Source organism: Mercenaria mercenaria, chromosome 10, assembly GCF_021730395.1.
Source record: "Mercenaria mercenaria strain notata chromosome 10, MADL_Memer_1, whole genome shotgun sequence".
In the NCBI taxonomy this organism is placed as follows: Eukaryota; Metazoa; Mollusca; class Bivalvia; order Venerida; family Veneridae; genus Mercenaria; species Mercenaria mercenaria.
Genome location: NC_069370.1, coordinates 48,646,923 through 48,791,101, shown reverse-complemented (window position 1 = coordinate 48,791,101; position 144,179 = coordinate 48,646,923). Strand labels below are relative to the sequence as shown.

Genomic DNA, 144,179 nt, shown 5'->3' with positions numbered 1-144,179 from the left:
AATTCCTAAATACTACACTTAAGTCTTTTGTAAGGCAGCTGTTGCTGACAAGAATTTCCTTTCCATCACCTTAAATAAATTAAACATATACATGTACCTTGTTTCAATGTAATTGCCAGCGTTAGGTATGTTACAAATCCACAAACTCCTGCTAACTGAACAAAGCAGCCCCCTAACATGTATACTCGCAGTCTCTCTGGGCATGTTTCAAATCTACGCCGCTTGTTTCTAACGTGAACCAGAAGTGTTACTAGGGCTGGTAATGCTGTAAAGAAATGATGAAAAGAAGAACTCATCTGAGGTTAATTCCATTAAACTTTGACTTTACCCTAGCAAACTTTTGTGCTTTACTACAGACAAGACAACTGCACAAACTATATGAACTGGCCATTTATGTAAGGAGTAATTAAACAAACATATCTGTAAATAATATAAATAAAATAAACTGACTCTAATATAATAGTCTTTCCTGCTTGTGTACTTGTAAGTTTACAAGCATGCACGCTGAAATTGAACACGTCTGTTTTACCCAAGGCCAAAACTGTTTTTTTACCATATGATTATAATAAGGAACTAACACAGTCAATTTGTCTACAATTTTTTATACTGGCATGCACATTATTCGACAGAGTGACAGGTTTGTAATGTCTCATCATCACTGGGCAATGCACGAGTTTTGCTGTATAAACCAAACTATAAAATATTATAAAGACTTTTATACAATATCACTAAGAATGCGAACACTGAGTACTTTTCCCAGTCAGTGGTTGGGCTGATACAAGCACAAATTTTGTACCTAGGTACCCCTTAGGACAATCACCTTCAAGTACCCATGTTTTACTAAAAATATCATTACATTTTACAAAGACTGACTTATTCCCTTTATAAGAAACAGGATTTTCTCAGTTTCAGTATTTTTTTCTATCAACCTTAACTGTTTAAGGCATGCCATTAAGTTAGTATTCCATAAGTGCAGACTCATATAATTCAAAGGAAAACTTCACCATCATCTGATAATTTATCGTTACATTTTTAGAGTTAAAACATCAAGGCACCTATACTGACGAGATAAAGAAACACCTCATTGAAAGTTAAGTTATTTTTTTCGTTACATAGTTTAAATTTGTTGGGCAATGTCAGAAATGTACTGCATGTACTCTGACCAACGAAAACAGCCAACCGAAACTCGTACAATTCGAACACATACAACTTATTCGGTTTAGAGAGCTGCAGGCCCTACCTCAGTCAAGTTCTTAAGCTATGTCACCATCACCAACGTCTAATTTGGGATTGCAACCATTGCGGTCAGCATTGGCAAACCATAGTGTTTGGTTAGGAGTCTGTGTGTGAGTGTGTTCGGGTTAAACGTCTTTTTCAACAATTTTTCAGTGATATAAACGACGGTGTCTACTTGTAGCAGTGAGCACAATGTTCAACTTTATAGTGCTGCCTCACTGGAATATCACGCCGTAGACACGTGGCATGATACCCCACCCAGTCACATTATACTGACACCAGGCTGACCAGTCCTAGCACTATCCCCTTAACGCTGAGCGCCAAGCGAGGAAGCTGCTAGTACGTCTTTGGTACGACGTGGCCGGGGATCGAACCCACGACCTCCCGCACTCAAAGCGCACTTGAAGGGGACGCTCTACCACTAGGCTACCGAGGCGGTGTTTAGTTAGGAGTCACCTTTTTAACTTGTGAAACACCAACGGATGTATCAGTGTCTACAGACGACGTCGTAAATGCTACGCTAACAATTGCGTTCTGCAGCACAATCCTTACGGTTGGGGCCGAGTTATGGTCTGGGCAGCCATCAACAATAGTTTAAGTCCCAACTCGTCCTGCGCCAGGTTATTTTACAGCCAGGTGCTACATCCATCAGATATTATGTCCTTGTTGTCCCTGTGTTCTGTTAATGTCAAGGCTTGGTCTTTCAGCATGACAACGCATGACCTCACATTGCACGTGCCAACAGGAACTTTTTACAGACAAGCAACATTCATGTTTTGCCTTGGCCGCCGTGCTCACTGGACTGCAATCCGATTGAATACGCCTGGGATTACCTTTGATGGTATTAAGTCATTGTCAACCACAGCCTACCAACGTCCAGGAATTGATAGCAGTGCTCCACAACAAGTGGGTCAGAAATCAGGGTTTTTTTTCTACGACTGGGGGAAGAGGCCCCAGCCTGTCATTGGGGGAAGAAAATAGCGCGCGACGAGCAGTTTTGGGGGATTTTTTCACTCAGGGGGGAATTTACAATTATGCATAATAAACACTTTAAACTATGTTTTTATTACATATTCTTGCAACTTTTAGCAACTATACACACTGTCACTTAGCAATAGATGGACTTGCACTAATGTTCACTTATCATTGTAACAAGGTGGGTGGGGAGAGTTGAAATGCTCAAATCATTGAATATTTAACGGTCACATGCTTTTATTCACAAAAATGCTTTAAAATAAGAGTTGCTTTTGCAAGAGTCATCATATTATTATTAAATGCATACTTTTGTTGGCTTTTTATTTCAATTGTACTAGAAAATCTTGTAAGAAAGGATAAAAAAGTCCGAAAATCACGATCGCGAAAACGTGTGACAAATATGAAAAAACGAAAGCAAACATTAGAAATTCTTGATAAAATACGCGTTTTAAATTTCATCTTTTCACCAGAACTATTCCATACTTATATCTGATTACTTAAAACATTTATATTTTATTTTGCTCTAGCAAAATACCTCGGCAAAGATAAGAAATTTGCTAACGGCCGACCGGCTTATTTAATCGAATCAATCACATAAAATAATTACTTTAAATTAACAACACATATTACACAATACAGCATAAGCTGTTACCGCTAATTAACAAGAGGTACAAACACGATAATCTGACTCTGCATTATTAATCAATCATCTATATTACATACAGATGATAACCACGTGTCAGTCGGCGCGTGGCGTGATTGACATCTGTCAGTAGCTAATTAACATACGACGCTCCGCCTACTGTCATACTTACGCTGGTGTCGACAAACAGTATGAAGTTCACTGGGATTTTAATTGACAAGGGGCAGAGCTTTCGAACTCGTTACGCATCAAAGAGTATTACAGCGAGACAAGCAGAGGCCCACGGCATATTATGTGCGGGTCAGATACGAGTTTTTATCGATTTTCGCTGGTCAAAACCGGAACCTCGGGTCCACTGAACGCTCTTCTAACATTTTTCTACTATTTCTAAAGGTTTTCACACCCATTGAAAATTGTGAAAGACCGTCTGCAATTGTGAAAGGGTCCAATATTCGGTCGGGAAAATCGCTGGGAGTAATCTCCATTGCTTTGTTTACGATTTTGGAGGGGGGAATTTTGGACGTAGGGGAGTTTAGACTGCGATAGGGGAAATCCTTGTCTGTGGGGGAAATCCTCGGCTGGGGGACGAGGCCGATATTCGGCCTCTGCTATAGAATAAAAAAAAACCCTGGAAATCCATGGTATCTGCTACATAACTGGTGCTGGTTCATGGGGCGACGTCTTGTGGCATTGGTTGCCGGAAGAGGTGGCCACAGGCCCTACTGATTGAGTCAGTGAAATTCCTTTGACCAGTCTATTGAAATTCAAGATTTGAAGATATTAAATGCGACCATGAAATGCTGTCTAATTAAACATCAATTATTTTAAATCATCAGATTTGCAAATGGAATTGTTCTTTCTGATTTTAAATCACAGTTAACAAAATATTGTACAAGGAGTTTGAATGAGGCATTTCTTTTTTCATCAGTGTAGGGCCTACTTTATGTCCTACAATATGAACTTAGCCAGGTTTGTCCTATTTTATACCCCCATGTTCTTTTTACTAAATTCTTGACAACTTGTTAACTGAATTATATAGAGAAATTTGATATTACTTTGTTCTTACCAGAAGTAGATTTAAAGCCAAAATATGTAGTTGAACAAGGGTTACACGATTTATGTAATCCGTCGAGTAACGTCCCTTTCATTGCGAAATTAGCAAGTGACTTTTTATAAGCTTTAGAAGGATTTGATTACCTGAGCTAAGGCCCCAGAGTGAGGCATTCCAATTCTTGTAGTGAAATCCAAAGACAAAAAAGACTGACACACCTATAGTTATACCTAAAACACTAAAAAATAAACAGAGAAGGTATTTCCTTTCCCCGGGCGCAGCCATATTTGTTTAAATTGAGATCTCGCACTTACAGGTGAGAAATCACGAGACTTCGACAATCGCATCTAATTTTTCAGAATTTTTTTCAAGAAAATTGCCACATTTAGTTTAATATGCCACCCAGAAGAAATAACAGAAGGCAGGCACCAAAGGACAGTGCACCTACAGAAGAAAAAGAAGGTTAATAAAAGCAGCTCTTTCAGAATAATAAAAAATTATGGTATTATCATATGATTTCGCGACTTTCCAAAACAAAAGTTGCACAAGGTTGGCTCGATTTCGCCTGGTATACCGATTTGCAATTGTTTCAGTCAGGCTAGTTGTGCCTGCATCAATAATTTTGATACACATGAAGGACATGCACTAGATTCCAGTTCTAAATCTAACAGTATATTATTGCCCGATCAGGCTTAAGGACTATGCTATTTCGAAATTATGAAATAGGTGGGTGGGGTACATGATATTATTTCTGAGGAATTTCGAAGTTACTGTAAAACAAACGTTATTCCAATGTGACAATACATTAAAACCATGAAGTGCTGGTCACTTACTTTAATTAAAAGACTAAAGTGGGAAAAGTTATCAGTATGGTTATGTCACAATTTTCGGTGCAAGTATTCTATGTAATCATGCATAACTGCGAAAAACTATAACATACATAATAAAGCTGAACTATCCGTGTAAATGAGCTGAGAGCTATTTTTCTATTTCCGTTTATTACTTTTCTAAAAAACACATTACAATTTACCAGGTGATGGCAAAATTTGTCATTTTTGTGCACATGCCTTTACACATTAAAGAAGTCCGAACTATAGGTATGGTGTGCGAGAAGGGCCTGAGCGCTTACGTAGTGCTCATTTACACGGATTGTACTGCTCAGATAAATATATATATAACTTTATCCGCAAAGTGCAACAAAAGAAATAGCTGTATTAATTTTGTAATAATATTATTTTTACAAGGTATGTCTGACAAATGACATCGAGAATTCAAACTGACCTTTTAGAAAGCTGCATTTTCAAGTACCTGATATCTTCCACTTTGGTTAAAAAAGCATTTTTACAATAGATAATTACTAACTACAGAAGGTAATAAAAAATACTCTTGACCTAGAGAATGCTACAACCTACTAAACTTCAAAGCTTAAGTTTAAAATTATATTGAACACGTTTGCTTTAATTTAAGATGAAAATTAAACTAGAACTCTTATGATAAAAATCGCATAGACCATTTCGGACAGGTTAGACAGTGAGAAAGCAAACATATCGTACGTATTATCTAGCATGGATGATTTGCACTGTGAATACATATTTTTTACACTTAACATTTAATTCCGCGAGTACATACACATATACATATATATTTACCTTTACCTTTTATACACTAGGAATATGTTTGTTTTACATGTAAGATCAAGGCATTAACCCCTCGTGAAAATATAATGCATGTGGCGTTCACTGTTGATATATAATTGTAATATTATGTTTTGACGTTACACTGAAACAAACAAATACCCTTTTTGCATATTCATTTATATAAAAATATAAACAAACAAACAAACAAACCAAAGCGGGAACAATGTTTATTTTGTTTGATTGAGAGTAACACCGAAACGACACAATGAACTTTTCCCAGGTTTTGTTGGTGGAGAAAGACTCCAGGTGCCCCTCCAGACATTTTTTGGAGCTCAGACTAGTACCTAGCTGAATGGCTTCCTTACGTGAAAAGTTTTACACCTCAAGTGAGGTTTCGATCCCACGTCGGTGATGGGCGAGGAATTCAAAGCCAGCGACCATGACTATCACGCTTTTCTTTTGCTAGTATAAAACTTAAATATTCAATTAAATTTCGTGAACATAAATGATACTCTTAATGATATTTACCGTCAGAAATTACAAATGGTTGGCCGAATACACCATACTTTTAATTACAAAAGTTTACACACCATGAGGGTCGGAAAGCACGGAATTTACGTTCTTAAACGTATATGTGAATCGTCTTGTTTGAAATGTAAACAAAGGAATAAAAGTAACTGTTTTCATGTTCGTGGTAAAGATCGAACTGTGTGATTGTCAATGTTCCCGATACGGAATATATATGAATGTATAAACACGGGCCGTTTCATCTTACAGGCCTTGCAAGAACATAGTAAGCGATTGTTTATTTATTGTATTTATGTTCTAGTAACCGTTGACACTGATTTCGAGGACAAGCCGGGTTTGTGACATATACATGTCTGTTGTTGGGCTGGAAAAAGATAGGTCCAAAATTTAAACTAAAAGCTATATTCCATAAATTCTTCGTTATTTCTGTGCATACAATTCGGTTGTTTAAAGGTTAGAATATCAGAAAATTACAGGAAATAAAACATATCTTTGAAAAAGTCCCGATCTTTCATCATTTGTTTGGTTGGCGCATGATTACAAATTTAATGTTAGTAGGGCGTGATGTCCATGAAGCCGTGTAATGTGATAATTTTGATGACACGTTGATTTTATTTTGTAATTGTGAGTGATCGTTAAGTGATCAGAAAGATCGGACAGTGGAATGTTATAAAAAAAGTGATGCTTTATTTAGATTAGAAAGTGAATCGTACTATACAATAAGGAAACCTAAGGTAAAGTACTCCTTTTATTTCGTTCACTGAAGAAAACATGGCTGACATATTTTTGTAAAAAAGCGGTGCACGTGTGATTTGTGTAACACAGTTTAACGACGATTTCTTTGAAAACTAACGCTCAGCTCATTTACACTGACATATCCCTGATTGATGAATATATATATATTATAAATATGAGAGACTTGTGGTACCAAATACTTGCACCGAAAATTTCTATGCATTTTCTTCTAGTACACTGTTGGGACATGCTTTTGAGTGTCACTGATACTTTATAATTTACTCGGAGATACATTTTTTCAATATCATTAGTTTCTCTTTGATCCCCGTGCATTTCTCGTGTTGTTACGACATTCTCAGTTTTACATAGGAATTTTGCATTGTCAAAATAGCATAGTCCTTAAATTTAATATGAAAAAGGCAAAGCCTCTGAGCGAGCGTAGCTTAAACGGCAAAGAAACTATTCACTTCTTAAAACAATTCCGAGAACCTATTCACTTGAAAAGAAACAAAAATTTAGTGTCATTATACCTTTAACAGTGAATATCATACGTTGCAAAATTTATGGAAAGCCGGTGTCACTGTGACGTCATTACCTGTTTGTGGCGTTCTTATGGCTTTATGCTTATTTATGACATTTTATCCCATTTTCTGGCCAATGCTTGATCTTTTAAAAGAAAATCATACTTTTTTCTACCAACTGGAAATCTTTCTTGCATTATTTTTGAGTGATGGATAATATTCAGCAATCAAATGAAGTTCTGTATTCACTGCCAACAAAGCATTTCCTGTGAGCACCTGTCCTCTAGGGACACGCACTTTGTAAAATAAAAGCAAAATTGGAATTATTTCCGTAACATAACTTTTTTTAAAATAAAGACACCTAATGAACATAGAGATTGTAACTCAAATATAAAATTTAAAAAAAAAAGCAATTTTCCCTACTTTGACGGAAGTAGAACAAAATGGCGGCACCCAAAATGGCGGCGCCCAGACGAGAGGAAAATTTTTCAGCTGTATCATTTTGCCCCATTCAGCACACCTTTGTTATATTCGCCTACACATTGCCGTAAGGCGAGCTACGCGCTCGCAATTGCGCTTTGCGCAATTGCTCGCGAGCTATGCTCGCTATGAAAAGAAGTGTGAAATTAGAGTCATATCACATACAATGATTTGACAGCAATTCTTAAAAGTCCTATACAAACTGAGTACATTCTGACTAAATAAGTTACCTGATCCCCAATATTCTCGCAGTACTAGTGACAATAACATACATGTCATACGTCCCGGATTGTCCGGGATTGTCCCGGAAATCACATACTCGTCCCGGTGTCCCGGACAGTGTTGAAATGTCCCGGAAAAATAAAAATACAGAAAACAAAAATAACCTCCCAAAAAACTAGTTTTTTGGTCTATAAATTGTTGAATTTTACATTAATAAAACACAATAAACAGTCCCCGGTGTCACATTGTTTATTCCTAATTATCCGATAATCAGTTTCATGCCCTCGAGCGGGACACATGTTGATTAAGCCAGCTCCGATATACACTCATATTGAACGCGCCCTGCGATCTTTTGATGACCCAGATTAATTTACAGTCGGCTATTTTGATGACCCTGATTATGAATTGACAAAATTATGCAATCAATAACAGTTTTATGATCATTTAATATTAGGAACAATAGCCGAAAATCTCGTTGTTTTTAGCACGTAGGCGGTGAAGCTACATGTAGCCTTGATTGGAAGAAATGGCTGATAACGGTCAATTAAACGATATTTATTTTAAAAGGTTGTAATCTTTCAAAATGTAGATTGATTGTCACACATATTCTAAATTAAACTTTTGACTATTGAATGCCTTTGCCGACCGATCCAGGAAAATTGACCCAACCCGAAATATTTTATATCGATTTTATCTAAAAGATTTATTTTATTCCTTTGAGGATTCCATTTTATTAATGATTAAATAAACGTTTAAGCATAAAAATGATACCAAATAAGCTGGATTCTAAATCACGATGACCAGGTTAATTCTTCTTATGTAGCAATCTTAATTCAGTTCACCTCGGGAACGCAACCAATTCACGTGCCGAACTATAGACGTGAATTACCCTATTTACCTCCCTTAGAAAGCTAGACGACATTTGCAGCAAATTATTCCTAAGCGAGGGAACAATGTTTATCTCCGGAAACTGCATGTAATTTTATGATATTTCGAGGGCTTGGTGCAAAACTATTGTAAGTGTATAAATAAAGAACAAGATACAATAATTTTGCGCCAAGCCCTCGATTTATGCATGAAACAGACGAATACTAATGTCACGGTGTATGTCCCGGACAAAGGGTAAAAATCCCGGAAATTTTAACTCAGAATCCCGGAAAGGTCCTGAAAAATTATGGCATGTATGCAATAAATAAACCTCCTCAAATTATAACCTAGTGGTAGAGCATCCGCTTCGAGTGCGGGAGGTCATGGGTTCAATCCCTGGCTACGTCGCGTCAAAGCAAAGACGTGAAAAATGGTACCAGTAGCTCCCTTGCTTGGCGCTCAGCATTAAAAGGGAAACTGGCCTCTTCTCTCATACCCTCATGGGGATGGATTCCATCAGGAATGAGGTGTCTAGAGTGATTAATATAAGTTGTAATACTTCCTTCACATTCGACCTAAAAATAAATTATGTATAAACTAAAAATGCAGTATGCAAGCAAATAAAAATATAACAGTTATTTCTTTTAATAAATCATTTCAAATAATACATTATCTATCAAAACGTACAAGTTTTGACACAAAATATAATTAAAATACTCCTGAAAATCTCATGTCAACATGTACACATTCTACCATTTTGATTTTGTAAACTATGTCCTTGGTATTTTCGTATTAAATATGTTGTAGTTGTAGAATTATTGTTAGGTTACATACCACTATACTTGTTTATTTCCGATACACTAAGGAATACTGTGTCTGTTTGTAAAAATAACAGTTTAATTATAACAATATTGGTAAAATTATGTGAAATGTTCCACACCAAGTACTTGACAGTTTACTCATTTTGACAGCGTATACACCTGAAACAGCTGTCCCTTCTCAGAACCCATGTCATTATATGTGATATGGCCTTAATTTCACACTTCTTTTCATAAATTTTAGCCTAATCAGGCAATAATAGCTCAACTGCGCTTTTAAGGTCGATCGGGCAATGTGACCAGCCTGTATAAGAGAGGTCAGACATAACTCGGAGAAGACTGAAAAACTAGGTTTTAATCCTACTAAGTTAACTTACAGGTTCTATAATTTAACTTTTTTTGCTTACAAGAGCAAATTATCTTCGCTTGCCATGATTTTCAATGACAAAACGGCAGATGTAAAAAACGTTTTCATTGGCGAGAACAATTTCCGTTTTTATACGCCCGTTTGAAAAACGGGACGTATTATGGGAACGCCCCTGGCGGGCGGGCGGGCGGGCGGGCGGCGTCCACAGACCTTGTCCGGAGCATATCTTCTACATGCATGAAGGGATTTTGATGAAACTTGGCACAGTTGTTCACCATCATGAGACGGAGTGTCATGCGCAAGAACCAGGTCCCTAGGTCTAAGGTCAAGGTCACACTTAGAGGCCAAAGGTCAGATACAAGAATGACTTTGTCCGAAGCATTTCTTCTTCATGCATGGAGGGATTTTGATGTAACTTGACACAATTATACACCATCATGAGACGAAGTGTCATGCGCAGTTCCCTTCTTTCGAATTACTTCCCTTTGTTGTTACTATAAATAGCTTATATTGTAACTTTTTCATTACTAGTCGTAGGGAAAAATCGAGACCACTTTTCTGTAGTACAACATGCATGCTACATCCAATTTTGAGGTGTATTTTGACCAGTCTCTACCTGGTAAAGATTTTTGTGAGGACTTACAATTTTTTTTTTTAATTTTTTTTTTTTTTTTTTTTTTTTTTTTTTTAAGATTAACTTCCCTTAGTTGTTACTATAAATAACTTATATTGTAACTTTTTTATAATTGACCGTAGGGAAAAACCAAGACCACCTGGTAAGGAGTTTTTTTGTGGACTTAGAAAAACAAAACACTTAGTTATTACTAAACAACCACAAAATTAAAATTCCATTTGCAAATACAGGTGCTAGAGTAAAGAAATTTGCTGTGACGGGCGTATATTGTGACATTCTTGCACTCTTGTTTATACATAGTAATGAACAGGTCCCGGAAAAGTCACAAATTAGCTATATAGCTAAAACTAGGTACATATAGCTAGAATTAGCTATAAAACCAAAAACAGTAATGCAGAATATGTCAAAGTCAAATGTAAAATGGTCATTTTCGCAAATGAGAATCATCATTACATAAAGACTAATTTAGTAATGACTTATCGCAGAAATTTGCAACATGTATTTCGCCCTTGTATTATAGTAAGAATTTACTAATGACCCCTGACCTTCCAGTTATAATCAAATTTGTTTGTTGGATGTAACACAGTTGAAGTTGAAGTATTGAAACTGAAACTGCATAGATCTCCATTTGTGATTGTCTTTTGTCTCATAAACCATTTGGATGCGATAATAACTGTTTAAATCTAATATTGACATATGATATATTGAATAACTATTATTGATTTTATAGCTATTTCTAGCTATATATAGCCAGATTTAGCTATATAGCTAATTTGTGACTTTTCTTGGACCTGATGATTTCCGATTCTTGCCAGAATTTAAAGCAGCTATGTCAGGCAAAGATAATTTTTGATTCCTCATAATTCTGAAAAGAACACAGCAAGGAACTACATATAGTATAATAAATAATAAGCACCAATTATCTTGTCTGCACTATATATCTCTATACTACCTCCATGATTAAAGGCAGCAGCTAGGTTCTGGTACAGGAAGTAGACCTTTCGTCGCCTTATTTCCATTTTTTTGGCAAAATTGAGATTTTAGTGTCATAACAGGTATGCTGTATGACCTCTGTATGATGGTGTTGGCATAGGAAATAGAGATCAATATACTTGCCCCTTTACTAATCCTACCAGTGAGTCCTGTTCTGTATTACAAAAGTGCTTCTATTGTGACATTTTGATACAAGCACTATAAAATACTTACTGGTATTTCATTTTATTAGATCGTCTGATTTTTAAAAAAAAATCTATGAGGTATTGTCATCACTTGATCATCGGTGTTGGCGTTGGTTAAAATTTTTGTTTATGTCCACCTTTTCTCAAAAGAGCTACAGCTTTAAACTTTGCACACTAGTTTGTCATCATTAGGTGACTGTGTAGGCCAAGAACCATAACACTGATATGCATTTTGGTAGAATTATGGCTCCTTTTGTATGTAGAAAATTTGAGTTTCTTGGTTAAAATTTTGTTCATCAAAAACAATAAGAGATACAGCTTTTAAACATTGCACACTTGTTTGTCATCATTAGTTGACTATGTAGGCCAAGAACCATAAATCTAACCTGCATTTTGAACTATTAACACTTTTCTTACATACATGTACTGACCAGCACTTTCAGACGAGTGATGTTACCTGTAGGCGGTGCTCTTGTTTTGGCTTGTTACCCAGTATCTATCAGTATTTCCAGTATTTCCCACTGTCCAGGGAAATACAAGCATATTCTACTTAAATGTTTAAATAACCATGCTTTAATAAATGATATGGTGATTGTTTTTGCAGGTGACACTTTATTTACTAAAACACAAGTTCGAAATAGAAATTAGAATTAATTTGAATGCATAGTTCTTAATATATTGTCTTTATTTTAGAATAACATCCCGCTAAAATGATTTAGCATTTAATTTCAATGTTGGAATCATGCCAAAAGTTGTGTTGTATGTCTGTACAGTTTGATAAGTCACTTATTGACTGGATGTGAGTTAAGTCACTTATTGACTGGATGTCAGTTATCAAACTGGTGGTTGTACTGGAAGTGTTACTGTAAAGTACTGATGTTTGATTTGTTGCCCTATACAGATAGTACTCCTGGACAGAGGTGTTTCTTATCTACACGGCTGAAATTCTGTTAGCCGTTCACACGGCTTGCAAGCCAACATGGAATTTTGTTAGCTGTTCACACGGCTGACTGGTGGACATGGAATTCGGTCAGCCACCCATACAGCTACTATGCTGGCAAGGAAGGGAATCATGCTGTCTGTGCACTCATCTTGTTATTGTTGTGGTGTGGTGAGTGACCAACACATCAAGGGCATCAACTCCGTCTAAGTGTGAATAGTCTCTCTACTGTAATAGATACTTGACCAGATATACAGTGTGCAAATGTAACTATTGCAGATAACTTAATATAGCTAAAAAGTAAGAAACTGAAAAATTTTAAGTTACAAACTTGAAAAAAAAATATTTATCAGCATATTTAGCTTTAAAAAGATTTAATTTGCATGAGAATAAGAAATTCACATTTTTGGCATATTTGTTATCAACATAGATCTGTGAAGTTATTTGTTGGATACTGGATATCTGCAAAACTGTGTCAATTACAGTATGTCACCTTGTCTTACTTGTACAGGCATTATGAAAATGTCTGTCTGAATAAGACTTGAGATTGTCACTGTAGTCCTTGGTATTATGCATAGTGCAGCACAGTTACTTTGTGTGGGGTTTCTGTCAGCATTTGGTATTTCTGATTGTCTGAAACATCATCTTGGGCAAGAAAATTATATTTAGAACTAGTATATAAATGACTGATTTTCATTCTTTATCTAGTTGGCATTAAGAATGCAAATGCTTCATGTCTTCATTTCTTTTACTTTGATTATTCAGAACTTGAAACACTTTCGGCTGTAAACAAGAAAATTTACTAGCACGATATTGGATATGTTCGGCATCTTAGCTATTGCATGAGATAATATGATAGGACACAATGCCTTATTATGGTTGAAATATTTCATGCCCACCAGAATGTGTTTGAGATGATCAGAAAGAACACATGAATGACAGTTTACACGCCACACTTGTGACAGCTGGGTTATGTATGGTATTGATGAAGACCATGAGTCGCCATTAGAATGGCTGATAGTTGATGCTTTCTGGTATACTGTTCTCAGTTATGTTAGACATTTTTTCAAAAAGTTTTGATTTCATTAAAAAGACATTTATTCAAAGCTTTAACGCAAAAATTTAAACCAAATTTATAACAGTTTGAGTCAACAACTCAAAATTTCTGACATGCTTAATCTGAAGAAAAAAATTGAAAAAGTTTAGAATTTTAAAATGTGTGAATGTTTTGCGTTGTTAGTTATTAATCCCGTCTTTTAATCATGGATACAGGAATTATGAAGCAAAGCCCTGCTTACATAAAATATACATTGTAATTGTGGCTGAATGGTCATGAGAAAAGTTCCTTTGCTCATTACCGGTCCGTTACAAAGCATTGGATATCACATGTCAGCAAGAGTTTGTATCATACCTGTATACATGGATGAAAGCTTCATGTAAGGAAGGCATACCATCCTTTAATATGTTCACTTTTCTAAAACTTTTTTTTTTTTTTAAAGAAATCGGCAGATTTGCATTTTGCTAATTTCTTTTGTTTGTGTTTTGTTTAGCAACAAGCCCTGTTAAGACAAAGGCAGAGGTGAAAGCAATGCCGTCGATGGAAGGGGTTGAGAGTTCATTTGTGAAGAAAGAAGCTGCTATGGAAACTGAGATCAAGGCAGAGGAAGAACAAAACTTTGAGCAGATTTCACCAGGTAACTGGTGGTTGTAGTGTCCAAATAAAATCATATCTTTGCAAAATTTTTACATCGCCGGGGAGGTGGGGATTGAGGCAGGCAGGCAGTTTGTGGATTGGCACATAGTCTTGATTTACTCGGATGTCTGATGTATTAGTTACTAGTCACAGTATAAAATTGTGCTCTGCTTTGTGGGGTACAGCAGAAGTGTCAACTTTTATTCCCTTTTGCCCATTGTATTGGCCCTGTTCACATTTGCATGGATGTGTTTTAAATTGTGTTTGTTTGGAAAATTGTGTCCAGCCTATAACTTTGTCGTGCATTGTTGGATTTTGATATATGGATCAATCTTCACCAAATTTGGTATTTAAGCATCCTCACATAGTCCTGTCTCAAGTTTGTTCGACTGGTTCAGTTTGGCTCCTTTTAGCACCGCCAGAGCTAAAAATAGACAAACCTTTACACAACTTCTTTTCATAAACCATTTGATTGAACTTCACCAAACTTGGCTCATAGCATCCTTGTAAGGTTTTCTCACAACTTTATTCGAAGAGTTTGGCTTGGCCTTTGTTTTAGGCTGCCAGAGCTAAAAATAAAAAAAATCTTAAAACAACTTCTTCTCATGAACCGCTTGAAAGATCATCAAACTTGTTCTGTAGAATCATTGTGAAGTCCTCTCTCAAATATGTTCAAATGGTTTTACTTAACCCCTTTTAGGAGCTGCCTGGGCTGTATGTAGTGTGACTTTTAACATTTCTAAGGTGAGCCACTTAGGGTAATTATGTCAATGAAGTTCGAATTCTTCTGTATGTCAGTTCATTGTTTCATGATAATCATGTATCTCAAAAAGTATTTGACCTAGAGCCGACATTTTGGGTTTGTTAATTTTAGCAGGGTTTTGTCCCTTTGGGTTTTTTTTTGTGAATCACTCAGCAGACCAGAATTTGGTCCCTTGAAAAATATACATTGGCTTAACATTTTTTTCTTTTTTAAAAAATATTTCTCTAAAAACATTAAACCATGTACAGTTTCGGGAAGTGGGGGCCCTTTTTTCCCTTTTTAAACCATCTAGTGTCCACCTGGTTTGGGTTTGGGCATGCTTTCAAAAAAAGGGGTAGTCATTCAAAACATTAAATCTTTTGCAATTGCTCATTTAAATGAAAAATGGCTTGGAATAACCATAAAATTTTTATTTTACAGAAAAACACTAAAAAGATGTTCTAAATGAGAAAGCTGCATTTGTAAGGCTTTGATATCAACAAGAAAAAGGTAGATCTGGGGGAGTTTTAAAGATGGGTGAAGCCCAGAAGATCAATGTTTATCAAGAAAGATGAAAATCCAAATCTTCCAGAAATTCATAAAAAAATCCCCTTGCTTCTAAATGAGAAAAGGAAAGGTATAGATTATCTGATAATATTGCATTTGTTGAATTTATGCAGCCTTGAGCGGCAGTTTGGGAAGGGTGTGCATATAGTAATTGTACTGTCTAAGTTTGTTAATTCATCCATACAAAACAGTTCCTGTATCATCTTTAGCTTAAATAGATGACATCTCTTATTAGTACTCTCTTGTTGAAACCCCCTGAAACAAATTTTAAAAAGGGGGGTGTTACTGGTTTCAGGTTGTCTGCCCCTGTCTGTCCTAAACGCAATCTTGTGCACACCACTCTCCTTATCCCCTTGACAAATTTAATAAAATTTCCCCAAAAGTGTCTACCAAAAAGTTTGCAGGGGGCATTTTTGGGTTCTTTTAAAAAAAAAAATTTGCAAGTTAGGGGACTTTGTTTTTTTGTTACTATACTATATACATAAACAATTTTGGCACCCCATCTCCCTCACCCCCTTGACACAATTTAATGAAACTTCACCAAGTGATCAGTAACAACATATTTGTGCGGGGGCATGTTGGGGTCTTTCAAAAAAAAAAATTTGCAGAGTTAGGGACTTTGTTTTTTTTTGTTACTATACTATATACATGACACAATTTTGTGCGCCCATCTCCCCCTCTCCCCTTGACAAAATTTTAATAAAACTTCAACAAGATCAGTAAAAACAGTAGTTGTGCATGGGGCATGTTAATTTTTTTAAAAAAAAAATTTTGCAGAGTTATGGACTTTTTTTTTTTTGTACAACTTTTTTCTAGACAATTTGTGCACACCACTTTTCCTCACCCCCTTGACACAATTTAAAAACTTCCCCAAAGTGATCAGTAAAAAACAGTAGTTGTGCAGGGGGCATGTTAGTTCTTTCAAAAAAAAAAATTTGCAAGTTATGGGACTTTTTTTTTTTTGTTACTATACTATATACATAGACACAATTTTGTGCACACCATTCTCCTCATCCCCTTGACAAAATTTAATAAACTTCACACAAGTGTCAGTAAAAACAGTAGTTGTGCAGGGGGCATTTAGGTTCTTTCAGCGACAAAAAATTGCAGAGTTATGGGACTTTTTTTTCTTGTTAACAATATGACATACATCTGCAATCAATCTTGTGCGTGCCTAATTCCAAAACCCCTTTGCACACAATTAATGAAATTTCACACAAGTGATCAGTAAAACCCTATTGGCATGGTGCATGTTACATTTTTTTTAGAAAAAATTTTTCTGCATCAGTAAAACCCGCTTGCTCGAGGGGCAAGGGGAGGGGCAAAATGCTCGATTTATCCTGGTTTTGAGCCCCCCAAACATTGCCCCAACATGAAAAGAAAATTGTTTGTTTTACCAATCTTCATCGGGGGACCATTTGCAGATAAATGGTGATGCGTAATAAAAACATTTGTGACATTTAAAAACAACTATTACAAATTATCAGATAGCGTTTCAATCAATTTGTAAAATGGCACACGTGAAGAAAACGGACTTTTTTTTTTTATTTATCAACAAGTGCATATCAAAATTATCGCTAAATTTTATAAAAAGGAATAATTTTTTCCTTCACTTGCAGAAAACAACGTGATTAAATACTAAGATCTCATGAAGTCTTCTCGATCCCGCAAAAAGAAGTTTTAAGTAATAAAGTTTTTCATCTATTCTGACATAAAATTTTTGTCCAACCTTTGATAAATAATAAATCTCATTATAGTCAAATATAACGACAAACATATAGGATAGTTGAGAATAGCCCACGCAATTCTCTTTTTGTGGAAAAATTTTTAATTAATCGAAAAATTCAAAACGCCGAAGGTTAAAAAATTTTTGACACCTCTGCTGAGTTTCCCAGAAGCAACAAAGAGTAAATTAAACACAGGGACCAGATTCATCTCGAGCGATGGGTTATCGATGCTCGACCCCCCGGGGAAATTTTTTGCATAAAATAGAAGGGAAATCGGCGGGACCATATAAATTGCTGGCCCGCCCGGGCACTCGATCATCATGTTCGAGCGAGCGGTGTTTCCTTAGTTAGGGGAAAATTGTTTTTTGTTACTTTTACTGAAAACTACAGTCATATACATCAGTCCACATAATTATGCAATCTTGTGTGCGTAAAATTTTGCAATGTACTGTGTCAGTGCGGGGGGGGGTACGTTCATCACCTTTTTGATACTCAGTTTGACTGAAAAAGGGAAACTTTTTTGAAAAAATCAAAAGAGTTTGGGCCCCCCACAACTCGTTTTTTTTGCTCCCCAAGGGAACATAATTATGCTTAAAAACCGCCCCTCCGCCATCCCCCATTTCTTGCCGGGGTATTTTTCAAACCATGGTTGAAGTTTAGCGAAACTTCATAGGGAAACTTCACTATAATGGAGATGAGCATATTTTTCATGTCCGGAGAATTTTTTACAGAGCTCTTTCCCCTTTTAAAATTCAACATAATATACTGTAGTACAGTTCTTTTCGGGTATTTTTCACAACTAAGGTTCCAAATTTTGCCAAAATTCTTAGGAAGCTTTACTATCAAGAGGGATAAAAATTTTGTGCTCCAGTCAGATATTTTTCACCCCTTATTGTCCCCGATTATTCAACAATAGGAACTTATACAATTCTTGTCCCGGTATTTCTCGCAACAACTGGTTTGGAAAATTGCGAAACTTCATAGGAACTTCACTATCAAAGGGGGAGCTATATTATCTTAAAATTGTGGTTGGATGATTTTTTACCCAGTTATTGTCCTTTGATTATTCAACAATAGGAAATATTTGATTCTTTGTCCGATATTTCTCGCAAATTTGCCAAACATGGTTTGGGAATTTTTCCATACTTCGAAAAGGAAAGGTTCATCACAAAGGGAAAGGGCATTTATCTTCGTGTTCGGTCGGTGATTTTATACAAGGGTTTTAGCTTGCACTTTTTATTATTTAACTTTTATATTAGAGTACAATCTTGTCCCGATATTTTTCTGCAAGCACTGGTTGGGATTTTACCTTACTTCCTAGGAAACTTTTTCTATCAAAAGGAAATGCGCATATTACTTTGTGTTTCGGGAAGGATTTTTCACTGATTTGCCCTTTGTTATTCAACTGAAAATTAGGCGCCACGGCGGAGTATTTCTCACAATACTGTCTGGAATTCAAAAAAATTCATAGGACATTTACTCTTAAGGAGGGGCACTAATTGGGGAATGATTTTCAAAGAGGGGTTGCCCTTTATCATTCAAATCATAAACTATATTGCCCATCAGAAATTTAACTTTTTCTTTTAATTGCAATTTCGGGGGGGGCATCCATAGGGGGTTTTCCCCCTTCTTGTTTTTTTATTTGATAGATGTAAAGTAATAATTTTAATGTATAAAATGCGCCGTAAAGAATTACTTATGAAAAAATTGTTAAATTTAAAAACGTAAATTATGGTGCAAGGCGATCTCCAAAAAATTTTTAAAAAAAAAGGAAAACACAGTTCTTTAAGAATGCATATTAAAATGAAGAAAACTTAAGGGTCATTAAATGTTTTTTCAATGAAGGTTTAAAGTTTTAGCTGTGTCCGACATGGGAAGGACCAAATAAGATTTTGGGCTTTTAACGGGAAATGGAAGGGAGAAGTTCGAAAAAACAGGACGAAGTAAGAAGTTTGGGGAAACAAAAGGCGCAAATTTTGCTTCTTAAGATGTTTTAAAATTTCTGTGTGTGCCAGGAAAACAGTTTTTTTGTAAAACACTTCTTTTTCTCTTAATAGATTCTGGAAAAATTTCCCAATTTTATTTTCCCTTAAAATTTCCCAAAAAAATTTTTTGAAAAAAATTGTTAGGGACAAAACCGGGGAAAAAAATTTTTTTTGTCTGTGACGTATAAACTCCTAAAATTTCTATATTTAAATGATATGTTCTGTATTATAATGTTCTGTAATAAAATTTTTTTTATATTTACGTCAAAACAAGTAAAAATGCTTGATGTTTTTGCAGAAGAAATCAAATGAAGTATTTTACCATACTTATTTGATATTAACAAAGATACATTGTATGTTTTTACAAGTTTTCCGTTTTTCACATTCTTTTCTTAAGCTGTAAAGCCCCGTCTATTTTCTGAAGATTACACCAGTTTTTTATTCCCCCTTAAGTTTCAAAAAAGTTCCGGAAAGTCAATTTTTTCCATACCTGGACCTAAAATTAAACGGGCGTGACATAATTTAATGTGGGTCTTTTCTTAATTCTTTTTTAGTTCATATTGTAACTTATTCAGGGTATTGAACAACTGCTAATATTTGCATTTCATTTATACTCATTGTTTTTTACGAAAAAATATTTTCCTTCTAACGTTTAAAATTTTTCACTGCAAACTTGTTCATATTTCACGATCGAGCTAATGACCTATAACTAGTCACTCATTCTATTTGTTGTGTTTCATTTTATCAAATTTATTTGAATGATAATTTCCCTACAGGGATATCAAGCATTTCTGGTGAAAGCCTCCCTAGGGAGGTATTAATCAATTCTAGTAAAAGCTCTCCTTAAAATGATTATATAATCATGTTGTTGGCTGAAGGACAGTCTATAAAGTTTGGCACAGTACATCTTTTGTTTGTAATCATAAGAGTTGTCAATATTTGGTTATTTTTAGCTCACCTGTCACAAAGTGACAAGGTGAGCTTTTGTGATCGCGTGGTGTCCGTCATCCATGCGTGCGTCCGTGCGTCCGTAAACTTTTGCTTGTGACTACTCTAGAGGTCACATTTTTCATGGGATCTTTATGAAAGTTGGTCTGAATGTTCATCTTGATGATATCTAGGTCAAGTTCGAAACTGGGTCACGTGCCATCAAAAACTAGGTCAGTAGGTCTAAAAATAGAAAAACCTTGTGACCTCTCTAGTGGCTATATATTTCACAAGATCTTCATGAAAATTGGTCAGAATGTTCACCTTGATGATATCTAGGTCAAGTTCGAAACTGGGTCACGTGCCATCAGAAACTAGGTCAGTAGGTCTAAAAATAAAAAAACATTGTGACCTCTCTAGAGGCCATATATTTCAAAAGATCTTCATGAAAATTGGTCAGTACGTTCACCTTGATGATATCTAGGTCAAGTTCGAAACTGGGTCACGTGCCATCAAAAACTAGGTCAGTAGGTCAAATAATAGAAAAACCTTGTGACCTCCCTAAAGGCCATATTTTTCATGGGATCTGTATGAAAGTTGGTCTGAATGTTTATCTTGATGATATCTAGGTCAAGTTTGAAACTGGGTCACGTGCGGTCAAAAACTAGGTCAGTAGGTCTAAAAATAGAAAAACCTTGTTACTTCTCTAGAGGTCATATATTTCATGAGATCTTCATGAAAATTAGTCAGAATGTTCACCTTGATGATATCTAGGTCAAGTTTCGAAAGTGGGTCACATGCCTTCAAAAACTAGGTCAGTAGGTCAAATAATAGAAAAACCTTGTGACCTCTCTAGAGACCATATTTTTCATGGGATCTGTATGAAAGTTGGTCTGAATGCTCATCTTTATGATATCTAGGTCAAGTTTGAAAGTGGGTCACGTGCCTTCAAAAACTAGGTCAGTAGGTCAAATAACAGAAAAACCTTGTGACCTCTCTAGAGGCCATATTTTTCATGGGATCTTCATGAAAATTTGTCAGAATGTTCATCTTGGTGATATCTAGGTCAAGTTCGAAACAGGGTCATGTTTGGTCAAAAACTAGGTCAGTAGGTCTAAAAATAGAAAAACCTTGTGACCTCTCTAGAGGCCATACTCGTGAATGGATCTCCATAAAAATTGGTCAGAATGTTCACCTTGATGATATCTAGGTCAAGTTTGAAACTGGGTCACGTGCCTTAAAAAACTAGGTCAGTAGGTCAAATAATAAAAAAACCTTGTGACCTCTCTAGAGGCCATACTTTTCATGGGATCTGTATGAAAGTTGGTCTGAATGTTCATCTTGATGATATCTAGGTCAAGTTTGAAACTTGGTCAACTGCGGTCATAAACTAGGTCAGTAGGTCTAAAATTATTAAAATCTTTTGACCCCTCTAGAGGCCATATTTTTCAATGGATCTTCATGAAAATTGATCTGAATGTTCACCTTGATGATATCTAGGTCAATTTCGAAACTGGATCACGTGTGGTCAAAAACTAGGCCAGTAGGTATAAAAGAAGAAAAACCTTGTGACCTCTCTAGAGGCTATATTTTTCATGAGTTAATGAAAATTAGTGAGAATGTTCACCTTGATGATATCTAGGTAAAGTTCGAAACAGGGTCACGTACCTTCGAAAACTAGGTCAATAGGTTAAATAACAGAAAAACCTTGTGACCTCTCTAGAGACCATATTTTTCAATGGATCTTCATGAAAATTGGTCAGAATTTTTATCTAGATAATATCTAGGTCAAGTTCAAAACTGGGTCACATGAGCTCAAAAACTAGGTCACTATGTCAAATAATAGAAAAAATGACATCATACTCAAAACTGGGTCATGTGGGAAGAGGTGAGCGATTCAGGACCATCATGGTCCTCTTGTATAACTAGTTAACTGTTAAATCTTCCAAATGGTTAACTGATTAACTGAATAAAATATGCTGCATCTAGTTCCCAGTTAACTGATGACTATTTAACGTTGACACTGCTAAAACTGTACATATACTAGGACCTCCATATAACATCAGATGTCTGCTTTTCTTACCGCAGGCAGCATTCAAATAAAAAGGGATACACAAAGTGACACTACATAGTTGCAATGATATTTTCTTTAGAAATGTATGAATTAACTATGAAATACTACATACTAGTCAAGTTATTAATTACTGCAGTAAGTTGAAAATTTTTATTTTTGATAACTGAAACACTTGTCCGTATGATTTAAAATCATCAGTTGTTTTGGGTACCGACTTAAACACAAAAACTGCCCCAAAATTTATTTTTAAACATCAAATTCATTTAAAATGCAACCTTTTAATTCCTTTTGTTGTCAAACTATAGAGTTGAGATTGGTAACTTCCACACCATTGGAGCATTAAAATGATCTGTTGAAATGGAATGATTTTGAACACAGTAATGAATTGAAAAAAGTGATTTTTCTGAAAGACTTATTTGTTTATGAAACTTAAGTTTTAATTGTTTTAAAGAAAGCATGCAATTAAATGGTTACCTGTTTTACTAACTGATTATCAGACATTGGAACTGTTAACCACTTAACTATTGAGATCCCTACAAATAATAGATAGGCTATGCGTTGCCAAGCTACTTCGAATCATTTGCCCCACACCACTGTGTGTTTGACTCTTGTGTAGAGTCTTTCATGTGAGCAAGACGAACATCTGGCTAACAAAATGTTGATGTTCCCCAGAGGTGACTGTGCCTGAAGTAATGCTGGGAGGGGGGCCTCTGGAGTCTTCCTTCACCATCAAAAGCTGAAAAGTTGCCATATGACCTATAATTGTGGCCATGTGACGTTAAACTCTACCGCACAAAAAAAACATGAAATAATTCAGCCTCTCCTGCACTGCCACTTTACATTTGATGTTATATGTGTCACTTTCATTTCACTATTGATTATCAGAAAACTGTTGGCAGATTTTAAAGAAAAAAACTTTGTGCTGTTGGAAATAATTAGTATGAGATTCAACAAATTTCCCATTCACGTGCATATGTGTGTGAATTGCATGTAGAATGTAAAAGGCAGGAATCAAACCTGAAAATTATCTTTATCGCCATATTTCTCTAAAGAGTATGAAATACTTCCAATGAAAATAGTAAGAACACTATTTAACAATTTGATATTCTAAAAGGACTGTGAGTTCAAAACATCTGAGTTATAAGGGATACCATTTACATATATAAGCACACACAGCCTGTTTAGAGCATTTTAGATCTTTGCATCATTTGACCATCTGTGAAAAGTTTCAAGAAAAAAAGATTGACTCCATTTGATTTGAAGTATGGTTTTTAGTCTGCATGAAAAAAAATGGATAAAAAATGTAACAGCTCAAGTTAACGAGTTTCGTGTCCCAGCAGTTTTCTGGTTATAATCCAAGTATCGAATAATTTCTGAAGAGCAGATGATGTTTCAAATTCCATTTAAAGTACCGGATTAGAGAGAATTGTAGACACATAAATAAACGGTTTCTAGAGATTTTGGAAAAATTTCATACAGTCTGGAATAGAAAGTGGAAACTATCTTCTTAGTTAAATCCCAGGGATTTCTTGCATAGAATAATAGATGTATTATTGCAAGATGTTTTGTAATTTGATGAAATAATGGGATAGTTACCAGTTTATTTATCTATTTGAAAGGAAAATATTTTAAGATATTTGGTTGAGGGATGTTTGGATAAACGGTAGAACAGAAAATCGATCTTGTTCTCATATACTGAAAAAAAAAATTCAGTTTAGGTTTTTTGTGCTCCAATGAATTTTGGGAGGTGCATGTCAGTTCCTCCTTTCATCCATCCATCCATCCATCCATCCATCCAGCCAGCCAATCAAACTTGTGTTATACATATCTCAAAAAGTATTTGTCCTAGAGTAATCAACTTCAGTAGGATTGGTATCTTGGATTTTGTTTGGGATTTCACTCAGAAAGGCGTAATCTATGGCCCTTAACACCAAAACCTATGCATAATGACCCTAAAAGCTTGTATTTGACCTTGAGTCATGAAACCTTAAATGTATATTATTCAGCATGAGAAGTTGTGCTCCTCGGTTTTGTTCAGGATTTCAGCCAGACTAGAGTTGTGGCCCTTGACTTAAAAATATTCATAATGACCTAAAAAGGATGTGACATAATTATATCTCAGAAGTTTTTACCTGGAGTCATAAAGTCTTACAAGATTGTGAAATTATGCATAGGGAGTTTTGTTTTGGATTTTTGGCCACAAGACCAGAGTTATGGCTCTTGAAATATGTGCATTAAAGGCATAAAAGTTTGTGTGGTATATACCTCAAAAACAGGGCTGAGGAAATTTGCCGGTTTGTCGGTTTTGGACCAATTTTTGACTTTTCAGACTGATGCATGAAGTGAAAAAACAAAAACAATCGGTCCGGTAAAATTGGAGAAAAAGTATAAATTTCAGTCTGAAATCTCAATACACTGTCAAATGCCAAGCAGGAAATTGTTGATTGCACCCTCAGATAATCATCAAACGTGTCAAACATTCTGATTGTCACCTTGGTAATCGGTCTGTTATTAGCATGTGACACTACAGTACAGTGCTCGCACGGCACATCCTTTAATGTTTGCAGGCAGCCGACAGCAGTGCATTAAACATTTTTGACTGGACCCAAATGCTTCTGACTGGATCCAAATGCTTTTGACTGGGACCCACTTCTTTTATTAAGCTCATTAGCCGACGGATTGTTTTATTTCAAAAGGCTATGTTTGAAGACTGGTAAAAAGAAAGAAATGGTCATTGCATTTAATGAGACATCACACGGGAAACTGATATTTATAAATAATTGTTTTAATTACTTGATTTGTAAAAATTACATGATGCTTTTGGCAGTCCGTCTGAAACAGGTACAGAAAATCGTCTTTGCAACCAGACTGTACAAAAATACGGACTGGCAAACCCGAATGATAAAGAAAACCGGAGTGGCGGACAGGCCAGTTTATCAAATCATCTAAAATGAATTTTGTTTACATCAGGAGAGAATATTATAAGCTTACAAAACCTAGTTGCTTACTGAAGTACAATGCCAGTGAAATGAAATATCCACGTAGATTGATCGGTACCATGATAAGGACGGCCAACCCACGTGACCTTTTGGTACACACAGGAAATTCGATCCCAGTGTTCACATAATCTACACATTTGGTCCGTGGCAGAGTACTCTAACAGATACTGAGGTTGTTTGGCAGAGACTATGTGCCGAGTAAATCACATTGACTCATTGTATTTTATACAAATCCATCAGATAATAAGGAAACACCAAAGTTCCTGTCGAGTATACGGTATTGAAGTCACGTGCGTTGGCTTTTAGACTTGTTACCGTAAAAACATGGTGCCAAAAAAAAAAAGGCCTTGGCAGTTTTATCCCTGCAAGTATTTTCTCAGAAAAACATCGAAATTTAAACAAAGTAATGATCACATAATAACACAGAATGACTTTTTTCATTGTATGGTAACACATGGTGACGGGTAAATCATTTTTAATGCACGACATACTAATTTCTTTACTCTACCACATTTTACAAATATAGTATATATGTACACAGTGGGTGGGGTAGCACCGATGTCGTGATTTCTTTTCGGACCGATTGCGTTTTCAAAATTTCCGGAGCCATGCTTAAGAAGTATTGGAGTCATGAAACCATATAGGAATATTATTTATCAAATAACATAATGCACAGGGGAGTTATGTTTGGGATTTAACTCTCTCTACAAGACCTAAGTTATGACTCTTGACTTGGTCATAAAATATGCATTAAAGGCCTAAAAGTTTGTGTCTCATTTATCTCAAAAAGTATTTGACCTGGTTGCATGAAACTATGTATGAATGTTTTTTAACATGTGAAGTTGTGTACCAGGGATTGCATTCAGGATTTATCCCCAGCCCCATACACACACAAAATGAAGTATGCTTACAAATTAATGAATAAAGATTTCTTGTTTAATAATTTTGTGTTTTGTTTTTTTGTTTTGTTTATTTTTAAGCAGAATTTTGACCAAGTACCGACTATGCCCGATTAATTAAAAATTAAAAATAGAAAACAAGTTATGTCCTCCAACCTTAGCATTCAATATTCTTTTTGGCCAGTAACGCCTTTCCCATTTGGTGAAAGCTCATTTTATCCACAAAAGGCGATATGATCTAATGTCAGTAGTAAATGGTTCTCTCATACAACTAAATTGAATTGTCACCTGGTATGGAGGAGCCTGCAGGAGAACTCCTATACCTTGAGGAGAAAATACTGTGATATAGGGAAAAATTGTCACATTTGTTAAAGAAAGACATTTATTGTATCACATTAAAGAAGCAGGTGATGTTTTGAATTAAGTCGAAGATTATTTCTATCAACTGAATTCAGGAGAAAAGTGAATTCAGGCCATTTTTTTCTTTAACCGCAGTTCTTTACGAGTTATTATGCATTATAAATAATGTTGAAGTTCTAGACTAGCAATGATTCTTTTCATCCCAGAGAAGACCTGCCCAAAGCTATCTATATTGTTAGCACTTCCTGCAGACATGAGGTGACTCATGATTGGGCCTTTTTGATCATTGTATGTCCAGCGCTCCATTGCCTGTCGATCCTCAATTTCTTTAAAGAACATCAGTATTCTCCTCCTGAAACACTTTGCCAATTTGACAGCACAAATTTCGCACACATTCCTTCAAATTTAGGTCATTAGTGCAGAATTCTGGTTGCCATTTCAAGCAAACTTAAAAAAATTAAAAATCTTTTTCTCCAGATTTGCAAGGCCCAGAGCTTTGATACTTTGTATGTAGCATCGTGAAGTGGTCCTTTACCAAGTTTTTTTTCAAATCATGACCCTTTAGCCATAATTGGCCTTGCTCCTTGGTTCACTTGTTTTACATAGACTTATATAGGAAGTCTTTAAAACTCTTCTTGTCTAAAACCACAATGGCTTGAGCTTAGATATTTGGCATGTATCATTGTGTAGTCATCCTCTTCCAAGTTTGTTTAAATAATTCCCTTGGGGTAAAAAGTTAACCACACCCATGGGGTCACTTGTTTTACATAGGGCATTGAAAATCTTGTCTGAAACTTCAAAGTCTAGACCTTAGATATTTGGCATTTTGTAGAAGACCTCAACCAAGAAATCATGTACCAGTTTCATCAGGTGAGATATATAAGGACATCATGGCCCTCTTGTAATTAGTTTTTCATAAATGTTTTATGCTGGCTAATGGCCGGTAGTGCCTGCATAGAGTAACGACAGTGTACTGCTTTTGAAAAGCTCAATTTCTTTCATAATTTGTCCCCTATAATCTTTTAAGCCATAATCTTTCCCATAAGAGATACAACTGTATCCAGAGATATTTGAATCATTATGGGCAGTAAAGATTAATGTTATAACTGGGCATGTGATTTCTTTCAGCGTTGCCACATCACAATTATTTCCAGTAATTACATCTTGTGGAAAATTGCCATTATATCTCTTAAGGGCAGGCTATATTTTAGAAAACACTACTCATTTTTCATAACAAAGAATTTCACCCATTTATCGAAGAAATAGCTTTTGGCATGCCATCCTAATTATCACCTTGTGAGCTTTGGATTAGCAGGCAAAATGCGTATCTAGGCTTCTAGCGGACGAAACATACAAAATGTTTAAAGGAAAATTTTGCATGTCTACTCTTTGAACTATGTAAATAAAACTTTATATACATGATCGCCACTATAGGGAAATGCGGCCAGTCAAGTTTCAGTCAGTTCAGAGTTATGGCCCTTAGTAATTTCTAGTGTTTTACTATATAGGGTACTATAAATATGGCAGTTTCATAACTTGTGACGTATTTGACTTAGAACTATGAACTTAAACTGAATTTAGATCACCATAATGTGGTAGTGCACACACAATTTTATCAGGATCTCTTTAGTAACTTCAGAGTTATTTCCCTTTAATTGTTTAAAAATCCACATTTTTGTACATAACAAACTAACCAATTGGTAGAATTTCAATAAACTTCTTTAATTTTTTTTCAATGAACATTTATTATCAACATGTTAAGTTGTGTACCTACACCCAGTCACCCCCACCACCTTGGTCAAACACCCTTCTCCTCCCCCATCCCCGCACCCCAAAAAAAAATTATTTGCCATTCCTCACCACAAACCCGTATGCCATACCGTATACCAATTCATGGATTTTGCTTGTTGACGCTCAAGTTTGCTATTGTAAGGAGCCTGCTAGTTGTTTGCCAACAGCATCTACCTTCCTACATGGCATGTTTGGAGACTCTCTTGGATTGTTAGTCCCCTACTGGTTGAAAACCAGTTTCGGGGACTATAGGAATGCACTTTTTCGTCATTCCGTCCGTCGTCCGTCCCCAATTTCGTGTCCGGTCCATAACTCTGTCATCCATGAAGGGATTTTAATATTTACTTGGCACAAATGTTCCCCATGATGAGACGAGTGTCGGCACAAAACCCGGACCCCTAGCTCAAAGGTCAAGGTCAAAATTGGAGGTCAAGGTCAAACAGGGCTTTTTTCCTGTCCGGCCCACAACTCCCCCACCCCTTGAAGGGATTTTAGTATTACTTGGCACAAATGTTCCCCATGATGAGATGATTGTCATGCGCAAATCCCGGGGCCCCCTAGCTCAAGGTCAAGGTCACAATTGGAGGTCAAGGTCAACAAGGCTTTTTCCTGTCCGGTCCATAACTCTCCCATCCATGAAGAGTTTTAAATATTACTTGGCACAAATTTTCCCCCATGAGGAGACGCGTGTCTGCGAAAAACCTGGACCCTAGTTAAAGGTCAAGGTCACAATTGGAGGTAAAAAGGCCCAACAAGGCTTTTTTCCTGTCCGGTCCTAACTCTCCATCTATGAAGGGATTTTAATATTATTGGCAGAAATGTCCCTCATAATAAGACGATGTGTCATGCCACATTTCAGCCCCCTAGCTCAAAGGTAAAAGGTCACACTAAGCAGTCAAATGTTAACATAGCATGGAACGGGTCTGTTTGTGTCGGTCCAAAACTCTGACTTTCATTAAGGGATTTAAATATCCTTAGCACAAGTGTTCCCCATGATGAAAAGAGTGTCATGCGAAAACCCCGGACCCCTAGCTCAAAGGTCAAGGTCACAATTGGGGGTCAAAGGTCAACGAGGTTTTTTCCTGTCCCGTCCATAACTGTGCCATCCATGAAGGGATTTTAATAATTATTGGCACAAATGTTTCCCTTTGATGAGACGACGTGTCATGCGCAACACCCGGGTACCCTAGCTTAAAGGTCAAGGTCACATTTTGAGATCAAAGGTCAAGAGGAAATTTTTTTCCTGTCCGGTCTATAACTTTGTCATGCAAAGCAGGATTTAGATATCAGTTGGCACAAATATTCCCTGTATGAGACAACATGTCATGCGCAAGAACCCCGGTCCCTAGGTCTAAGGTCAAGGTCTATTTAAAGGTCAAAGGTCAAATTCAAGAATGGCTTTGTACGGAAATTTCTTTTTCATGCATGGAGGGATTTTGATGTAACTTGGAAACAAATGTTCACCACCATGAGGCACCTTGTTTTAGAATTACGTCCCTTTGTTATTACTATAAATAGATTTATTGTAATTTTTATTACTGGCGGTAGAGAAAAATCGAGACCACTTTTCTGTGGTACATCCAATTTGTAGGTGTATTTTGACCTTCTCTCCCGGTAAAAAGTTTCTTGTGGACTTAAATTATTTAGATTTTTTTTTTTTTTTTTTTTTTTTTTTTTTTTTTTTTTTAAAGATTTTTTTCCCTTTGTTTTATATAATAATTTTAATGAAAATTTTTATATCACCCAAAAAAAAATTAAATATGAAAAAATGTGGGTTTTTTATATGATTTTTTAATCCAAGGGTTGTTTAACATATTAAGTAGTACAATATTGTTTAAATCATTGAAAGATATCATTTCATTTGTTATACTGCAGTAAGAAAATTGGGTTTTGCCTTCCCAGTAGGGGACTTTGTTTGCTGGCAAACTTCATTCACTTTTTCTTTATTTTAACATTTTTTGAAACATAGCAGTTTTAACTGCTGCAATTACCCAACGGTTTTGAAAGTCTTGTACAGGAGGATTCAAAATTTCAAATGCCTCAAAACACTGTTTTTTTTGGAAAGTCTTTTTTTACCTTTTGTAGGGGCCCCCCAGGGGCCAAGGGGTTTAAAAGGTTTTTGACTTAAATCATTGCCTTTTCCATGTGGGTTCAAAACCTGACTGGGTGTATAGATAAAATTTTTTTCATGTGAAGAACCCGCCCCTGCAGCTTACAGAAGGTGTGGTTCTCCGGTCCCTCCCCGTGAGAAATAATCCCAAGTGGGGCCCAGGGGTCTTCATCTGTCCCAAAAGCTGGGAGTGTATGTTGTAATTGTGTCGGGTTGTTTTTAACCCCCCAACCCAAAAAATGTTGTTATGCCTGAAGATCTGAAGGATAGGGTTCAAGATTGCAAGAAAATCTGATACATTGTCAGATTGTGTAGAAATTTTGAAGAAAAAAATTTTACAGATTAACCTGCGAAAAAGGGCCCAAAATTGGGAGTGTAGGGTCCCGTATATTTCGAAAAAACGGGAGTATACGGGATGTATATTACAAATATCGGACCTAAATACGACCCCGTATTCGGAAATTTGTATACGGGAAGTGTTATTTGTCATGCATATACGGGGGTCCGTATACGCGAATACACAAAAATGTTTTTTTCCCCCGTATATAGCAAATACGAACTTTAAAAAAAATCCTAGAATGGGTTTATTCTTTGCCCTGCTTTAACATAAGTTTCATTTTCTGTATTCAAAGGGGGGTTTTGGAATTTTTCCCCGTATCTTTCCGTATTTTAAAATATCGGAACAGTATAGGGCCCTGTTATTCCTTACGTGTATACGGACCCCGTATTTTTGTCAAAGGACTGTGATTGATCAAAAATTACGGGGCTATCGGACTTGTTTTTTATTACGGGTTCGGAAATTTTTCCGTATCGCTGTATACTAGTAACGGACCCCGTTTTTTTTGTCATATCGACTGTGTTTGCATCTAATATACGGGGATATAGGATTGTATTTTCTAAATACGGGTTCGGTTTTTTTGTAAGCATGATATACAAAGTATGGACCCCTATTTTTGTATATCGGCGTGTTGCTCAAATTTAAAGGGGGCTATAGGGAAATTGTTTTCAATTAGGGCTTCGGATTTTTTCCTTTATAGCTGTTATAAGTAACGGATCCCGTATTTTTGTCATTCCCGGGGCTATACGAAACTGTACTTTTTTTTATAGGGGCTACGGATAGTCCCGTATTGTGGTATAGCAATTACGGATCCGTTTGTGTATATCGGGAAAAAAATACGAAACTGTTTTTTTTTACATACGGGGGGGACTAGCCCCGTATATGCAGGGTATCGCAATATGGACCCCATACTTGTGTCATATCGGAATGTATTTGCATCTGATTAGGGGGATCCAAACCTGAGTTTTTGTATGGGGACAGGCTTTTTCCCGTTTATGCATGTTGCAGAGATACGTTTCCCATATTTGGCCCCAATTTAGACTGCTTTTGGTTTTCTATTGGGGAATTCAGGACCATTTATTTCTAAGAACATTTCCAGACTTTTCCCGTTATGCGTGTAGTATAAAATCCCGATTTTTTTTTATGTGAATGATTTTTTTTTGGGCACCACTAAAGATGACAAAATAAATGTGGTGTCCCTACGCAGAATACGGTAGTTAAAAAAAAAGCAAGAAAAAGAAGGGTATGAAAAAAAAATCATTTTGTTATTAATTGGAGCTGTCAGTTAAAACCTAACTTTTATTCATTTAAAATACTTTTTTTAAATCATTTTTTTAAACGGTTTGAATCATTTTCATTTTGCCCAAAATGAAATAAGCGAATTAAAATTGGAAATCAATAACATCAAGCATTTTTTAAATATTTTTTATGTTCTTTCTAATGAAAAACTAGCAATTCCCCTTTTAAATTTGCGCAGTTGACCCAACAAATCATTTGAGTATCCTTCTTTACATTGTCTGTACATGTTTTCGTTTTCCCCAGGGGTGCTGTTCCCGTTATAGGCTTTTCGTTTTCCCGTTTCTTAAAAGAGCATACACCATTAAATGTCCGAAGGGTTTTTTAAAAAGAGCATGTTGGTTCTGTCTGGAACACGATATGTAAGCGGGTTACAAATTAAAGCCCACATGGAAAAACCCAGTTTCTGATCTCAATAATTAAAAGCTTTTATTGTTGTTCGAATGCAGAGAACGAACGGTCCCCGGGCTGCTGTCCATTGTTGATAAAAATGTAGAAACTTCAAACTAAGAAAATTTTCTATCTAAAATAAATAGCGTCCTTTTTTGTTTCCAGAAAAACAATTTTGGAAAAACCTGGAAAAAAAAAAACCCGCTTTAAAAAGTTTAAAAAATGGCTCTTGCAATTCATAGATACTGAAAATTATATTTTTAAAAGATTAAAAAAAAAAAAAAAAAAAAAATTTAGAGAATAAAATACATGTGGGAGTGACATCTTTTAATTTTCAGACCCCCATACTCATTTCGTCGCGAAAAAAAATTTTGTATCTTAAAAACGGCTGTTGATTTTAATAAAGTTTCTATGTAGTGTTTTTTTGCTTTTTTGGGGAAATTACGTTAAAAATTTTCCCCCAAATTGTTTTAAATAAATGCAGGTGTCATAGTCCCGTCACACGGTCCGGTAAACCTCACCTCTTTTTGTGGATTGTCTTAAAAACTGCAAACGTAATAAAAAAAATCGGGGGACTTTTTTAAGAGAGATTTTACTGTCAAAAATTCAAAAGCACAAAAAAATGCGGTAATGGGATTTAAAATAACATTTCCCTACCAAAATGAAAAAACTACCCCACGGTAAAATTTTAAACCCAACGCTGTGTTAACTTTAAACTATCTAAATTAGTTTTCCCTTAAACCTGCCCGCCATTGAAATCCCCCGTTTAGAACTTATTCAAAGACAAAAAATTTTTGTACGTTTGGATAAAATGTCAGAGTGACATACGCATTTCGCATCCCAGAGGCTCCGTGGTTCCCCGGGATTTGACGAACTTCTGACTGTGAGAATGCAAACAGTCGCTTTGTTAAGTTTTTTTTTTAATTTAATATTTCAAACTCTCTTTTAAACTTTGTGCGGAAAAGTTCTGAACATATTTTTCCCAAAAAGTTTTTATTTTTGGGTTAAACAACTGAAGAGCCCCCCGAATTTCCAATCTCGTGTCAGTATAATATTCTTAGAAAAGGGTAAAATATCATCAAAAAACGCCCCATCTTTTTCAGGTCAAAAAAATATAATGCATTGTAAATCTGGATTAAAATTTTCCCAAAATTAAAAGATTAACCAACAAAAAATTTTAATAAATAAATAGGGACAATAAATTTTACATTATTTCATATTAAGTTCCCGATTTTCAAAAATATTATGAAACAGGTAACGCAAATCTGTGGTTTAAAATAAAAAGAAATGGTATGTTTTGATGTTTTGATGATGAATTAACAGGACATACCGATTCATTCCTAATAAATGCATTTTTTTTCAAAATGATTTTTTTTTGCACGGCGCAAATTATTCGGCCTAAACAGGCCTGGCTGAGTCAAAAAACGGTAGACATGCAAAGAAGCCCTTCCCCGCGAGTGTTTTTTTTCTACGTTTTTTTTTTTTCGAAAAATATAGACCCAGGCAACAGGCTTTATTTCCTTTAAATCAATTTTCCCTTAATGCCGGATAGCTTGACAAAAACTTTAAAATAACATCTAGGAGTAAAATATTAAAAAGGGGTTCGTTTTAAAAGCACAATTATCAGTTCATCAAGGATCCCTTTTTAAGCTGAAGTTGCACATTATGAAACTTAAAATGGAATCATTTGTTCTAAAAATTTATTAAAAAATGTCATTATGAAAAAAACTGGGCGCGGGAGGAAAAGAACCCTGCCCGCAGCGGAAATAAAGAATTTTTCCCACTGTCTTACCAAACAAACGCAAGGGGGGTTAAGTGTTTAATGCGCGTTAAATATACAATTTTTATCTTTAAAAATTATTTTAAAACATCAATTCTCATGTGTTTCCGAACCTTATGCTGTCAGTTTAGTAGCATATTATACACCATTAATTCCAATATCTAAAAAAATATATTCCGTCCCATGGGAAACCCAACATAGTTGGTTTGGACTAGCATGGTGGGCCCAGCCTGCGCACCGTGCGTTGGTCAGGACCCTTCTTTTCGCTTTAAAAGCTTTGGAATTAGAAAAAACTTTAGCAAACCATGGACCCTGAGCAGACTGCGCGGTTTTGCGCGGTTTGGGGGTTCGATCCATGTGGTCGAAAACAAAAGACTTGTTGGTTTTTCATGGCCGGCTAAATTTTTTTTTTTTTTTGTTCTTGTCGGCGATCGGGGGGCCCCGGCCCTTTTTTTGTTTCGTTTAAAACTTGCGTTATTTTTTTAAGTTTTTTAAAACCCCAAGATTGTTTTCAGTTACACAAAAAAAAGAGATAATTTTTGTGTCAAATTTTAAATCCCCCTTTAAATTTCTTGTGTATTACAATTTTGCCGGGGGATAAGAAATTCCGGTCAGGTTTTTTCAGCTGGGTCAAAAAATTGTTAACCCCTTTATCCCAGCGATAGGTACTTTAAATTTTTGGTTTTAGGTTAACCTGTTAAGTACCCATTTTGCGCCCCGCTGAAAAAAAAAAAACGTTTGTGGTTTATATTTTTAAGATTTAAGTGTAAAAAAGGAGTAAACAGAGAAAATGAAAAATACCAGCAATTTGGGAAAATGTCAACTTTAATTTGTTAAGAAGTCAAATGGTCCGTTGAAATCGATTTTTTAAAAAACAGACTAAGCTGAGCAAAATTACTTATTGTTTTAATGTATGGTCCTGAAAGTAAATTTTGTTTTGATGTATAAAATGTAACGATTTTTAAAAAGTTAGATCCCTATCATTTACTAAATATTATTTTATTTTGACAATAAATAAAGTATTATTACCTATTCGATTGTTCCCCATTTCACTTTAAAATAATTTTTAAAATTCACAAGGCATTACATCGTTAGTAAACCCCTTTGCTGTAAATGCATCGATAAAAAAATTTAAAGACCAAAGCTATTAGTTTCATTACCCCCCCCCCACCCCCGGGGGTTTCAAAACAAAAACTTTGTACGGAAACGACAAATTGGATTTTTTGTTCTCCCGTTTTTCGGTTTTAAAGTGTTACTAAAAATTTTTTAATGCAAAAGATCTATAGTTTTTTATGTATGACTTTAGGTCATATAAAATTTTATAACTTTCAGATTATAATCAAATCTAAATAAAATAATTTTTATTATTTCCCAAACCCTTTTTTTTTTTTTAAAAAAAATTCGAAAAAAAAAATACGCTCCAACCCCTTACATAGATTACAAAATCTGAGGAAAAATAATCTGTAATTTTATTAATTTCTACATATGCATGTATTTTTGCAGGAAAAAAAAATTTTCTCTCTAGCAGAGGCAAGAGATGTTGTAATTTTTGCAAAGTGTCATCTAGAAAAAGCGTTTTTTTGTCAGTTTTCCGGGGACCCCTTTTTTAAAAAAAAAAGATTGTAAATTTTTAAATTTTTTAATGCTTTTCCAGATTCAGTTTTTTAAACGAATGAATGAAAGTGCGTGCCGCCTTATTCATTCTTAAGCTAGCCTCGGCTACCCGTTTTTACGAAAAAAACTTCTTTGGGGTTGTTTTTTTTCCTTTCAACTTTAAACTCGTTTAACCCAATGGTATTTCAAAAGTTTTTGCAGATATTTCTTTTTTTTTTTCAAACCTTGCAAAACAAAATTTGGTGACTGACATCCTTGTAGCTATCGGATGAAAGAAAGAATGAAAAAATAGTTAAATGATTAGTTGTGAAAAAGTCATCGAATGAATGAATGAAAGAAAGAATATTTAACCCGGTATTCTGAATTACAAAATTAAACTGACCTTTTTTACGCTTCTGAATTTGTTAAAACAATAAAAAGCAACCTGTTTCGATATTGAAATAAATTCATGGTTGGTTTGTCACAAAAAAAAACGTTTTTTAAAAAATTAAAAAATATAAATCAAATAAGTACTTTCTCGGACTTCTTTCCCCCTGAAAAAATGCAAATTACGATTATCGCTGCGGTACTTGGCAATTTATCGCTTCGGGTATGAAACGCGCGAAGGGACGAAAAACGTGTTCCCCCAAATGATTTGGGTAACTATTTAGCATTAAGACCCAAATTTAAATTTGCGCTAATGGTTTAATTGACATTTATCGGTTTTTTGTATTGTCAATTTGCGGATAGAAAAATGTTAGAAATGTGAGGGATTACCAAGCTTAGGGTAATGGGGTTCTTTGATTAAGTTAAAAGGACAATTTTATCAATTAAAGTTGCAGTAAAACTGTTCGGGAGAAAATTATATTTCAGTTTATTCGTGGAGTGGGTAAACGTGAAAAAGTTATATCATTTGTTTTTAAGAAAAGACACATTTCTTTGCCCAATTTTTTTGAGGTTTTTGTTAATTTTTTGCAATTTTTGCATTTTTACAGTCAATCGTGTCCGCCCTCCCGTACCACGGTTATCTTTTTTTAAATAAAATAAGTGATGTTATCGCTACCTGTTTTATCTTTATAAAATTTTTTTTTTCTCTTAAAATATTTATTTTTTTGTACGATTTTGGCTGGGAATGTGTTTTCTTTTTGCTAGAAAATTTTAAATAATTGACTTTTTTACAACGGGTGAAAATGTAACTTTTAAAAGGACCATAAATATCACGGGCGTTTGCAAAATAAGTGGGGAAAAATTTTCAAATAAATTAGGGGAAAAAAAGGTTTTTGGCCCCCCACTCGAACCCCTACCCTGATATTGGCAGCTGAACGCTTTTTCCCCCCAGCTACCCGACTGGATTGTATAAAATAATATGAATTTTATGTAATATTTGTATCGTTATTTATGTTTGGACATTGAAAATGAAAAAATTTGGAAAAAAATACGAATAGTCACATGTGCTGGTCAATACTAAAAGGGCCCTACATCCCCCGAGAAAAAAATGTCTGCCAAATGTATACTAAATGGAATGAGGGGACATAGAAAAAATTTTATTTTTCACGTGCACCGTGTTAGCACCACATTCGCCATTTTCCTACCCGTGCGAATGTGTTGTTAAACCCTGCCCGTAAAAAACTATCTTAGCTATCGTTGCATGTGATAGTATCACGTTGCAGTTGTTAGTTTTCACGTGCGAAAAGGAAAAATTAAACGAAACTAATTGAGATATCAGCCCTTTTTTTAAAAAAAAAAACCACTTATTCGTAAATTACAGCTAACTATAAATAAAACTTCCTTATGAAAGACATCCCTTTGGGAAAAAAAGCGATCTTTCACGCTTTTTATTGATCAGCTAACACGTGCGCAGTGTTATTTCCATGGGCCACATGGTAGTTTAAGTGCGTCACTTGCGCCCGGGTGTTATCACCTCGCAGTTGTTACCAAAACCAGTGGTAGCTAACCCATGGCAAAGAAAAAATTAGAATATTTCCTATGTCCTCGCTTTGCCCCCGTCTATAATAGAAATTTGCAGAATTATTCGAAACCCAAAAGTCAAAAGGATATGAAAAAATTTTTGCTTAATGATTATAATTAAGTAAAAGTGAAAGTAAAATTTAAGAAAAAGGTTAAATACTTTTTTAGCTTTTGAATTATTTAAAAAGAATGTTCGGTTGATTTTTGTGCTTTCTTTATTACAAACAGCTTGTTTTCCTTTTTGGTTTAAAGATTCGACCCCTGGAGTGGGTTTCCTGGGGCGAGTGGTTTAGATCGAGACTTCAAACCCGTTCCCATCACCGATGCGGGTTTAAGCCTCACTAGAGTGTTAAATTCTCCCTGTGAGGAAGACTTTTTGCAGGTGCTCGTCGTCACGATGAAAAAATGCCGTTTGGGCACCTGGGGGTTTTCCCCCACCAGAAAACAGGAAAGTCGTGGGAAAAAGTGTGTCAGCGCAACGTTAATCCAACAAAAACAAAAAAAGACCTATCGGTGGGTTTTGCAGACGATACTGTATTAAATCAAAAGAAAGGCGTTTGTTCGAATCTTTGGACGAGAAAATTATTCGATTATTTTTGTTTTTAAAAAATTGAATTGTTTTATAAGTAAAATTAAAACATGTCTTTATACTTTTTCTGTACAAAATTTTTAAGGATTAGTTCCCCTTTTTTTATAAAATATTTCATTGTAGACAAAGGTTGGAAAGTGCAGAAAAAGAGTTAATTTATGCTTGCTTAATTTTTACAATGGCGATGACCACAGACGATTTATCACTACAAATAAATAGGGGTGAATTGATTATCTTTTTCTTTTTAATGGCTTTTAGATTTAAAAGTAAAATAATCGGGAAGCGCTAGATGAAAAAAAGGTTCATTTATGTTTTTTTTTTAAAAATTTTACCCGTTTTTGGTCCGTGAATGCTTTTTTTCGTTTATGCATTTGTATTAAAATTTCTTTCTTTAAAAATTGGCTTATTCTAATACACGTACAAGTTCGAAAAACATGCAACACGTTTGACCTTTTTAAATGGCGGAGAATGAATTTTCACTACAATATTGCGGATTGAATACCGTATTTTTGAAAATATTAATTATTTTAAACCCTTTTTCGGGGAATACGGGAAATTAGGAGTTTGTTACGGAAAATTTCGGGGTTTAAAAACCCGTATTTCGAAATATACAAATTAAAGCCCATATCCGAATAAGGGAAAAATACGGGTTGTTACAAGAATATCGGGAAATATAAGTCCCGTATTTTCAAAATATAAAATTATTTTAAAACCTATTTCAGCTATCGGGAAATATACGGAGTTGTTAAAACCCAAACATTACGGGACTATACTCCCGTATTTTCGAAAAATACAAAATTTTTTAAAAACCCGTATTTTGGATTACGGGAAATTACGGGGTTGTATCGAAAAATTACGGGGGGAAAATTTAAACCCCCTTTTTTTTTGAAATATACATATTACATACCCGTTATCCCGAATATCGGGAAAAATACGGGGTTGTATAGAAACATATACGGGAAATATCGTCCCGTATTCTCTAATATCGGATTTTTGATTCCGTAACCAGAATATGGGGAAAATCGGTGTTGTATACGTCGAAAACCCTTTTTTGAATTTTCCCCTATTTCAATAATTAAGGGGTATGTATATAAAAATTTCCCATTTCATGTTACGGAAAACCGTATTTTTTAGTTTCGGGTTTTTTAAAAATTTCAAAACCCCCCTAACGCCCTTTTAGTTTTCCCCTATTTCTTCCTGTTCGGGTAATATACGGGATTCCCTACCTCCCCTTATTTAAAATCGTTTTTTGCAGTGTTTTTGTAAAAATGTTCATTTTTTGTTTGCGTCATTAAAGTGAATGTTTTAAGAAGTTTTAAACAGGAGGAAGTCATAAATGCTGAAGAGTATACAAATGAAATGATTTTAACTATAGATAAAAGAAAATAAGATTTATATACTTCAGAAAATTCCTGCGTGTTTGAAACATTTTTCATTGTTTAAAAAAAAAGTAAGGGGGGTGATATTTTAGATGTTTTGAAAAAACTGTGCCAAAATTTTCAAATTTTGGAATAAATTTTTCATTGCACCAGATTTCTAGCACCTGACAGATGGGTTTTTAAGGTGGGCATAAGATGGGGTCGTATTTTTCATTCCTTAGCAACATAAAATATTATAATGACACAGCACAGTAAATATAAGATAAGCAGCTTTGAGGATGAGATCCTTTCTTTAAAATTTTTAACCCTTTTAGCGCTAAGAAAAAATTGGGTTGGGGAAAATGTCGTTGTAAATTGTAAAGTTCTTAAATTTGCTCCAAATTGGAAAAGTTTGTCAGGTAGCAACGCTTGGAAACCTGATCAGACCCCGTTTTAAGGGCGTTTGATTGGTTCCAAGTGTTTGAAAGGTGTTAAATTCGCCTGCAGCGGCAAAGGTTTTAATGCAAAAATTTTACCCAAAACTTTGAAATTGTAAGATTGACCATGCTGCCCAATATTTTAGACTGGTACCAGTCCTGTTCTATGAAACTGATTGGTATGCTGAGGCTGAAGACTGTATGATTAATAATTATGTCTCCCCCCACCAGTGGTGTGGGGGACAATTGATTTACTCCAGTCTGTGTGTCTTTTTGTGTCTGTCTGTCCAAAGGTTTGTCACATATAAATTAAACATTTCTCACCCGATCTTCACCAAACTTGAACAAAAGTGTTTGACCAAAAGCCTTGGCAAGTTTGAAACTGCCAACCCCCCCGGATTTTTTGAATTATGGCCTTTGAAAAAACTGATTAGATTCACTCGTCCAGACCCTCTATTGGATCCACTTTAGCGATCCGGAAACTGACTTTTTGATAGGGACCCTTCGTTGAACAATCCAGCAAATAGGCGTTGTGGGAGACTGCGCTTTTCTCAAAAGCATCTCTAGTTCAGTGTATTAAGTTCAATTCATACACATTGTATAAATGGTAGGAAATCTATAAATGTAACAAATTCATGAAAAATTAGAATGACAGCTAGAGAATTAGTGGAAATCTTGGTAATTAATTGTTGTACGTATTTGCAGTAAAACAGAAAGTTCAATAATGACATATTGGCGTGATTTGAGTAGGAGGTGTCTTTGTTGTGTTTTTTCTGTGTTCCCGAAATTTTAGCCAGATAGATTATTTTTTGGGAAGTCATTTACATGTACTTTTTAAATCATTAAAATACTATTTTTAGATCAAAAAAGAGTGTTTCAAAAAGAAACAAAATACGGATTTTTTTTCTCTTGTTTTTTAAATTGGAAAAAAAGAGAATTATGTTCTTATCTCTTTTTGCAGATGTATGGGGGTTTAGTTCCTTGGGTTTTTTGATAAAGCCCTTTTTTCTGGCTTGAAGATGTTTTAAAGTGATTTTAATCTTTTTAGAGTATTATTTATTTATCTTTTATGTTGAAAATCATATAAAAGGGAGAATGTGAACTTTTTTAATGTTTTAAAAAAGAGCTGAGGTTAAACTGTTGTATTCATTTGGGCAAACGTCTTGATGGAAGAAGGTCTTGAAAAAGTTCATTTAAAAAAAGTTCCAAAAAATTAGTCGAATTGATGTTTTATTGTTAACTTTAGAGACAATATTTTTGAAAATTTTCGAAACTAAACAGAAAAATGTGTCAGAATGTATATGACCATTGATCCGTACAGGTTTTTCAAATTTTTAAAAATTGCTCCCGTAAAAGCCAGAGTTTTTGGCCCGAAAACAAAAAAAGCTGATATTAGTGCCAATTTTCCGAAACAATCTTCTGAAAATTAGGCAATAAAATCTCAGATGATTGATAACTGGAAAAAAAGCTCCCAAATAACCAGAGTAAAAATAAGTTTGTCAGCGTGAAAAGGTTTTTTTTGTTGCTTTATTTGAAGCCCCATTCTTAAGCAGTTTATGTCCTTTATTTTAAATAAAACATTTTGTATTGCACTTTGATTACACATTTAGGGCCCTATTGGTAGTTGTTCAGAATGTACACAAATGTGTCTGGTCAAAAAATCGGGAGATCAATCAATAGCCTTGATCAAAATCCCCTTCGCTGATAAATGACACGGTGTTACAAAAATACCCTTCATACCAATTTTGCAGGGGGTATCTAATCCATTGTGCAATTATACTCGCTCTTCATTAAGTTCAAAAATACATCTATATCGATTTAAAAGGTCTATAGCTAAACCACGTAAAATACAATGCCTTTAGCAAACATAATATAATTTGAGCACTGATATCTATATATCTTAATGAGATCACAGATGAGGGGATTATGTTACCCCCAGCAAAAGTATGAAGGGGATTTTGTAACCCCTGTCATTTTTCAGTGGAGGGGATTTTGATCAAGGGGATTTTGATATACACTCCAAAAAATCACAGTTTAGTTTGATAATTGGCAAGAAAGCTTCAATAGGAGTGGAGTTATTGCCCTTGACGCAGTATTTAACATTGCATACTAGATTGTGAGAATCAATTATAAGGGTTAGAGAAATTCATTTCATTGTTTCAAAATTTTTGCTCTCTAATCTTTTAAGTGCCAATTCTCATTTTCAGTTCTTGAAATTTTCAAGTTACCACCCAGAATGTAATTGCAGTTGTATTGTATATAAGGGCAGAGAACTTGAAGTTATTGAATTAGGAAAGCTATTTTGAAACGTCTATACTAAATTTGCGAGATAAACGTAATGTTTATGATTCTAGCTGGCAGTTGCTGTTTAAACAAAATAGAAAGAGCATCACCTGCGGCCACACTTAGTTTCGTTGCACAACAGCAAGTAGCAAACTTAATGATTTAAGATTTTATAATGATGTTCAAAAGTTGAACTTATAATTATAGAGAGATAAAGAAGGAACATTAACACACATATGTGCAAAAAATTTATGTAGCTAGACTTGTAAAATCATGAAATTATCAAACTGTTTTATCACACAGTCATTTTGACATCAAGATGTACGGTAAGAGACGAAAATGTCTTTGGGTTGATAATGAAAAGTTCAAGCAAGCCATTTTGGCCTCATACAAAGTGAATGTCATAATTTTCAGTGGAAAAGAATAGAGGAATGTAAATATTTAAAAGTAGCTAGACATTTTGGTTTTTTCATCAGTTATACAATTTGATAAATATGAAAATGTGTTTGAGTTATAACTTAGCAGAAAATGGAGCATGCCAGTTTTAGCTTTTTTGTAAGTTATTGGTACAGTTTGAAATGCCAAATGACTGGGTTGTTAATGAAAAGTCGAAAGGAAGCAGCCAGATGTAACCCATGGGACATAGAAGAGAAAATACGCCCAGGTTATAAATTGTTTCTTAAGAAATTATTGCAAGTTTTCCAGATATAATCATATTGTATTGGTCTCTGGAATACCATTGAGCGCTATTTTTATGATTATTTTATTGAAGGGAGATAATTTTGACTCCCTTGTCAGACCAGAATGATCAATATACCAGGAAACTACTCCTTGCCTTTAGAAATTTATGTGCGGAGTTTTGGCACTTAAACTCTTGTGTAATTTAAAAAGAAGTAAAAAAGTCAGTGATGGGAAATTTGTACTGTTATAGTGAACATTTGTGATTTCTTTTAATTGAGCAGTTTCAAAAGTTTTTGTTAGAATTTTTTTTTGCCCCCCACCTTCGAAGAAGGAGGGGTATATTGTTTTGCAATGTCTGTCGGTCGGTCTGTCAGTATGTAGACCAATCCGTTTCCAGATGATAACTCAAGAATTCTTGGGCCTAGGATGATGAAAATTGAAAGGGAGGTTGGTCATGACCAGCAGATGACCCCTATTGATTTTGAGATCAGTAGGTCAAGGTCACAGTGACAGGGAACAGTTAAATGGTTTCTGGATGATAACTCAAGAACGCTTAGTCCTAGGATCATGAAAGTTGATAGGGAGGTTGGTCATGACCAGCAGATGACCTCAATTGATTTTGAGGTCAATAGGTCAAAGGTCAAGGTCACAGTGACTCGGAACAGTGAAACAGTTTCTGGTTGATAACTCAAGAACGCTTGGGCCTGGAATCATGAAAGTTGATAGAGAGATTGTTCATGACCAGCAGATGACCCGTATAGATTTTGAGGTCAGTAGGTCAAAGGTCAAGGTCACATTGACCCGAAACAGTTAAACCGTTTCCGGACTATATCTTGAGAGCACTTGGGCCGAGGATCACGAAACTTAATAGGGAAGTTGATAATAATCAACAGATTACCCCTATTAATTTTGAGTTGAGTAGGTTAAAGGTCAAGGTCACAGTGATCCGGAACAATTAAAACGGTATCCGGATGATAACTCAAGAATCCATGGGCCTAGGATCGTAAAAGATGATAGGGAGGTTGGTCATGACCAGCAGATAACCCTTATTGATTTTGAGGTTGGTAGGTAAAGGTCAAGGTCACATTGAGCCGGAACAGTTAAACCGTTTCTGCATGATAATAATTTTTGTTCCTTATGCAAATATTGAATGCATCAAGGGGGGCATTTTGTGTTCTATGAGTTCTTGTTTTCTTTAATGTTTATAGTTACTTTTTAAGATCTTTGTCGAGGCCCGCTTGCGCTGAGCTCATCTTAGTCCTCACTTTTTGGGGGTTGGTGTGTGGGAGTAGGTCCTAGTGCGTCACTCAGATTTTGTCCTGACCATAACTTTGACATGCAGGACAAATCTTGTTTATATTTGGCTGAATGTTTACCTCATGAGAGGAGTTGTCATGGGCAAACCCCATGTTCCTATCAAAGGTCAAGGTCACAGTTGGAGGTGAAAGGTCAAATTGAAATTTGTCCGGAGCATTTCTTTTTCATGCATGGTTGGATTTTGATGTAACTTGGCATGAATTTTCACCATTATTAGACAGAGTGTCTTGGCCAGCCCCAGGTTTAGGTTAAGGTCAAGGTGTCACTCTGACAGCTGGCGGCTCGAACCATTCTGCCCATGTGCATACTTGTTAAGCATTACTTTGTACTAAATGATTTTTTTTTAATAAAAAAAAAACAATAGGAATCTTTGAAATACAGGGAATAATGATAATGTGTTTAATCTTTCTGTAGGCAATCAGTTTTGTTTCAATTAAGAAATAAAGGTAGGATTCGTGGTTCCTAAAGCAAATTAATTAAAAAGCTTGTTTGTGTATTTCAGGAAAGCCATTACTTATACCTTTAAGCATTTTCTGTCTCTCTATAGGAGACTAAGACATTTGTATTTAGGTATGGTTACCATTTCTTTAGTGAAATATCACTGTAAAAACTGTGCTGGCAGCTGCTTTCCATTTATTACCCAGTTACTCATTGTATATTTTGTCAAATTGTTCACCAGCTAACCAAATTGTTCCCCACGTAACCGCTGTTCTCGTTCCTATAACTGAGATATATGTTTCTTTGCCTCACGTATATGCTTACAGAACCCCGGGGCGTGTTGTCTGATATACTGAAAGGAAATTAAAGAGGAAATTAGTAGGCCTGAGGAATTCTATCGTAGCTTCGAGAAGTCTTTAGTCAGCATGGTGTTTTATGGTAGAGACTTATTACATTATTTTTGTATCACCCGCCAATTTTCACGATTTAATTATAATTATATGATTTTCTTGCACCAGTAAAACTGTTAGCTGTATGGAATTCTGTTACCCAAAAGGGATAGTTACATTGAAAAATCGGATACACCAAGTCGAAATCTTAAGGAGTTAGTTAGAGCATTGTAAATAATTTCTTACACTTTTGGTCATTTTCTAGTTATTATGTTTTGAATAAAGGTTTCTGTAAATGTAAATAAAGAAAATGAATTTGGATATCTTTATCTGGGCTTTTGGACTTTCTAGTTTTAAAATATTTCATTGAAATTGTATTTTGGCACTCACTCAGCCTCTTTAGGTACTATCTGCCAGACTTAGGAGATTGTCAGTTTCCAAGTTGAAATTGTCAATTTCCAGGTTCTCAACCAGAATGTCATTTGCAGTGCTGCTCTGATTAGATTCTGGATTCGGAATTTTCTGTCAGGCAATAATCAACTTTGTACTATTAGGAGATTGTCAGTTTCCAAGTTGAAATTGTCAATTTCCAGGTTCTCAACCAGAATGTCATTTGCAGTGCTGCTCTGACTAGATTCTGGATTCGGAATTTTCTGTCAGGCAATAATCAAACTTGTTCTATTGATTAGTGACTTATGTATCTTTAAAACATTAGAAGTATAGAGATATCATCTCGCCTTTTTCCCTCTCACCAATGTAGCCCACGAAGAGGTATAGTTTAGTATGAATGTCCTAAGTGGACTGCACTTGCCTTTGAGTTTGACTTGGAGGTACAGTTCTGGATGCAATTCATAGTGCCTAACCTTTAGCTTGCTGGCGGCAAGTGATTCTTCCTTTGTGACCAGTGCAGACCAAGATCAGCCTGCATATCGTGCAGTCTGATCATGTCTGCTGTACCGTCTTCAGCCGTAAATTTTCAGTAAAAACCACTTAAATAATTATATGGTATTGACATCTCCTCTGACATGATGGACAGTCATTATTGCCTCACTAGCAGGGTGAAGGTTACAAGTATGTAAAATTCTAATTAGCATTCTTGCCTTGCTAGTCAAAGTTTCCCGTCCATTTTATGTTCAAGATGAAAAATCTGTGAAATCTATCTCCCATGAAAAAGGCAGGCCAAAGCACAAAATTTCACAGTAATTATGAAGTTGATAATTTTTTTACACTGAAGGACCATAATTATGTAGTGTAGGGTATCCAAAAGTCAGGTGGGTTGACCACCCAGGACATGGTCATTTTATTTTGAAGTTTAATTTTCCTCAGAAATCGTAATCAGAAGGCACTGAAAAATTAAAGTGTTTTAGATGAAATTTTCTAGAAATCAATGATGCTTGTGCAGAACAGTCGTAAATCACAACATTACAAAAACACTTTCTTCCTTAAAGAAGTAAAAGTTGAACTGAAAATGTGAAATGAGTTTGAATTATTTAGTAGCTTGAATTCATTATTGCTTTCTTGCTGCGATTATGGAATATCCTTGAACAATTTTTGTTACCGGCTCTGTTTTTTGAAACTGTTCACATTATTTATTGTTTTTCTTTCATTTAAATTATAATTATACTCTTCCAAATAGATTAATGTGGTATAAGACTGTGCTCATTTTTTTCACTTTTCCTGCATACACCATTTTGCAGCTGGCAAATGGCTATGTGTTCATTTGGCTTCCTGGCACTCCGCGGGTCTATCCGGTGTACGTCAATGTGGGCAAGTCTCACGAGATTGGTATATCATATATTTTCATGATATTAATTCCTATACACATTTTGAATTCTGGGGTTTATATCAGTAATGTTAGAAGTATATATTTTGCTAAGTTACTTGAAACAGATGACAATAGATATATTGTGTCAAATTAGAATTTAACCCTGAAGCATTTATTTGCAAAAAAAAAAAAAAAACAACAAGGATTTTTTTCTTGCTGCTCAGATGACCTGAGTTTATTACGTGTTGAGTGAAATCAAATTGGCCCATTATTTTTGCACTTGGTTTGATTAAGTGTCTGTTTGTCTTAAAGTTTGAATACATTTAATTTGCCTCCTTTGTATACACATGAAGGGGGTATTATGTTCTGAAGCCAGTGTCCTTTGGCACGTTTGCAAGTTCGTGTACGCTCGGGGTATCTCTTGAACCCACTTGAAGGATTTGAAGAAACTTGACACAAATGTTCACCACATCGAGCGACGTGCAGAGCGCATGTTTTGGCATGGTTCGCTGAAGGCAGTTACACTTTGGGTCAAGGTATAATGCACTTTGTTTCGTGGTCCGCTCTGGAACTCTTGAAGCTTGAAGGATTTTGAATAGTACTTGACACAAATGTTCATGACTTTGAGACTACTTGCAGTGCACATGTTCCGGATGGTCCCTTTAAGGTTAAAGTCATCTTAGGGGTCAACGATCATACTTTCGGGGGTCTATTGCTCTGCATTTTGTTTGCTCTTGTTAGCATGTGTGGGTCATGAACAAAACTGTGTCTGTTACTTTATAGCACTTAAAACATTTAGTGTTATTGTTTTTTTATGTAGAGCTTCTTACTAATGATAACTCATATAATGTCTTCAAGTTGGTGGAAGAAGACATCATTGTTTAAATTAAATTTTTTTTTTATCTTTCAGAGGAGCCGCCTACAGTTCCAGGTGAGTACAGCTGTTTGTGTTGTGATTATAAGAGTATAAGGGGTGATGTTTTTATGTCTGTTAAAGATTGTGGTTTGTATATAAAAGTATAACTTGAATATAGAGAGGACCTGTTGGTTCATTGCTAACACAGACTTTGTGACCAGTGGTTGTGAGTTTGAGCCTCGGAGCCACTCTGCCGGGTAAGATTTCAAACATGGATGCTTTACACCAGGCAAGCTGAAGGGCAAGGAAAGTTTCTGGAATACAAGTGTCATCTGTATTTTGCTCTGTCCTCCCACAAAAATTGGAGCAGTCGCCATGTGGGTTTGTTACTTAGTAGTGGTAAGACCAATCTATGTGTACTTCCAGTAGTCATTGCCTTCTGCTGCCACTTGGAATGTTTAACACCATTATTAAATCCCAACAAGTTTTTTTTGAAAGGTGACAGTTTAAAATACTATGGTTCCCAGGTTAGGTGAAAAATATATCATATCTTCACTTTACTTACAATATACCTCATTGCACATTTTTTATTTAAATCTTTACATACCTTTATAGGGACTAACTTTATTCAAGAAAGTGGAAAGTTGATGGCAGAGAGTAAGTTAAGAAAAAAAATGCACACGACTGAAATAACTTCAAAACTGGCAATTCAGAGACTGGGGAAATTATTTTAAATATCTTTGTTGCTTGTCAATTAATTCTCTGTTTAGGGAGCTATAGTTTTTACCCTGTCCTTGCTCAATCTGTCAGATTTTCCCAGTTTTTAACCAATTTTGCTTTTAGCTGTTTCATAGGTCCCAAAATGGTCATGACTTCCTCTGTAAGTGACAATTTTATTACCTTGAAAGGAACATGTTAGGTCACCAAATTCTTCCAGATTTGACAACAAATTTGCCTTTATCAGCATGCAGCTCATGAAAATTTGAACTTTGATAATACTGCAATTTCTCACCAAGCATAATTTCTCACCCTTCGACATAGAAGGAAAATAATATGTCATTCTACATCTGAGGTCTGCCTTCTAGACTTTTGCTCTTTAATTGCATGATCTGTCATTGTACCCCCCGACAACAAAGTTGTAAGGGGGGGGTATACTGGTTTCAGGTTGTCTGTCTGTCCGTCTGGCCGTCTGTAGACGTAATCTTGTGCGCACCATCTCTCCTCATCCCCTTGACACAATTTAATGAAACTTCACACAAGTGATCAGTACCAACAGTAGTTGTGCATGGGGCATGTTAGGTTCTTTTAGAAAAAAAATTTGCAGAGTTATGGGACTTTGTTTTTTTTGTTACTATACTATATTCATAGACACAATCTTATGCGCACCATCTCTCCTCATCCCCTTGACACAATTTAATGAAACTTCACACAAGTGATCTGTACCAACAGTAGTTGTGCATGGGGCATGTTAGGTTCTTTTAGAAAAAAAAATTGCAGAGTTGTGGGACTTTGTTTTTTTTGTTACTATACTATATACATAGACACAATCTTGTGCGCACCATCTCTCCTCATCCCCTTGACACAATTTAATGAAACTTCACACAAGTGATCAGTAACAACAGTAGTTGTGCATGGGGCATGTTAGGTTCTTTCAGAAAAAAGATTTGCAGAGTTATGGGACTTTGTTTTTTTGTTACTATACTATATACATAGACACAATCTTGTGCGCACCATCTCTTCTCATCCCCTTGACACAATTTAATGAAACTTCACACAAGTGATCAGTAACAACAGTAGTTGTGCATGGGGCATGTTAGGTTCTTTCAGCGACAAAAATTGCAGAGTTATGGGACTTTGTTTCTTGTTAACATACTATGTACATACAGTCTGCATATGCAATCTTGTGCATGCCTAATCTACCAAACCCTTGCACACAATTTAATGAAACTTCACACAAGTGATTAGTACCAACCCTAGTTGTGCATGGTGCATGTTACATTCTTTTAGATAAATATTCTGCATAGTTATGGGACTTTGTTTTTTGTTACTATACTGTATACATACAGTCTATATACATACAGTCCACATAATTATGCAATCTTGTGTGCGTCAAATTGCAATGTACTGTGTCAGTGCATGCGGGGGGTACATTCATCACCTTTAGTGATAGCTCTAGTTTTATTTTAAGGTATTGCCACAGTAAATGAAGTAATAATCCTTAAAATAGCAGCATTTGATTATTACAAATAGTTTACTTAAGCCAGTTACAATGAATCAAACCATAAGTTAAGGTGTATTCCAGGAAATGTTTTGTCTGTTCAGAATACAGCTGATTCAATAAGGAAGTAAAATTTTGCAATTAGATGGGAAAAACATTGAATAATTGAAAGATATATATAAGAATTATAACGTGAAAGTGTGTCAATCCCCCTAACCCCAGTCCTCACACCTAGCCCTGAAACTTTTTTGTCCTTACACATCTTAACCCACACACTTCCTAACCATCACCTAGCCCTCAAAGCTGATAGACCGCACACGTCTTATCCCTCGCATCTCCTAGCAGTCACACCTAGCTCCTACACCTTCTAGACCTCATACTGCTTAGCCCTCATACCCCTAAGCACTCACAGCTCCTGTCCTTCACATCTCCAAGTCTGCACACATAACTCTCACATCTCTTAACCCGAAAACCTCCTAGCCCTCACACCTCCTAGCCCTTACACCTATTAGCCCTCACACTCCCATTCCTCATCTGTATATAGATTGCATCAAACACTTATTCTCAATAAATCTAAGTCCTTTAGTTAGTCAGTTAGAATTTTAACAGCATATTTCACTTTCAGTGTGCCATTTTTAGCTCGACTATTCGAAGAATATGGGAGCTATCCTACTTGCCCCGGCGTCGGCGTGAGCGTTAGTGTGAGCGTCACACAAATGTTAAAGTTTGTGTACCACCCCAAATATTTTCAAAGTCCATTGAGATACTGCTTTCATATTTTGCATATTTGTTTACCATCATGACCCCAGTCTGTAAAAAGGAGGAGGCTACTCTCTCAAGCATTTTGACTGAATTATGGCCCCTTTTCAACTTAGAATAAATGTTAATGTTTGCGTACCACCCCAAATATTTTCAAAGTCCATTGAGTTATTGCTTTCATATTTTGCATACTTGTTTACCATCATGACCTCAGTCAGTAAAAAGGAGAAGGCAACTCTATCAAGCATTTTGACTGAATTATGGCCCCTTTTCAACTTAGAATAAATGTTAATGTTTGCGTACCACCCCAAATATTTTCAAAGTCCATTGAGTTATTGCTTTCATATTTTGCATACTTGTTTACCATCATGACCTCAGTCAGTAAAAAGGAGAAGGCAACTCTATCAAGCATTTTGACTGAATTAAGGCCCCTTTTCGACTTAGAATAAATGTTAAAGTTTGCGTACCACCCCAAATATTTTCAAAGTCCATTGAGATATTGCTTTCATATTTTGCATACTTGTTTACCATCATGACCCCAGTCTGTAAAAAGGAGGAGGCAACTCTTTCAAGCATTTTGACTGAATTATGGCCACTTTTCGACTTAGAATATGCTTATTGTAATGTTAAAGTTTAACTCATTGCTTATATTATACTATCAAGCACTGAGAATAGTTGAGCGCGCTGTCCACTGACAGCTCTTGTATAATAATAAATTAAAAGGATATGCCTAAAAGGCATTTGTACCATTAATATAGTCTAGTTTCAAAATGTTACACTTCCTCAGTACAAGACAGCTGGCCACAAGATCTTTCTCCATTGATGATTTCAGTGAAAGACAAAAGTAAGATTCTGCTTCTCTTTTTCCTCCGCTTGAGGATTCCGTCAGATACATGCTTAGAACAAGTTGCACTGGTAAAAGTAATTGACCCCATCAAGAAATATCTGAAAGGGCATTATGGTAGTTCTGCATGTTTTATAAACCGGAAGTGATGGCGTAACGTCATTTATCCGGATAACATGGATTAAAGCCTGGATTCGTAGATTATTTAAGCCTGGATTCGGCATACGGAGATGAAAATCATTTAATGAATTATTGGCAACCAGTGAGTAAATCTTCTACAATGGCAACATAACTATCTTTCTGAAGTTAAAATATGATATGAAAACATTTAACTCTTAAATAATTCAAAATATGTCTTAAAACCAGCTTGAAATGTGCAGATCACTTTTACCTCAAAAACAAGCACACAGACAAATACATTTTATTTCACAATATTATAGGCTTTTCATTATATCCCCACAAAACGAAGTTTGGGGGGTGTATAAAGGAGTGAGCTTGGCCGTTGGTTGGTCGGTCCGTTGATTTTCATGGTTTTCGGATGATAACGTATGAATGGCTTGACCGATTTAAATAATTTTTTATACACAAGTGTAACATCAGAAGATACAGGTCAGGTTCGACTTTGGGGTCAGTAGGTCAAAGGTCAAGGTCACAGTGACACTGAACAATTAAATGGTTTCCGGATGGTAACTTGAGAACGCTTGGACCTAGGATCATAAATTTTGGTACACGGGTGTAACATGATAAAATACAGGTCAAGTTTGACTTTGAGATTAGTAAGTCAAAGGTCAAGGACACAATAACACAAAACAGTTAAATGGTTTCCAGATAATAACTTGAGAACGCTTGGGCCTAGGGTCATGAAAATTGATAGGGAGGTTGATTAAGACCAACAGATGACCCCTAATGATATTGAGGTCAGTAGGTCACAGGTCAAGGTCACAGTGACCCAGAACAGTTAAACGGTTTCTGGATGATAACTTGAGAACGCTTGGACCTAGGATCATAAATTTTATTACACAGTTGTAACATCATGAACAGGGCTCCGGAAATTTTGATAACTCAATCGGTCCGAAACGAAAATCGTGACATCGGCGCTACCCCACCCACAGCATTCCAAATAATTACATAGTTTGTAAAACGTGAAAGAAATAAGCATGTCATGCATTAAAACTAAGTTAACGGTCACCGCGAGTTACCATACAATGAAGACAGTGTTTCAGTGTTATGTGTGATCGTTACTTTGTTTGAATTTCGATGTTTTTCCTGCTTTCCTGCAAGGATAAAATTGCCGGCATTGACAACGTGTACGTAACTAGTCTAAAAGCCAACGCACGTGACTTCGGTACCGTATACACGGCAGATACTTTGTGATGTTTCCTCATTCTTTGACGGAATTCTATAAAATACAATGCGTCAAAGTGAATTACACGACATATATTCTCTGCTAAACAGCCTCAGTATTTTAAGAATACTCTGCCGCGGACCGAATGTGTATGTTATGTGAATGCTGAGATCGAATTTCCCCGCATGTAAAGTACCAAAAGGTCACGCGGGTTGGCCACGCATATTTCATTTCACTTACGTTGTACTTCAATAAGCAACTCCATTATATAAAGTTATATGTTCTCTTCTGATGTAAACAAAATTTCATTCTGAAACGTTTTTTAAAAGACCAATTTGATAAACAGCGCCACTTCGGTTTTCTTTATCATTCATGTTTGCCGGTCCATCTTTTTCTTTTTCTTTTTTGTACAGTCGGGTTTCAAAGACGATTTTCTGCACTTGTTTCAACTGGAGCCCCAACAAATGAATCATGTAATTTCTTCAAATCAAGTAATTATAAAAAATATTTTCATCGGTTTTCCGTGTGATGTCTTTTTAAATCAAAGACCTATGTACAATGTACATGATTAAATGCAGTGACCATTTGTTTTTTACCCGTGATCAAACATAACCTTTTTAAATAAACCGTCCGGCGGATTCTAAATAAAAGAAGTGGATCCCCGTCGAAATGATTTGGATCCAGTCAGAAACATTTGGAAACCAGTCAAAAATGTTTAATACATGGCAGTCGGCTGTCTGCTAACATTAAAGGATGTGCCGCGCGAGCGCTGATTGCGTCACGTGCTAATTACGGACCGATTATCAAAGTGACAATCAGACCGATTGACACGTTTATTGATTATCTCAAAGAACTATAAAATACATTTATAGCTCTTTGATTATCTGAGGGTGCGACCAACAATTTCCTGCTTGGCAGGTGATCGTGTATTGAGATATCAGACCGAAATTTATACTTTTCTCCATTTTTACGGGACCGATTTTTTTCGTTTTTTCACTTCACGAATCGGTCTGAAAAGTCAAAAATCGGTCCAAAACCGGCAAACCGGCAAATTTCCGAAGCCCTGATCATGAAATACAGGTCATATTTGACTTTGAGGTCAGTAGGTCAGAGGTCAAGATCACATTGACTCAGAACAGTTAAACGGTTTCTGGATGATAATTTGAGAACGCTTGGGTCTAGAATCATAAATTTTTGTACACAGGTGTAACATGATAAAATACAGGTCTTTGAGGTTAGTAGGTCAAAGGTCAAGGTCACAATAACACGAAACAGTTAAACGGTTTCCCGATGATAATTTGAGAACACTTGGGCCTAGGATCATGAAAATTGATAGGGAGGTTGGTTATGATCAGCAGATGACCCTAATGATTTTGAGGTCAGTATATAAGGTCACAGGTCAAGGTCACAGTGACCTGGAACATTTAAATGGTTTTCGGACAATAACTTCAGAATGCTTGGTACTAGGATCACGAAACTTAATAGGGACGTTTGTCATGACCAGCAGATGACCCATATTGATTTTGAGTTCCAAAGGTCAAAGGTCAGAGTGACCCGGAACATTGAAACCTTTTCCTGACAATAACTTGTGAACGCTTTGGCCGAGGATCATGAAACTTCATAGGGTGGTTGATCATGACCAGCAGATGACCTCCATTGATTTTGAGGTCAGTAGGTCAAAGGTCAAGCAAGTTCAGCTTTGACATTGGCTTAGTTCTGTGACAAGGCCACATTGTGGGGGTATAATTCATCACTCCTGTGACAACTCTAGTTTATTTACTACTGTGAGAAGTTTCATTAAAATCTACTTTGTAGAAAAAATTCTATTTGCGAAAATGTTTCATATTGTGGTTTTCCCGTAGCTAGGGATTTTTCTAGAGCGGAATAGCAGGGCGCAGCGCCCTGCCCATTTTTAGCGCCGCCCTTCTGCCCGAAATCGCCGCCCTTTTGCCTTTCTTCAGCGCCCCTTTGCCCTTTTAGCACCGCCCCTTTGACCATTAATGAAGTATTTCTAAACGAACTGCCGATCAATCATCTGTCAAAATACCAGCCCAAATAATTGTCAATCGATACGAAGTTATGACAAGCACCGACTATACACAGGTGCTGTGTATTTGCCCGAGGCATGTATGCAGTATCGGTATGCAGACGACGACCGACCGAATCATAACAAACAACAATTAGATAGGTCAGCAGTAAAAGCAAACTGCAAAACAGAATAAACAAGAGTGCCAGAATGTCACAATATACGCCCGTCTCAGCAAATTCCTTTACTCTAGCACCTGTATTTGCAAATGGAATTTTAATTTTGTGGTTGTTTAGTAATCATTGTAAGTCTTTTGTTTTTCTAAGTCCACAAAAAAACTCCTTACCAGGTAGAGATACCTTAAAATACACCTAAAATTTGAAAGTAACATCTATGTTGTACCACAGAAAAGTGGTCTTGTTTTTTCCCTACGGTCAATTATAAAAAAGTTACAATATAAGTTTTTTTATAGTAACAACTAAGGGAAGGTAATCTTAAAAAAAAAGTCCACACAAAAATCTTTGCCAGGTAGAGATTGGTCAAAATACACCTCATAATTGGATGTAGCATGCATGTTGTACTACGAAAAGTGGTCTCGAGTTTTCCCTACGACTAGTAATGAAAAAGTTACAATATAAGCTATTTATAGTAACAACAAAGGGAAGTAATTCTAAAAAGGGAACTGCGCATGACACTTTGTCTCATGATGGTGTATAATTGTGCCAAGTTACATCAAAATCCCTCAATGCATGAAGAAGAAATGCTTCGGACAAAGTCATTCTTGTATCTGACCTTTGGCCTCTAAGTGTGACCTTGACCTTAGACCTAGGGACCTGGTTCTTGCGCATGACACTCCGTTTCATGGTGGTGAACATTTGTGCCAAGTAATATCAAAATCCCTCTATGCATGAAGAAGAAATGCTCCGGACAAGGTTTTCATTCTTGTATCCTTTGACCTCTAAGTGTGACCTTGACCTTAGACCTAGGGACCTGGTTCTTGCGCATGACACTTCGCCTCGAGGTGGTGAACATTTGTGCCAAGTTATATCGAAATCCCTCTATGCATGAAGAAGATATGCTCCGGACAAAGTTTTCTTTCTTGTGTCCTTTGACCTCTAAGTGTGACCTTGACCTTAGACCTAATGACCTTGTTCTTGCGCATGACACTCCGTCTCATGATGATGAACAACTGTGCCAACTTTCATCAAAATCCCTCCATGCATGAAGAAGATATACTCCGGACAAAGTCATTCTTGAATTTGACCTTTGACCTCTAAGTGTGACCTTGACCTTAGACCTAGGGACCTGGTTCTTGCGCATGACACTCCGTCTCATGATGGTGAACAACTGTGCCAAGTTTCATCAAAATCCCTCCATGCATGTAGGAGATATGCTCCGGACAAAGTCTGTGGACGCCGCCCGCCCGCCCGCCCAGGGCGTTCCTATAATACGTCCCGTTTTTCAAACGGGCATATAAAAAGAAGAAAAAAACCATCTTAAAACAAAGTCTGCTGCTTATTAAATGCCGATTAATGGCCAGTAATTATCGGCAATTAGCGTGGCACCTCGTGTCAATTTTGTTATTCACAGTTTGATCTCGGTTGAAGATAACAGTCGATCTTTAATTAGTATCACTGCCTATCAGAATATCTATGATTTTGTTATATTTATTTCATCAAAATACTACTAAATTTCTATGATATTAATTTTGTTTAAAAGAAAATAAACCACTCGATCTTTTACAGAATGTAACGGTAATCTCAGAATTTAGCGTAGATAGTCAGCGCGTAGAGTAGTTTCCCTTTACCAAAATGGCGAAAATCGTAAACAAAGTTATTTTGTAGTTGGAAAACTGTCTACACCTTCGTATAATATGCACCCACGATTAGGGGGCAGTGAGGGGGTCAGGGATGAAAAAAATTGTGCATTTATACACGAGTATCAACGGTACGTTCAGTGATATAATGAATGTATATAATGACATATTTGCACCAGAATTATTAAATTATTCAATAGTATCTTTATGGTATATTTCTAATCAAGAAAACTTTCAAGACAAAAATAATGTATGCAAACATAAAACAAACTGCATGTATTTATAAATGATAAGCATGTTAAATAGACAAACAGGTATTAATGTTTTTCCTGACATTCAGATTCATTGCAAATCTTTCTGTAGTACGTACAATGTAGACATTACAACAAAAAACCATGGAAATCTACCTTATGATTTTCGTAGACAAAAGTACGCAATGCGCAAAATGCACTCTGCCCCTTTTTAGCAGCACCCTGCCCTTTTTAGAGGTCTAGAAAAATCCCTACGTAGCTTCCCATTATGAAAACTTGCTGAGCTCCAAATTTTTCAAATCAGTCTAGCAATCAATAAAGCATGTGAGCCTATCTTCTTTATTTGCTGAATTTTATAAGTACATTCTGAAGTTTTTAAAAATCAGGGTTTAATCAAATTCTGCATTGTAAAAAAAAATTGATCTGAACATGCAGAACTACATTAAATACCAAAAAAGTATAACTCATTTCCATATTCAAATATCTTCTCCCAAAAGAACATGGCCATCAGAGTTTCTCATCAAACTGTACTTTTTTGAATGGATAATTCTTATCATTTGTATGTGTTGAATATTGACAGAGCTCTTGTGCTTACAACATAGATCACTTCGATTTGGCGTTTGAATGCCTGAATCAAGCCTTGATATGTCCTGGATTAGATGGATTCCCTAAGATTACTCAGATTAGAAATAATCTTAGCCTGTCAATACATCATTGTTATTGAGGTTAATTGAATTTATGAGATGAAGAAAACATTATTGTAGTTTTTTCTTGTGATGAGAGTGGACTGAACTGGTTCAAATGATTTTTTTCTGGAAGGTCTGTTTAACTGTTAGGGTAAATCACAAGGGTAAATGAATATTTTACTGCCATTACATGGAAATAAATTGGATTATTAATTATTAAACTCCATAAGGGACAGCCTTATTGAAATTTCCTTTCTTAATTAATCTTATATAATTATTGTGCCATAAAAATCTATATCAGTTTTACATTTTTATGCCCCCGAAGGGAGGCATATAGTTTTTGAACCGTCTGTCGGTCTGTCAGTCTGTCGGTCTGTCCGCAATTTTCGTGTCCGGTCCATATCTTTGTCATCGATGGATGGATTTTCAAATAACTTGGCATGAATGTTTACCACAGTAAGACGACGTGTCGCGCGCAAGACCCAGGTCCGTAGCTCAAAGGTCAGGTTCACACTTAGACGTTAAAGGTCATTTTTCATGATGTGCATTTGTGTCCGGTCCATATCTTTGTCATCCATGGATGGATTTTCAAATAACTTGGCATGAATGTGTACCACAGTAAGACGAAGTGTCATGCGCAAGACCCAGGTCCGTAGCTCAAAGGTCAAGGTCACACTTAGACGTTAAAGGTCATTTTTCATGATAGTGCATTCGTGTCCGGTCCATATCTTTGTCATCCATGGATGGATTTTTAAATAACTTGGCATGAATGTGTACCACAGTAAGACGACGTGTCGCACGCAAGACCCAGGTCCGTAGCTCAAAGGTCAAGGTTACACTTAGACGTTAAAGGTCATATTTCATGATAGTGCATTGATGGGCGGGTCCGGTCCATATCTTTGTCATTCATGCATGGATTTTAAAATTATTGGGCATGAACGTGTACCACAGTAAGACGACATGTTGCGCGCAAGACCCAGGTCCGTAGGTCAAAGGTCCTAAACTCTAACATCAGCCATAACTATTCATTCAAAGTGCCATCGGGGGCATGTGTCATCCTATGGAGACAGCTCTTGTTGCTCAAGTTTTTGAAAGGTATTTACTGTGAAATCATCAGTTTTCATGGCAAACTAATTTTTTTATAGATTTTTTGGTTGATTTAACCACAGTGTAGCTATAAAATTCACATCAGTTTCTGTTCAAAATCCGAAAGCAGTGAATTCATACCCCCATGAAAATGCCGCTTTGGCCAAATCAGGAAATTCCATGTTGCAAAATTAATTGATTTCACAGTATCTTGATTTGTTTGTGTTTAAAAGAATTATTTGGGAATGTTTGGAAAAGTTAGAAGATATTTTTGAAAACCCTGTTTCGAAAACTGACAAATGTGGCTGTAGTAAGAATTGTTTAATTAAACAGTGTTTCTTATCCAGATGTTGTGTTTCCGTCATGACTTATTGCTATTTCAAAGTATAAATTCAATATGTTCTATATTTTTTGTTTTTGAAAACCCGCCTAAGAGATGTAATAGTTCCAGAAAGAACACTGTCTTATATTAGATTATACTATAAGTCTCTTGTTTTCTTGTTATGGCTCTCTTAGAAACCAGATTTTCCTGTAATTGAGCAATAAAATAAAAAGACAATCGAGAAAATTGGTACTTTACTCCCGGCAACTGGGATGAAAACCAAACTTGATTTTCAGTCATTATTTCCTTTTGGATACTTGATTGATTAAATTGATCATCAGTCTGGGAGAAAAAAAACATGGTCGGTTATTATTTTAGATGTAAAGTTATTATTTTATAACAGGAGTTTCTGTAATGTACCCTGTGCACTTTGTATACCACTATTATTCAATATAATTAATATCAAGTAGTGATTTCTGATGCCAGTTTCAGAATGTTCCCAATACAGCTTGCCATATTCTGCCACTGGTCACATCAAAAAGCCTGAGTGTGTCAGGACTATATACTGAAGTAGAAAATAGCAGTTGTACATTTTATCTGAGATAGTATTGCTAAGGGTATAGACTTGAACAAATATTAACAAATAGTAGCTATTTGTTCAGGCAGGAGTAGTTAATGTCTGGTGTATTGTTACTTTTATCTTTAATTAATGGTGTGCAAGTTCAGATATATACAGAGGAATTATTTGAACTAGCAAAGTAACACTTGAAAATAGTGAACGGAATTTTAAATAAAACAGCAGCATAACACAGGATTAACGTAATGGAGGTAATATTATATTTTCTTATATTTTTCCTTGTAAATTGTTGGCAGTTTGTGTAAAATGTACTGAAGAAGTGTATCAAGGAGCTGGTGCAAGTTGACAAAATTGTTGATTTAATGGAACTAAAAAAAATAAATAAGAGATTGGCATAAATAAGCTGTATTAGTGTCTTATTTTTTCATAAATTTTCCTGATTCTTATTTTTTTTGCAATTTTTACAAATTTACATAACAAATGAGTAACATTATTGAAAATTCCAAAGTGAATTAATTTTGAACTTACAGCAACGAAATAATCATTTAATATAGTGAAAGTGTATTTTATTGTTTTTATGTATTTTCTGTGACGCAAATGTCTTAATATTTATGTTTTTGGTTGGTATGAAATTGGCAAGTAATTTAAACAGTACCAGAAAATAATTGAAAATCTTAGATATTATTTATTTTGAGAAAGAAAGTTAATGTAAGTTACTGCAGACTAGCTTTAGGTGGGTTTAGTTTGAAATCCAGGTGAACAGATTTTTGTAATCGCAACAACTGAAAAATGTTATTATAATAATTAAAAGTCCATAAAAAGATGAGTTGATTTTTTTTGGTGCATATGTTTATAAAGATAATATGAGCCGCACCATGAGAAAACCAACATAGTAGGTTTACCAGCATGGATCCAGACAGCTGCGCATCCGCGCAGTTGGTCAGATCTGCTTTCGCTTTTAAAGCCTACTGCAATAGAAAACTGTTGCGACAGATGGATCCTGACCAATCGCGGATGCGCAGCGTCTGGATCCATGTTGTCGCAAAAGCCACTATGTTGATTTTCCCATGGCACGGCTCATATATGTAATTTAAAAACATGAATGCTCACAAATTTATCATTTGATTTTGTATTGAAAAATCTTAGTACAGAATTTACTACTTAATAATTTTAAAACTGAAACTGCATGTACATCTTGAAGATAAATTTTTCTGAAACAATTAAAAAAAAAACACTAAAAAAGATGACAAAGTACCTATGTTTTTAGCACTATCATACATCTCAGAAAAAAGTTTATAAAAAAAATTTCAAAGAGATGAATCATAATTTCACTGTATCAGAATAGCTTCAACATGATTTTCAGATTATTTTATACAAAAAGCATAGATCTACTGTATAGTCATTTAATTCATTGGGAAAGAAATTTCTTGGTTTTGACTGAAACAGCAATTTTGAAAGGACTGAAGTTTTGTGGATTTCAAATTCTATAAATAGAATAAGTGGAATTTTTTTTTTCCCTAAGGATTGATTTTCATAGATTATCAGGACCACTACATCCATGAAAATTAGTCCCCTCAAATAATTATGTTTTTGCGGTATTTGGGGAACAGAAATGCCTGCATCTCACATTAAAACTTGGTGATGGTGATGGAACTAGATATAGTAGCAATTACCAAAGCATTTAGATAACTGGTTCCTTTGGTGTAATACACAGTGCATACAGATATATTTCAGAAGATAGGCATTTACTGTGAGTTTAGGGAAATCAAATAGTGATTATTGGTAATGAAGTGGATTTCTGAAAGATAATTGAATTATTTGAATTTCATTATAAAAGGGAGATAATTTTCAAGAGTAATTGAAGTCGGTAGAGGCACTGTGCATAGAAAATACTTAAAATATAGATGGTCTTGATATATTGACTATTTGGATATCCTGCTGGAAATTGATTTTATGACTGCTAGAATATATCAGTCAGTTTAATTTTAGATTACATGAATTTCTCTGTCTGGTTATGGCCCCTTGTTAGCTGGATATGCAGACAAAAAATGTCGTTTGAATTTATCAATACTATCAGTCAATTTCCCCCCAACTATGTCAGATTTTCCTCTCATTTATCAGATTAACTGTTTGACAATGAATTTGGTCTGGTGTGTATTTACATTTACTTGATTTAACAAAAAGAGTATTATACTCTGCATATCTGCACTCTGATACCTGGAAGTTTACTCAAGATAGTGGGGACATTGTACATATCTCATGCATTTCTGTGCATTCTGTAGGGAATGTTTGCACAAAGTATCATGGATACTAGTATGACTGAAAAAAATGTATTGATTAAGTAGCGCCACATGTTGCCAATTACAATTTACCAAAATGTTATCTGCCATGACAAAAACAGTGTAACAAAAGAATATGTCCTTAGTGTAACAGCTGTCCTGACTGTAAAAGCTTCATAGGAGAGTATGTCTACTAGAGTAACAGATTTTAGCTCACCTGAGCACAAAGTGCTCAAGGTGAGCTATTGTGACCGGTCTTTGTCCTGCGTCCGTCGTCGTGCTTTGTTAGTCAACATTTGCCTTGTTAACACTCTAGAGGCCACATTTGTGGCCCAATCTTTATAAAACTTGGTCAGGGTGTTTGCCTTGATGAGGTCAAGTTCCAAACTGGGTCATCTGGGATAAAAAAAAACTAGATCACTAGGCCAGATCAAAGGAAAATCTTTTTAACACTCTAGAGTCCACAGTTTAAGTTTGAAACTCATGAGAATTGGTCAGAATGTTTGTCTTGATGACCTCTAGGTCTAATTCAAATCTGGGTCATGTGGGGTCAAAAACTAGGTCACCTGGTCAAATCAAAGGAAAAGCTTGTTAACATTCTAGAAGCCACATTTATGACCCTATCTTCATGAAACTTGGTCAGAATGTTTGCCTTGATGATCTCTAGATTAAGTTTGAAACTGGGCCATGTGGGGTCAAAAACTAGGTCAGTAGGCCAGATCAAAGGAAAATCTTGTTAACACTTTGGAGTCCACAATTTAAGTTTGAAACTCATGAGAATTATTAAAAATGTTTGTCTTGATGACCTCTAGGTCAGGTTTGAATCTGGGACATGTGGGGTCAAAAACTAGGTCAACTGGTCAAATCAAAGGAAAAGCTTGTTAACACTCTAGAGGCCACATTTATGACCTATTTTCATGACGAAACTTGGTCAGAATGTTTGTCTTGATTATCTCTAGGTCATGTTTGAAACTGGGTCATGTGGGGTCAAGAGCTAGGTCACTAGGCCAGATCAAAGGAAAATCTTGTTAACTCTGTAGAAACCACATTTTAAGTTTGAAACTCATGAAAATTGGTCAGAATGTTTGCAAGGTTTGAATCTGGGTCATATGGGGTCAAAAACTATGTCATTCAATCAAATCACAGCAAAAGCTTGTTAACACTCTAAAGGTCACATTTATGACCCTATCTTCATGAGAATTGGTCAGAATGTATGTCTTGAGGACCTTTAAATCAAGCTTGAATCTGGGTCATATGGGGTCAAAAACTAGGTCACCTGATCAAATCAAAGGGAAATCTTGTTAACACTAGAGGCCACATTTATGATCCTATCTTCTTGAAACTTATCTTGATGATTCCTAGGCCAAGATTAACAGGTGAGCGATATAGGGTCATCATGCCCCTCTTGTTTCTCATCTTAGGTTAAAAATCAATGAACATTGTTATTTGAGCTCTATGTTTATGTCTCTTATTACCTGAGTTATAATTATTTTTTTCCAATTTTCTGAGAAAGTTGTGGCTGTATGGCTATTAATATAGCCTGTATTAGATTAATACAAAAATAAGTAAATGAGTATTATAGAAAACTTGAAAGATTGAAAGATGAGTTTTTTAATGCCCCCCCCCCCCCCCCCCCCCCATCCAGTTGTTGTTGGTTTCGGATTTCATATCAGGTCTGAAACTTTGTCATTCATGTAATTGGTCAGTACAGCGTGAAGATTTGTTGCCTCCAAGAACCAAATATCTACTTGTTTTACTTTTTAAATTATCACCCTTTATTGAATGTCCATCTGGATTTTGTGTCCAGTCTAAAACTTTGTCATTCATGGATGGATGCGTGCAAGAACTTTAAGTCATTCCTCCTGAATTATCTCTTTATGGAACGTCCATCTGGATTTCCTTTCAGATCTGTAACTTTGTCATTAATGGATGAATTTCAAAAAACTTGGCACCCATGCTCAGCATGACATGGTGATATGTCATGTGCAAGAACCATTACCCTACCTCTCTTCTTTTTTGAGTTATCTCCCTGTATTGAATGTCCAAGGCATAACTCTTAAAACTCCTGTAGAGAATTAATGTATGCAAATTCAGTATTTTTATGGTTCTTGTCTAATTTAGTGACTTGAGGAAGTTAGCAGAGGGCGAAATATATCACTGTGACATAAGATTGAACAAATGTCAGAAAGCATTGAAACTGTCACTAGCTGTGTTATTTTATATATATTTCTTTCTTATTTGCATGACACATAACTGCACAAAATACTGCAAACACTAAAGAGAACAGTTTAAAGTCAACTTTGGCCTCCTGTACTTATATCTTTAACACTATAAGACAGTTTATCCATTGTAACAATCTGCTGAATTTTAATTACAAAGCAGTCATGTGTTTCAGTCAAAATGAACACATAGAACTATATTTGTAACGGATATGGTATTGTTTTTGTACTGCCAAGCATGGTAATGACTGATTTTTCATTAAGATTAAGCATTAAAAACAGTGTATGCTGTAATATAATTAAATTTTGTTTGGATAAAATTTCAGGTCTTTGTCCAAAATAGTTTTTTTTCATGTGGACATTGGATTAGTTGATTTCAGATTTTAGCAATAAAATTGGTGAACATTTTATTTATCAGTTAGACATTGTTAAGCAGGTTTGCACATATGTACCCCATAAATATTAATGATTTCACGATAAATTCATAAAAAAATCACTGTACATTGAAGCCACTACATCTGTAAGATTATAGTTTAAGCGGTTTAATGAGTAATTTTCGTGAGAATATTGGGAATATAGGTGTTATATATATAGTTTATTACAGAAGCAGATCAGCACAGTAAGTACACAATTTCAATTTTGTCTGTAAGAAATATGTTCCTGTCATGCTATCTGATGATAGAAATCAAATAAAATTAGGAAAATCGGTTAGCCTTCCAGGTAGAAAAAACATATGTTTTACACTGTTTATGTTTAACAATGTGGTGGGTTTTGCAAAGGTGTGTGTGAGTTAGGAGGTGGGGTGTTTAGGGAGGCATGGGCTATAATTGTTTGTTCTAACTGTATAATGCTTGAAATAGAATTTTTTTTTTTTTTTTTTTTATTGATAGTTTGCCTGTTTCCATGGTTAAGTAGTTGGGTTGGTTTCTGTTCTGTTTTATATGTATGCTGCAAGAAATGTTTTATATCTGCTGCAAAATTCATCAGTCTGTCATTCTAGCGCCATGTAATCTTGAAAGTAATTATCAGTGATCAGTATGTTGAAAATGATCGGCTTCTGCTTCTGTAGTTACGGTTTTCCTAATTAATTATATTAATTACAGTCACTATGCTTGAGATGAGCATCATAATACATCATAAGTTTTAAAATGGGTAAAATGCAAGATAGTTTGTAAATGACAGTCAACCATGTGATAACACTTTTTTTCAGCCGGCTTGATTATTCGAACACATGACTTTCATTACTAATTTGGGACTGTTGAAATCTAATACTGAGAAAACTGAATGGAATTGGCCTTTTGTCATTACAGATTCCCAACCTAACAATGTCAAAATATATTGATAAAGACCTTTTTAGCTCGACTATTCGAAGAATAGTCTAGCTATTCTACTCACCCTGGCGTCGGCGTCGGCGTCGGCGTCACACCTTGGTTAAGTTTTTGCATGCAAGTACATACAGCCATCAGTGAAAGGCATATAGCTTTGAAACTTATTTCTTCTTTTTCTAGGTCAATTACCAACCTCTCTGGGTCAAGTCCCATAACTCTGACATGTATTTTGAGCAAATTATGCCCCCTTTTGGACTTAGAAAATTTTGGTTAAAGTTTTACATGCAAGTTACTATCTCCAAAACTAATGCAGATATTGATTTGAAACTTCACGTGTCTTCGGGGTTATAAAACTAGTTGATAGCAGCAAGTCCCATAACTCTGACTTTCATTTTGGCCAAATTATGCCCCCTTTTGGACTTAGAAAATTCTGGTTAAAGTTTTGCGTGCAAGTACATACAACTATTTCTAAAAGGCATATAGATTTAAAACTTATTTTTTTCTTTTTCTAGATCAATTACCAACCTCACTGGGTCAAGTCCCATAACTCTGACATGTTATTTGAGCAAATTATGCCCCCTTTTAGACTTAGAAAATTTTGGTTAAAGTTTTACATGCAAGTTACTATCTCCAAAACTAATGCAGATATTGATTTGAAACTTCACATGTGTCTTCGGGGTTATAAAACTAGTTGATAGCAGCAAGTCCCATAACTCTGACTTTCATTTTGGCCAAATTATGCCCCTTTTGGACTTAGAAAATTCTGGTTAAAGTTTTGCGTGCAAGTACATACAACTATTTCTAAAAGGCATATAGATTTAAAACTTATTTTTTCTTTTTCTAGATCAATTACCAACCTCACTGGGTCAAGTCCCATAACTCTGACATGTTTTTTGAGCAAATTATGCCCCCTTTTAGACTTAGAAAATTTTGGTTAAAGTTTTACATGCAAGTTATTATCTCCAAAAATAATGCAGATATTGATTTGAAACTTCACATGTGTCTTCGGGGTTATAAAACTAGTTGATAGGATCAAGTCCCATAACTCTGACTTTCATTTTGGCCAAATTATGCCCCCTTTTGGACTTAGAAAATTCTGGTTGAAGTTTTGCGTGCAAGTACATACAGCTATTACTAAAAGGCATATAGATTTGAAACTTATTTTTTCTTTTTCTAGATCAATTACTAACCTCACTGGATCAAGTCCCAAAACTCTGGCATGTATTTTGGGCAAATTATGCCCCCTTTTGGACTTTGAAAATTCTGGTTAAAGTTTTACATGCAAGTTACTATCTCCAAAACTAATGCAGATATTGAATTGAAACTTCTCATGTGCCTTCGGGGTTATAAAACTAGTTGATAGCAGCAAGTCCCATAACTGATATGCATTTTGGTCAAATTATTCCCCCTTTTGAACTTAAAACTCTTTTGATATTTAACTTTTTTGGGTAATATTTTCCTGCTTCTGGGTCAATATTTCGAATAGTCGAGCTTGGCTGTCTTACGGACAGCTCTTGTTTAGAAATGGGAGTATAATGCTTTGGACATGCAGGTTGGGTCAGTTCGTCTGTGGGTAGAGCGAACAGGTTCCGTCCAATAACTTGAGAACCACTTGACCTGTAATATTTGAATTTGGTAGCATGATTGTGCTTAAATGAAATAGATGACCCATATTGTTTTAGGGGTCAGTAGGCCAAAGGTCACAGGGGCCTGAGCCTTGAAAACAGTTTATGCTCAATAACATGAGAACTATTTGACCCAGAACCTGCAAATTTCATAGCATGATTGGACTTATGAAGTAGATGACCCCTGTTGTTTTTAGTGTCAATAGGTCAAAGGCCAAGGTCTCAGGGACATGAACATTGAAAATTATTTCTGCTCAATAACTGGAGAACCACTTGACTTAGAACATTCAAACTTAGTAGCATGATTGGGCTGATGGCCCCTATTGTTTTTGGTGTCAGTAAGTCAAAGGTCATGGTCACAGGGGCCTGAGCCTTGAAAACTGTTCCAGCTCAATAACTTGTGAACCGTTTGACCCAGTATCTTCAAACTTGATAGCATGATTGGGCTTATGAAGTAGATGCTCCCAATTGTTTTTGGGGTTAGTAGGTCAAAGATCAAGGTCATGGTGATCACAGGACTAAAAATGGGACAACCCATCATTGGGGGCATATGTGTTTTACAAACAGCTCTTGTTTTGTCTTTGTTTTGATCACTCCAAATGTAAGATAAAACCAGCATTCTGCTTATCCCCATGTGACCTCGAGCATTCAGTGTTTTACTGTATTTTAGGTAAACTCTACTTTGTTACTTATGAAATGGTTCACTAAGTGAGTGGTTTACTAACAGTGGTATAAGTACTGATTTTGAAACATTTGACAAGAATCTGAAGTTATATCCCAAATATTGTAACACTATTCAATGATACAGTACAGCAAATAGGTATTGTCAGCTTTCAGACAATAGCACATTTCTCAGGGGATTACAGTATCAAGGAAAACCCTTAGTAAACGGTCATACATGTTTGGAAATTGCTTGTAATACTATTGTTAACATCTTTAAAAATACATCTGTTAGATGCGTGATGGTCAATTAACAGGTTATTGAAGCTTTCAGGAAAATATCTTAAGAATGAATGACACAGACAAAATACCATGACAACTGACAGAGAAATTTGTTCCTTATAATTTTATGTTTTCATCTATATGGTACAATATCTAGTAGCAGCTGTGTTGGTCAATGTATTGATTGGGAAATTGTCATTTATCATAGATTATTTTCAAGGTAGGTAAATTGTATTTATGACTTTACTGTATTAATGAGTTTACTTTTCTTGATGTGAAATGTCAAAAGTCTTCTTGTAAACCGATCAAGCACTGTGCTTTAGTTTAATGCAGGGAATTAAAATGTCATTGAAGAAATAATAGAAATTTTGTAAAAGTAGGAAATGCTGAAGTTAATGGTAAAGATTTATTTTTTTAACAGAGGGAGACAAATATGCAATAACTGTGTTTTCTTTTAACTACAATTTTTACTTGCTAGGCCATCCTTAAAAAATTGTTTGTTTGCAGTAACGCGACCGACTCACGAAAATCGCCGCGACTCAAACAATTTTTTAACCCAAAACTCGGATTTTTTTTTATCGGTGCCAAGTTTTTATTCATTCCTGTTTCGTTATTACTTTTGGGTAACTATTTGTATTTGTATTTATAAGTTTTCCTAGACAGTGTTCGTTGAGGTTCAACTACATGAATGATCGATATGACAGATAAGAAACAAAATATGTGAATGTTACGCTTTCTGTATACCGCTAATTAACAAGTGACACAAATACGATAATAGGCTGCTCTTCTATGAATTGTTTATCAATTAACTTTTACACATTGATCAATAAATACCTTTGGCAATGACGGACATTATTGTACCATATACAAACCGCGAGAAGCCCACGTGTTAGTCGGCGCATGGCATGATTGACATCTGCCAGAAGCTGATTAATATACCAAGCTCCGCCTACTGCCATACTTCCGCTTATGGCGGCGAACAGTATTCGAATTCACCGGAATTTTGATTGACAAGGGGCAGTTCTTTCGAACTCGAGACGCATAAAAGAAATTTTCCTCGGGTCAAGCCGACGCACGGGAAATTTTTTGTGTGGGTCAAATACGAGTTTTTCTCGATAAGTGCGAGTGAAAACCCAGAACCTCGGGTCTACCGAACGCCCTGCCGATTTCCAGATATACTTCAAAAATTCATGCAAAAAGTTGTTTAAAAAATTCCACATGGACAAGTCGTGGTACATAGTGTTATCTGTGCAATACTGGGCGTATTTAACCGAGTTTTAGATTTGTAAAATAATGATTTTTCTCGTACGTAAAACATCTGGGATAGATAAATTCTTGGATATCTTTCTGTCATAATTTCTCAAACAATTTTGCAAACAAATAATAATTTTAGTTTCGATCTTTTGTCGTTGCATAATCTTTTTAATCTGCCCCGAGGATAAAACTGCAGTGACACTGCACAAGTCACTTGGAAAGAGCACAATAAATGTCAAAAATATTAGACGAACAAAATTTTCTTACCTGAAAATTTATTTATAAAAGTTAAACATCCTTTCAATGCAATGACTAAAACCAGCGAAAGAAATCCATAATGTTTACATTTCTAGATTTTCCTATTTGCACGAGATTAAATTTCCATGGGTCCACTTTTTCCTATTTTTCAAAACCCAGACTTTAGAAACATAGTTATTATTACTGAAACTTTCTGTGACTTAAATAATGTAACTGAAATTCATGCAAATTTTTGACACCTGCCATCAGAAACTGGGTTTAATCTGTTTGACAACTGTTTCTTTTAATGTGTGCGGACAGTAGCAGATCAAAGAAGACATGTATTATGTGTGATGTCATAGTGATGTCACTGCTATTGACATGTATTTAATTCAAGAAGTGACTGTGAAATGCTTTTATGGGTTTTTGTGTTTTGACTTTGAGTGCATTAGCACTGGAAGCTTGATTTATTTTTTGCTGATATAGAATTAACCTAGCTTTTTTTTTAATTGTATTCATATTCAGATTAGGCTTTTCTTGGTTAAGGCAATCATTGCAAGAGAGAAAAAAACTTTAATTTGCAGTTAAATCACATTAGATTCACAAGGATAAGAAATTAGGTTTACATTGATAAGTATATTTAGTTCCATTTTCAACTTGCATGTCATGGCGCTATTAAAAATCTTTCCGCGTTTCCCTAAAATCACTCCACCTCTCCCTAAAATCTCTCCACTTCTCCATAATCTTAGCTGAGGAAGAAATGACTTCTCCCTAAAATATTAACATTGCTTAAGCCCTGAGTAAACAATGTAAAACAATTAAGTATTGTCTTAAAATTACATGATACATAGGCTTTGAAGGAGTGCGGGTGCTAGTAATCAGACTCAGGTCTACAGGGTATTAAAATATCAAAGATTTTGCTATGTACTTCAATGCTGAATCCTAAGGAATGTAATGTTTTTTTTATTACCCTAGCCAGTGCAAGGACATTCAAAAGGTCTGGCCAATTATTTTTGTTTAATATATTGATAATCTTAAATTTTTAAGTTCATATGGAGATAATAAGCTCTGTTTCTGACTGGTGTCAGGCTATCTGTTGTTTTTATTGTTATTAAAAAGGTGATATTACTAGTAATATTAGTATTCATACTATGTGAAAACTACCACCCTTGCAGATATGTTACAATCAAGTTAGCATTCTACAGAGAAGTGTTAGTACCCAGAAGGTGTACATACCAGAGGGTTAAAAAGAAAATGCAGGTGTTGTACAATTAGCATACAAAAAAAAAAAAAAAAAAACGAAAAAAAAAAAAAAATCCCTACCTACCTACTCACACTAAAAATTCTGGGTCGCGTTACTGCAAACAAACAATTTTTTAAGGATGGCCCTATGAAATTATTTTTATTCATGAAGATCTAATTATAATTAACCACAAAATAAAACCCAATGAACAGGGAAAATTTCCATCAGTCTCAGGGATGTGATTCTTCCTCTTTTCAGCTGATTTCCTCTTTTTGAACAGAAACGTTTGGGGAAAAAAAGTTGTCAGATTTGGAAAGATAAATGCGAAAATTGTTATATTGTCAAAAGGTGTAGGGTGTATCCACTTTATTTCCTCACTTTTGGTCACTGGGCAATCACGTCCCTGGTCTGTGGATTTATATCCCCACAAAATAGTTGTTGTGGCCAAAGCCACAGAATTCCTTGCCAATGAAATGAAAATGGCTTTACAGTGTTTAATGTAGATAATTGTTCCTTTGTTTCTTGTCTTTCGTATTTAGACAATTTTTAGCTCGACTATTCGAAGAATAGTCTAGCTATTCTACTCACCCTGGCGTCGGCGTCGGCGTCGGCATCACACCTTGGTTAAGTTTTTGCATGCAAGTACATACAGCCATCAATTAAAGGCATATAGCTTTGAAACTTATTTTTTCTTTTTCTAGGTCAATTACCAACCTCTCTGGGTCAAGTCCCATAACTCTGACATGTATTTTGAGCAAATTATGTCCCCTTTTGGACTTAGAAAATTTTGGTAAAAGTTTTACATGCAGTGTTCATTCCAGGATTTTTTTAAGTGGGGTCAAAGGGCCCCATGATGGCAAAAAATTGGGGACATTTGAAAAAAATAGGGGCCATGAAAGAAAAACTGATTTACATGAAAGGAAAGGCTGTATTTTTAACACTATTCTTACATGGAGTTCAAGGTATTATTTTCGCGGTTCGTAAAACATAATAATTTTATTACAAAGAGAAAAGTGGACACTTCACAGGTCGCTCAACACGACAAAAACGAAACAAGTCATAATATTTTGACCGTTACCGAATCTTAACCACGGAAAGTCCGACAGCTATGAATGCGGATTTACTACGGTTCGAATTAATGTTTGTCGCCTGATTTTGGCTAAGCGGTTACGCTATTGAGTGGTCTAGCGGTCTCGAACATGTCATCTTTCTTTGGTAATTTGTTCTCCATCGTCTGCTTTTTTCAACGGTTAGAAAAAACGTAAATTTGGATTTCTTTTTCTCCGAATCGCGACTTTTTTTTTTTTTCGTCCCCATTGCTCCAACATCTAAATTCTCACTTTCTCCATAACGCTGAGGAGAATGACTTCTCCAATATTTAACATGTAAGCCTATAAACAATGTAAAACATAGTTGTCGTTAAATTACATGTACATAGCTGAAGGAGTCGTGCTATAATCGATCATCTACAGTATTAAAATCAGATTTGCTATCTCATGCTGAATCCTAACGGAAGTACTGTTTTTTTTATACCTAGCCAGTGCAGACATCAAGTCTGGCCATATTTTGTAATAATTGGAATCTAAATTTTTAAGTTCATAGGTAATAATACGCCTGTTTCTGACTGGTCCAGGCCTACTGTTGTTTAATGTATACAAAGTGAATGCAGTATATTATATTCATACTGAAAACTACCACCCTGCAGATATGTTAAATCAAAGTTACATCACAGAAATGTTGTACCAAATTACTACAGGGGTTAAAAGAAATGCAGTTTGTACAATAGCATCAAAACAAAAAAAAAACGAAAAAAAAAAAATCTACCTACCTCTCACTAAAATTCTGGGTCGCTTACTGCAACCAAACATTTTTAGGATGGCCCATGAAATTTTTATTATTCATGAAGTATTCATAAACACAAAATAAAACCCAATGAACTAGGAAATCCATCATCCAGATGTGATCTCTCTTTCCTATTTCCTTTTTGAACAGAACTTTGGAAAATAGTGGTCAATTCGAAAGATAAATCGAAATTGTTATTTGCAAAAGGTGTAGTGTTCCACTTTATTTCCTCACTTTTGGTCTGCAATCACGTCCTGGTACTTGCAGTTATATCTCCAAAAATAGTTGTTGTGCATAAGCACAGAATTCTTCCATGATGAATGCTTACAGTGTTTAATGAAATTTCCTTTGTTTGTCTTGTATTAGACAATTTTAAGCTCGACTTATTTTCGAAGAATGCCTAGCATTCTCCCCCTGGTGTCGGCGTCGCGTCGCAATCACTTGGTTAAGTTTTTGCTGCAAGTACATACAGCATCATTAAAGGCATATAGCTTTGAAACTTATTTTTTCTTTTTCTAGGTCAATTACCAACCTCACTGGGTCAAGTCCCATAACTCTGCATGTATTTTGAGCAAATTATGCCCCTTTTGGACTTAGAAAATTCTGGTTAAAGTTTTACATGCAAGTTACTATCTCCAAAACTAATGCAGATATTGATTTGAAACTTCACATGTGTCTTCGGGGTTATAAAACTAGTTGATAGCAGCAAGTCCCATAACTCTGACCTTCATTTTGGCCAAATTATGCCCCCTTTTGGACTTGGAAAATTCTGGTTAAAGTTTTGCATGCAAGTACATACAGCTATTTCTAAAATGCATATAGATTTGAAACTTATTTTTTCTTTTTCTAGATCAATTACCAACCTCACTGGGTCAAGTCCCATAACTCTGACATGTATTTTGGGCAAATTATGCCCCCTTTTGGACTTAGAAAATTTTGGTTAAAGTTTTACATGCAAGTTACTATCTCCAAAACTAATGCAGATATTGATTTGAAACTTCACATGTGTCTTCGGGGTTATAAAACTAGTTGATAGCAGCAAGTTCTATAACTCTGACCTTCATTTTGGCCAAATTATGCCCCCTTTTGGACTTAGCAAATTCTGGTTAAAGTTTTGCGTGCAAGTACATACAGCTATTTTTAAAAGGCATATAGCTTTGAAACTTATTTTTTCTTTTTCTAGATCAATTACCAACCTCACTGGGTCAAGTCCCATAACTCTGGCATGTATTTTGAGCAAATTATGCCCCCTTTTGGACTTAGAAAATTCTGGTTAAAGTTTTACATGCAAGTTACTATCTCCAAAACTAATGCAGATATTGATTTGAAACTTCACATGTGTCTTCGGGATTATAAAACTAGTTGATAGCAGCAAGTCCCATAACTCTGACCTTCATTTTGGCCAAATTATGCCCCCTTTTGGACTTAGAAAATTTTGGTTAAAGTTTTACATGCGAGTGTCTATCTCCAAAACTAATGCAGAATATTGAATTGAAACTTCACATGTGCCTTCGGGGTTATAAAAGTAGTTGATAGCAGCAAGTCCCATAACTGATATGCATTTTGGTTAAATTATGCCCCCTTTTGAACTTAAAACTCTTTTGATATTTAACCTTTTTGGATAATATTTTCCTGCTTCTGGGACAATATTTCGAATAGTCGAGCTTGGCTGTCTTACGGACAGCTCTTGTTCTATCTACAAGTTACAATTTGCACAAATAAAACTGAGGTGGAGAATTTCTTACTTTAGACAGATTGTCTTTGGTAACTGTCATGGAGTATAAATGGTGTGGTTTGGCACAACTGGCATGAAAGTTGCTGTCTTGTTGTTATAGAGACTTACAACCATACAAATAATAGAAGAATAAAATAAAACAGATGACTATGACTATGCATTCATTTAAAGATGTAGTTCATTATGACAGCATTTACAGCAAGAGTCTTCCTACAACACAGGGTGAATGTCAGCTTTTTTGCCAGCAACAACAAAAGCTCATGAAACTTCTGACCAGTATGCAAGAAAACTTTTGTCATGCCCATTAGAGGATCAAACACAACGTCATGTTTTGACAATCGGACGGTTTTAAAATCAGGCTAGCTAAGTATACCAGTGTTTGCAAAGTCCTTGTATTTGATGCTAGTGAATTTGGTAACTAACCAATCATGCATCAGTGGTAAAAGATGGCACTTTATCACAATTTACACAGAATGCAATTATGACATATTGTTTTTGCCCTGTCCGTCCATCCGTCCATCACACTTCATTTCTGATCAATAACTGGATGATTAGACATGCAGAGTAGATGACCCCTATTGATTTTGGGGTCACTCTGTTAAAGGTCATGGTCACAGTTGACAGAACATGGAAACTCATTTCTGGTCAATAACTTGAGAACCATTTGACCTAGAACCTTCAAACTTCATAGAGTGAAAGGACTTACAGAGCAGATGACCCCTAATGTTTTTGGGGTCACTCCATCAAAGGTCAAGGTCACAGGGGGCTGAACATAGAAAACTCTTTTCTATCAATAACTTGAGAATCACTTGACCCAGAATGTTGAAACTTATTAGGATGATTGGACATGCAGAGTAGATGAACCCTACTGATTTTAGGGTCACTTGATCAAAGGTCAAGGCCACAGGGGCCTGAACATGGAAAACCATTTCCATTAATTCATAACTTGAGAACCGCTAGGCCCCAAATGTTGAAACTTAGTGGGATGATTGGACATTCCAAGTAGATGATCCATAATGCAGCCAACCATCAGTGTCTCTTTGACTTTCACTCCTGTCCCCTATTGACTTCTTGCCTATACAACTATGCAGTGGGGAGACGTGCGCTTTTCTACAAAAGCTTCTTTTAGTTTCTGCTATAAGTTGTTGGTGTGAAATTTCAAGACTTGATTCTGAGAAAAATATACTGTAAAAAAGTAAAATAAGCACTTGCACAGTACTTGATGTTCTGCATGAATCATGCATGTTTTTATTGCTTCATATACTGCAGCCTGGTGCTTGCATATTTCGTACTAAGATTGTTTATCCCTGTCAGAAAACAACATGACAAGGAATTATTTTCTTGAAAACAGAGTAGGACTGTTTACCAGCATAAAGCATGTCCTAGGAGGTTTAATAAGAAAACCAGATGTGCAAATGAATTCCAATAGCATTTGTTTCATAATCCACAATGTTGAGAATGATAGTATACCATTGTCTTGGAATGAAACAACATTACCATTATTTGAGATAACTGTCAGTGTGTAATTTTTTGCTGCTTATCTTTACCACAGTGCTAATTCTGTTAGGTAATTATACTTTCTGTTATAATTGTGATAATAATTATAATGTCTAGCACAGTACAAGTGTTTTCAGCTTCTGCTGAGGACGTTTTATGTATGGAACATTTAATATTAATCATTAAAGCACTGCTTTTTACGGCCTTATGCTATTTTTAACAGTATTTTGGGTAGGGAACAGCTGACCTGCCTCATGGTTTCTAGATTTCTTACTGAAAGAGCATCTTCTCTACTTTTTTCCTGATGAGCGTAGGAATTAAGAAGACAAATGGCTTTATGCATTGAGTGTCTTTGGTTACATGATCACCAAGAACATTTGCCCAACTCCAGGATTTAAGCTCGTGACCTATTGATAGCTAGATACTGTCAGTAAAATTTGCTATTTTGGCTTTTGCAGCCATATAGAGACTTCATTTATGGTTTGATCTCATACAAACTTGCAAAATTTCTTTAACAACAACAGATCTTGGATTTCATGATGAACCTGTCAGATCCAATTATAGGTTCCGGAGTTACGGCCCCTGACTGACAAAATTTGTTAATTTTTACCTTGTGAACACGATAGAAGTGACATTTTATATTTGATTTTAACCACACTTACACACAACTTAAGTCACAATAAGATCTCGGTCCTTTTTGAAAACCCGCTAGATACTATCATGGGTTTCTGGCCCTTTCAGCCGTATAGAAGTTTCATTTATTCTTTGATTTAATACAAACTTGCACAGAATGTTTATCCTGATGATCCCTGGCCAAGTTCGAAACTGGGTCATATGGGGTCAAAAACTAGGTCATGAGGTCAACTCAAAGGAAAAGCTTATTAATACCCTAGAGGCCACATTTATGACCCAATCTCCATGAAACTTTGTTAGAATGTTTATCTTGATGATTCCTAGGCCAAGTTCCAAACTGGGTCATATGGGGTCAAAAACTAGGTCACCCCCTCAAATAAATGGAAAAGCTTGTTAACACTCTTGACGCTACATTTATGACCCTATCTTTATGAAACTTGGTCTGAATGTTTATCTTGATGTTTCCTAGGCCAAGTTTGGAACTGGGTCATGTGGGGTTAAAAAATAGGCCACCACTCAAATCAAAGGAGAAGCTTGTTAACACTGTAGAGGCCACATTTATGACCCTATCTTCATGAAACTTGGTCAGAATGTTTATCTTGATGATTCCAAGGCCAGGTTTAACAGGTGAGCGATATAGGGTCATCATGATCCTCTTGTTTAATTTTGCAATTCATTGTTATTTATTGATACCACTGGAATGTTCTGCCTTGCTTGTCAATAGATTTCTTTGGAACTGGAATACAACAGTTGTCTATAGCTTAAAAGTTAAAGAACTGTAAATATTTATTGTTATTTTCTGCATTGGGAATTGTTTTGCATTTAAATTTTATCCATCCTTTCAGACACCAAAACCATTATTATTATTTCTGCAATTGTAAATCGAGAATTTGTCAGGTTTGTTTCAAATTGTTTACCCCATTGTCAAACTAATGCAAGTATTTTAGGTCTTACTAGCGTTAAAAAGAAATTTGCTTGTATCATTGAAATTCCTTGGTCTGTTTTGTTAGCTAACCTGTCACTGACAGGGTGAGCTTTAGTGATCGCCCGTACGTCCGTCCACAATTTCTTGTGAACCCGATAGCGACCACATTTTGCAATCAGTTTTAATCAAACTTGCACACAACTTGTATTGGCATAATATCTCGGTTCCTTTCGAAAACTGGCCAGATCCCTTCTTGGTTTCCAGAGTTATGGCCCTTTAAAGGGCCAAAATTTGCTATTTTTGGCTTGTGAACACAAAAGAGACATTTTGAAATCAACTTTAATCGAACTTGCACACAACTTGTATTGGCATAATATCTCGGTTCCTTTCTAAAACTATTGGTTCCAGAGTAAATTTGCTATTTTTGGCTTGTGAACACGATATAGACCACATTTTGCAATCAACTTTGATTAAACTTGCACACAACTTGTATTGGCATAGTATCTCGGTTCCTTTCTAAAACTGGCCAGATCCCATCATGGGTTCCATAGTTATGGCCCCTTAAAGGGCCAAAATTGGCTATTTTTGGCTTGTGAACACGATAGAGACCACATTTTGCTATCAGCTTCAATAAAATTTGCACACAACTTGTATTGGCATAGTATCTCGGTTCCTTTCAAAAATTGGCCAGATCCCATCATGGGTTCCAGAGTTATGGCCCCTTAAAAGGCCAAAATTTGCTATTTTGGCTTTTGCAGCCATAAAGAGACTTCATTTATGGTTGATTTGATACAAACTTGCAAAATATTTTTAACAACAATAAATCTTGGATTCCATCATGAATCTGTCAGATCCAGTCATAGGTTCCGAAGTTACGGTCCCTGATTGACCCCTGAAAGAGCCAAAATTTGTTAATTTTTACCTTGTGAACACGATAGAAGTGACATTTTATATTTGATTTTAACCACACTTACACACAACTTAAGTTACAATAAGATATCGGTTCCTTTCGAAAACCGGCTAGATTCTATCATGGGTTCTAGAGTTACTGCCCCTGAAAGGGGCCAAATTTTCTCTTTTGGCCCTTTCAGCGATATAGAGGTTTCACTTATGCTTTGATTTGATAAAAACTTGCACAGAATGATTATCTTGATGATCTCTAGGCCTGGAACGAAACTCGGTCATGTCAGCTCAAAAACTAGGTCATCAGGTCAAATCAAAGAAAATCTTTTTAAGTAAGAGGCCACACTTATGACCCAATCGTCATGAAACTTGGTCAGAATGTTTATCTTGATGATTCCTAGACCAATTCGAAACTGGGTCATATGGGGTCAGAAACTAGGTCACGCGGTCAAATCAAAGGAAAAGCTTCTTTACACTCTTGTTCATTTGATGTGCATGCAACTTGGTCAGAATGTTTGTCTGCATGAAATATCAGATGGATTTTTATCTGGGTCATGTGGGGTCAAAAACCAGGTCAAATCAAAGAATAAGCTTGTTTACACCCTAGGTGCACATTTTTGATTCTTTCTTCTTAAAACTTGGTCAGAATGTTTATCATGAAGTCTTGGATGATTTCATATCTGGGTCATGTGGGGTCAAAAACTAGGTCACTAGGTCAAATCAAATGAAAAGCTTGAATACACTCTAGAGGTTACTTTTTTTGCTCCAATCTTCCCAAAACATAGTCAGAATGTCTGTTTTCATGAAAATTTGAACAAGTCCCTATCTGGGTCATGTGGGTAAAAAACTAGGTCACTAGGTCAAATCAAAGAAAATGCTTGATTACACTCAAAAGGCCACATTTTTTGGTCTAATCTTAATGAAAATTAGTAAGAATATTTGTCGCCATGAAGTCACTAGGTAAAACATGTTTACACTGTTACAGTGTGTTACTCCGGTGCGCCATCTTGGCCCTCTTGTTTAGTTGACTTTGCACAACTTCTTTCTTTTATTCTACTGCACTTTATATCTTTCCAGAACACAAGCAAGGTTCACAAAGACCTTGAAAATTCCTTGAATTTGATGATTATCCTTGAAAAAATGAAAAATTATATGAATTTTGAAAAATATTGGTTGAAGTTGAACTTCAAATGTTTTTCAGCAATAGTAAATCTGAAAGAGTTGATAATGTTTTTTGTACCCAGACCTGGTTAACGTTTAGTATATATATTTTACAGTAAATGATGAGTAAAACGTTATTGAAATAGCTGATAATCATTTTAAATAAGTTTATAAACTTGGCATGGACACTTCAATTCCTCGTGCCCACCTTCCAAATTTTTTTTCCAAAGTCCGATGGAATCTAAATATTTATTTTTACTATAACCTTACAGGATAGTTGAATAAATGAAACAGATAATAACTGATATATTACAGGCTATATCTCTAATAAAACACATGTTTGTAGAGATCTAAAGCAAAGAACAGTATGTTTGTATAAAACACTATGCATATTCTATTAAATATAATCCAGTAGTACAGTTCAAAAGCTGTTTCAGTAAACTAATGGATATTTGCCTATAGCTTGCAGTTTGTTTGTATTCTAACACCATAATCCAAATTCTGTCAAACATGAAGCATTAAAGAATGATTATTTTGACATGGGGGATTTCTATACTGGTCTCAAGTCTGGATTAAAGCAGTATTGAAAGGAATATCAATGATCTTTTATGGTGTCTTACCAATTTAGCAGGGAAAGAAATTTGTCTGAAATGTTCCAAAAAGCAATGTTGTCCCAGTTCAGTGGTTTGGTAGAGTACTATGTGTTAGTCTAGACATTGCGGGATTTATACTTAAGAGTGATTAACTTTCTCAGAAGCTCAGTGGTAGAGTGCCTGATTTGAATACGGGAGGTTGGGGTTAGATTTGTGGCTGCATCATACAAAAGATGTGAAAATGGTACTGGTAGCTGCCTTGCTTGGCACTCAAGGTAAAATAAGCACAGATAGATATCTTGATAATTTTTGGGAGGCATTTAGAGTTGCCCTTGTTCATTGGTCTGTCCATCATGACCCAGAGTCATCAAGCCTCACAGGATTGTTATTTAGCATGTGAAGTTGTGCACCTGATGTTTTTATTGGGGTTTCACACAGCCAGACCAGAATTACGTCCCTTAACATAGACAGATCATGTATAAAAGGGCCTAAAGACTGTGTCACATGTTTCTCAAAAACTACTTGGCCTAAGATTATAAAACATTAAAGCATTTGACTTTGGGTCATGAAACATAATAGGAATATTACTCAGCATGTGAAGTAGTGCACCATGGGTTTTGTTCAAATCAGTTGTTCCCCTTTTTCAACTAAGCAATTTTTTTGTGGTAATTCATTAAGCATCATAAGAGGGAGACATTTCTATGACTAAAAATTTTTGTCCCTTAGGCCAGAGTTCTTTGATTTTTCATTACTCAGACCCGCCGACCCTATTTTCCGTCATTTTCGAGAAAAATAAAAATTGAAATTTCAAAAATTTCAAAATTATTTAAGGGCGACGATCAATGTTTTGCTGCATTCTGACGATGACGACAACGTCGATATTCGTCAGCGCATTATCCGTCAGTGTCATATAGGCGCAATTTCCGCTCAAATATAAGCGTCTCCCGTACGTAAACAAAAACTTGAGTGAAATTTAAGATTGTCTTTGAACGATTTATGCGCGATGGAAAAGCGGAATATTTGGTTTGTGATCTAGTATATAGACACAGCATGCCCATTCATGCACTGCAGTACGTGAATCACGCACAAAATATCAAATGCACGCATAAAAATCACTTGTTGGGGGTACATGCACGCAGAGATTCGGAACTCTTGTTCAGCTGCCAGATTTCATCGCGCACTTGCTAATTGTTTGGTACGGTCTAAAACGCAGATCCAGTCAAGAGACGTGATAATTTCGTTTCCATCATCGAATTCCCGGCGTAATTGTCAGCTGCATAGAGAGGTTTGGTAAGTGTTTTAGTCAGACGTCACTCGGGTCGTGTGCAAAATGTATGGATACGAAATGCAAAAAGGCGTTTTAGCTTTTATTAACTCAGTAAAAGGTTAACAGTATTTTATTTTTCGATATTTAACTGCAATTTGATACACATTGCATATCTGTAACAGTTTGGACATTTATTTTTGATGAGCGATTTTTACCAGTCTTCAGTTGACTGTATGTGATTTCGGACGAATCGTGTTCCGTCCACGAAATTTGGAGTAAATAAACCTTGCAGAAAACTTATTTATATTTAGTATAATATAGGGAGGGGTCCTTTAATTCAGAATTTACTATCTTAACTTTGGAAAAAACATTTTAAATTTTCTAAAATTATCTGATCTGTTATACCCCACCCAAGAGAGTTCTGCATGAATCATACAAATTTATTTCAGTAGTTAAAAAGAAAAAATTCAGATCTGCCAAGTACTGTACCCACAAATTTTGAAGTGTACCCCTATTTTGCAGAAGCAGGGGGTACATGTACCCTTAACTTTAAAAATGAGTGGGCATGCTGAGTCAATAAAACAACGAAAAACAAGTTCTGTAAACTGGTTACGGTCAGTAACGGTGTCTCAAAATGTTAGAAAAACATAGATTTACCCGACGTAAATAACAACGGCAACATTGAATGTGAATTTGACATGCCTTTGGCAGTTATATATTTACATGAGGATGACGTATAGGAGCAACAAAGTGCTGTCAAAGGATCATCCATTTCAGATTTTGGGGGTGGGGTTAACCAGGAGGGAAAGGGCCCCAGGCCTGTGATTGTTAGCAAAAAACAGCTCGGTGTTTGGGCAAAGGGGAATAAAAAACCTTATGTAAAGTCAGTTTTTGGGAAAAACTGCATAATTTAAAAGATATTTTCTGAGGGAAGGACCCTATTATGAAGGGGATAAAACCCTGTGATATGCTTATGAAGACATATATATATATATATATATATTGTTACGTTATTTCTCTCATATAACGTGAATTTTCCTATGTTGGTCAAACAAAACTAAAACACAGAGTATAGTAACAAAAGCAGTTATTTATTTTGCAGCACAGCATTTTTAGTTATACAAAATCATATTTAAAACTTCTCAATATCATTCAATCAGAACATCTTTTCTATAAATCTGGCATTATTATTGTCCTTCAATTCCCTTCTTAACTAACTCACTCATTTTCCCCTCTCCTAAAATAAAACATTCTAAGCTTTTATACCCTTACTCTTGCGCATTAGGGTAGTGTGCAAAAATGTGATAGGGTGGTGTGCAAAATAGTTGCGCTGCGCGACCTTTGTACTACGCAACCCTTGCGCAGCACGACCACTGCGCTGCCCAACATTTACAACAGTAACTCTTGCGCGACCTCTGCGCAGCTAAAGCTGCCCAACTTCTGCGCAACATTCATTCTAAACATATTTGCGCAAGAACCTAGTGTGCGCAACCCAGTTGTGCAGACAGTGTCTTAATTGCACTTAAAAGACTGAGTAAGCATATTCTATTGCATATTTACTAGAAAAACAACTAAAAGTATATGGTTTTATACTAATTAGTGCATTATACTAAATATAATAGACTAGTAGGTATATTTGCTATATACTTCAATATAAACCTAATATAGAATACATAAATGATATGCAGACTATATAAAATAATAAAGGGGTAAAAGAAATAGCTTTCTGACACTTGAACATTCTACTCTGGATGTAGAGGGCCAAACATAGACCAAAAACTGAACCAAGTAACCTGAGGATATTTGTAAACAATCTTACAACTGATTACTATGGCATTTCATTCATGAAATCTGATAGCTTGTCCTAGTTTTTGCAGACCAAGCAATGCTGGATGCTGGAAATAAAAATAGAACAAAGACCTCAAATGACCTGCGCGACATAATCCTGCGCGACCCTTCCTGCGCGACCTTTCCATATTTGGCTGTCTATTTTTAGTGTACAAAACAATAACAATAAGCTGAGTCAGTTAATTTCAACCCAGAGACAATGGCTATTTATAATTTGTATATAACTCATTAAAAATGATAGCCCAGTATATACCAGCTTAAAAATACCCTATTTCTTGAAAACTTCCTTTGAATTCTGCAACAATATATATATATATATATTACAAGTTGCCTGATTGGAGGTATTTATCTATATATTCCATTGCATACAAATCCTTTTCAGGGACCTATCTAGCTACTTATGCTTTCAGTCATTTTCTGGCCATCGAATATAAAATAAAGAGTGGCCCGACTTTGAATCATTTGCCCCTGACCACTGTGGGATCGAGCCCCACTCAGGTCATTATGTGAAAAAGATATCCAGCTGGCTGACAGAAGGTAGGCCATTCTACCCAGATGCCAATTCGTGCCTGAGATGATGCCCAGAGGAGTACCTGGGGTCTTCCAGCACCATTTAAGTCTGGAAAGTCGCCATATGACCTATAAAATTGTGTCAGTGTGACGTTAACACAACAGATAAATATTAAAATGTATTAAATAAAGATCTTGGTCAGAAAAGTTTATGAATTAAAAATAAAAGTATGCACATGCTAAAAATGAAACCAGCCGATCAGACCATTGAAAATTGCTATTCAGTCATCAATTTAATACTCGCCGGAGATGTTATGACCAAGGGCAAATAGTACCCATGCCCAATGAGTGGTTTTGTTAAAGTTTTTGAACTCATCAATTTTAAGTTCAAGATAATAAAAAAGTTAAACACAGAATGGTAATTTTCTTTGTATTACATGTTAAATGCGTATTAAAGTAGTGTTAAAATCCTTTCAGGCAACACATTTGAAGTGATCACTTATCGTCTGTTGTTTTAGTAATTTTACTGCCTTTTAATTTTTATTTTTTTTCCCTCCTCCTGTCAACATTTTTCTGCCCAAAATCCGAGTAACAAAAAATAAAAAAACTCTGGCCTTAAATATACTTTTTTATGCCTGTGTTTTCATCATTTTAACTAAAGTCTTATTGATAGGGCTTTTGGGTAGTTGTGTGTTTGTTGATCCGAAACAGCCCTTCTTCAAGATATAATCCACCATTATTGGATCAAAGAAAGCAGTAATGAGAAGACAAAACATGTAAAACTTAATTTGAGCAAAGCAGCTGAAAACTTCAAAGATTACAGAATGGTTTCCATATTGTGGAATAGCAATCATCAATCAATTGCATAAATAGACAAGAACATAATACAGGTGCGCACAAACCTTAGTTCTAGGAAATAATCCACTGACACTATAAATAAACCCTAGACTATAATGTAATTATGATCTTTATTTCTTGTGATCTTTTTCAGCATTGAAAATGAATGATGATTTTCATGAAGTATGTATCCATAAATCCATGCAAGTTATAAGTATACAATAATAAGTGTTATCCGTCTCTTGGCGCCAGTATTAAATCGCGGGTTTATAAGATTATCTTAAGAGCATGTGATTCCTTTTAGAAACAAACATGCATTAAAATTTCTTTTGAGTAACATCTGCCAAATAGGGCAGTACGTCATTCTCGTTGTATGTTTAGGTTGTGTGCCGCACTGTGCTCCTTGAGCTGTTCAAATGTCTGTAAATTTTCTCACTCCTACAAACAGTCATTACCTGCTTCGCCCCAAATTCTCAAAAATTATTGCAATATCTTGATCTGCCATGATTAAGCCAACTGAAGTTGAACAAAGAAATTTCACTCACTGATGCTGAAGAAAGGATAGGACTGAAGTGAAGAAAAATATATAAAAAAATGTTATTTAGTCAGTAGTTTAAGGACTAAACTCTTATATTATTAAACTTTAATTCAGAAATAAATGGAAAGTCAAACTTCTTTGCTGGCTCTTATTCTTATAATTCTGGATTATATAACTTATCAGTAAGTAGCAGGTATAGAGATAAACAGACAAGAAAATACAGTTCAACCCAGAATATCATACCGTATTTTCCCGAATTAAGGCCCCCCCTCTAATTAACGCCCCCCACCCATTTTGGAGGGGAAAAAAGTCAACAAGAACGGGAAAAAATCACCTACCTCATTTTTATAAGTCCACATAATAAGTAATTTACAGTACTAAAGTCCAATGTATTAAAAATTTAACACACTTTTAAACAGTCCATGTACCGTTAGTCCAAAACATTTGTACTAAGTACGGTACGTAACAGAAAATTAAACGGTAAATACATTTTTGATTTGTTTTTATACCACTCGCGCACACGCTTCCTGCCGACTTTAAACAAACTTGCAGCAATGTGTTGACGATATACCCTTTTCTTCGGCAGTTTTAAGAACTTTTAATTTAAAAGCAGGCACAGCAGCGTGTCAAACCATTGACATTGTGTATTGCGCAATTAGCTACCCGCATGTACTAAGGAAAATGTTATCGGAGTACACAGCTGTTTGGGTCATGACGTAATGTGTAGTGTCGCGAGCGTGTCAAAAAGCCAGACATGGAATACACGAGGTACCGTATTTAAATGCATAAAGGACACACTGCATTAAATTGGATGCCAAATAATTACGTTTTGGGGGGATTAAACAACACAGAAACACTTTACAGCTAGTTTGAACGATGTTTTTAAGTTTTGTAAAAATTTTCATTTTTTATTTTTTTACCTCAAATAAACGCCCCCTCTTTGGAAAATGTAACGCCCCCGGGGGCGTTAATACGGGAAAATACGGTAACATTGCAGAAGTATTTATATCACCAAGAAATGACCATCTCTCATGAGTTTATAGCTCTTTAACCAAGTCTTTATTTCTCATTTATTCTTTATCATATTATCTCTGACAGATTCCAGATTGAGAAATGGTTGTAGCAGTGGGGAATATTAAATTTATTCCAAGAATTTATGTTCTCAGCTATTGAGTTAAGTATCAATGAATCCAATCATAGGATTATAGCTTCCTTATCAGAATTTTATAGTCCACCCCAGAATTGCTGAGTGCCAAACACAGGATTGTAAAGATAATAGACTGGCATAAAATAAAAAGTGCAAATGATAAATTTCAGAGTGATGTATTGAAAAGATACTGGCACCTGAACTGTATGGAAACTAATAAATGACCATGGCATGTTAAATACATGTTGTGTTCCTTAACCTTTAGCATGCTAGATAAATTGTTGTCTGCTGGAAATGTCGTCTGCTAAAATTGTAAAGTTCATTCAATTTGCTCCAAAATTGGAAGAAATATTGTCAGAGTAGCAAACAGCTTGGAACCTGATCAGACGCCGATTTAATCGGCGTCTGATCTGGTTCCAAGCTGTTTGCAAAGGCTGTTAAATTCGCCTGCAGCAGGCTAAGAGTTAATCTGACAGTATAATGAAATTAATATTAGCATCAGTTAATAAGATGGTTGTAGCAGTGGGGAATATTAAATTTATTCCAAGAATTTATGTTCTCAGCTATTGAGTTAAGTATCAATGAATCCAATCATAGGATTATAGGTTCCTTATCAGAATTTTATAGTCCACCCCAGAATTGCTCAGTGCCAAACACAGGATTGTAAAGATAATAGACTGGCATAAAATAAAAAGTGCAAATGATAAATTTCAGAGTGATGTATTGAAAAGATACTGGCACCTGAACTGTATGGAAACTAATAAATGACCATGGCATGTTAAATACATGTTGTGTTCCTTAACCTTTAGCATGCTAGATAAATTGTTGTCTGCTGGAAATGTCGTCTGCTAAAATTGTAAAGTTCATTCAATTTGCTCCAAAATTGGAAGAAATATTGTCAGAGTAGCAAACAGCTTGGAACCTGATCAGACGCCGATTTAATCGGCGTCTGATCTGGTTCCAAGCTGTTTGCAAAGGCTGTTAAATTCGCCTGCAGCAGGCTAAGAGTTAATCTGACAGTATAATGAAATTAATATTAGCATCAGTTAATAAGATTATTGATCTTTCTAAAGCAAAAACCATTTTTTACAGCATGTCTTCATTTATATTAATTCTTATTTAAGAAAAAAGTATTGCTGTATTATTCTGAAAAGGCTTATTAAATGAGCACCAATTTACATAAAGTCTGAAACTGATTAATCAAGACATAACAAGAAGTCTGTCTGCAGCTCCAGCTGCTTCACTGTTTTATACCATTGTTCAATATGTAAATTTTCAGTCAGCTTTACTTAAAGGCATATCGTTGCGTCAACGCGAAACTAGTCTGTCTGCTTCTATTTCTATATACACATAGACTAGTTTTGCATTATTATTATACAACTCTTAACTGAGATGTTTAGCATGTATTCACACAAAATGCTTGAATTTTTTGTCAGTTTAAGCTGGATCATGTCAAAACCTTTCTTAACAATTTTAAAACAATACAAAACAGTATTTCCTGCAGCGATTCTGACTGCTAAATGGTTAATTAACCGCCCCCTTCTTCCGAAAGTGTTCTGTTTACAATTAAACATTGAACATTTTGCATTCCGGCCTAATCTGGCTTCTAACAGATTCCATTAATTGCTGGTGATAGGAAATTACAAAATTCATACCATCGCTTATCTACAATGGTTTCCTGACATTAATTACTAAAATCTAGGAAAAAATATGCGGTTTAAAAGAGCTCTTTGGGAACAAAAATTCATGTGTGCGTGTGTGTAGCACTAAACAACATTGCAGATGTACAATATCTCGATTGCATCTTATATTTAGCCAGGTATTGCATTTCAGTTAACACTTCCATTCAAATGTAGCATGATGGGTTTTTTCCAAAAGAAGTCGGGTGTTAATAAGATTTAATGTGTGAGACTTCTTTGTGTTTTTTTTTTTTTTCAGTTGGGTATGCTTGACCAGCCTGAGGTTGGATAATGGAGAAACTTTAAATTCTTCTGAAACACCTGAAAGTAGATCTATGTCTAAAAGGTTATTAAATAAGTTTGGAGACAAGTCAGAAAATACACTCTTACCTGGCAATCTGAGGATATTATTTGGGTTTAACATCGCACTGACACAATTATAGGTCATATGGCGACTTTCCAGCTTTGATGGTGGAGGAAGACCCCAGGTGCTCCTCCATGCATTATTTCATCAAGAGCGGGAACCTGGGTAGAACCACCGACCTTCCGTAAGCCAGTGGATGGCTTCCTCACATGAAGAATTCAACGCCTTGAGTGAGGCTCGAACCTGCATCGATGAGGGGCAAGTGATTTGAAGTCAGCGACCTTAACCACTCGGCCAGGGAGGCCCCCAATTTGAGGATATTTATTTAGTCTCAATTTCAGCCAATCAGGTGATAGGTTTCAAACACAGTTCTGTAGCACTGGAAACTGTTAACAGACTGTACAGTGTAACAATTCATTTTGGATAAAAGCTAAAGCTAAGACCTCCTGGCACTGGGCATTGATAAAAGACCAGTGCACAGAAAAGCACTTTTAGCAATACATTTTGATATTAAATTCCATGATTTTCATAATAATTTACCTAAGGCCAGTCACTGTCTACTTTTAAGATTATATTTCAAGTGGCATATGTTTTGAGCCACCTACTAAGCAATTTATGTAGTTAATTCTTAATTCCTCAAGATGCCTAATCATATAATGTCATTAATGTATCAAGGGTTGTTCTTATGATATGAACCGCGCCATAAGAAAACCAACATAGTGCGTTTGCGACCAGCATGGATCCAGACCAGCCTGCACATCCACACAGTCTGGTCAGGATCCATGCTGTTTACTTTCAAAGCCTATTGCAATTAGAGAAACCATTAGCGAACAGCATGGATCCTGACCAGACTGCGCGGATGCGCAGGCTGGTCTGGATCCATGCTGGTCGCAAAGCCACTTTGTTGATTTTCTCATGGCACGGCTCATAGCATTTGAGCTCTATTCGATACAGTTTTATGATTGGGTACTTGTATTTTATGAAGACACTTGTTGAGATTTTGCTTGATGATGATAGAACAATTGTATGGAAATTCCATGTTCTCAACCACTTAATGTTTTTTGCAGACATTTATTAATTAATTTCAGGAAGCCACTGTAGATTAGCTGTAATTTCCTATCCCCAGCAATTAATGGAATATGTTAGAAGCCAGATCAAGAAGGAATGCACAATGTTGAATGTTTTAATTGTAAACAGAATACTTTTGGAAGCAGGGGTGGCAATTTTCCTTCTAGTGTTAAAACTATGTAGCAGTCAGATTCACTGGATGTTTGTTTTTTTGCTTCAAATTTGCGAAGTAGAATTTTAACAAGATCTAGTTTTGACATATCTTGATCAGATTGCAAGGAAAACGAGTGATGTGATATTGTAATAAAATCATTGAGCTGATTGGCTGTTAGTGTGAGAGAACCCTATGTCAAGAGTGTATAAATTTTAAGGAATGTTTTAAAGTTAAAAGAGCTGACTTGTGGGTGAACACCCAGTGTTTCAGTCAGTTGATACAAGGATATTGACTTATACATAATATTTAAGTTATCTTTAGGTTAATAAAGATCATGAATAAGACCAGGAAGAAACTGGCCAATGAGTAGCCCTTTTTAGAACACAGTAAGAATGATGTGCTCCCAAGAAGAATTTTGAAAGATAACTATGTTTAATTGAATATCATTCATAGATAATAAACATGCTTAAGCTGCCATTAAAGTATTAGATTAATGAACATGCATTAAGCTTATTACATTGCTTGATTAATGAACTTGACATGGCTATTTAACCTATAGCCTGCTAGTGGCTAGTGATTCTGCCTTTGCAGTGCGCAGACCAAGATAAATGGTATTGCCCAAATTGAATGATGGACCAGTCCATTTAGAAATTTAGCAGGCTAAAGGGTTAAAGTAGCTATATTCTCTTATCACTCGGAGATACTTATCACTTGCACTTTTCATTGCACAGTTGTCTTTTTAATAGCTTTTTATTTGGCTCTAAGTAAGATTGGAGTGGAATAAAATCCTGATAAAGAACTATAATCCAGAAAAGATTTGATAACCTATGACTGGATTAGTTGATACTTAGCCCAATAGTTGAGTTCATAAATTCTTGGAATAAATTGGATTTCAGCTCTGTCAGATTCCCCACTGCCATCACCATCTTTCTATCTGGAATCTGTCAGATAAAGAATAAATGAGAAATAAAGATTTGGTTAAAGAGCTATAAATCCAAGAGAGATGGTCATTTTTTGGTTATAATATTAATTTCCTCCTACATTCACAGAACAAATTTAAAAATAACAAAGTCCCAGTATAAAATCAAAGATACTAGTAATAATGTCACTGTTTGAAATACACAGTTATAACTATAGAATGATGTAAAGTAAAGAAAAAAAAGAAAACATTAAAAACTACAATCAGAAATCCATAATAATGCTAATGAAGTCCTTTTAATGGTATTGTGATTTTGAGAAAGAGTTATTTCCCTTTTCTGTTTAAATTCCTGTATAAACGTCTTTGTAGCCCCTGTCAGATGAATATTCATACTTCATGAAGTATTCATGAAGTTTGCATGATTACTTCACGCAGGACTTCATGAAGTCTTCATGAGGAAGAAGTGAACTGAAAATGAGACAAATTCATCAACAACTCATGCATAAAAATGCATAAAATCAAGCATTTATTGTTTGCATGAAATATTCTTGACCTATGCATTAATTAATGTTCATGAAGACTTCATGCAATTATTCTTCAAAAAACACTTCATGAATACTGCATGAAGTTTTTGTTCTTAATTTCATTGTCTCATTTTCAGTTCACATGTTTGTGATGAATACTTCATGAGTTATTTTCAGTAAAATTGATGGATGCATAAAAATGCATGAAAACAAGCATGGGTATTTTGCATGAAAAGTTCTGAGCATTAATAATTCTTCATGAAGACTTCATGTAAATATTCTTAAAAAACACTTCATGAATAATGCATGAAGTTTTTGTTCTTTATTTCATTGTCTCATTTGCAGTTCACTTCTTTGGCATGAATACTTCATGAATTGTTTTTAGTAAATTTCATGAATTTCATGAAGAAACTTTTTGAGCTTTTCTTGAACTTTTCATGAAGAATTTTTTATATAAATTTCAGTGTGAAGGTCAATTTGATTTTGACCTAGGTGACCCTATAATTTCTCATTTAGGAGCTATTTTATATTTTTAAAATTAACGATTTTTAACAACACCATAATTACTTATATGATATTCAGTATACTCATGTTCCTTTTAAACCCTTCCTAACTGTAGTATGATAAATATTTCCTTCTCATTTGCTGCACAAACTTCTCAAAAATTGCTGAATCACATGTGCAAAAAATTTCCCAGCATGCAACAAAATAATGGCAACTGATCATGTGACATGAATTTAATGTTCATGAACATTCATGAACAGTTCATGAACGTATTCATTTATTGTAAAAGGTAAACCTAAGTTTTATGTTTAATGAATGGACAGTTCAGAAACACACAATTGGGTTCAAGAACTGGCACTGAACTAGAAAAAGGTTTTGAATTTTAGTACTTTTAATGAATCTTAGATATACTCATTAAATATTCATGACTTTTTCTTAAGAACACATAAAGAATGTTTTAAGAATTTAATATTCTTAAACTGCTCATCAAATGTTCATCATTTTTTTCAAGAATTTTTCTTGAATTCTATAGGTATATTGACATTCATGAAAAAATCTTGATTCATTCTTAAACTAGTTCATGAATATTTCAAGGATTTTATGAATCTGTCAATACCGTATTTTACCTAAGTCTTGGGACAGCATAAAATAATTATTTTTTTCACTGTCCCAAGACTTATTTCCCGAAAAATAATTATTTTGAAAAGTGTCCCAAAAATATGGACACAATAATCGTCATCGGGTAACATCCCCCACCCACCCGTGTTGAAAGCGGAAAAAAACACAACGATTATCGGTAATTATTCTGTTGATAAACAGAGTAATTGGCCTTGTTTTCATCATCAATTAACACCCCCTCAAAGAGCTAAAAGAAGTGTGTAGATATAATGACATTAGAAGTGGAGATCAAAGCGGTATAGTTTCCCCGAGATTTTCATGGCATTACGTCATGTTTTCGCGCCATGTTGCACATCACTGTTTTGATCGTACCGCCTCGGTTCTTAAGTGCTGAGAAGTAGATCAAGTGTTGTAACAATCAATAAAAAAAAGCTTCTTTTTAATTTGTTAAAGCGAATGTGCAATATCCCGTATAAACTGACAGGTAAACGTGTCAAACTATAATAGCGGATATCTTACCTCTGTGACCTATTTGCCCTCAAGGAAATTACAAAATGGTTTGAGAAGAATATCTTATTATAAAGTGTCGTGTAAAAAAATACTTGTACATGTACAAAGATTCATTCAAAACTTATTAAAAATACGCAACAACATCATTATTGTTTTTGTTTTTTAACCGCATTTTCTATTTACGTTCACGAGTTCATGTAACAGAAATCTGTTTGCCAAAAATCGTTTTACTTCATATTTTTAAATTGCTGCCGCCTTTTCATTATTCAAGATTTTTCTATTCTGTTTTTTGTACTTTCTGGTCAAAAGTCTGAATTTTATGCCCATAGTTTGTATCATTTATTTACTTTTAGAAAGAAATAAGTATTTAGGATCGCACTGTTTGAAAATTTGCAAGTAATTTTATGAAAATTCGACCGTTTTTATAGAATTTTGCCAACATTTCTGTGATACCTTTTTAAAATTGTTATAGAATTCAAACTATATTACTTCTCAATCGGTGTTGAAAATCTGAAGCGATAAAATAAAAAATTGAATGCGTGACGCGCGTTTTTTGTATACGTGTCGATGAACAAAAGTAACGGCGTTGTAAGTTAGACATTACGATAGGTCGCACGTGCTCGTGGAATGGAAAATACCAACATGGCGTTTTGATATCTGTACGATTTGCGGGTAAATTCCAGTCAGTGGTAAATAAAAATAAACAAATAACGGAAAATGGACTTCCTGGCTGAAGCAAAAAAAAAAAAAAATACAACACTTAACTGGTATGGGAAAAAAACACTTTACTAGTAAAAACACGACACGAAAATGTTAAAAAAAATAGTCTTTGGTTCTTATAATTATTTGATATTTTGATTGATACAACACCATACAATGTATAATAACGGTATTTGGGTTACATCTTGAATCAGTACAATATATCCCCAGTGAAAATGTCACCAAAATCTCAGTGAAATTTCACCAAATTTCATTGAAACGAGTGAAATTTAACAAAATGATAAAAATTTGGTGGAATTTCACTAAAATTTCAATGAAATTTGGTGCAATTCATTTCTCACCAAAATTTATTTTTCAGTGAAATTTTGATTGTCAAATTTTTGTGAGCAAAATTTTGGTGAGAAAATCTGATGAAGTAATACATCATTATTTAGAAGTAAAGCCTTACTATGTACACTCATGTACCAAATTAATGTCCTAAAATGGCCACCAAGTTATTAATTAACAGGGGACAGCAAATTCAAAGCATATTTTCTTCCAGTTGAAATGCAATTAAGGGTAGGATAATTTTTCAGGGTTACAATCTATATTAGCACCAAGGGAAATAACTGGTGATTACATATTTCGTCTGCAAAGTCACATTGGTAGAAGATTTGATTCCATCTGTGAAAAATACCTATTTTCATTACATGAACATGGTTATAATGGAAGAAAAATTGCAGAATAATTCAAAATTGATAGGTCTACAGTAAATAAGTGTTTAAAGCTTTTCAAACAATGCTGAAAATTTAGAAAACATTGATAAACAAGTGGGTGGGGAAATGTAGAAAAAAAGAAGATAAGTGTGAGACTAACATAAACATCACAGGAATGATCCTTAGGTAGCCCCCTTCAAAATTATTCAAAGAATTGAAATTCAAGGAGAACTCTGGTTGTCATGGCAACCAAAAGGAAAAACTTTAAAAATCTTCTTGTCCAAAACCTCAGTTCATAGGGCTTTTATATTTGGCATGTAGCATCATCTAGTGGTCCTCCACCACGATCATTCAAATTATTCCCCTAGGGTCAAATATGGCCCCGCCCTGGGGTCACTTGGTTTATATTGACTTATATAGGGAAAAACTTTTTGTCTCTTGTCAAAAACCACAGGGCCTAATAAGGGCTTTGATATTTGGTACCATATGCAACTGAACATTATCTTGAGGTCTACTACCAAGACTTTTCAAATTATGTCGCTGGAGTGAGAAGAGGCCCATCCCAGGGTCCCCCGTTTTACATAGACTTATAAAGAAAAAGACTTTAAAAATCTTCTTTCCTTAAATCACAAGACTTAGGCCTTTGATATTTGGTATGTAATATTGCCGTATGGTCCTCTACCTTGATTGTTCAAATAATTACCTAGAGGTGAAAAGAGGACCCAAGGGGGTCCCAAGTTTTACACAGACTTACATAGGCATTTGTTTTTAAAAATGTTCATGGCTGTAAGTTCAAAGCCTAAACCTTTGATTCTTGGTATGTAGCATTGCCTAGTGGTTCTCTAATAAATTTGGTCAAATTATGCCTCTGGAATGAAAAGCGGCCCCAGCCTGGGGGTCCTTGTTATATGACTTTCATAGGAAAAAATACTTCAAATTTTTCTGATCTTTTTTCCTAGACTATATTCAAGTACAAATAACTGATGACCCCAAGTAATTTGGGGTTACTTGACTTTGACCTTGACCTTAGTAACTTTTTTGCTTTGAAATTTTGCCAAATTCTTTACATGAAATTTCATTGATATTTCTGCCAAGTTTTGGCGAAATTTTGACAAAATGTCTGAAATTTCTCTGAAAGAATTTGGCAAAATATTGATGAAATTTTACCAAAATTCACCGAAAGAATTTGGCAAAATAATAATGAAATTTGGTGAAATTTCACAGAAATATCAATGAAATTTCACCGAAAGAATTGGCAAAATATTTATGAAATTTGGTGAAATTTCACAGAAATATTTCTGAAATTTCATCAAAATTCACCGAAAGAATTTGGCAAAATATTTCTGAAATTTGGTGAAATTTCACAGAAATTTTACTGTTATTTTGGCGAAATTTTAATGAAATTTCAACAAAATTTTACTGATAATTTGCCATAATCTTTCATGTTATTTCACTGATATTTTATTGAAATTTCATTGAAATATCAGTGAAATTTCACTGATCATTTTCACTGGTGAAACCTTAGTCCCAACACTTAGGGACGAAAAATACGCTGAGAAAATACATGTCCAAAAACTTAGGGTCAAGAAAAATAATTATTTTTCCACATTTTAGGGGTGCCCCAAGATTTAGGGTGTCCCAAGACTTAGGTGAAATATGGTAATGCTTGATATCCTTCATGAAGTAGATCAAACGACACTTCATGCATAAAACTTCATGAAGTTAGATTAAGAAGTAATCCAGAACAGTTCATGAATAGTTCATAATGGTGATGAAAAATTCATGATTTCATGAATTCCATTTCGCCGGGAAGCTAATTGCTAAAATAGATCACAGGAAGTTTCAGTAATAATATAATCCCAAGTTATATTTTTTGGTGCCAATTTGACCTACGCCTGCATTATGTTCTTCGATATTTTTACACTTGTCAGAAGCAGTTTAATTTTTCTTGGGGCATCCTTTGAAGTTTCCTGCATAGCAAAAATAAAGTGAAAATAATATGCATTCTGCTAAGTGCTAGCTTTGTTTGATAAATAAAAGGATGGATTATATTTTGGTAAGATTTAAATTTGTTGTTACTGGGACAGATTTTAATCAAAAAGAAACATAATTTGAAAAGAAGCACTTCCATCTGTTGGATTAATTTTGTATGTCTTGAAGAAGTGGAACGTTTCATTTTCAAGGTAATTTTTTTCACTGTACTATAGAATGGGCAAAATAGAATATTCTGTTTTGAGATTTTCAAATATTGTGTATATTTGCCCTTCCATTGTAGAGAATTACGATGGCACACCACTGTTGCCTGTGGAAAAGTTGTCAATTTTAACAGACATTGTAATTTTGTGAGTACTGTGGGGGAGTACAGTATGAATTTATATAATTTGAATAAAACACTATAGAAATAGTAACAATAAAAAAATGTATAATGATGTCAAAAAGATGATATAACAATAAGAAATACAGGTAATGAAAATTAATGTCATAATGTCAAGATAGAAATTGTGATATAGAAATACCCATATCAAAACCTTTATTGTAGCAGTTCCCTGAGATAACACAGACTAATGTTTCATATCTTAGTTGTTTATGAAATAGCTGTATTCTCACAAATAACTTGGCAATATTGTCAGAGAGAAATGACAGCTCAAAGCTGTTTTGGTATGCTTCTCTGACAGATTTATATCAGCATTTACTAGCATTCATACATCTACTGTTCTAAACAAACTCTAAAGATGTAACACTTAATGACAGATGAGGCTTTAACATGCAAGAAAAAAAACACTTTTCCATCCATTGATTCATTATTGCATTATTTGACAGAGAAGAGATTTTTATTGTTCTCCTGTTTAGCAGCTTACTAAGGAAAATTCAAGGGTCTGAATTATTCTTCAGTTTAACAAAAAATGTCCAGACACATACCACTTTTCACAGAACTATATCTTCTTGAAAAATTAAGCTAGGCTTTTATCTTGTAGCAATTGACAGAACTGCTTATTTAAAAAAAGAAGATCTAAAAATGTTTCATTGGCTTAGGTATGCTTTTATAAAAAAAAATTATGTGTTTCTTTTGTTTCTTATAAAGCAGGATGACTATGCTCATATAACAGATCATGTTTTGAGTAACTGGAATAATTTTTTTTTTTTTTTTTACTTTTCATTAGAAAAAATTTGGAATTATTTGTGTCCTTTTCAAGTTTCAGAACACTTCAATATGGTTTGGTTTCAAGTGTTGCATTGATTCTAGCGCTTAAAATGGTTATGCCATGGTATAATTCATACATTTTATCAACATCTGGCATCACGTAGATGCTAGCAGTAAAAACGGCTATACCATAGTATATATAATACATTTGATCAACCTCTGGCATCACATAGATACTAGCAATAAAAATGGCTATACCATGGTATATATCATACATTTGATCAATCTCAAAATGGCTATACCTTGATATATATTATACATTTGATCAACCTCAGGCATCACATAGATGCTAGAAGTTAATAAATAATGGTTTTACTATGGTATGTTATACATTTGGTTAACATTTGGCATTACATAGATGATAGCAGTAATAATGGTTATACTATGGTATGTCATATATTTGATCAACCTCTGACATCACATAGATGCTAGAAGCTTATATTAATGGTTTTACTAAGGTATGTTATACATTTGATCAACCTCTGGCACTGCAAAGATTCTAGATGTAATAATGGTTATACTGTGTTCTGTTATATATCAACCTCTGGCATTGCAAAGATTCTAGATGTAATAATGGTTATACCATGGTATATGATACATTTGATCAACCTGTGGCATTGCATAGATACTATAAATAACAGTAAATGGTTGTACCAATATGGTACACCAGGTTCAATGGAATCCACAGAGAACATAAATTAAATCTTGTACAACCTCCCTATTTTGGTAATTTGATTGAAATAATGATCTTGTGTGCAGTAAGTGTCACATATTGATCTACACGAGCTTTCGACTTACAAAGATCCGGTAGAAATTTGCATGTCTCCAATAGGTTATAAACTTCCTTTAACACCTCTTGGGATTCTATCATTTGGATTCAAATTAGATTTATTTGCTTGAAGCTGATCATCTTCAGATACATATAAAATTAATCCAGATAATTTTAGGGATGAGCAGAAAACCCATACTAACTGATCGGTCATATGAAATACAACAGTACTTTAAAGCTCTGTATTCACTTTGTTGTCTGTGGAGCAGTATACTTTTCTTTCAGGGGGAATTGTAGCATTTTTAGCTCACCTGTCACAAAGTGACAAGGTGAGCTTTTGTGATCGCGCGGCGTCCGTCGTCCGTCGTCCGTCCGTGCGTGCGTGCGTCCGTAAACTTTTGCTTGTGACCACTCTAGAGGTCACATTTTTCATGGGATCTTTATGAAAGTTGGTCAGAATGTTCACCTTGATGATATCTAGGTCAAGTTCGAAACTGGGTCACGTGCCATCAAAAACTAGGTCAGTAGGTCTAAAAATAGAAAAACCTTGTGACCTCTCTAGAGGCCATATATTTCACAAGATCTTCATGAAAATTGGTCAGAATGTTCACCTTGATGATATCTAGGTCAAGTTCGAAACTGGGTCACGTGGGGTCAAAAACTAGGTCAGTAGGTCTAAAAATAGAAAAACCTTGTGACCTCTCTAGAGGCCATATTTCTCAATGGATCTTCATGAAAACTGGTGAGAATGTTCAGCTTGATGATATCTAGGTCAGGTTCGTAACTGGGTCATGTGCGGTCAAAAACTAGGTCAGTAGGTCGAAAAATAGAAAAACCTTGTGACCTCTCTAGAGGCCATATTTTTCATGAGATCTTCTTGAAAATTGGTGAGAATGTTCACCTTGATGATATCTAGGTCAAGTTTAAAAGTGGGTCACGTGCCTTCAAAAACTAGGTCATTAGGTCAAATAATAGAAAAAGCTTGTGACCTCTCTAGAGGCCATATTTTTCAATGGATCTTCATGAAAATTGGTCAGAATTTTTTATCTTGATGATATCTAGGTCACATGTGCTCAAAAACTAGGTCACTATGTCAAATAATAGAAATAACGACGTCATACTCAGTTCAACACTGGGTCTTGTGGGGATAGGTGAGCGATTCAGGACCATCATGGTCCTCTTGTTTTTCTACACTTGCCAGTCCAGCCACCTTTTTGTCTGTTGTTATTTTAACACCATAATCTAAAGACTGTCAAACATGTTACATTAAATAATGTTTATTTTGACATTGGGGATTTCTGTCTCAGCCTTGAGTCTGCTTTCAAGTAATATTGAAATGAATATTAATGATCTTTGTAAGTTCCTCTGCAATTTATGAGGATAGGTTTCAGTAATTTTGAAATATTTATTGTCTTCATATCTTCTGCTGCCAATGATGTACCATGTACTGTGTACTATCAACATATTCTAATATGATACTTATATAGTTTATCCGCTGCTTCTAATGTATGCATGTATACCATTTAATGCTACTGATTTTAATGTGTACATACCATCTTCTGCTTTTAATGTGTACATACCACCTGCTGATTCTAATGTGCATACCATTTAATGCTACTGATTTTAATGTGTACATACCATCTGCTGCTTTTAATATATACATACCATCTGCTGCTTCTAATGAGTGCATGTATACCATTTAATGCTTCTGCTTCAAATGTGTACATACCATCTGCTGCTTCTAATGAGTGCATGTATACCATTTAATGCTTCTGCTTCAAATGTGTATATACCATCTGCTGCTTCTAGTGTGTACATACCATCTGCTGCTTTTAATGTGTACATATATACCATCTGCTGTTTTGATATGTATATACCATCTGCTGCTTCTAATGTGTGCATACCATCTGCTGCTTTTAATGTGTACATACCATCTGCTGTTTCTAATGTGTACATACCATCTGCTGTTTCTAATGTGTACATACCATCTGCTGTTTCTAATGTGTACATACCATCTGCTGTCTCTAATGTGTATATACCGTCTGCTGTTTCTAATGTGTACATACCATATGCTGCTTCTAATGTGTACATACCATCTGCTGTCTCTAATGTGTATATACCGTCTGCTGTTGTGTATATACCATCTGCTGATTCAATTTATGACATTAGTGTCTCATAATTTTGAAATAGTTTATGATTCTATGTTACTACCTTTGCTGTCCAATGTATATACCATTGTTCTATGTGTACATACATATGCTGCTTCTAATGTGATACATAACCATTGCTGTTCTAATGTGTATATACCTCTGCTGTTCTAATGTGTACATACCATTGCTGCTCTAATGTGTAATACCTCTGCTGTTTAATGTGTACATCTACCTTATTGTTCTCTTAATGTGTAATACCGTCTGCTGTTTTAATATTACATACCATCTGCTGCTTCTAATGAGTGCATGTATACCATTTGTTTCTAATTGTATACTTGCTTTTCAATGTGTAATACCATCTGCTGTTCTAGTGTGTACATACCATCTGCTGCTTTTAATGTGTACATACCGTCTGCTGTTCTAATGTGTACATACATCTGCTGCTCTATGTGTAATTACTCTGCTGTCTTCTAATGTGTACATACCATCTGCTGCTTCTAATGTGTACATACCATCTGCTGCTTCTAATGAGTGCTGTAATTATACCATTGCTGTTTCTAATGTGTACATACCATCTGCTGCTTCTAATGTGTACATACCATCTGCTGATTCTAATGTGTACATACCATCTGCTGTTTCTAATGTGTACATACCATCTGCTGCTTCTAATGTGTATATACCATCTGCTGCTTCTAATGTGTACATACCATCTGCTGATTTCTAATGTGTACATACCATCTGCTGTCTCTAATGTGTATATACCATCTGCTGTTTCTAATGTGTACATACCATCTGCTGTTTCTAATGTGTACATACCATCTGCTGTTCTAATGTGTACATACCATCTGCTGTTCTAATGTGTAATACCATCTGCTGTTTCTAATGTGTAATATACCATCTGCTGTTTCTAATGTGTACATACCGTCTGCTGTTTCTAATGTGTACATACCATCTGCTGTCTCTAATGTGTATATACCGTCTGCTGTTTCTAATGTGTACATACCGTCTGCTGTTTCTAATGTGTACATACCATCTGCTGTCTCTAATGTGTATATACCGTCTGCTGTTTCTAATGTGTACATACCGTCTGCTGTTTCTAATGTGTACATACATATGCTGTGTTCTAATGTGTACATACCTTCTGTTCTAATGTTACATACCTGTGTTCTAATGTGTATACCTACTTTAATGGTATCGCTGCTGTTCTAATATACCATGCTGCTTAATGTGTGTTTTAATGAATAAAGTGCTTTAGGTATTTGTGCATTGAACAGTGTAAGTTACTTCCATCTCCATGAATCGTCTTGTTACTGTACAAAACAATGAATTCAATAAGTTTTTTGAAGATTATCTGTGACAAAAATGTTTAGGTCATTGAACATTCTAATGATCTTTAGCGGAAGATCTATGTTTACTTTAAATGTCTGTGTTAAAGACTACATGTTGGACATTTTGTAAAAAAGTGTCTTGAATATGATGTACAAGTTTCTATTTATTTAAAGTTCTTTGATATGATTACCATTTTTAAAAACTGCTAATCTATTACAGTTTCTATCTATTTAAAGTTTTTAATGTTAAGCATGCTGCCTGTAGTGTTTATGAGAATCGTTTTTTCAAGAAAATGGGGATAAATGTCAGATTTCTCTAGATGTTTTATGTTATTTTCACACAAAAATTATCAGGGTTTCTTCAATGTTCCCATGAAACTTGACTTTATAAATCACTGATTGTTTTTGGATATATTTTGGTAATTAATTTCAGGAAGCCTTAATGGAAGATCAGCTGTGATATGATTTTGTAATTTTCTATCACCAGCAGTTAATGGAAGCTGTTAGAAACCAGATCAAGATGGAATGTGAAATGTTCAGTGTGTATTATTGTAAACAAAATTCTTGATGAAGCAGAGGTGGCAAATCTTTGTTACAGTTTACTATTTAGCAGTTGGAATCACTGCAGGCAGGAAGAATGTGTTCCTCCTTGCTAAATAGAATTTAAAAATGTTTTATATTGTGAACAGAAATCTTTCAGTTGCAGGGGTGGCAGCTGTTCTCTTTAGTTGAAAATTTAAAATTTGTGGCATATTTCAATGTATGAGTATGATATGAGAAGGCAGTCATTGAATTATGCTGATAGTCTTTCAGTTTGGGTTGATAAAACTTCCAAGTGTAGACTTTGGTGATGAGACAGACGTGTAATAACTCATATCTGAAAAGGGTGAATTATCATGAGAGAAAAACATATAAACATCAATAACTTGGCAGTAACATCAAAAGTATAGAGACTGAAAAAATGCTTTATTGACAGATTTATTTCGGCATTCTCTCACCTCCATATGTCTACCATTATAAACAAGCTCATAGATGTATGGCTTAATGAATAGAGAACAAGCCAGATGAGGTTTTAACATGCAAACATTGCTGTCTACTAGTCTATCTTATATTGGAATAGTGTCAATTTTGTTTGATTAGAAAAAAGGCTGTTTTCTTCCTTTTATTTATTAGTACATTAGTTTATTAAGGATTTGAATGACTTTTCATGTTTTTTTTCTTTTCTATTACAAATCTGATTAATCAAATTTCCGGTGAAGAAGGTAATTTTCTTGCAATCTCTATTATCTCTATATAGCTATATTGCCTTGATAAGCAAAACATTTTCAGATTTAAGAATTTTATGTTTTGTAATTTCTTAAGCCCTTGTGACTGTTCTTAAAAAGAGAGACAACTGGCAGAACAATGCACAAACTGCAGATTCAAAACTGTATATAGCTTCCTCTGTAGAGCTACAGCTGTCCAAGCTCTACATAAAGTTGCTAAGTCCAAGGTAAAGTGGCTATGTCCAGGGTAAAGCTTATCTGTTGTACTGCAAGCTCAAGGTAAAGCTCAGCTGTCCAAGCCCTGCATAAAGTTGCTAAGTCCAAGGTAAAGCAGCTGACAATATCCAAGGTAAAACTCAGCTGTCCCAGTCCAAATAGAGCTGCTGTCCATATCCAAGATAAAGCTCAAATGTCCCAGTCCAAATAGAGCTGCTGTCCGTATCCAAGGTAAAGCTTCTGTCCATATCCAAGGTAAAGCTGCTGTCCATATCCAGGATAAAACTGCAGTGATGCGGGCTTTAGATGAAGCTGATGTCCATATCCAAGATAAAGCTGAAATGTCCCAGTCCAAATAGAGCTGCTGTCCATATCCAAGGTAAAGCTGCTGTAACGAAGGCTCTAGATGCAGCTGATGTCCATATCCAAGGTAAAGCTGCTGTCCATATCCAAGGTAAAGCTACTGTCCATATCCAAGGTAAAGCTGTTGTCCATATCCCAGGTAAAGCTACTGTCCATATCCAAGGTAAAGCTGCTGTTCATATCCAAGGGAAAGCTGCTGTGATGCAGGCTTTAGATAAAGCTGCTATCCATATTCAAGGTAAAGCTGCTATGGTGCAGGCTTTAGATAAAACTGCTGTCCATATCCGAGGTAAAGTGGCTGTGATGCAGACTTTAGATATAGCTGTGTCCATATCCAAGGAACAGCTGCTGTCATTCAAGTAGGCTGTGATGCAGACTTAGATATAGCTGCTGTCCATACCAAGATAAAGCTTGATGCAGCATAGAAAAAGCTGCTGTCCATATCCAGGTAAGTGGCTGTATGCAGACTTTAGATATAGCTGCTGTCCATATCCAAGGTAAAGCTGCTGTCCATATCCTGTCCATATCCAAGGTAAAGTGACTGTGATGCAGACTTTAGATATAGCTGCTGTCCATATCCAAGGTAAAGCTGCTGTGATGCAGGCATTAGATATAGCTGCTGTCCATATCCAAGGTAAAGTGGCTGTTATGCAGACTTTAGATATAGCTGCTGTCCATATCCAAGGTAGAGTGGCTGTGATGCAGACTTTAGATATAGCTGCTCAGGGTTTTCCCTCGGGTTTTTTATTTGGGAGTCCATGGACTCCCATGGCTGCTAATTTAAGGGTCCCTAATAATTTTTGGGGGTCCACAAATTACTGATCTTGAAAAGGGACATTATTACTATAAAAATTTACCCTGAAACCAAATGAACTTGTATCTTTTTAATTTAGATAGCAGATGATTCAATATTTTGGAATGGTATCTTTCAAAATGACATGAGCTTCTCAATTCAGACCGATAACAAAAGGTGTGATACTCAGGAACTGTTCAAAATGTTAGTGTGTCAAGCAGCAATAGTGCTACAAAAAGGGCATCCTTTGCTAACAGTTTTTGACTGTGATGTCTTATAATAACTTCTTGCCATATGGTTTACACATGAAACTGATCATTTTTGCTACAGAAACAAAAATATTTCTGACTCCCTAGATGACCATATAAGGACATAAATGTTTGAGGGCATCCACAGAGAACAATTTATTGGATACGTACAGGGTCCATATTGAGGTAATTTGATTGAAACAATGATCTTGAGTGCTGTTAATGTCACATGTTGATCTAGACCAGCTCATGTCTCAGACATTTAATGCCATCATTTACTGATCCAGAAAAATTAGTCTTACACCATTTCATATGTCTCCTGTAGGAATTAAATGTTTTATGAAGTCAGTGCCTGGCTATATTACCTTAAGCATTTCTCTTTATTCCCCTTGTCTGTATGTCTGTTCAACGGTCCATCTGAACTTGTGTCATGCATATTTCAAAAAGTTGACCTAATCATTCAACCTCTCAGGATTGCTATTCAGCTTCTGAATTGTGCACCAGGTGTTTTTCTTTGGATTTTGACTCAAACAGATAAGAGCTATGGCTTTGACTTAGTCAAAAATATGCATGAGAAGGTCTAAATGTTTGTGTTGTATGCATCATCAAGAAACCCATTAACACAATGAAAGCTGCAAGTAAAAAAAAAATTCAGTTTATATTGATGCCCCTCTTCCTATTTGCATTATTGAAAATTGATACTTCATAAGCACATATCCATCTGTCTGATTTATTTTTATTGACTTTTATTAATCCCCCACCACAATTGGTGGGGGGTTATAGGAATGGTCTCCATCCGTCCATCCGTCTGTCCGTAACACTTTCGTGTCCGCTCCATATCTCCTAAACCCCTTGAAAGATTTTCATTAAACTTGGGTCAAATGATCACCTCATCAAGACGATGTGCAGACGTCGTGAGTCAGCAATGCCGGCTCAAGGTCAAGGTCACAACTCAAGGTCAAAGGTTTGAGCCTTCCATTTTGTGTCTGCTCTATATCTCCTAAACCCCTTGAAGGAATTTTATAAAACTTGGGTCAAATGATCACCTCATCAAGACGATGTGCAGAACTCATGAGTCAGCCATGCCGGCTCAAGGTCAAGGTCACAACTGAAGGTCAAAGGTTTGAGCCTTCCATTTTGTGTCCACTCTATATCTCCTAAACCCTTTGAAGGATTTTCATCAAACTTGGGTCAAATGATCACCTCATCAAGACGATGTGCAGAACCCATGAGTCAGCCATGCCGGCTCAAAGTCAAGGTCACAACTGAAGGTCAAAGGTTTGAGCCTTCCATTTTGTGTCCGCTCTATATCTCCTAAACCCCTTGAAGGATTTTCATCAAACTTGGGTCAAATGATCACCTCATCAAGGCGATGTGCAAAACTCATAAGTCAGCCATGCCGGCTCAAGGTCAAGGTCACAACTCAAGGTCAAATGTTTTAGTATTCCATTTCGTGTCTGCTCTATATCTCCTAAACCCCCTTCAAGGAATTTTATAAAACTTGGGTCAAATGATCACCTTATCAAATTGATGTGCAGAACTTACGAGTCAGCCATGCTGGCTCAAGGTCAAGGTCACAGCTTAGGGTCAAAGGTTTGAGCCTTCCATTTTGTGTCCACTCTGTTTCTCCTAAACCCCTTGAAGGATTTTCATCAAACTTGGGCCAAATGATCATCTTATCAAGAGCTCATGAGTCAACTCAAGGTCAATGTCACAACTCAAGGTCAAAGGTTTGAGCTCTGTATCTCCTTAACCCCTTGAAGGATTTTCATGAAACTTGGGTCAAATGATCACCTCATCAAGACGTTGTGCAGAATTCATGAATCAGCCAGGGTTTTCCCGGACGCAGGTTTTCTGCGTCTCTGACGCGCTTTTACTGCTTTGAACTCGCATTTTTAGTGCCTCTGCGTCCCACTGGACCCGCAAAATCGGTCACGAAACTCCTTTGCACTGAAGCCTCCTTTGCGCAGATACCCATGTAAAATGCGCAGTTTTTTACCACCGGGACCATCACGGAATCGTGGGTGCTCATTATACACAGTTATAGACGATTTTCCAACTTCAAAACAAGTTTTGTTATCGATGTTCGCCATTTTGGTAAAGGGAACCTACTCTCCCCGCTAACTGTCACCGCTAAAATCTAAGATTGCCGTTACGTTCCGTAAAAGATCGAATGGTTTATTTTTTTATTAAACAACATTAATTTCATATAAATTTAAAGTATTTTGATGAAAAAATATTAATAAATCACAGAAATTATGATACTAATTAAGGATCGAGTATTATCTTTAACCGAGATAAAACTGTGAACAACATAATTGACACGAGGTGACACGTTAATTGCCGGTAATTACTGGCTATTTAATCATAACAAAAAGACTATCACACCTTTTGTAATCAGTCTGAATTGAGAAGCTCATGCCATTTTGAAAGATACCATTCCGAAATATTGAATCAACTGCTATCTAAATTAAAAAGACACAATTAAGTTCATTCGGTTTTAGGGTAAATTTTTATAGTAATAATGTCCATTTTCAAGATCAATACTTTGTGGACCCCCAAAAATTATTAGGGACCCTTAAATTAGCAGCCATGGGAGTCCATGGACTCCCAAATAAAAAACCCGAGGGAAAACCCTGATCAGCCATATCAGTTCAAGGTCAAGGTCACAGCTAAAGGTCAAAGGTTTACCCTTTCACTATCCATAACAGTGGCGGGGGATTTAGCTGTCTTTCAGACAGCCTTGTTGGAATTGTAAGCATTTCAAGACTTCATTCCAGAACTAATGTGATGTTCCCAAGTGACCAGTCTTCAGTGGAATTCCAGAAATGGTTTAGACATTTCATGATATTTGCAATAAGTGTGTAAATAGATACTTTTACGTAGCTGCCCTAGCTGAAATAATTTTATTTTTGCTTTTAGAAATCTTCTCTATTGGGACTGAAAATCTCACAGATAACTACCTCAATATATTTGTTAACTTATTGACTGGAAGTCTCTCTGAAATACTGGTACAGATCTCTCATTTAATGAGATTTGTCTGTTTTGTTGCATTTTATTAGTAGAGGAAATCCTCAAAGGGCTATGGACATTTTTTTCAGACTCCGGGCAGGCACATAACTACAATATCAGACCTTTATGGGTTTGTAGTATGAACAAATTACACCCAAGTGCCAAGCACATCGAACACCCACATGATGGTGAGTGGCAGGTTATTCAGAGTCTGCAACCTCAACCACTCTTGTACATATTAGTGCCATGAAGGGGCAATTAGGTATTAATACCTGGTTGTTGTATATTATATTAAGCAGTTTTATGACAGTGTTTCATTGCAGGCATTTGTGATAAAACTGAAATAATTCTTGATATATTAATGTGTTAATTTCAATAGACAAAATGTCCTTTTTATCAGCTATGTTAAGAAGGCATGATGACTTTGTAGTAACATCTTATTAACAAATTTTAGTCTTTGATGGCTTCAAATAAACCAGTTGTAAGACAGGGAAATCTAATGACAGTTTTTGGTTAATTCCTTCATTTTTCCACAATTTGCTGGTATAACATCACCGAAGCTACTAGAAATGGAGACAGAATTGATATTTTATATATATTATAAGCTTGTTTTATGATTCCCTGCTTGAGGAAATAGATTTATTGGGTCTAGACTAACTAATACATAGGCATGATAGGGCAGAGGTATAAATAAATGAAGAGACAGCTTGCATATTAATATGCCCTCAGCATCATTATCATGATGGCCCCTGTTTTGTATACAGTGAGGAAAAATAAATGAAAAGTTGCTGCAGAATTTATTGAAGAATATTTAAGATATCAGTAGATTTTTTCCATTTATAATTTTCAGTTGATCATTGTCCGTCAACTTAATTTTGGCTGCTTGTTACAAAATTGCAACTGGAGGATTTAATTTGGCCCTCTCTTCTACAAGTAATAATGGTCTGAATGATAGTAGATTATAATATAAAATTGATGTGATGCATGCAGTGATGCACAACTTGTGTAGACAGTCAAATTTATAATAAGCAAGTGCATTGTTGAAATGAAAGATGGGTCCGGAATTTGGAAATGATGTAGTAATAAATGTGAAAACGCTCTTTTGGCATCACCACCTGGTGTTACAGTTATTTAACCTTTAGCATGCTAGGTAAATTGTCGTCTGCTGGAAATGTCGAAATGTCGTCTGCTAAAATTGTAAAGTTCATTCAATTTGCTCCAAAATTGGAAGAAATATTGTCAGAGTAGCAAACAGCTTGGAACCTGATCAGACGCCGATTTAATCGGCGTCTGATCTGGTTCCAAGCTGTTTGCAAAGGCTGTTAAATTTGCCTGCAGCAGGCTAAGGGTTAAGGAACATAAAGACATATTACCCATGCAGTAAAGAAAGGTATTACAAGTGTCTGCAGTACAAGTTACTATTCAGTTATAAAACTGCATAAATTGCACGAGTCTCAGAGTTTAGGAAAGGCATTATAGTTAATTGCCAGAAGCATTTTATTTATTAATTTGAAACTTCCGGATGATGTAACTCAAAATTGCAAGATTCAAGATTTTGAGACACTAAGTCGAGTGGATTTTTGAGTTTAACTGAAGGTGAAATTTTGAGCTATTTTGAATCAGTATCTTGCCTTTTTATCTGCAAAATTTGATCATCTGTCTGTAAAGTCAAAGTCCAAAAAATGTTGATGGAATAGTTGTGTTGACTCTTAGATAGGAAAAATTGAAAGTGGATTGATTGTACCCAGTATTCAGGATCTGTACCTACATTTGTAGTATATTCCAGCGGTTGATATTTCAGTCTTACCAAATGGGCTCAGAGCGGATTGAAAACCTTTCAGACTTTAACTTGTTTAAAATAATGGTATTTTTAAGAGCAAATGATTCCTGGTCATCTTATATGTTCCTCTAGAACTACCCGAGGGCTACACAAAATAGCTATTCTTGACCAGGGCCTATACATTTTCGTAAACTATGGTAGAAGTCAAACTTTAAGGATACAAATTAATTTTAAATTTTGAGTGTCTCAGAATCTTAACTTTATAACTTGAAATTTCGACTCGGTAACTTGGAATTATTTCAGAATTTTAAGTAAATAAATAACAGTCACCTTGCATGAGTGATTGCTGTACTATTAAATTTATCTGATAGAAATTTGTAGGCAATGTTATGAATCACATGTCTTTCAAGATGTTTTCCTCAGTATCTGATCTTGAAAGTAAAAGATATAATAAAAACACAAGGGGAAGAACAAAGGAAGTATTAACTTAATGTTTATGTATTGTGTCGATAAGCCATAAGATTGATTCAGTCAAGATAATGCATTGATAACTCATGTAGAACATACTCTTTTTAAAGTCCCATAATGCTTCGTTTCAATTTATGATTCAAAAATGATAGGTCTGTTTTCTGAGATAATAAAGAATTTTTATAATGAAAAGCATTTCCTTCAAAGTTTGTTACAGTAATACTCAGATATATCAAACACAATAGATATAGGGAAGACTGGAATATAAAGAACAATATTTCATTGTCCTTAACCCTTAGCCTACTGGCGGCAAGTGATTCTGCCTTTGTGATCAGTGCAGACCAAGGTCTGTGCAGTCTGATCATGGTCTGCACTGTTCGCCATTCAGTCAGTATCGTTTTGATATGCGCCCCTTTTAGCAGTTAATGGTACTGCCCAAATTGAAAGATGGACAAGTTCATTATAGAAATTTAGCAGGGTAAGGGTTAATAAACTATTTGGTATAGAAATCTATGGATACAGCCAACTTCGTTATAACAAAAACTCAGCTTTAAGGAACACAGTTTTTGGTCAGAAGGCAGAAAAGTAAAAAGGTTTTAGAGAACAATTTCAGATCCAATAAATTGAATATTTCATTTGAACTTTTCTTACCTTAGATCAGAATAAATGAATTTCGAAATGCATGTTAAACAACACTGATGTGTTTTATTTTAAAGACTGAAAATTGCACTCGAATACAAAATGTGTAACAAATACTGTATTATATAAAAGCGTGAATTGCGTGGTTGTTAATTACCCACTTATATTTTCTTTCTAGTGAGCAATTTATAAATACCAGTATAAGATAATTTCATATTCTATTTCTTAGACACCGACTTAATAAGAACGTCGAAAAGGGAATTTTCTTTTATTCTTTGAAGAAAGCTGTAAATAGGAAATTTCATACAAACAATACAAGCAACCTTTTATGGAGATAACGAAAATACTCATTCCGAAACACATCAGAAATCATACATGTGATCTCCCGCGCGGGAGGTTCAAAATCCCAATTTTTTCACCTTGCCTCCCTTCTTCCGACCATCACCATAATTCTCCCGCTTTTCAAAAAAATCAGTTTTTAGACTTTTTCCTCACGTCTGCACATCGTCTCATTACCACCTGGGTTGATAATTACCAAGGACTACCAAACATGGCTACACGGTAAATCAAACTCAAAAGCGTCACCAACTGTTGTGTATTATACATGTGTAGCTGGAGGAAAGAGTTGTTTTTCACAGCTGAATTTTGATAACATGATTAATTGTTTGTTTCGATAAGGTTCCCAGCAGGGGTTTGAATAAATGGCAGATAGAAGGGATTAGACAAGCAAGGTTTTTCCACCTGTCTCACGGGGCCGAATATCGGCCATTCTCAATGCCAGTTGGACTCCATTTTTACCAATTGAAGCAAAAAATTCCCAGACATACAAAATAATTCCCAGCTGAAACGAGTTTTTGATTATTCAAAGAAAAGTTTTGTTAGGTAATGAAATAGATTTAACATAAAAAATGTTGGAAAAAACAACCCGTTACTATTTTTAGAACATATTCATCTGCACCTCAGTAAAAATAAAATGTATGATTCTGCCAGAAAATCGTATCTTTTGTATGTACAAACCTCTTAAAACACATAAATACATTAACATCTATTGATTAAAGTACCAAAACCTTATCGACAGATAGTCCTTATAATATTAAAATCAAATGTCACATATTTTCGCGACCCGATTTTCTCACCGGAACACATACACTACTTTTTGGACAATATAGTTGTAATTGTGGCGGAAACATTCTACTGGGTAAGTGTAAACAAAAGTTTAGCAATGACAAATTAAAGCAAGCTTAGACTATCAAGAATCGGCCACCTAGAAAAAAAATTCTGAAAAATAAATTCTCTAAATTTCGCTAGGGGAGACCTTAAATTTGTAATTCATTTAAATGTCTAGCTGTAAAACTTGAAAATTAATGTGCTACTTGTTAAAAGTTTTTAAAATACAATATTGCATCCTTTTAGGTTTTGAAGTATATATAATTAAAAGTAGAATAGAAAATAGCATAAAATTTTGGATTTTGTCTCTAAGTTTTGCGTTTGCGCTCTTAATTTATGTCGATAAAAAACCTCCAGTTTTGAGACCCCAACTCAGCTGAAAAATAACAAATCTCCAGTTTTGGGATTCTGAACTTAGGCAAAAAAAAAAATTCTTTGTTTCTGGTAACATGCTCAAAAAAATTAGGGTAGGTAGGTCGGAAATTTTTTTTTTTTTGGAAATTTTTTTTATTAAGGCAGACTTTTCGGAAATTTTTTTTTTGTCAAAAATGATTACAAATAAGGGGGTTATGCCTTTAGAGCATCAGTAAGTTGATTTCTAACTTCACTGGCCATGTTTAAAGCATAAAAAGTGCAGTTTTGCATCTTTTTGTTAAAAAGTTGAAAAAAATATTCTGCAAGGCCATAAAAACATTTAGGGTCGGGCCAAAAATTTAGGGTAGGTCGGGATACCGGAAACAAACAATCTTTTTTTTTACGCCTTATCACAATGGATGCAGAAATAGATGATCCAAGTGAGTATTTAACTACAATTAATTCAAGCGTATTTTTAACAGACTTCACTGCTGGGATACAACAAACCTTGGTTATGAGGAACAGATTTCCGATGTCCCAACAACTTCCAAGTTTTACTGTACCTTCCTTTTCAAACCTTTAGCCTGCTGGCGCCAAATGATTCTGCCTTTGCTGCCAGTGCACGACCAAGATCATCAGCCAGCACCTCCATTCAGGCTGATCGCTATCCAGTCAATAGATTTTGAATGAACACCCCTTTGTATATTAAATGGAACTGCCCAAATTGAATGATGGACCAGTCCATTTTAGAAATTTAGCAGGTTTAAGTCTAAAAGAAAATCTAGTCAATGACTGAAACCCGATACAGACATATCACTTGAATTTTTTGCACTTCAGTGAATCTAAAATAGTACAATATTTGTCATCTGTAGGGCAGTGACATCCTTAAATTTGTTAAGGTGCCACTCACTTCCAATTTTAGGGGTTTTTTTATACCATCAGTCAAACTGGAGATAATGAATTATAGATGAAGTAGGAGAGACCAGATGCTCTCTCCAATATATCACACAGCAAACTTCCTACAGCTTCTTCCAATGACACCTTTGCTCAGATTGATAGCTTTAATTTAAGCTCATTTGGGCAATCTGGCTTATACATTATTAAACATTAATCTGATGGTGGACAGATTGATTGAGTTACAAAATAAAATGCTTCTTTAGTAGAATTTTCGTAATCTGGTACTTTTTATATATATATTTATTTTTTTTGCAGAAATTACAAGGCAATACTTGGAGCTCTTTGAGACACAGCATTTAAGTGCTGTTTGTTGATATTAGTTGAGAGAAAAGTCTTCCAAGTTTACAATTACCTGCAGGGCTGATTGTTTATTTATGTTGTACAATATGGGATGAACATGAAACAATTAATAATTTTTAGTGAAGTTTTGGGTGGATTGTTCTGGTTAGCCAACAGAAGTGATCATAGAGCATGCAGTGGATTAGTTCAAGATGTATGAATGTTAGGACACTCTTGGAAATGAAACAGCAGATGGCACATATATCTTGCTCATTGAGTTGAGAATGTTAACTTGAAATTTCTCTTATACATTCATAAGTTGGAGCTAATGTCACTTTGGAAAACAGTTTGGTACTTTTGTTTAGCTCGACTATTCGAAGAATAGTCTAGCTTTTTACTCCCCTGAGCGTCGGCGTCGGCGTCGGCGTCACACCTTGGTTAAGTTTTTGCATGCAAGTACATACAGCTATCATTTAAAGGCATATAGCTTTGAAACTTATTTATTCTTTTTCTAGGTCAATTACCAACCTCAATGGGTCAAGTTCCATAACTTAACATGTATTTTGAGCAAATTATGCCCTTTTGGACTTAGAAAATTTGGTTAAGTTTTACATGCAAGTTACTATCTCAAAACTAATGCAGATATTGAATTGAAACTTCACATGTGTCTTCGAGGTTATAAGTAGTTGATAGCACAAGTCCCATAACTCTGACCTTCATTTTGGCCAAATTATGCCCCCTTTTGTACTTAGAAAATTTTGGTTAAAGTTTTGCGTGCAGTACATACAGCTATTACTAAAAGGCATATAGATTTGAAACTTTTTTTTCTTTTTTAGATCAATTACCTACCACTGGGTCAAGTCCCATAACTCTGACATGTATTTTGGCCAAATTATGCCCCCTTTTGGACTTAGACAATTCTGGTTAAAGTTTTGCGTGCAAGTACATACAGCTTTACTAAAAGGCATATTGATTTGAAACTTATTTTTTCTTTTTCTAGATCAATTACCTACCTCACTGGGCCAAGTCCCATAACTCTGACATGTATTTTGAGCAAATTATGCCCCTTTTGGACTAAGAAAAATCTGGTTAAAGTTTTACATGCAAGTTTACTATCTCAACTAATGCAGATATTAAATTGAAACTTCACATGTGTCTTCGGGGTTATAAAACTAGTTGATAGAATCAAGTCCCATAACTCTGACATGTATTTGGGCAAATTATGCACCCTTTTGGACTTAGAAAATCCTGGTTAAAGTTTTGCGTGCAAGTACATACAGCTATTACCAAAAGGCATATAGCTTTGAAACTTATTTATTCTTTTTCTGGGTCAGTTACAACTCACTGGGTCAAGTTCATAACTCTTAAAAATGTATTTTGAGCAAATTTGCCCCCTTTTGGACTTAGAAAATTGTGGTTAAAGTTTTACATGCAAGTTACTATCTCGAAAACTAATGCAGATATGGAATTGAAACTTAATAATGTTCTTCGGGGTTATTTAAATAGTTGATAGCATCAAGTCCATAACTCTGATATGCATTTTGGTCAAATTATGTCCGTTTCGAACGTAAAATTTCTTTTGATATTTAACATTTTGGGTAATAATTTCCTGCTTCTGTGACAATATTTCGAATAGTCGAGCTTGGCTGTCTTATGGACAGCTTTGTTTATGATTTCTCTTCATATGCTTTAATATAAGGCAAGAATTGTGACTCACAGGCTTGGAAATACGTTTGAGCATCACCATCTACAAACACTCATTTTTATGCCCCCTCCATTAATTGTTTCATTTGGCTTTTTCTTCTTAAGAGCGCAGTTGAAAAACCCCATTCAACCTCGCTGAATCTGTGCTTAATTTTGTAAGTTAAAATACCATTGGTATTTACGTATTGTATAATTTTCATCCAAGAAAAAAGACTTACTTTTGCCTTCATGCAAAAAGAAAATTATTTATTCCTAATGGGACTTCTCCTGATGCAGTATCTTATGTGATAGTCTAGACCCATTTTTGCTTAAACCCTTTTTTATACAAACTGAATTTCGAGACAACACTTAAGTCTATTTCCAGTAAAAGAAATTGTAAAGATAAGTGTTTTGCTGTTTCTATTTTAGTCTCGTACAATATTCATACTATTTGAAGACAATCATTGAAATAAAGCTAAAGAAGCCATTCCAGGATTCTATGGAGATTTGAATTTTGACAACGTTCCAGCTTTTAGAATTTTTTGCTTATATTAAGGCACATGGGGCTTCTTACAGTGAGATATTTAGTTTGAAAGGATGAAATTGGCTTGACAGTGCTTATTTAACGAGTCTGGAACTATTTATGGAAATGTTGAGTCAGCAAAAAAAAATGTGCTGAGTATGACAAATTAATTAAGCACACATTTTCTTAGTTGTGATCGAAAATTTGAAGAAAAAATAGACACTGAATTTTGCATGAAACTGTTCCAGAAAATGTTGATATAGCAGAAAAATATTTCAGACAAACTGTATTGCTGTCTCTTTGAGAGCTTACTGAAATCACAGGTGGCAGTAACGTACCTAGGATACAGTATGGATCCATGAGCCATATGCACTTAAATTTACTACAAGTATAATGTTTTGTTAGGAAAAAAATGACAAAAAGCCATTTTGAAAAAAATTTTGCTCCTGTGACAATGAGCCATGAGAAAGGTGATCAAGAACAGTTTGACATGTGCATTGCTTCCAGGTACGTATTTTTTTTTCAAAACAATATTTCCTTATCAATGGTTGGCTGCCTTTTCGGCAAAAGATTAATCTTTCAGAAAAACTTTACTTAAAAACCCAGTTCCAAACCGTTTACGCATCACGAGTGAGCAACGGCATATGAAACGATAGTGATTTCTCCACCCGAATAAATCCCACACATTTTTCGCATCGAAGTCTCCCCCTAAAACACATCAAGCTCACAGTGAGAGTTTAAAATAACGTTATAACCGTTCATAACAGACTAAACACAAACTAACAAGGCCGAAAACTAGGTTCAATCCTACTTTGTTACTTACAAATTCGCTATTTAACATTTTCGCTTTCGGAAATTACCTTCGCCTGCCATGATTACCGTTGACAAGATGGTGGTTGTAAAGAACGTTTTCATTGGCGGAGACAGTTTACGTATTCAAACGTAGCGATAAAATTCAAAGAGTACCCAAATATAAACAAGCAGCGATGGCTCACGAGGATTATTTACCACATTCAAATAAATAACAACTGGTAAGTAATTAAGTAGACTTGAACCTTATTTTTAGTCTTGTTAGTTTACATGTAACATATTCTGACTGCTTGTAGTGCTATTTTTAACTGACATGGTGTACTTGATTTATTCTACGGGGGAGACTTCGGTGCGAAAAATGTGTGGGATTTATTCGGGTGGAGAAATCACTATCATTTCATATGCCGTTGCTCGCTCGTGATGCGTAAACGGTTTGGAACTGGGTTTTGAAGTAAGGTTTTTCTGAAAGATTAATCTTTTGCCGAAAAGGCGGCCAACCATTGATAAGGAAATATTGTTTTGAAAAAAAAATACGTACCTGGAAGTAATGCACACGTCAAACTGTTCTTGATCACCTTTCTCATGGCTCATTTTCACAGAGCAAAAATTTTTTCAAAATGGCTTTTTGTCATTTTTTTCCTAAGAAAACATTATAATTGCAGTAAATTTAAGGGCATATGGCTCATGGACCCATACTGTATCCTAGGTATGTTACTGCCACCTGTGACTGAAATGTGTTCAGAGTGAGCTATATGTACGGATGGATCATCCAGGCATGGTTCTCTTTCTAGTTCGTTCAAATGGTTCCACTTGACACCTTTTAAGGGCAGCCAGGGCTACAAATAAATAAAAGATTATCAGCAACTTCTCATGAACCAGTGAATGAATCTTCGCCAAGTTTGTTTGCAGCATCCTTGTATAGACCTCTCTCAAGTTTATTCAAATGGTTCCACGCAGTCCTTTTTAGGAGCTGCCAGATTGAAAAATAGAGAAACTTAAATATCTTTCCTTGAGTTCCTTTTTGGATCTTAACCAAACTTGGTCTGTAGCATCCTCTTATAAGGTTTGCTCAGATGGTTCACTTGACCCCTTTTAGAGGATGCCAGAGCTAAAAATAGACATATATTTAAAAACCATGATAGTTTTCAAAAACATTGGTCTGTAGCAACCCTTTCTCTGCCTCTGGTGTATTTTATGGGCTGGTAGAGATAAAAATGGAAAAAAAAAAACACTTAAAACATGTAGTCTTCATTGATCTTTCTGAAAAACATTATAATAGCTTCATTTGACCAAGTTCAGGATTTGTAAGAGCTAGAAATAGAATAAATAACTTAAAACAATTTCTTGATGAACTTTGCATTAAATATTGTTATGGATGTTCACCAATTTTGGTCAGAAGCAAAGTCAAGAGCTATAGGTGTTCAGGTGAGTGACTTGGGGCCTCTCAAAATGGCCTCGTAAATAATTGATGCTGAATGTTGAGACTGGGTATTTTGTAGCACAATTATTAAGATGGTATTTTCTCCAGGAATATTTGTTTTATTTAAACTCTTTGTTCAAAGTGTTCTGAGCATTGGTATACTGTTTTGTCATGCCTACAAGCTTCTTTTCCAACTTCTCCTATTTGACTGGATAGATTGGTACCAAGACTGGTCTAGAGTGTTGTTGCTGATTTCCAGTTGAATGATTATTGACAGAATTAAGCCCCTTTGAATTGTTTTACTGTTTTGATTGACTAAACAATGTAATGGTTATGCTTGTATGATTTTGTCCAAATTATAATAGAATGATCAGGACCAGAGCTGTATCCACACAATGTACCATGATTATGTCTCTCCCTAGAACCTTCAAACTTCAAAGGGTGATAGGGCTTACAGAGTAGATGACCCCTAATATTTTTGGGGTTACTAGATCAAAGGTCAAGGTCACTGGGGCCTGAACATTGAAAACTGTTTCTGATCAATAACTTGAGAACCACCTGGCCCAGAATATTGAAACTTCATAGGTGATTGGACATGTAGAGTAGATAACCCCTATTGATTTTTGGGTCACTTGAACAATGGTCAAGGTCACAGGGACCAGAACATGGAATACAGTTTCCGATCAATAACTTGAGAACCATTTGACCCAGAACCTTCAAACTTCATAGGATGATAGGACTTACAGAGTAGATGACCCTTATCTTTTTTGGGGTCACTTGAGCAAAGGTCAAGGTCACAGGGGCCTGCACATGGAAAACTCTTTCCCATCAATAAATTGAGAACCACTTGACCCAGAATGTTGAAACTTCATAGGATGATTGGACATGCAGAGTAAATGACCCCTATTGATTTTGAGGTCACTCATTAAGTTGTCAAGGTCACAGGGTCCAGAACATGGAAAACCATTTCCAATCCATAACTTGAGAACCATTAGGCCTAAATGTTGAAACTTTATGGAATGATTTAGACATGCCAAGCAGATGATCTCTATTGCAGCCAACTGTCAGTGTCTCTTTGACTGAACTTCTTGCTTATTACTACTATGCATTGGGGGAGACATGACTTGTGCTTTTGTACATTAAATGCCAGAAAATAGTTGTTGTGATGGAAATAAGAGAGATAAAAAAAAGGAATTCAGAGATTTAAGAGAGGCACAAAATTGTCTGTTTTTGCAGTTGGTAAAATTCTGTGAACATAAATCAAACCATTGGCGTGCAGTTAAAAGCATGATTTTATGGGGAAAGTGTCATAATTTTATAATCACTTTTCATTGTGCAGAATGAAATTGAACAGGACTTCTGTGAAAATTGATCAGAATATTTTGAATTATTTCTGTGGTGTACACAAGGGACTTTATTTTGTCAGAATTTTGTTTCCGCTAAAACATAATTAATTTTAGATAACTTTAAACTTAGGCTAGAGAAAAATAACTTTTTTTACATTCTTATACGGACAAAATGGAAAAATAGGGCGAGTGGGTACTTTTCATTTATTAAAAACTTCTAATTTTGAATTAACTCACTCTGAGCTGAGGTCCTGGGTCTTACTTAAAACACGGGTGGCCAGATATGAGAATTTAACAAGAAAATGTTCAGTTTCTTTGTATAGAAAAGTGAAAAATCTTGTCTGACAGTTACTGTAAGTACCTTGTAACAAAATGGAATTATGCATTCTGCCAAGAAATCTGTCAGTATTTACAAATTGCTCCATTAAATAGCAGATGCAGTAATAACATATGTAATATATCTGTTATTGTAATTTACAGGTTTTTGAAGCATTATGTATCAACTAAATGTTAGAAAAGTCGGGCAGAATGACAGCTAATCGTTAAGTACATGCAGATCTTTTGGTGTAAAAAATTCATTAGGAGTTGCTGCACTTGTTTTTGAGTATACACAAAAACTTACAACATGCATGCCCATCATGTCGTTGACAGAAAAGTTCATGTTGGAAATGTAAGAAAACAGATATATATTTTGGAACATCATAGTGGTTTCAATAATATTGTGCAGAATGTAAATATGGTGTCGCAAATGCGCAGAATGGATGACCAATTACAAATCTTGGTGTATTTAATAAAGAGAGATACCGATTTATTATGTTAATAATATAGTGTTTAAAGTTTGGTAGGTATCAGAAATGCTAATGACCTATACAGTCTACTTGGGGAAAGATACTTGTGTCCAGGCATCAGGGTTAACCTTTACCCTGTTGGCGGCAATTGATTCTGCCTTTGCGACCCAAGGTCAGACCAAGATCAGCCTGCACATCCATGCAAGTTGATCATGGCCTGCACTGTTCACTATTCTGTCAGTAAATTTTCAGTGAACACCCCATGGATAATATTTAGTGGTACTGCTGAAATTAAATGATGGATCAATCCATTATAGCAATTTAGCAAGGTAAAGGTTAATTGGGTTAAAGGCTTAAATCCCAACTTGGTCTACTACCACACCATTGCATAGACCCCAGTATCAGCTTTTCCCAAGTTGATTACATTGATTCAGATCATTTTCAGACATCCAGCAAGCAAAATTTACAAGTTATAGAATGACCACAATTTTTTTTTCAGTTGCTGGGCCCAATTAGTAGAAAGGTCTTAATCTTGCCAGTCAGTATTGACAAGAATGTCTGATTTGTTAGGAAAAAATATGTCAACATTTGTGAGTAGATTTTCGTATAGATTATGTGTCAGTCAGGTATGCCAGTAAGTGATCTTTTTCTCTGATTCTTTGATTTGTAAGCCAGTCAGAAGATTGATTACTCTGTCATCACTGTCAGTGGCCACGAAAAACATTGGGTTTTTTTTTCTCCTGTGTCAGTCTGAAGCATGTGGGGTCCTTTTTGCTGATTCTGCTCATATATCTGATTGTATCCTTTCTTCCACCTTAAATGTAAAGTCTCCTCATTGACTCTGATCAGAAACCATTGTTTTGTTTATGTGTTATGTATCAAATGATTGCTGTCAAATCTGAAGAAATACATATTCTGTCTTTTATATGACCCTCTTTCTTGTGGACAAAAATTGATCTGATGTGACAAACCGTGATATGATGTTACTTCTATGAGGGATTTTGTGGATCCATCCAAATCTTACATAATAATGATGTAATAAATGTGAGAGTTGTTTTGGCATCACTTCTTCGTACTTGGTGTTTGCAATCATTAAAAGAACATAAAGACTTATTACCCATGTAGTAAATAAAGGTATTTCTAGAGATTTTAGTGCCAGATACTATCTGTTTATAAAACTGCATAAAACTGCACTCCAATTTGATATTTCTTGATAGAAATTTATATGCAGCGTTATGACAGGAGCATTTCAGTAGTCAACGGTATGTCAAGACATTTTCTTCTATTGGTATCTGCATGATCTTGAATGGAAGAATTAGAGATTATGAAAGCATAAGGGGAAGAACAAAGAAAAAAATAAACCTATTTATTTTGACTGGAATTTATCTTTAGACATGATAATGCATCAAAATTACCGGTATGTATTTTGACAGAACTGCTTTTTCTTTTAAAGTCCTATGACACTTTCAGAAGTTATGTTGCAATGAGATAGAACTATTTTCCCCCAAAAAAGAGAATTTTTATATGATGTTGCTCTGACACTGAAAAGCAGTGAAGTTTGTTACTTCTCTGTTGTAAAAGAAATTCATAAAAGATGGCATGCAATGTGCTTAGCTGAGATAAACAGATAAAAACCTTATCTCTGTTCCAAACGATTAACAACTAAAACTAGTTAATGACATTGTAAGTGTTAAAATTAAACTTAGACATAAAGTTTTGTTCTTCAGCTGTTCCTACAGAAAACAGATTAATTTCACTTTTACTGTTCTTAAACCAGTGATCTAAAATAAGACAATTACTGAGCTGTCTTTAGACATGTATGCACTTTCTGGAAAGAGGTAACAGCTCTTGTGTAATTTGGCACAGAAGTGTCAATGGATTGCATTTTCACACCTTAGAACCAGCAGACAGTGAAAAATGCTCAAGTAGATTTTGTCTCGATACAAATTGATCTGTGTTTCTACTGAAGTTTGTTTTAATGTTTAATAGGTTTTCACACTCCTATGTTTGATTCTCTTTCTAGAAGTATCTTGAGTTGACTTTCAAGTGCAGACATTTTGGTCAAATAACCCTCTACCAGCGTGACACAGCACAATGAGAATTACTCCTGGGTTGGACAGAGCTTGGAAACCAGTCAGAACTGAAGCTTCTGATTGGTTGTTCCTGAAAACTAATTTGTTCATGAATTGATTTGTTGCTATTTCTTATTATGAGCTGTGCCATGAGAAAACCAACATAGTGGCTTTGCGACCAGCATGGATCCAGACCAGTCTGCGCATCCGCGCAGTCTGGTCAGGATCCATGCTGTTTGCTAACGGTTTCTCCAATTCCAATAGGCTTTGAAAGTGAACAGCATGGATCCTGACCAGACTGTGCGGATGCACAGGCTGGTCTGGATCCATGCTGGTCGCAAACGCACTATGTTGGTTTTCTCATGGCGCGGCTTATATGGTCTTTATGTCATTACCTTAAAGAAAATAATTTTCTATATCTATAATATTGATGTATACTTTAAGTGAAATGCTTTTTATCTATTTCCAGATGAGTCCGAAGTGACAGAGAAAGGTGAAGGGGAAGGCAGTGACATGCAGGGGAAGAAACGATCCTTCCCTGGGCCTCAGGGAAAGGCTGCTAAGAGATTGAAAACGCAGGCTCAACCCAAAAATGCACTAATGCATCTGTACGAATTAAAGCCAGGTAGATTCTGTTAGATTCTGTCATTTTTAGGAATTTTAAAGGAGATGTCATAGTTGTAATGATCTCTAGTAAAAATTGATTTTAGCATAAGCAAGATTTTTAGCTCTCCAGAACAGGAGGAGCTCATGGTGAGCCTTTGGGATAGTTGGATGTCTGTCATCTGTCCGTCATCCACAGTTTCTTTAATGAACATCTCCTATACACTCAAGCCAATATAAGAATCACTTTGTTCCGTTCATCCATGATCTGTCCTGTCCCATCTCGTCCAATCCCTTCTAGGGAACCAGTACAGATATCATGTTGAAACATACAGTGTATTTTTAGGATCGCGAGACATGTTCACTTACCAAGTCCTATAACTCTGACTTGTTTTGACAAAATTATCTGCTGTTTTCACTAGGAAAATTTCCCAAAATTTACATTTCTTAAATCTGTTGATGCATTTGATTGAAATTTCATACAAACATTTAAGATGATGATGTAAGTTTACACACTAAGCTCTGTAACACTGCCCATTATATTGACAAAATTAATCTCCTTTTTATACGCCCGTCTGTGAAAGAGCGAGGCGTATTATGTGAACACCCTAGGCGGACAGGCGGCGTCCAAAAACATGTCCGCTCTCTGAGTCAAACAGTTTTCATCCGATCTTCACCAAACTTGATGACAATGTTTGTGGGTATAATATCTTGGCCAAGTTCGATAACCAGCCGAATCGCCACAAGCACTCTTGGATTATGGCCCTTGAATTACTCGAAAAACTGCGAAATTAGCCTTGTCCGCTCTCTAAGTCAAACAGTTTTCATCTGATCTTCACCAAACTTGCTGATAATGTTTGTGGGCATAATATCTCGGCCAAGTTTGATAACCAGCCAAATCGCCCCAGGCACTCTTGAATTATGGCCCTTGAATTACTCGAAAAACTGCGAATTTAGCCTTGTCCGCTCTCTAAGTCAAACAGTTTTCATCCGATCTTCACTAAACTTGCTGACAATGTTTTGTGGGCATAACATCTTGGCCAAGTTCGATAACCACCCAAATCGCCCCAGGCACTTGGATTATGGCCCTTGAATTACTCGAAATCTGCGCATTTAGCCTTGTCCGCCCTCTAAGTCGAGCAGTTTTCATCTGATCTTCACCAAACTTAGTGACAATGTTTGTGGGCATAATATCTCGGCCAAGTTTGATTACCACCCAGATTGCCCCAGGCACTCTTGGATTATGGCCCTTGAATTACTTGAAATCTGCGAAATTAGCCTTGTCCATTCAAACAGTTTTGATCCGATTGTCAATTTCATCCCACATGGAACCTCACAAATACCTTGATTTCTTCTTACTCTTTTTCGGTTAACAAGGCATACAACATCAACATTATTACCTTTATGATACGTAACTGAATATTTAGACGGGCGTATTTTGTGACAGTCTGGCACTCTTGTTTGACTTAAAAAAAATGACAAAAAGGATGTTTTCTTTGAACATCTCTGAAACAAATGAAAGTATTTCAGTGGAACTTGAAAATAAGTTGGTTAGATCCTAAGTCAGGTTCACATGTCAGGTCTCACAAACTTTTAAGAACATATTCCTAGTTTACATATCAACTTTCATAACTCTGTCCATTATTTTGACAAAAGTAGTCCTCCTTTTTTCTTAGAAAATATAGCAAAATTGAAAATTGTTGATTTCTTATAGAATACTCTGAACTTACATTGCATTGAACTTAAAGCAGGTTGTAAAGATCATAAAGTAAGTTCTTGTCCAAGGTCCCATAATTCTGACTTTAATTTTGAAATGATACTTCACTTTTTTGCGTTTTGAAAATGTTGTGACAGCTGTTTCATTTGATAAAATCTATGCATATTCTGTATATAATGTGAATCGTCTTGTAATGATACACTCCAAGTCAATTTTTAAGCTCGCCTGGTGAGGTATTGTGACAGGTCATTGTCCGACGTCCGTCGTGTGTCATCTGTCAACATTTGCCTTGTGAACACTCCAGAAGCCACAGTTTTGACCCAATCTTTATGAAGCTTGGTCAGAATATTTGTCTGGATGATCTCTAGGTCAAGTTCGAATCTGGGTCATGTGGGATCAAAAACTAGGTCACCTGGTCAAATCAAAGGAAAAGCTTGTGAACACTCTAGAGGCCACAGTTGTGACACAATTATGAAAAGTTCAAAAGTCTTGTCAGAAGTTGCTGACCCTCTGGGAAGTTCCTTCAGTTCAGTCTGTTTCATTAAAAACATGATGCCAGGGGGCAGGGCTAGTTTTCTCTATATTGCTTTATGGAAAACTGTAAGAAATATTCTCCTGAAACTGCTGGTCCAATTTTGGAATAGTTTGACAGCAATGTTCCTTTGGTGAGCCTTTGCCAAATTCCTTTCAAATAATTATGTTTCCTTAAATAACGTGGCTGCCTGGTGGTGAGGCTAGTTTTCTATATATGGTTATATAGAAATCTTTCAGAATCTCTTCTGAAACTGTTGGCCCAAATTCAAAATAATATTACACAGATGTTCCTTGGGTGACTGTACCTCTCATTTACATTACCTCCCCTCCCTTTACACAACACCCGCATGTCATTACCCACCCAACTTACTGTGTAGAAACTTAAAAAAATCATTCTGTCAGAAAGCACTGGCCCTATCACAAAATGACTAGTGTAAAGCTTTGAATCTGCCTGTCCTTTTAAAACACAGAAGCCTGTTTAGAGGACTAGAGAACAATACTAATTTAGGCATTATGATACCTATTTAAAGAAAATTTATTAGATATATTACGATAAAACATGTCAGTCTGTCCTTTTCTAAAGAATTGTAAATGTACTTAAAACTGCTAGTATTGTAGAAGCCATGTTTCATCAAAATAGAATGGTAATTGGATCTTCATTAAACTTTGTTTTAACCAAATTTTTTTGCGTGTTACGATGTTTTTTTAATTATTGTTGTTTGGCATCATTATATATCTCTAGTCCAATATGATAACTACAGAGCTCCAGATAAGATTTTAGGTTAAAGGGTATTTTACCCCCCTAGTTTTTTTTTCAAATGGTATTTTACTCCTAGATGTTTTTTCAAAAGGGTATTTTAGAATTCTAAATGTTTTTTTAGAATTCGAAATCATTTAAAAGGGTAATAATAATAACTGTTTGTTTGTATAATTTTCTGATATTCATGTGCTCCGTTGAAGTGCCTTTGTCGACCAATGCTGTGTTTTCCTGAATATTTTTTGAGCCTTCATCCAAATAGTTTTAACATTTTGTTTACTGCATACATTACATCTTACACTACATCTTAATTTCAGTTACTGACCACTGCGGTATATCAACAGCCAGTGATACTTTGTCAATGTTTTTTTTCAGAAACACCAACATGTAAATGATGTATGGTGCTTCGGCTTTTTCAACAGTTACCCATTATGTATCATAGATCACGTGCTTAGCAATAGGCATTGTCCTTGTCTGAGTCATCTCTTGTCACATACTAATATACTTGAAGAAGAAAATGGCATTATTTTACGATATCGTTTGCGTTTGCTTTTATGAGACACCATTTTTGTTTGTTGTACTCGATTACAAAAAGGATGTGCTTGATTTACGATAAAATTGGATTACGCACTTAAATCGAGTAAAATACGTATCCCGTTTTTTCAATGCGTATCAGTACGCGTAGGTTTGATTTTAAATGCGTTTTTTGTAAATTTCAAAACGTATTTACGCAAATACGCATCTTATCTGGAGCTCTGTAACTATTTTATTTTCTTTGGTTGGTCTCATCAGTTACCTTTCAGTTGTGTCTTGTTTTTCTTCAGGCATCCAGTACACGGTAGTTTCACAGACAGGGCCGACACATGCACCCGTGTTTACAATGTCAGTCGAAGTGAACAATCAAGTCTTCACTGGTCAAGGCAACTCAAAAAAGGCGGCAAAGTTGGCCGCTGCAGAACTTGCTTTGAAATCATTTGTACAGTTTCCGAACGCATCTGATGCTCATGCTGCCCTCGGCCGCCAGCCACAGATGAATGTAGATTTCACATCGGACAATCCAGAGGTGTTTATTCAGAACTTCGAGGGTGCGGAAGGTGTAGAAACTTCAATTGCTCAATCACAAGCCCAGAATGGCAACGGCATTGGTGTGAATTCTGGGAAAAAAACGAAGGCTCTCCAGCACCATGAGGGCAAAAATCCAATAATGATCCTCAATGAACTTAAACCAAATCTCAAATATGAATGTATGTCCGAAACTGGTGACAAACATTCAAAGACATTTACAATGGCGGTAACAGTAGATGGTGAAACCTTCACAGGAACAGCCAAAAACAAGAAGCTTGCAAAGGCTCGGGCAGCACAGGCGGCCCTAGCAAAGATCTATAACCTCACATTCTCATGGGGACCTGGTAAGTTCTTTATGTTGCAAATATTTAACTTCTAAATTTATTATTTTAAGCCAAAAAATTCAGCCCTGCCATTTTACAAAAAATAGTCATTTTACTGGCATAATGAAAGGAGTTTTGAACTAAAATTCTGTAGGTCTCAAATCCCTTAAGTCATTTTTCTGCTTTAACAGTTTGACCTAAGACTACCTGTAATGTCATTCTCTATACAACAAACACATTGAAGCCACCCCTGTGGTTTAGTTCTATATTGGCTGCACAGTATACTAAATATGGCATCAACCCTTGTCAAATACAGAACTCTTGGAAAATATAGTTGACACCACTTGACATTTTATCACTACTATATATGAAAAATTAATAGTTGTTCCAACCTATCCTGCAAATTACAGCACTTGGTTATTAGCTAAATACATTTGTATTGGCTTTTAGGGCTTAATATATGGAGACTGATGGTGACATCTGTAAAGGTTAACAGTCAACATCAGTTTAAGCTCATTGATAGTTTCCTGTAATCCTTATTTAATTGGAAGAAGAAAATTAGTCTAGGGTATAAATAGAGGATATTACATCAGTGTCTTTTCATATTGAATTTATTAAACAAGCTGAATAAAGTCATAAAATTCGAGGCTCTGCCCAGCATTTTATTGATTGTATTCAACGAGTTTAATAAATTCATTGTGGAAAGTCACAAATGTAATATTCTTTTTATCACATGTCAGCTTTTCCTGACGAAACGTCAAAAATTCTGCTTTCCTTTACTATATAATCAAGACAATTTGACCAACGTCTCTTATACTATAAATGACGTCAAAGTCAAAGCTTTATTACACTAGTGTATTATCATTTTTAAATAATGGCTTTATTACACTCCCGCGACGTCAAACATGTGATAAATCAAAGTGTATTTTTCCAAGCTGAAGAGGAAGGAAAAAAATTAGTTGTAGAGGGGTAGCCGGAAACTAAGGATCAGCGTTTGAACCATACATTAGCATACTCCCTGGAAAAAGTTTCTTTGTTTCTCATAATCCTTTGTGGGCCTAATTGTTGCTATGTCACTGTGTTAGATAAAAATCTGTTTGTCACCAACAAATACTGGAAATTATTCTGTGGGTTTCATTTATGTTTTAGGCTTATTATTAGATCATACATTTTCACAGCATCATTGTATCTAACAGTTCGGGAAATTCAGCAGATACAGGTGATAGGGTCATCTGCTTAAATTTTTTGTTTTACCAATTTAAGGATACTGGTCCATCATTCAATTTGTACAATGGGGCTTCTATAAGAAAATCACACATTGATGAGATTTTTGCTTAGAGAAAAAGTTCTGCACCATAGATTTTAATGAAACTTTTCATAGTTGTAGATTTAACTATTTTCAGATAGTCGGATAAAATGTACATATATCAATATCTTATAACTTTTTACAATTCACCAAATATCAAGAGTTCTTGTAATTGCTGCTTTTTTATGGTATTATTAATCCCCGGCCACGAGTGGTGGGGGGTTATAGGAATGGTCTCCGTCCGTCCATTCGTCTGTCCATCCGTAGCATTTCATGTCAGCTCTGTATCTCCTAAACCCCTTGAAGGATAATCATGGAACTTGGGTCAAATGATCACCTCATCAAGACGATATGCAGAACATGTCGACTCAAGTTCAAGGTCACAGCTTGAGGTCAAAGGTTTATGCCTTCAATTTTGTGTCCACTCTGTATCTCCAAAACCCCATGAAGGATTTCCATGAAACTTGGGTCAAATGATAACCTCATCAAGACGATGTGCAGAACTTATGAGTCAGCCATGTTGGCTTAAGGTCAAGGTCACAAGCCAAAGTCGGATGTTTGAGCCTTCCATTTTGTGTCTGGTCTGTTACTCCTAAACCCCTTGAAGGAATTTCAAGAAACTTTGGTCAAATGATCACCTCATCAAGACAGGGATATAAATTAACACTCGCCCAGTCGCCCAGTGCGACCAGATTTGAAGCTGGTCGAGTCAATGTTCCAAAATAGTCGCCCAGCCGGCGAATGGCTTTGGATTCACCTATTAATGTCAATATTCTGGGTTTTTCCGAGACTGTCTTATTAATATGCACTACGTCACTTAAATCGACCAATCAAAATTACCGATATATACTACGACCAATCGGAATAGGCGGATCATTATTCCGACACTAACAATGGCTGCGCCCATAGAAATACAGCACTAGAAAGTAGAGGTTTATTGAAGGTTGTTAAAGAGCTTAGAACGGCCGGTCGTGGGGACAAAAGGAAATATTATCAGGATTATTTAAAGACCTAAAGGCCAATGAGGACTTTTAATGAAAAATGGGCTGTTAACAGACCGCGGCTGCATAGAACACCGACAGCAACATGGTGTGTACTTTTTGTACAAGTAATAATTTCATAATTGTGAGTGACCTGTAACACGACAATGTAACAAAATACTACAATTCAGGTGTCCATAAGCGTGCAGCCTCTATCAAAATGCCCATAAACAACCCAAATCCTCTAGTGCTGCAAAAATCATTCAAACTTTAAGTGCGTCTGTGTTTGAGAGTCTGTGTCCGAATGTGTGAGTTTGATGAGTGTTCTGTAATTATATTTAAGAAATTGATGTATTTTGGCAGGAAGCAAATTACAAGACTTATCATTAATTATGTCGATCTAAACTGCTGTTAGTATATTTTCCCGCTAATAATAGCTGGGCCCCTAACTTTTAGGCTGGGCCCCTAGAATTTGCCTGTAATGAGCCCAGTTGGCTAACAGGGTCTGAGTGTTAATTTATATCCCTGCAAGACCATGTGCATAACTCACGAGTCAGCCATGTCTGCTTAAGGTCAAGGTCACAACTCCGGGTCAAATGTTTGAGCCTTCCATTTTGTGTCTGCTCCGTATCTCCTAAACCCCTTGAAGGATTTTCATGAAACTTGGGTCAATTGATCACCTCATCAAGACGATGTGCAGAACTCATGAGTCAGCCATGTCTGCTTAAGGCCAAGGTCACAGCTCTGGGTCAAATGTTTGAGCCTTCCATTTTGTGTCAGCTCCGTATCTCCTAAACCCCTTGAAGGATTTTCATGAAACTTGGGTCAATTGATCACCTCATCAAGACGATGTGCAGAACTCATGAGTCAGCCATGTTTGCTCAAGATCAAGGTCACAACACAAGGTCAAAGGTTTAAGCCTTCCATTTTATGTCTGCTCTGTATCTCCTAAACCCCTTGAAGGATTTTAATACGACTTGGCTATAATATTCCCCATATCAAAACAATGTGCATAATTCAAAATTCACCCCTGCCAGCTTAAAGTCAGTGTCATAACTCAAATGTTTAATGGTTCCACCCAATACCATCAACCCTTTCACTATCCATAACAGTGGCGGGGGATATAGCTGTCTTCCAGACTGCCTTGATTAATCAGACATGCTGATTTAGCATTGCTAAACTACCTTAATGTTAGTATGTATATATAGTTATTACATACTCATTTAAAAACTCCTTTGAGTTTCAGTGGAACCTGAAACGTCAATATTTTTCCATATTGACCTTTGAATTCCATATCGGGTGTGTGACGTCAGTTTCATGTATGTCGTCGTGTTTAACAGTTTTTTAACGACGATATTTTCACTTTCACTCAGGCTTAATTACAGATTTATATCATTTATATAATAATTTTTAGTGTACATGAGCATGTAATAAAACGATTATTAGATTTGCATCGAGAAATATGCACTCGTTCTTTCGAGGAATAATATTGCGCTTCTAAAGTTGCGAAATATTTCCGCTGCAGAACTTGTGCATATTTCTCAATACAAATCTAATAACTTATAAGTATTTTGTAAATGTTTCAAAATATTCAAGACCATTGTATCTTTGATACATTATCATATGAGTATATTTTGTTTGTTAATTAGAATTTATTATTGTACCCCCCGACAACAAAGTCGTAAGGGGGTGTATACTGGTTTCAGGATGTCTGTCTGTCTGTCTGTCCGTCTGTCTGTCTGTCCGTCTGGTCGTCTGTCCGTCTGTCCGTAGACGCAATCTTGTGCGCACCATCTCTCCATATCCCCTTGACAGAATTTAATGAAACTTCACACAAGTGATCAGTACCAACAGTAGTTGTGCATGGGGCATGTTAGGTTCTTTAAGAAAAAAAATTTGCAGAGTTATGGGACTTTGTTTTTTTGTTACTATACTATATACATAGACACAATCTTGTGCGCACCATCTCTCCTCATCCCCTTGACACAATTTAATGAAACTTCACACAAGTGATCAGTACCAACAGTAGTTGTGCATGGGGCATGTTAGGTTCTTTTAGAAAAAAAATTTGCAGAGTTATGGGACTTTGTTTTTTTGTTATTATACTATATACATAGACACAATCTTGTGCGCACCATCTCTCCTCATCCCCTTGACACAATTTAATGAAACTTCACACAACTGATCAGTAACAACAGTAGTTGTGCATGGGGCACGTTAGGTTCTTTCAGAAAAAAAATGTGCAGAGTTATGGGACTTTGTTTTTTTGTTACTATACTATATACATAGACACAATCTTGTGCGCACCATCTCTCCTTATCCCCTTGACACAATTTAATGAAACTTCACACAACTGATCAGTAACAACAGTAGTTGTGCATGGGGCATGTTAGGTTCTTTCAGCGACAAAAATTGCAGAGTTATGGGACTTTGTTTCTTGTTAACATACTATGTACATACAGCCTGCATATGCAATCTTGTGCGTGCCTAATCTACCAAACCCTTGCACACAATTTAATGAAACTTCACACAAGTGATCAGTACCAACCCTAGTTGTGCATGGTGCATGTTACATTCTTTTAGATAAATATTCTGCATAGTTATGGGACTTTGTTTTTTGTTACTATACTGTATACATACAGTCCACATAATTATGCAGTCTTGTGTGTGTCAAATTCAGTGTACTGTGTCAGTGCATGCGGGGGGTACATTCATCACCTTTAGTGATAGCTCTAGTTTATTCGTGTTTTGTAGGTGCTATGCCTGTCAACAACACAGAGAGCGGAGAGCCACCTTCTGCACTGGCGGACCATGTAGCCAAGTTAGTACAGGGCAAGTTTGCTGAACTAACAGATGACTTGAAGAGTCAGTATGCTCGGAGAAAAGTTCTTGCTGGAATGGTGATGACCCGTGGTGAAGATCTCTCACAATCCAAGGTGTTGTGTGTCTCGGCAGGAACTAAATGTATTAATGGAGAGTATCTTAGTACCAGTGGACTGAGTGTGAATGACTTCCATGCTGAGATACTGGCACGCAGATCAACAATCAGATTCCTTTATTCTCAATTAGAAAAGATGGCTTCCAATGATCCCAAACAGATTGAGGAATCAGTTTTTGAGATGTGTGAGAAAGGTTGTAAACTCAAAGATGACGTAAAATTCCATTTGTATATAAGCACAGCACCATGTGGTGATTCCAGAATATTCTCGCCACACGAGATTCAGCAAGGGAGTGAAAATGAAGGCGGGGATAAACATCCAAATAGGAAGGCTAGAGGACAGCTTCGAACAAAAATAGAATCTGGCGAGGGAACTATTCCAGTGAGAATGGCTGTGGGTGTGCAGACTTGGGACGGAGTGATTCAAGGGGAACGACTCCTGACCATGTCCTGCAGTGATAAGATAGCTCGCTGGAACCTCCTTGGCATTCAAGGTCAGTTAAATTTGAATAGTTTCATAAAATATAGCAGAAATTCTTTTGCTATGTCAGACTTACATACTTAAGTAGTCATCTATTATATTGATTATATTTTCTGGTCGTTTGGGATCATGGTGAAATTAATTTTTACTATAATAGAATTCTGATGAAGCTGGTGCTATCAGGCATGAGGGAAGTTGCACATTCCATTTCCTCTCGTGAATAGACTGATCAAATCAAGTCTACTTTATGTTGCTTTATTGTGTTTTATGCTGGCAAAGGATCTTTTCACAGATATTTTTCAGTACATACATATAGTTTGTGTAAACAAATGATACATGAAAACTTGTTTCTTTTATAATAAAAGCTATATTCTGTAAAATGAAAGCTCGTTAATAGTTTCCTTATGTATTCTAAGTTTATATTTGATATGTATGAGAAACTTCAAAGAATTTAAAGGACTCCATAATCCAAGTGGTTAAGTTGCTGACTTTGAATGACTCGCCCATCAGTGCTGTGCATTCAGAACCTCACTTGGGGTGAAAAATTCTTCATGAGTTGAACTTTTCCAGCTGGTTTACGAAAGGTTGGTGGTTCTACCCATCTGCCCGCTCATGCCTGAAGTATGGTGGATAGGCACCTAAGGTCTGCCGCCACAGTCAATAGCTGGAAGTAAACCATGTGACCTATATTTTTGTTTTAATGTGATACTAAACCCATTCAAAACAAAATACAAGAATGTTTTTAATTTCATTTCTAGGTGCCTTGCTTGGTCATTACATTCAGCCAGTGTACATTGAGAGCATTATTCTGGGTTCTTTGTATCACAACGAACATCTCGCTCGGGCCGTTTATGGACGTCTGGCAAACATGGAGGATATCACAAAGCCATACTGCATCAACAAGCCCAACCTCAGCGGAATCAACAATCCTGAGCAGAGACAACTTGGCAAGGCGCCAAACTTTGCAGTAAACTGGTGCGATGGAGATGAGGGTTTGGAAGTCATCAACATGACAACGGGAAAATTGGAGCAGGGAACTGAGTCGAGATTGTGTAAACGAGAAATGTTAAAAAGATTCTACGCACTTCAAGGCAGAATATCGACAGTAACAGACTTTGACAAAATTCCAAATGTTTCCTACGGAGAGCTTAAAGCATTGAATGTTCAGTACCAGGAGATGAGGAATAAACTGGTTGAACATTTCAAGAAATCGGGCTATGGGCAGTGGGTGAAAAAGCCTGTCGAACAGGATGAGTTCTTATATTCCACAGAGCCAACAGCATAGTTCTATTGCTTGCATCATTTTAGTGACATAATAACATGACTTGCATCAAGGATTAAGTCTTCAGTAGAAAATAAATAATTGGTCAGACAATCCAGAATGTTTTTACATACCAGGTTTAGATATTTTTCAGCCAGATTCAGTTTCTATCAGCACTATTATTTTTTTCTATCAAATTTTGGAAGTCAGCACTTGTAACTGTGTAATTGTTCTAAGTGAATGTCTTGGTGCTGAGGCCTGTATTTAATATTTAGGTATGAAATATAAACTTTGACTTTTTATTAAATGACTGCAGTTCCTGTCTTAACTTTATCTTAAGATAGTTCCTTTTAATACAAGAATATCTGGATATCATTAGACATCATAGATGAATATTAAAAGAAGCTACCTTAATTTGAAATTTCTGATGTCTAAATTTCAGACAGACCATTGATTTCAGCAAAGTCCTATACATCAGTGGAATGTAGTAGGTAGTAGGTATCAGTTTGGACATGAAATAATTCTTTGTGACTGAGGTTTATTTTGTCCAAAGTTTTCCAGTTTAGCAACTTGAAAGCTTTTGAGAGAAATGTGACAGTGTGAGAATTTTGCAGTTTTATGAACAAGGGCTTATGTCATAAAACTATGTTTTACAAAAAGTGGCGTTTAATCGCTCATTTAATAAAATTAAACCCTTTGCTTTTGAAGTTTCTTGTAACATGTATTGAATTCTTTCTTATATTTGTGTGAAAATTTAGCAGGGTTTTTGAAGAGAATTAACTTGATACTGGTACAGAATCCAGGCTTGCTGTTACCCAGTTGATTACTACTGCTTGTACAAAACAGACAAAAGAAAGACAAAAAAACTTGTTAGAAAAAAGGAATTGTGTTAGAAATCTTGAAATAAAGGCAAGGTTAACATTATTCCGTATAATTATAATTATTCCTGAAGTAAAAAGAAATTTGAAAAAGAAGGCCAGAACTTTGGATAACAATACTATATTCTGCCTTGAAAATAAGAAAGATTCACTATGATTGTAATAGCTTCAGCATGAAAAAGAAGGCACAACACTGAAATAAAGCTGAAGAAAATAACAACTGTTACTCGAGAACTTTTGCAAAATACATCACAGTCAAGCAGTCGGCCCAGACTTAAAGTCACAAATTGGGGACTTTTTTCTTTTCTTTTTTACATGGTTGTATAGTATCCTTTTATTATTTTTTTAAGCTCGGAATATTGTTGATTGTTTTAGGGTTTAAATCTTAGGTAATTTAATTGTATTACTTTTTATTGATGTATTTTAAATGAAGTGTTAGATGGAAAGAAAATTTGGAACTGTTTTATAAATCTGTGTGCCATGATGCAGATAAAAATAAAGATATTTGCTCAATTTGAGAAGTATAGCTGTAGGCACAACATTTTTATAGCATATTTCTTAGACAATAAGGTGTTGGGAATAACCCGAAAAATATCAGCTTTAAATTTATGTCCATGTGACACTCGGTGTTCTTTCTTACAACAACTCTGGAAAGCAACAACAACTCTTAGTCAAGGACAGGGTCAATTTATTGATAAAAACATGTTTGCTTCTTGAAAACTTTTAAAGAGGATACTTTTTGTTGAGTCTATGTTATCTGTACTTACATCTTGCATGAAGAAATTTGGAGTATTTCCTCATTTTTTTCTCATTTTGACTGACAAATAGATAGTTACTACCAAGACCTACTTTTTCACATGGAGGCCTGTGAACAGTGCATTTAAAACTTGATTTTTTAGTAATATATGGAATATCTTGTCGTCATTTTGTTTTAAAAATACACTGATTGGGTACTGTTCTTTAAGTTGTCCATTTTAAATGGAAACATCTTCCTGAATAAAGTGGTGATGTCATTAATTTTAGAATCTTTATCTGAGTTATCTATTATATCAATGTTTCAGGCTTTAGTCATTGTTTTGACTTAAAACAGATGAAAAATTTAGCTTTCTCATTTTTTAAGCACACATATTTTTAAAGCTGTGACTCATAATATATTTGAAAGGACCAAAGTTGTATCAGCAGAGTGAAATCTGTATGAATTGATGTTTGTAAGTCAATACAGTTCATTTTGTTGTGTGAAAGTGTTTTTCTTTTCTTACATCAAGTTGTTTACAAAAATCACATTTTTGTGTTAAGCACATTTAATGTTTGTGTTTTAAGTGAATAGTGTGAAGTAATACTTTTGAAGCTGTACATTAAAACTTACACTTTGCTGTATGTTTCTTGTAGTTTTGTAACAAGACATTTTAAATCGTGCCAGAAATTCATCTTAACTACATTGAGAATAAATTTTGTCTCCATGTTTGAGTTTTTCTGTATCAAATTTTCAACTAAAGTTTCTCCATTGGAACTTCATTTAAATGGAAGGGTGCATCGTATAAGGATCTTTCAATGGTTGAAGGTGCAGCCTCGAGGATAACTGTTTGAGATTGTAACAAGACTCTGCCAAATTACCACAAAACAGTTACCTGAGAGCTACCGTATTTTGGTGCGTATAGGTCGCACTTTTTCTACCCATTTTGCCAGCAGTTTTTTTTTTTCGGGCCAATTTTCTGACCGTAGCTCTCGCAAAATTACGTGCATCTGTTACGAACGAACAAAATGGATAAAAAATATCAATATCGGCGGCTTTTCAACTAATAGCGGTTATTTTCAATAAAATATATCGTAAATAACCCATACAGACTATTAAAATTACGAATGACTTTAATTCAAAGATGTTTTTGCAGTCTGAATTATGTTTGTTTCTACTTTCGTTTTACTGGACGCCATTGACATGTACTCCGGGTTGGATAAAATCCGGACAGATCCGTCCTCCATTCCAAACATTGTTTATACTAATTCTTAGCGTATTAAAAAAACTTGAAAGATAATTTTTTACTTTAGATTTTTAGATAAAAGAAAAAAATCCAAAAAGAGATATTTTGTTAATCTTTTTACTCGGAATCAAAAGAACGCGGTTAATTACTTGACACGGAAAGGTGTTATAATTGCTGTGCAAACAATTCACACTTAAACTTGCATGATAACAGAATATAAATGCAAACTGTCTGCTGCCAATTAGTGTCAAAAAGCCGCTTTTCTTTGATGTAGTCTGTTACCGATACTACTGTTGGTACGAAACGGTTGGGAACGAAAATAACACTGTCCGATTTCCACCAATCAGGTTCTGATAATAATTCAGTCCGCGGCTTCAATATGGCCGCCGCCATAACTTTTTTGTCGGTAAATATTAAATATTGCTGGGGAAAAAATCCGAAATTTAACTGCGACTAATACGCTAGAAGTTAAATTTTCCGACCATTTCCAGAGCAAAAATTAGATGCGGACTATACATTACCGCGACCTATACACACCAAAATACGGTATCTTTTTCCATTGGCACCTTCAACCAGTGATTGATTCTTTTTCTTCAGATAATAAATGAAATAAGATAAAGTGTTAATCGCTATATTATTTTGTGTGTATGAATTCAGGCATTCATAAATTACAGCACGAGTCATCTTATACCATGGGGTGTAAGACAAGATTTTCTAGCACTAGCAAAAGCAGGGGAAAATCCTGTCTGGTATGCAAGAAATATGTAATATCTGGCCATAGCACAAAGAGAGATGTTGGGTTTGTGTCGGCCTGACTGAAAATTGTTTATCAGGAATATCCTCCCAATTGAGGAAAATGATAGTGAATATAAAATGCTGCCAGTTTGTCCTTGGATTTCATCTATTTATGTTGGCCTCGAGTCAACATGAATTTGTTATGAAACACTTAAATTTGAAGCTCCTTAAAGATACTACAAAGACATGAGAACCAGACTAGCTGACGTGATTTCACCATACCAACTTGCATTAAAACCAGCATGACTGGACATTGTGTTATGCATGTTCTCTTTTTATTGCAAACATTTGTGTAAGTGTATTAATTTTGGAAGTCCTTCAAAGGGGTAAAAATATACAAAGCAAACAAAATAATGCTCTTTTAGGTCATCTGCACCAAAGCTTCAATGTGATCTGTTGGTGTAGAGAGAGGATACACTGTTGGTTCTTACAAGTTTAATGCTATGTCATCTTGGGTAAAAAAGTAGGTTATGACATATAAAGAAACTTAAACACTCTAGAGACCACATTTTCCTATCCAGTCTAAAGGACACCTGGTCAAAACTGTTTTCATTAAATCTATGGCAAATTGAGACAAGATCACTAACGGAACAGTAAAAAAAGATTATTATTAATACTAGAAATCATATTTATTTTCTGAATCTTGATGAATCTGTGTTTACCTACAAAATTTTCTCGGGTATGGATCTATACTCCATTAATTTGGCACAGATATTTACCTTACAAGGCAAACGTCAAATTGCTTTTAATCCTAGAATATCGTCATTCTTAGTTTTCAGATCAGATACTGTGAAAATCGGTATTCATGGGAAGCTAATCAATGCATGATATGGAATCCCAACATACAAGTAAAATTTCTGTTACAGGTCAAATCCACATATCATAACCTCATGAAATTTCATACCATTTCACTGTATAATATTTTATAGATTGTGGTTACACAGGAAATCAAGTCAAAATAAATGACTTGACTGACATCAGTATGGACTTTCTTTTTAGCTCACCTGAGCAATGCTCATGGTGAGCTATTGTGATCACGCTGCGTCCGTCCATCGTCAACAGTTGTGTTTAAAAGACATCTCCAAAACCACTGAATGGATTTTGATGAAACTTGGCATGGGTGTTCCTTGGATGGTCCTCTACCAAAGTTATTCAAACGGTTCCACTTGGTTGCAAATAGTGGCTGCCAGAGCTAAAAATAGAAAAGATTTCAAACAATATCTCCTCCGAAACCAATGGTCCGATTTTGAAATAATTTTTACACAAATGGTCCTCGTGTCACCCTCCTAGATTGTTAAAATTATACTGATTCTTCAAAAAACATGGCCGCCAGGGGGCTTAGTCCCTTTTCTCTATAATGTACATGTATATAGTGGAAATTTAAAAAATCTTCTTGTGTGAAACTGCTGGCCCGATTTTAAAATAATTTTACACAAATGGTCCTTGTTTGACCCTCTACCAAGAGTGTTCAAATTATTTTGATTCGTCAAAAAACATGGCCGCCAGAGGGCGTGGTCACATTTCCCTGTACGTATATAGTGGAAAATTTAAAGATCTTCTTGTGTGAAACTGCCGGCCTGACTTTAGAATAATTTTACACAAATGGTCCTTGTGTGACCCTCTACCAAGATTGTTCAAATTATTTCAATTCGTCAAAAAACATGGCCACCAGAGGGGTGGTCACTTTTCCCTAGAATCTGTATATAGTGGAAACTTGAAAAACCTTCTTGTGTGAAACAGCTGGCCCAATTTTAAAATAATTTTACACAAATGGTTCTTGTGTGACCCTGTACCAAGATTGTTCAAATTATTCCGATTAGTCAAAAAACATGGCTGCCAGGGGGCGTGGTCACTTTTCCCTTTATGTATATAGTAGAAACTTAGAAAATCTTCTTGTATAAAACTGTTAGCCCAACTTTAAAATAATTTCACACAAATTGACCTACAAATTATGTTCAGATTTTTCTGATTTGTCAAAAAACATGGCCGCCAAAGGGCTTGTCACTTTTCATCAACAATTTCAACAACATCTCCAAAACCACTGAATGGATTTTTATGAAACTTAACACAAATGATCTCTAAGTAGCCCTCTTTCAAAATTGTTCAAATGGTTCTGGTTCATTGAACATATGGGTCTTTTTGGTTAAAAATAGGTTTTCAGCTGTCAAACTTCAAAAATCCTTTTCTCTAGAGCTTTGATATTTGGCATGTGATATAAGGGTTTGACTCTCTACCATACTTCCAAGTTTTCCAAATTATTGCCCCAAGGTCAAAAAAATGGCCACGCCCCTGTGTCTGACATGTACTTACTATAGGCTTATATATAAGAAACCTTGAAAATCTTCTTCTCTGAATCAATAATAGCTAAAGCCTTGATAGTTGGCGTGTGATATCAGATTTGTAATGTCTACCGTAAGTGTTCAAATTATTGCCCTAGGTTCAAGAATGTATGTGGGGACAGTAAATTCAAAAATTCCATAAATTTGCATTTATACCAGTTCAACAAGAATCATTATTAATACAATTTTGAGAAATATTGGCAAGAGTGGAGTGAAGATACTGCAAATATTTAGCACTTTATCGTGTGACATTTTCAGCCTGCCAATTCCATTGTTTTAAGGACACTAAATTTTGAGAAAAAAATGGCCTAAATTGCACACCTAGCAAGGCCTGCAAAGGAACAACCTAAAACATATGTATAACTTTAATATTTTTAAAGCATGTGATCAGTCGAAAATAATAGTGGGAAAACAAGTGTGTTATAACCATTTACTTTTTTTTGCAAATTTGAGCTGAATCTAGATGGATGGATGACCGTTTGTGTCATCTGACTTCTGATACCTGAAGTAAGATTTAGGTCCATCTAATAAGAGCTAGGAAGATCAATTCAAACATTCATTTATTTTACACAACAATTACTCATCCATGGGAATCCTTCGTTCTATAAATATCTCAAATAACTAGTTGAATATAAATGCTTTAAAATACATCTATTTTATTCAGAAAACGTACCTGGGCCATAATACAAAACTGGCCCCTGCCAATTTTGTATTACAGGCAATGATTACATGAATAGGAAATGAATTCTGCTTTGCCACCATTCTATTCTTAAACATCTGATACAAGAAGTTTCTAGCTAATATAATTGTCTCTAAAGAAATTACATTGAGAAATATAAGATAAGGAAATAATTGAAAAAAGTTTGTTTCATTTCCAAAAGGTAGTATGCTGGGGGAAAAATTGATTAGAAATTCTGACATTTCTGTTTGCTTGAAAATTTTAATTTCAAGATGATTCCATCAAATTATATTTCTAAAAACAGACCATGACATGTTAAAAATGGATTTCAGTGATTGATTAAATTGTTTTAATCTCAGAGTTTAGGCTCAAGGTTTACTCAATTCTGTGAGACAAGGAGTAAACAGCATTTTTATACGCCCGTTTGAAAAAACGGGACGTATTATGGGAACGCCCCTGGCGGGCGGGCAGTGTCCACAGACTTTGTCCGGGGCATATCTTCTACATGCATGGAGGGATTTTGATGAAACTTGGCACAGTTGTTCACCATCATGAGACGGAGTGTCATGCGCAAGAACCAGGTTCCTAGGTCTAAGGTCAAGGTCACACTTAGAGGTCAAAGGTCAAATTCAAGAACGACTTTGTCCGGAGCATATCTTCTTCATGCATGGAGGGATTTTGATGAAAGTTGGCACAATTGTTCATCATCATGAGAAGGAGTGTCATGCGCAAGAACCAGGTCCCTAGGTCTAAGGTCAAGGTCACACTTAGAGGTCAAAGGATACAAGAATGAAAACTTTGTCCAGAGCATTTCTTCTTCATGCATAGAGGGATTTTGATATAACTTGGCACAAATGTTCACCACCACGAGGCGGAGTGTCATGCGCAAGAACCAGGTCCCTAGGTCTAAGGTCAAGGTCACACTTAGAGGTCAAAGGATACAAGAATGAAAACTTTGTCCGGAGCATTTCTTCTTCATGCATAGAGGGATTTTGATATATCTTGGCACAAATGTTCACCACCACGAGGCGGAGTGTCATGTGCAAGAACCAGGTTCCTAGGTCTAAGGTCAAGGTCACACTTAGAGGTCAAAGGATACAAGAATGAAAACCTTGTCTGGAGCATTTCTTCTTCATGCATAGAGGGATTTTGATATAACTTGGCACAAATGTTCACCACCACGAGACAGAGTGTCATGCGCAAGAACCAGGTCCCTAGGTCTATGGTCAAGGTCACACTTAGAGGCCAAAGGTCAGATACAAGAATGACTGTCCGAAGCCTTTCTTCTTCATGCATGGAGGGATTTTGATGTAACTTGACACAATTACACACCATCATGAGACGAAGTGTCATGCGCAGTTCCCTTCTTTAGAATTACTTCCCTTTGTTGTTACTATAAATAGCTTATATTGTAACTTTTTCATTACTAGTCGTAGGGAAAAATCGAGACCATTTTCTGTAATACAACATGCATGCTACATCCAATTTTGAGGTGTATTTTGACCAATCTCTACCTGGTAAAGATTTTTGTATGGACTTACAAATTTTTTTTTTTGATTTTTTTTTTTTTTTTTTTTTTTTTTTAAGATTAACTTCCCTTAGTTGTTACTATAAATAACTTATATTGTAACTTTTTTATAATTGACCGTAGGGAAAAACCAAGACCACTTTTCTGTGGTACAACACAGATGTTACCTTTAAATTTTAGGTGTGTTTTAAGGTCTCTCTACCTGGTAAGGAATTTTTTTTGTGGACTTAGAAAAACAAAAGACTTAACAATGATTACTAAACAACCACAAAATTAAAATTCATTTGCAATACAGCAGCTAGAGTAAAGACATTTGCTGTGACGGGCGTATATTGTGACATTCTGGCACTCTTGTTCTCATTGTAGTCCATGTCATGGATAACACTGTCTTGTCAGGCTGTTAGACTGTCGAGTATTCCTAAATGTAATGGGTATCAAACTGTCAGGTAAGCATGCATATAGTCACCTTTACTTGGGGGGCCTTTGCAACAGTTCTGACATAAACATACTACTGATGTTTTTAATCACATTTAAATTTTTTTGAAAGTATGAAATTTTCTTTCAAAAGAAAAAAAATTTACATAATATTTCCAATTAATTCTCCAGTTCAGTGAAATATGTACTGCGGAAACACTTAACTAAATGAGATGTCTGTTTAAACTGATAACAATACATCTTGACAAAACGACCTTTCACCAGGGTTCTCCTTTGTAATGTGAAATCCAATGTTTATCTTTGATAAAGGAGATGGTACCCGATAAATAAGGACTTAAGTCATTTTTAAGGAGATTTGTCTTAACAAATTAAATTTATTTTAGGACATTTCAGGACAAACTCCTATTTTGTTTGTGTTTCGACAATAGTGCTACACTTTCCAAGAGCTTCAATTAAGTTATTTTAACACATCTCTGGATGCTCAGAAAAATTATAGCAGATAGCTAGTATGGATAATCTAATACTGACCTAAATTGTTGAAAATGAGAAACAATTAGATCAAAGATCTCGTGCCTGTCACAGCATGTTTCAAATAATCGAGCTGAAACAAAATTGTGGTTGATTGAAAAATAATCCAATTTTCTCTCATTTTAGTGATCTTAGTACAGATGGTACCTACCCAAGAAATTGTGACTTGTCAAACTTTATCTTACTTAAGAACCAATTTAATTCTAACTTCTGCATATGAAGAAGGGAGTTTGAACTAAATCCAAAGGAAATATGTACTCTGTACTCTATTTTTTATTTAGCGAGAAAAGTATGATGACTGCTTTCGCTTTACGGCACACTGAGGATAAATACTAGTACGTATCTGTTACAATAAACATCTTCGTAAAGAAATTATATTACATATATTTTTAACAAGATGACCCCGTCCCATTATTATGGATATTCTATACACGTGAACTTGGTAGCTGTAGCATATACCTGTATCACATAAAATTTGTTTCTTAAGATATATTTCATGCACTATTTAATGAAACCCAAACATTCAAATTTAACTGTGCAATTATGTTGTTTAATTTTATGCTTTGCCTTATTTGGAAGGTAGACATCAATTGATAGATAAACAGAAGCAAGATCAAAAGTGAAAGAAAAATTAAATAAATTTGAGAATGGTTCATGCAAAGTTGCTTTTGACCAATTTTGGTGACAATCCATCGAAGACGGACCCATTTGAACAAGTACTAGAAAGGTTTATTCCCAGGAAGCCACAGCATATCCATTACATGATTCTTGAGAGGAAATTGTTGAAAGTGTTTTGTGTATTTTTAGTTTGATTGTCCATTAAGTGCAGTCAAGCATAACCATTGGAACAAATTTGAGAAAGGTCCATCCAAGTATGTTACAGACCAAGTTTAGTGAAGATCCATCCAGTAGTTAATGAGCTGTTAAATTTTTTCTATCATTAGCTCTGGTGGACCCTAGATGCTGTTAGTTGGACCATATGAACAAATT

General features: G+C 35.5%; 2 protein-coding genes across 5 annotated transcripts in view; one reads left to right on the top strand and one right to left on the bottom strand.

Moving 5' to 3' along the window:
- LOC123561642 (heme transporter hrg1-A-like) overlaps positions 1–4,226 on the bottom strand; it is an 11,463-nt gene extending 7,237 nt beyond the window's left edge. Inside the window, exons 1-2 of the mRNA XM_045354147.2 lie at positions 4,052–4,226; positions 98–265 (exon numbers count right to left, since the gene is read on the bottom strand). Of these exons, the coding sequence (XP_045210082.2) occupies positions 98–265; positions 4,052–4,190 (307 nt within the window). The 5' untranslated portion in view covers positions 4,191–4,226. The remainder of the gene's footprint in view (positions 1–97; positions 266–4,051) is intronic.
- Positions 4,227–48,156: 43,930 nt separating this feature from the next.
- LOC123561641 (double-stranded RNA-specific editase 1-like) lies at positions 48,157–136,366 on the top strand. Of its 4 annotated transcripts, none has more exons than XM_053553032.1 (5): positions 48,157–48,258; positions 122,533–122,688; positions 126,499–127,083; positions 132,103–132,780; positions 133,526–136,366. In XM_053553032.1, exons 2-5 carry the CDS (start codon positions 122,577–122,579, stop codon positions 134,050–134,052), a joined length of 1,902 nt encoding a protein of 633 aa, XP_053409007.1. In that variant the 5' UTR covers positions 48,157–48,258; positions 122,533–122,576; the 3' UTR covers positions 134,053–136,366. The 4 variants fall into 4 exon arrangements, with proteins under 4 accessions (XP_053409007.1, XP_053409005.1, XP_053409006.1 ...); XM_053553030.1 differs by lacking the exon at positions 48,157–48,258 and adding an exon at positions 60,208–60,364; XM_053553031.1 differs by lacking the exon at positions 48,157–48,258 and adding an exon at positions 64,928–65,009.
- Positions 136,367–144,179: the final 7,813 nt, after the last annotated feature.

What these genes read in the sequence shown, in the direction of transcription:
- LOC123561641 (XM_053553032.1), top strand. Translation starts at nt 122,577, where the DNA reads ATGCAGGGGAAGAAACGATCCTTCCCTGGGCCTCAGGGAAAGGCTGCT. An exon ending in CACATTCTCATGGGGACCTG is followed by an intron (nt 127,084 to 132,102) that starts GTAAGTTCTTTA and finishes CGTGTTTTGTAG; the next exon opens with GTGCTATGCCTGTCAACAAC. An exon ending in GAACCTCCTTGGCATTCAAG is followed by an intron (nt 132,781 to 133,525) that starts GTCAGTTAAATT and finishes TTTCATTTCTAG; the next exon opens with GTGCCTTGCTTGGTCATTAC.